This window comes from Lithobates pipiens, unplaced genomic scaffold (genome assembly GCF_037356315.1).
Source record: "Lithobates pipiens isolate NorthernLeopardFrog02 unplaced genomic scaffold, aLitPip1_a1.2 Scaffold_13, whole genome shotgun sequence".
NCBI lineage: Eukaryota > Metazoa > Chordata > Amphibia > Anura > Ranidae > Lithobates > Lithobates pipiens.
The window spans coordinates 270,310,670-270,429,708 of record NW_027507718.1 but is presented as its reverse complement, the minus strand read 5'-3'; the positions used below and the strand labels follow the sequence as shown (position 1 = coordinate 270,429,708).

Genomic DNA, 119,039 nt, shown 5'->3' with positions numbered 1-119,039 from the left:
TTAAACTTGGTCGTGCAGCGATTCCTTGTCAAATACCCTGGGGTCCAGGACATCTTGCGGCAGGCAAGGAAAATCTCGGCCCATTTCAGAAGATCTTACACGGCCATGGCTCGCCTTGCTGACATTCAGCGGCGACACCATCTGCCGGTCAGACGTCTTATTTGCGATTGCCCGACGCGATGGAACTCAACCTTCTATATGCTTGATAGGCTGCTCCAGCAGAAACGTGCAGTTAACGTCTACCTGTATGAACTCTGCGAAAGAAACGGTTCTGGGGAGCTGGGTTTTTTTTCACCGCGCCAGTGGCTGCTCATGCGCGACACATGCAGACTTCTGCGGCCATTTGAGGAGATCACCAAACTGGTCAGTCGCAGCCATGGCGCCATCAGTGACATGGTACCTTATGCCTTCTTTCTGGAGCGTGCATTGCGTCGTGTCATTGATCAGGCTGTGGAGGAGCAGGAGCGGGAAGATGAGGAAGTCGCAATGCTGGATGAATTCCCAGGGGGGGCTACTCTATCTGAGACAAGTCAACAACAGGAGTCTGATGAGGAGTCAGAGGAGGATGGTGCCGGGGCGGATGAGCAGGAGCAAGAAGAGCATGCTTTAAACCTTTCTGGGATCCCTGTTGTGCGAGGATGGGGAGAGGAGAATGAAGAGGACGACATTATCCTGGATGATGAGCAGGAGCCAGGCCACCACACCGCTTCCACTTTAGTGCAAATGGGGGCCTTCATGCTCCAGTGTTTTAATAGGGACCCCCGTATAAAAAGCATGAGGGTCAAGGACCAGTACTGGGTGGCAACGTACTTAGACCCCCGGTACAAACACAAAATGGCGGAAATGTTACCGCCGTCGCAGAGGGCTGTCAGAATGCAGCACTTCCAGGCCTTGCTTCGAGAAATGCTGCATTCTGCTTTTGCGTGCGCTGGCAGAGGAGCAATTCCCACTCCCAGAGAAGGATTTGCGGGTACCAATCCAACAGCGCCTGCAAGAAGAGGCCGGTTTGAAGATGTGTTGGTGACTTCGGATATGAGGTCATTCTTTCAGCCGACCCATCGACAGGTGTCATCCGGATCCAGCATCAGGGAACGCCTAGACCGTCAGGTGTCCGACTACATTGGGTTAACGGCCGATGTGGACGCTCTGAGGAGTGATGAACCCCTAGACTACTGGGTGGGCAGGCTTGACCTCTGGCCAGAGCTTGCCCAATTTGCAATCGAACTGTTGGCTTGCCCCTCATCCAGTGTCCTGTCCGAAAGGACGTTCAGCGCAGCAGGGGGGATTGTGACCGATAAGCGTACTCGCCTAGCTCACCACAGTGTTAACTACCTCACATTTCTAAAAATGAATGAGGCATGGATCTCGGAGGAATTCAACACATGTGACCAGTAGACCATGTATATGTCTATAAACTATTTTTTTAATCAAGCACACAGACCTTCTTAATTCATTTGGCTCACTTCCTTGACCCAAAAAAGCACACCGTACTATATGCCCCTACCCTCCTCTTTGAAGAGGTTGAGCGGTGTCATATTTCTACTGGGGCTGCTTATGATATCCCTGTGCTGTGCTGACTTCCTCCTGGGGGTTCTTATTATGAAGGGATCACACTATCCCTGTGCTGTGCTGACTTCCTCCTGGGGGTTCTTATTATGAGGGGATCACACCATCCCTGTGCTGTGCTGACTTCCTCCTGGGGCTGCTTACGGTGCTGCTGTCAGTGCTGTATGTCACGGTGCTGCTGTCAGCGCTGTATGTCACGGTGCTGCTGTCAGCGCTGTATGTCACGGTGCTGCTGTCAGCGCTGTATGTCACGGTGCTGCTGTCAGCGCTGTATGTCACGGTGCTGCTGTCAGCGCTGTATGTCACGGTGCTGCTGTCAGCGCTGTATGTCACGGTGCTGCTGTCAGCGCTGTATGTCACGGTGCTGCTGTCAGCGCTGTATGTCACGGTGCTGCTGTCAGCGCTGTATGTCACGGTGCTGCTGTCAGCGCTGTATGTCACGGTGCTGCTGTCAGCGCTGTATGTCACGGTGCTGCTGTCAGTGCTCTGTATTACGGTGCTGCTGTCAGATGCCTCTATCACGGTGCATGTGTCATTCCGGTATGTCACGCTGCTGGTGATCATCTCCTGCACCCTCTTCTTTGCCTACCCTGGTCCCTGACCTTCCCTCTCCTCCATTGCCTTCATTAGCTCCATAGTCCTGAATTGTTAGAACAATTTCCCAAATAAAATAAAAATGCTTGTAGTTATCGATCCCAAATTCACCTCATACATGTATTATGTCATTGTCCAGATGGTGGGACTACGTTTTACCCCCTAATAATTACCACGTGGCCGCAAATTCGACATGAAGGTTTGCAAAGTTCGCCTCCCATTGAAGTCAATGGGGCCCGCGGCGAACGGTCGGTTTCGCGAACGTTTGGGTCCGTTCGCATTTCGCGTTCGCGAAACGTCCCGTCGGAAGTTCGTCCATCACTACTTAAGATACAACCTCAGCCCCTCTGACAAAACTAGTTGAATAAAAGTTACTGCAAGCATTTATAAGAGCGTGAGAATAGATACCTTTTACAGTAAATTGGCTGTGAATTGTATCAGGAAATAGACACAAGACTGTTTAGTGGTAAATTAACTTAATGTATTGGTACAGGTTAGAATTAATGATGGTTTGACCATAAATGAGCACATAGAAGACAGTGTAATCACTATGCCAAGGCACAATTCTGAGGTCTGCACAATAAAAATTGCATATAAGCCTTAACTGCAATGTAAATAATAGTACTATACCTATACTATAGTACTTCTTCACATAAGTAGTAGGTAAAGGTTTCATAGTTAGTAAGGTTGAATAAAGACACCAGTCCATCCAGTTCACTTCAACCTGAGTGTCTACAATTGTCCCTATCCCTGTACATTACACACTCACATTGGTCCCTACCCTCAAGGAGCCCACAATCCAAGGTCTACTCTAGTCTACTAGAGTAGAGTAGTCTTTAGTCCTAACTCCTCAGCTGGCTAGTGTTGGGGCCCTGGTGTACCATTGGTGCACATGAGAATAGTCCCAGTGAAGCCTGCAGGCAGCAATAAGGCTACCAAATGGCTGCATGGTCAGCTCCTAAAGGGATCAGTGTCTCTACCAGGAGTTAGTAAATCCTCACAGCAGCAGCTCACCAATCACAGAGATATTGCAGCTTGCTATCCAGTCACACACTGATGAGTCCACTATCTGCTCTTCATCCAGGTGACTGTCTGTTGACACCCCCAAACTCAGCACTTTGGATCCCACTCAAGCTGCTCATATGCAGCAGGGATGGTGCACAATGGAAAGCAATATGCACTCGCTGGTCTCCCACATGCCAAGAAAAAACTGTGTCTGCTACGGCCTGGGAAAATGCAGCTCTTCCCCTCCTCTTGGTAATCTCCTCTCTGGGGAATGTAGTTAAAAAGCTTTTGATCACCACAGCATAGTCTCTGTTCTCGCCTACAGTTCCCACAGTGCAATGCTGCTTGACTCTTGTCTATTAAACTCTTCCTGCTCAGCAGCCTCCTCTTGTTGAAACAGCTGTTAACCAGTATGGCACTGCAGGGCAGCAGTAACACAGAACGGCTACAGCCAGTGTTTCATTCACTCTCCATTCTTACCCAAGCACCTGGCTACACTTTTTTTAACTGAATGACTAAATCTGCTGTAACAATTTGTACATAAAAAATAAAGCATCAATGTTAAAAGGATGTATGATATATCCATAACATAACATCTCACTGCTGTAGCTGATTATCTAAATGTAAAGTAACCTGTTTCACCCACAGTACATAAAATAAAGTATTAAAGTATTAACCACTTAAGGACCGCCGTATTGCCAATGTACGTCATTACAATGGCACCGGCAGGCACAAGCACGTACATGTACGTGCTTGCCTTCCAGCGGGTGGGGGGTCCGATCGGACCCCCTCCCGCTGGATACGGCGGTCCGTTTCGCTTCAGGAGCGATCCGGGATGAGGGGATGGCCGTTGGTTTCTGGCCATCCCCTCTCGATCGCTCCTGGCGAATGAGAAGCTTCCTCCCACTGTGTATTGTATACACAGGCATGGAGGAAGTGATGTCATTCTCCTCGGGGCGGTCTTTTTGACCGGACTACGAGGAGAAGACAGAAAGTAAGTGTGAACCAACACTACACTGACATGTAGGCACACACAGGCACACAACCCCCCCCCCCCCGATCGCCCCCGCCCCCCCCCCCCCAGTCACAGTGTCACTGATTGCAGTGATCATTTATTTACTGATCACTGCATTCAGTGTCAGTTGTAAAAGTAAAAACTGTCAGGGCAGTTAGTGTTAGGTCCAGGGTAGCCCCCTACTCCCCCAATAAAGGTTTAACCCCCTGATTGCTCCTAGAGTTAACCCTTTCACCCCCTTTTGCCAGTGTCACTAAGCGATCATTTTTCTGATCGCTGCATTTGTGTCGCTAGTGTCGCTAGGTAGCTAGTTATTTTTTTAGGTTCACCGCCAGGTTTTTATAGCGCTAGGTACCCCGATATACTACCCAATAATGGTTTTAACCCCCTGATTGCTCCTAGTTAACCCTTTCACCGCCTTTTGCCAGTGTCACTAAGCGATCATTTTTCTGATCGCTGCATTAGTGTCGCTAGTGTCGCTAGGTAGCTAGTTATTTTTTTTAGGTTCACCGCCAGGTTTTTATAGCGCTAGGTACCCCCATATACTACCCAATAATGGTTTTAACCCCCTGATTGCCCCTAGTTAACCCTTTCACCAGCGATCACAGTATAAGTGTCACTGGTGACGCTGGTTAGCCAGTTAGTTATTTAGGTTCCCCGTCAGGTTTTTATATAGCGCCAGGGACCCCCATATACAACCTAATAAAAATTTGAACCCCCTGATTGCCCCTAGTTAACCCTTTCACCAGTGACCACTGTATAAGTGTTACGGGTGACTCTGGTTAGTTTGCTTTTTATAGCATCAGGGCACCCACCATTTATTACACAATAAAGGTTTAACCCCCTGATCACCCGGCGGGTGATATCAATTAGGTTTTAGGGTCAGGGTCTGCGTCGCCCCAGGCAGTGCTAGGTTAGTGCCAGTACCGCTAACACCCACACGCAAAGCATAAACCTCCCGTAGTGGTATAGAATCTGAACAGATCAATATCTGATCTGATCAGATCTATACTAGCATCCTCAGCAGTTTAGGGTTCCAAAAAAACGCATTGTTAGCGGGATCAGCCCAGATACCTGCTGGCACCTGCGTTATGCCCCTCTGCCCAGCCCACCCAAGTGCAGTATCGATCGATCACTGTCACTTACAAAACACTAAACACATAACTGCAGCGATCGCAGAGTCAGGCCTGATCCCTGCGATCGCTAACAGTTTTTTTTGGTAGCATTTTATATTTAAATCCGGAAGGCAGTGCTTGGTTTTCGGGGTCCCGTATGTGGCTAGGCTCCCAAAAAGTCCCCCACATGTGGTATCCCCGTACCCGGGAGAAGCAGCAGAATTTATTTTGGGGTGTAATTTGACTTATGCCCATAGCGTGTGTGAGCAATATATAATTTAGTGACAACTTTGTGCAAAAAAAAAAAAAAATTGTAAAATTCCTGCAACTTGTGGCAAAATATAAATATTTCATGGACTCAACATGCCTCTCAGTAAATAGCTTGGGGTGTCTACTTTCCAAAATTTTCATTGTCATTTTGGGGGGTTTTGTGCTATTTTGGCATTTTATGGCCTTCGAAACTGTGATAGGTAGTGAGGAGTGAAATCAAAAATTTGCACCCTTAGAAACCCTGAAGGCAGTGATTGGTTTTCGGGGTGCCGTACGCAGCTAGACTCCCAAAAAGTCTCACATATGTGGTATCCTCGTACTCTGGAGAAGCAGCAGAATATATTTTGGGGTGCAATTTCACATATAACTATGGCATGTGTGAGCAATATATCATTTAGTGACAACTTTTTGTAAACTTTTTTTTTTTGTGTCATTATTCAATCACTTGGGACAAAAAAAAAATATTCAATGGGCTCAACATGCCTCTCCACAACTTCCTTGGGGTGTCTACTTTCCAAAATGGGGTCATTTGGGGGGGGGGGGGGGGGTTTGTGTTATTTTGGCATTTTATGGCCTTCGAATCTGTGATAGGTAGTGAGGAGTGAAATCAAAAATTTGCACCCTTAGAAATCCTGAAGGCAGTGATTGGTTTTCAGGGTGCCGTACGCGGCTAGACTCCCAAAAAGTCCCACATATGTGGTATCCCCGTACTCAGGAGAAGCAGCAGAATATATTTTGGGGTGCAATTCCACATATAACTATGGCATGTGTGAGCAATATATCATTTAGTGACAACTTTTTGTAAACTTTTTTTTTTTTGTGTCATTATTCAATCACTTGGGACAAAAAAAAATATTCAATGGGCTCAACATGCCTCTCCACAACTTCCTTGGGGTGTCTACTTTCCAAAATGGGGTCATTTGGGGGGGGGGGGGTTTGTACTGCCCTGCCATTTTAGCACCTCAAGAAATGAGATAGGCAGTCGTAAATTAAAAACTGTGTAAATTCCAGAAAATGTACTCTAGTTTGTAGACGCTATAACTTTTGCGCAAACCAATAAATATATACGCTTATTGACATTTTTTTTACTAAAGACATGTGGCTGAATACATTTTGCCCTAAATGTATGACTAAAATTTAGTTTATTCGATTTTTCTTATAACAAAAATTAGAAAATATAATTTTTTCTCAAAATTTTAGTTTTTTTCCATTTATATCGCAAAAAATAAAAATCGCAGAGGCAATCAAATACCATCAAAAGAAAGCTCTATTTGTGGGAAGAAAAGGACGCAAATTTCGTTTGGGTACAACATTGCATGACCGCGCAATTACCAGTTAAAGCAGTGCAGTGCGAAATTGTAAAAAGACCTCTGGTCCTTAGGCTGTTAATTGGTCCAGGGCTGAAGTGGTTAATGATGTGTACTATATCCATAACATAACACCTCAGTGCTTTAGCTTATTATCTAAACGAATGTAACCTGTTCAATCTAACAAAGAATAAAATAAAGGGGGTTATTTACTAAAGGAAAATCCACTTTGGACTAAGGCTTGCACGGTTCTCCGCACCCCTGGCACCTGTTCAACTCGGTGTCCACCAAGTCTCTGTCTCCATTTCCAGAGGCTTCAAGGAACCGAGGTGCAAGGGAGGCCTCCCCACTACTTTGGTCTTACCTCAGGTACGTGGCCCTCATGACAGATTAATCCAGCCATGTCTGGCCATGAGACTGAGGTGAGTGCTTCCGCCTTCGAGGTCCTGTGCCAACAAGTGGCCTCTGTGTCTCGGTCCCTGACGTCCATACAAGAGGGATACTTTCAACTGGAAGGTCGGCTGACTGCAATGGCCAATACCTCAGTTCTGAGCCCTGCAGAACCACCTGTTATGGCTATGGAGCAGCCCATCTCTACTCCAGCTCCTGAACTATGGGTTCCTATGCCGGAATGCTTTTCAGGGGTTCGCCATAAGTTCCGGGGTTTCAGGAACGCCTGACGGCTATACTTTACCTTACAGCCTAGGACCTTCTCGTCAGAGGATACATACAAAGGTCCGGTTCGTAGTAGCGTTACTTACAGAAGAAGTGAAAAAAATTAGACCCCCGTGCTTATGGGGAAAATGAAAAATGAGGAGCTGCAGCCCCTATCAATAAATTCACCCTAATGTAAATCTAGAAGAGGGATAGATATTGCGCTGCTCTTATTAAGAGGTGACCTACAACCTCTAAATACTTGAGGGGTGTGTGTCACGGGTGCATTTAGTGCAAAAAGGGACTAAAAGTACAGAAAATAAATATTTGTATATTCACAAAAAATCCTACTGTGTGAACTTCTTAACCGCTTATATATAATGCATATTGTTATGTTCAAACAAAAATAAAATAAACACTATATAAATCCTGTGCAAAACCTGCAATTCAAAGTGACATTTCTGTGCAAAAAAATCCAACATATATGACTGGTGTATATTGTTGCTGTGAAACTGGGTTCAGAAATATGCATATACTGTCCTTAAACCCTGTGGTATAAAAAAAAGTCCAATAAAGTGACAATGTGCTCCTTCAAATTGTTCTGTGCTTCTTGGAAAACAGTGCCACATAAGAAACGCACTCACCGCTATTATTCACCCCACAAGGAGGTATTTCACCTTCACAGTATGAGCCACTGTGTAGCCTGTGGAGTGGGAGGAAACGTCCTGTCCTGTGTTCTCCAAGTGCCTCCTTGTTTGCGAGTGGTCTTCTCACTGTTAACCTCTTAAATGTTGCCCACATGTCGAGATTAAAGAGACTCCATAGTGTGATACCGTACAAATATCCAAAAAATTTATTAATAATACTGATGGTTACTCACATTTAATAAAAATCATTAAAAGCGAAAACAATATTTAAAAACAGGAAACCCGGAGGGATCTGCGCTCCATGGCTTGAAACCGGCAGTGATGCAGTGACACTGTATAGTCCCTCCCTTTGCGTTTCGTCAATGGGATGTCATCTGGAGCGGTTCTTACAGAAAAACTTCAGGGCTCATCAGCTATTGGAAAGGGAGAGTCCTATACTGCACTCACTGTCTTCTTTGTTCGATGTCATGGCAATGCTCTCTGATGACCCACAACGAAACAGGGTAAAAGCCCTGTTGAGGACTATGTAACAGAATTACGCAAGTGGGCTGCAGACACTGCAGGGAACAATACTGCCTTGTAACATCAGTTTCGCTTGGGCCTGTCCCAGCCCCTCAAAGACGAATTAGCAAGAGTGGGGCTCCCTGATACATTGGAACCTACAATTCAGTTGGCTATCCAGCTTGATCGCAGACTCAGAGAATGTTGCAGGGAACAATCCGATATGGCCCATCCCACATGGATGCTCCCACAAGTACCCATGGCTCCACACCTGAGATCCCCTGAGACCCATACATCAACCCCAATTCATGATGCAGAACCGATGCAACTCGGCTTAGTTCATGCACACCTCACACCCGAAGAGCAACAACGCCATCACCTAAACAATCTATGACTGTGTTGGGGTGGAGCGGGTCACTTTCTTCAGGGATGTCCCATTAGTAAGTGGATCAAACCCCCATCTGTTTTACCATACGTTGTTAATTTCTCACATCTCTCTGCCTCTCTTTGCAGATACTGGGAAGGATAAGCCGAGTAGCAGCCATTATTGACTCTGGGGCTTGCAGCTGCTTTATTGACATCCACTTCTCCAAAAAGTATGGAATCCCACTATGCAAGAAACCCCAGCCATTTACTGTTCATCTGGCAGATGGCTCCACACCAACCTCGGGTCCAATAACCCATGAGACCACCCTCGTATTGGCCACCACCAAAGCAGACCATTGGGAATATCTTCAACTGGACGTGATTTCTTCTCCGGTTATTTTGGGGTTACCGTTGCTTCGACAGCACCAGCCACAGATTGATTGATCCACTGAAATTGTGTCTTTCGACTGAAGCTATTGCTTACACCACTGTTTCCCACAATGAGCCTGTTTGACGGTTCAGTCCCTTTCCACAGATGACAACACTCTTCTCCCCAAGGTTTACCTGGACGTCTTCGACAAGAAGGGGGCTGAATACCTACCGCTTTATCAGCCGTATGATTGCCCCATTGAGCTTCTTCCTGGTTCCGCAATACCATTTGAAAGGATCTTCCCATTCTCTGAGCCTAAATTAGAATTCCTCCAAAAATATATTGATGACAATCTTAGGAAAGGGTTCATCCGGCCCTCTACCTCTCCTGCTGGCACTGGACTCTTTTTGTGGAAAACAAGGACCATTCTTTAAGACCATGTATCGACTACAGAGAATTGAACAGTATCCCAATCAAGAATCGATACCCATTGCCTTTAGTCCCTGAGCTCGTTCAGAGGTTCCGCATCACCAAGGTCTTCTCAAAATTGTACTTACAGGGGGCATACAATTTATTATGGATAAGAGAGGGCGATGAATGGAAAACGACCTTTCGTACTAGGTTTGGCCATTTTGAGTATCTGGTCATGCCATTTGGGCTGTGTAACGCCTCAGCAACTTTCCAACACTTGGTGAATTACATCTTTCAGGATTTTCCTGACCTCTTCATGATGGTGTACTTAGAAGACATCCTTGTTTTTTCATTTTCCCTTGAGGCACATCACATCCACATGCGAAAAGTCCTTTTTCTCCTAAAAGGCCATAAAATCCATGCCAAGCTTGAAAAATGTGAGTTTGAGAAAGATACCATACAATTCCTTGGAAAGTGTAGAATAAAAAGGTTATGGCGCTAAACCCTATCAGTGATGTGATAAGTTAACCTATCAAAACCTGGTGTTTAATTTTTATATAAAAAGAAAAAACTGTTGGCAGTAGCGTGCAAAGATTTCCTAAAATAATTTTATCCTAATTAAAAATTGTGTGTGATCAATGTGGAATCAACATTCGTGTTCCATCATAATTATAATCAAAGTGGATATTAAGTTATTTTATACGTATCAGCCTATTATGGGTGGATACTAAAAACATGTAAACATACATTTAGGTGTGCAACATGGTGAAAATGTTGTTTGTATTCAACAATGTGCTAGTTCAGAACAGACTGTGCAAACATGTGCAAAATATGTGCAAAAAACAACTAAGGATCAGAACAACCAGGGGTCAGACATATATTCAACCAATAGTCGCATGAAGACGCAAAATATGTGCAAAAAAAGCAACTAAGGATCAGAACAACCAGGGATCAGAAATATATTCAACCAATAATCGCATGAAGACGCATCTATGTCCAATGTAAGTCCAAAATTAATGTTTGGCTTAATGATACTGTCTCTTCAGATTATTGTTGTAATTGATGCATAAAGTCAATAGGGAATATTTGATTCACTCGTGCAAATAGTGCGGGTTTTCAATTAGAGAACTTCATCCCCGGTGCGCCACTCAGTGCTATAGTATGTGAATGCTCTCACCAGAGTTAATGCCCCTTATGGGGCTGGATGGACCTTCACAATGTAGTGGAGCGGTTCAGAGGACGTCGTAGTGACGAAACGCGTAGGGCGTGGCCACGTTGTGTGCACCGTTTGAGACGAACGGCTGAGTTCTTTCCATACGCATATGCTTTTAATGTCAAATGTGAGTAGTTTTTAATACTAATAAACGAACGATCTGGTTAAGAATGTATTACACTATGGATATGTCTTTCCTCACATATAATTAACGTTGGATACCATACGGACGGAATAACGAAGCTTCACCCAGCGCACCAGCAGCAGCCAGAGAGCGGCACAGTGGCTTACATTGTGAAGGTCCATCCAGCCCCATAAGGGGCATTAACTCTGGTGAGAGCATTCACATACTATAGCACTGAGTGGCGCACCGGGGATGAAGTTCTCTAATTGAAAACCCGCACTATTTGCACGAGTGAATCAAATATTCCCTATTGACTTTATGCATCAATTACAACAATAATCTGAAGAGACAGTATCATTAAGCCAAACATTAATTTTGGACTTACATTGGACATAGATGCGTCTTCATGCGATTATTGGTTGAATATATTTCTGATCCCTGGTTGTTCTGATCCTTAGTTGCTTTTTTTGCACATATTTTGCGTCTTCATGCGACTATTGGTTGAATATATGTCTGACCCCTGGTTGTTCTGATCCTTAGTTGTTTTTTGCACATATTTTGCACATGTTTGCACAGTCTGTTCTGAACTAGCACATTGTTGAATACAAACAACATTTTCACCATGTTGCACACCTAAATGTATGTTTACATGTTTTTAGTATCCACCCATAATAGGCTGATACGTATAAAATAACTTAATATCCACTTTGATTATAATTATGATGGAACACGAATGTTGATTCCACATTGATCACACACAATTTTTAATTAGGATAAAATTATTTTAGGAAATCTTTGCACGCTACTGCCAACAGTTTTTTCTTTTTATATAAAAATTAAACACCAGGTTTTGATAGGTTAACTTATCACATCACTGATAGGGTTTAGCGCCATAACCTTTTTATTCTACACTTTTCATTTCCCTCTCCTCCCTATTAAGGAAGTGAGGGCTTCAGGCACAGGCAGCTCTAACCCAGTATATTCTCTTTTCTTTCTTCACTTTTTATTTATTTACCTTTTTTATATTTCTATCACATTGGAGATCTAGTTTTGTTTTGGTTTTTCCATAGCGCGACTTTATTTATTTATTTATCCATACAATTCCTTGGCCTCATTATTTTGACTTCTGGCATATCCATGGACCCCCAGAAGGTAACAGCAGTTCTTGAATGGCCAGTAGCTTCGAACTGTAAGAGTGTCCAGACGTTCGTGGGATTTGCCAATTTTTATAGAAGATTCATAAAAGGCTTCTCTTCAATAGTTGCACCTATCGCACAACTCACCAAGCAAAACAGCCGTTTTCTGTGGTCCCCCTCAGCACAAGCGGCTTTCGACAAACTCAAGAAGCAATTCACCTCTGCCCCAGTCCTTCGTTATCACGACCCAGCCCTGCCTTACTTGTTGGAGGTCGATGCTTCAGAGATTGAGGTTGGGGCAGTCCTTTCTCTGTGCACGAAACCACAGCAATGTTGCACCCTGTTGCTTTCTTTTCCAGGAAGTTGTCCCCAGCCGAAAGGAACTATGATGTAGGGGACTGGAAACTCCTTGCTATTAAACTGGCCCTGGAAGAATGGCGATATCTATTGGAACCTTATACTTGCACCTTATACTTAACTGATCATAGGAATTTGGAATACCTCTGTACAGCTAAACGTCTCAGACCTAGACAAGCCAGATGGTCTCTCTTCTTTACCCGATTTCAAATGCATATCACGTACAGTCCGGGATCCAAGAATTGCAAACCTGATGCTCTAGCCCGCATGTATCCCACATCAGATAACTCGCAATGATGGACTGATACTCCCTGCTTATAATTTCTTCCTACTTATGGATGACCTCTTGTCCAGGAATTAAACTGGCCTCCTCTATAGACCAACTGTCCTCAGGAGAACATCTGCAAGAAAAGGATGCACTTTTCTTCCATGACCATGCTGTGTTTGTGCCCCTTCAACTGAGCGTTCCTGTGCTCAAACTCGGCCATGACAACAAGTTAGCAGGGCATTTTGGGGTGACCAAACCACCGATCTGCTTTTGCGAAACTTTTTGTGGCCTACCCTCAAGGCAGACTGCCACACTTACGTCAATTCCTGCCCGGTATGCAATCACAGCAAAACTGAAAATGTATAAATCATGAGCTCCCCTACACCCCCTGCCTGTTCCCTCCAGACCCTGGGAACAGATCAGCATGGATTATATAGTGGAACTACCACCCTCTGATGGGTTTACATCCATGTTTGTTGTTGTGGATCGCCTTACAAAAAAGGAAAAAAAATGTATTACTATGATTGGCACTCCTTCCATCCCAGAAACAGCTCAGGCTTTTATCAAGGAGATCATACGCCTCCATGGGGTCCCCAGCAATATTGTATCCGATTTTGGAGTCCAATTCACCTCTAAATTCTGGAAGGAGCTCTGTTTTGCTCGAGAACCACTACTCTTCGGCCTACCACCCTCAGACCAATGGACAAACGGAATGCACAAACCATACTCTTAAACAGTACCTTCGTTATTTCTCCACCTTTGTCCAGGACAATTGAGCATCCCTACTTCCTTGTGCAGAATTTGCATACAACAATGCAATACATTTTACCACTAAGCAATCACGCCAACCTGGGGTACCACCCTTCTTTTTCTCCTGTCCTACCCACGTCCACTTTGGTCCCCACTGTCTGGAACAGAGTGGAGTTTCTACACAACTTAGAGCTCCTAAAGGATACCACAGCTGGATTACAAGACCATCTATGATCGAAGGCGGCGGGGGACCTGGATCTTCAACTGGGAGACAAGGTTTGGCTGTCTACCAGGAATTTAAAGTTGGTCTGTCCCTCCAAGAAATTGGGCCTTAAGTTCATTGGGCCCTTCCCTGTCCTGTCTGGATTCAATCTTGTTGTCTACAAACTCAAACTGCCCTCAACTTACCGGATGCATCCTGTCTTCCATGCCTCCCTCCTGAAGCCTGCGGCCCTGAACCCCTTTGGGGAATGTGGGGCCCATCCTCCGCCTCCTTCTATGATTAAAGGGATTGAGGAGTACGAGGTGGCGGCCATCCTGGACGACCATAGAAGGGGCCACTGACGTCAATTTCTGGTACAGTGGAGGGGTTTGTACCTTGGCCATTCTACTTCTTTGCCCCTTGTGTACTCAGTTTCCAGATTGGAACCGACCCCAGCTTGGATCTCGACCATTCTTCTTCTGATTAACCCTTTTATACTTCGTTGCCAAACTGGACTCGACCTCGGCTCAGATCTTGGACTAAGGCTTGCACGGTGCTCCCATGCCACTCCGTGTCCACCAAGTCTCTGTCTCCATCTCCAGAGGCTTCAAGGACCCGAGGTGCAAGGGAGCCTCCCCACTACTTCGGTCATACCTCAGGTACGTGGACCTCGTGACAATAATTGGTCTGGTGTGTAGTTTAAGAGAAAAGTATGGCCTAAGCTCTTTTGGCCATACTCCTCCCGTGGGTCTCAGGAGTGTATTTACTTGAGCGTAAGTTATTTGTTGCCACTAATAGTGTTTGCAATGGCTATAATAAAATATTCTAGCACACCTACAACATACCTCTTAGACCTTTTAAGCAGTAACAGTTCTGCAATTAACATCTGTAAGCTCTCCTTTTACCATTTGAACTATTGGGAAATACTAAGGGTCATTTATAAGGGCCAATGACTGTTACAGCATCAAATTTTTTTATTTATTTTTTGGCAAGTGATCTGGAGTGCTGTAACGAAAACCAGGTGGACTTTTCCCAAGTATTTACTGTTTTACTGTTGCTTATATCTACTTTGTAGCGTTTTTGTGCAAATATGTATTGCACCATTTTTCTTTTCTTCTCATTAAACAATACTGAAAAATATATCAAATATTATCAGAAAACTCCATCTAGGAAAAAATTATAGAACGTTGCCTCCCTGACGAAGATAACATTGTGTACACCCCTGTCTAGCGTGGCAGCTATTAATACAGACAATTTTTTGAATGTCAGAATTGCGACCGTGGATTAAACACATGGTGGCTACCATGTTTGTGTCTAAAGGGATAACTGTTCAAAAAAACTAAATAGAAAGATCATTTGCTATTGTTGTCCTTCAGAGGTGTGAAGTAGTGATGGACGAACTTCCGACGGGACGTTTCGCGAACGCGGCCGATAGTTCGCAAACCGGAACGTTCGCGGCGGGCCCCATTGACTTCAATGGGAGGCGAACTTCGCAAACCTACAGGTCAAATTTGCAGCCACAAAATAATTAATAGCTGTGCAAACATAGTCCCACCACATGGCCAATGACATAACACATGTATGAGGTGAATCTGGGATCAACAACTACAAGCATTCTTTTTTTATATGGGAAATTGTTGTGACAATTCAGGACTGTGGAGCGCATGAAGGCAATGGAGCAGAGGGAAGGTCAGGGACCAGGGTAGGCAAAGAAGAGGGTGCAGGAGATGAACACCAGCAGCGTGACATACAGCAATGACACCTGCACCGTGATAGAGTCATCTGACAACAGCACCGTGATAGAGAGCAATGACATCAGCAGCGTGACATAAAGCACTAACACCAGCACCGTGATATACAGCACTGACAGCAGAACCGTGATAGAGAGCACTGACATCAGCAGCGTGACATAAAGCACTAACACCAGCACCATGATATACAGCACTGACAGCAGCACCGTGATAGAGAGCACTGACATCAGCAGCGTGACATAAAGCACTAACACCAGCACCGTGATATACAGCACTGACAGCAGCACCGTGATAGAGATCACTGACATCAGCAGCGTGACATAAAGCACTAACACCAGCACCGTGAAATACAGCACTGAAAGCAGCACCGTGATAGAGAGCACTGACATCAGCAGCGTGACATAGAGCAATGACACCTGCACCGTGATAGAGTCATCTGACAACAGCACCATGATAGAGAGCACTGACATCAGTAGCGTGACATAAAGCACTAACACCAGCACCGTGATATACAGCACTGACAGCAGCACCGTGATAGAGAGTACTGACATCAGCACCGTGATATACATCACTGACACCTGCACCGTAAACAGCCCCAGGAGGAAGTCAGCATAGCACAGGGATGGTGGGAGCCCCTCATAAGGAGCATAGCACAGGGATGGTGGGAGCCCCTCATAATGAGCATAGCACAGGGATGGTGGGAGCCCCTCATAATGAGCATAGCACAGGGATGGTGGGAGCCCCTCATAATAAGCAGCCCCAGGAGGATGTCAGCATAGCACAGGGATGGTGTGAGCCCCTCATAATAAGCAGCCCCAGGAGGATGTCAGCATAGCACAGGGATGGTGGGAGCCTCTCATATTAAGCAGGCCCAGGAGGAAGTCAGCACAGCACAGGGATGGTGGGAGCCCCTCATAATAAGCAGCCCCAGTAGAAATATGACCCACCCCTGTATACCACCCCTGCGGAAGGGCCTGCCTCTTCCTCTGCCTGTCATTTTTTAAATGACCCTGTGACAAAACTCTCAGTCCCTATACCGATGAAGGACTGCTGCAGTATAGGGCAGCGGTCAGCAGTAGTGCACCTCAACCCTATGTATTGTGGACCTATACCAGTCCTTATAGAATAGCAGACTGTACCTCACTCAACCCTATGTACTGTAGTACCCTATACCTTACCAATCCTTATAAGGACCTTTGTGGAACAAGTAGGTTGTGTGTGACTGATTAGCAGACTGTACGTCAGTCCCTATACCGATGAAGGACTGCTGCAGTATAGGGCAGCGGTCAGCAGTAGTGCACCTCAACCCTATGTATTGTGGACCTATACCAGTCCTTATAGAATAGCAGACTGTACCTCACTCAACCCTATGTACTATAGCACCCTACACCAGGTTATTACCAGTCCTTATAAAGGACCTTTGTGGAACAAGTAGGTTGTGACTGATTAGCAGACTGTACGTCAGTCCCTATACCAATGAAGGACTGCTGCAGTATAGGGCAGCGGTCAGCAGTAGTGCACCTCAACCCTATGTATTGTGGACCTATACCAGTCCTTATAGAATAGCAGACTGTACCTCACTCAACCCTATGTACTGTAGAACCCTAGACAGACCAAGTTACCAGTCCTTATAAGGACCTTTGTGGAACAAGTAGGTTGTGACTGATTAGCAGACTGTACATCAGTCCCTATACCGATGAAGGACTGCTGCAGTATAGAACCCTAGACAGACCAAGTTAACAAGTAGGTTGTGACTGATTAGCAGACTGTACGTCAGTCCCTATAACGATGAAGGACTGCTGCAGTATAGGGCAGCGGTCAGCAGTAGTGCACCTCAACCCTATGTATTGTGGACCTATACCAGTCCTTATAGAATAGCAGACTGTACCTCACTCAACCCTATGTACTATAGCACCCCACACCAGGTTATTACCAGTCCTTATAAAGGACCTTTGTGGAACAAGTAGGTTGTGAATGATTAGCAGACTGCAGCAGAAGGGCAGCAGTCAAGTATAATATTCTTTCTATATCTGGAAGAAAGAATATTATACGTGTACAAGCCTATTACCATACCACTGATACCAGTCCTGAAAAGAACCTTTGTGGACCTAATATAGTAACAGCTACTGATTAAACTGACCCTCACATCCTCACACACTGCTTCCTGCCTGTCCCTATATAAACTGACAAAACAGAGGCTACTGGAACAATAACTGGAATAGCACTTTTGTGGACCTGATAGTAACAGCTAATGACTAAACTGACTGTCCCTACAGCAGACACACCGTCCTGTCCCTTTCTCTAAACTGACAAAAGACACTCAGGCTGCTGCAATAATCAGTAGCACAGCAAACCTATATACACCTACACCAGTCCTGAAAATAACTTTTGTGTACCAAATATCTAGCGATTTGGGTCACTGCAATCTCTCCCTGCTCCACACAGCAACCTCTCCCTATAGTGACAGAAGAAAGAATGTAAAATGGCCGCCGGATCGGGTGTATTTATAAGTTAGGGGGAATGTCCAAGTGTCCATGTGCTGTAATTTCTCAATTGGCTGTCCTGTACCCCATGATGGATGTGTCATCATAGGTCAAAGTTCTTTTACACAGTAAAAACACGGAAGTCCGCCGGGCAAACGGCGGCAATAGTCCGCCGATCAGGCAAATCGCGAACAGCCAAAATTTGCCGCGACACGACCGCCGGGCGAACCGTTCGCCCATCACTAGTGTGAAGTGCCTTCTTCCATCTGCTCCTGCTGCTTGCAAAATATGGAGGACTACCTTAGTGTGAATATTAATGCTTTAATAAGGTAGATTGTGGCTGTATATGCAAATGTAATTTGAGATCCTCCATTCATCTGTCTTTAAAGCCCCTTCATCAACCCATCATAGAATTATTGTATGTGCAGGGTCTAACATGTGAAAGAGAGGCATGAATTCTGAGAAATAATTTAATGACATGCAGCTTCTGTTCCATATTTTAGGATCTTTAATTTTCTTATAAACTGCCAGGAATCTAGACTGCAGATGAGCTTGCCTAAATGCAATGCAGATGCCCCAGTCAATCAGTACTTATGTTAATGAGCTCTAAATGAAAAATAACAAGTATTTTTTGTACAATTTGCACATTAACCTTAGCTAATCTTTATATGTCAAAAATTAGATAATTACAGTTTTAGGATATACAGTAGCCTCCAGGCATTCCTGGGTAATATACAGTTTTATGGTCTCTATGTATGATTGACACAATGATGCTGTGCAGTGAGGCAGAGCCTCACCTGCCATGAACATAAAAAAAAAAAATGAATAGGAATATATATATATATATATATATATATATATATATATATATATATATATATTTTTTTTTTTTTCTTAAATCGAGCTTTGAGGGTCGTAGCTCGGCAGACTGAGGTCACAAAGACCCCTAATATAGCCTAAGTCCTACGCCACCACAGGTAAATATTTGAGGCTACTACGACCTATGGTTCCAGAGATACAGGGCTCCTTGCGCAGCCTCTCAGAAGCGAAATACAGAGCGGCCAGTTTAAATACAAGCTGACACATTCTGCAGCAGACTGAGAGGTTAAGCTCACATTGCCTCTAACTTCTTGTCAGAGGCACTGAGCTCAATGAACATCTTGGAGTCTTGGACCAATGGTAAAGTACCATTAGCCCCAGCTGTCCAATAAAAATGCTACAGTGGAGGCACGCCTTATACTGCAGTGTCATAGAAGGGGCATGTGTCCTAAAAGACAAATGCTCCCTTCCAGCCCAGCCCTCTTAACTACAAGGAAATAACATGTTTTTAAGATTTACCCATAATCTCATATTTTTCTCACACAGTTAAGAGGGAGAATTAGAATATTCTGCTGTGGAAAGGTCCTGTTATAGTCAAGCTAAATCATATATTATTATGCTATATGGTATAAGGTATTTTATTATTTATCTATTTGCTGCAAAATTACTGGTTTGAAGTTATAACTTCAAACTTCAGTAATTTGTCGGTTAAGCCACCTGCTTGAGTACAGTTTTTGAAAATATAGTAAATTACCGTATTTTTGGGACCATAAGATGCACTTTTTTCCCCCAGAAATATAGGGGAAAATGTGCCTGCGTCTTATGGTGCGAATATACGCTTGCCACCGCACTCCGGAGCACCCCGCGCCCTCAGCCTTAGGAAAGGCCGCGGCTTCAGCTTCAATCTTGGTGCACCCACCGTTTGCAATGTGATCGCTCCGTCAAATGACGGAGCGATCACTTGTAAACAAACCGGCGTCATGATGATGCCGGTTCCTCTCTCCCCTCTGTGTACAGATCTGTACACAGAGGGGAGAGATCAGATGGCAGCAGCGCTGTGGGCTGCATCTGTAGTGCCCACAGCGCTGCTCTGTGACAATTGCAGTCACAGCCATCCGTCCATACCCTGCCAATACTCTGCAATTCCCTGCAAATACTCTGCAATACCCTGCCATACCCTGCCAATACTCTGCAATTCCCTGCCAATACTCTGCCATACCCTGCCAATACTCTGCAATGCCCTTCCAATACCCTGACAATACTCTGCAATACCCTGCCAATACTCTGCCATACCCTGCCAATACTCTGCAATACCCTGCCAATATCCTGCCGATACTTTCTATGGTAATGGTCACTCTGCATTTTCTATGGTAATGGCCACTCTGCATTTCATGGGCACTGGAAAATATTTTAGTACACCATTTGGTTCAGAATATTTTTTTTCTTGTTTTCAACCTCTAAAACCTAGGTGCGTCTTATGGTCAGGTGCGTCTTATGGAGCAAAAAATACGGTACCTTAAATCAATATATAATAATTATTTGTATATTACTTACTTATGGTAATTAACCCCTTGCCACCCAGGTCAATTCTGACACTTCTCTCCTACATGTAATAATCATCATTTTTTTGCTATAAAATTACTCAGAACCCCCCAAACTTATATATATTGTTTTAGCAGACACCGTAGGGAATAAAATGGTGGTTGTTGCAATTTTTTATGTTACATGGTATTTGCGCAGCAATCATTCAAATGTTTCATAACTATATAAAAATAAATAAAAAATAAACTAAAGATTACCCAATTAAAAAAAAATCTAAATTATGTGAAAGATGATGTTACGCCAAGTAAATAGATATCTAACATGTCACGCTTTAAAAATTGTCCACACTCGTGGAATGGCAACGAACTTACAGGTACATAAACAGTACATAAAAATCTCCATAGGTGAAGCTTTAGATTTTTTTTTTTTACAGGTTACATGTTTAGTGTGAGAGAAGGTCTAGTTCTAGAATTATTGCTCTCGCTCTAACGATCACAGCATATGTAATCTGTGTGTATCTGTCTCTGATACTAGCCGGTGCCTCACCAGCCACTGACCTCACCGCACGTCCCAGATTCTGTGGGGTAATTTAACCTCTTCCTGCCCACCGTACGCCAAATTACATCCTCAGCTTTGAGCGGGGATATCTGAATAATGCCTGCAGCTACAGGCATCATTCAGATTTCGTCTTTTAGAGCTAGCGATTCTGTGTACCGCTGCTTGATCATTCTTATGGGAGGGGAGAGGGGACGTCCCCCCCCCTGGTGCTTCTACCGACTCACCGCTACGATTGGTGAGTTGGACACAAGATCCGCTGGCCAAGGATGTTCATGATAGAGATTTCCGGCGGACCAGATGGTCACCGGAGTCTCTATGATCGTTCGATGTTATGATGTCACGCCTGGCCTCTGCATTCAAACGAATGGCGCAGATTCAGTTGGGAAGCCAGGATCGTTTTTTTATTTTTTTTATTTTTTTTATTTCAGGCTTCCCAGCCTAGAGTTGAAATGTGGGGTCTAATTGACCTCATATCTCACTGTAAAGAGGACCTGTCATGCCATATTCCTATGTTTACATTCCTTGTAATAGGAATAAAAGTGATCAAAAGTGATTTTTTTGGGGGGAAAAAAGTGTCAAGCTAAAATAAATAAAGTAAAATTAACAATAAAATTTTATTTTTTATAAAGCGTCCCTGTCCCGTGAGCTCGCACGCAGAAGCAAACACATACGTAATTCCCGCCCACATATGAAAACAGTGTTCAAACCACACATGTGAGGTATCGCCGTGAACGTTAGAGTGAGAGCAATAAGTTTGGTCCTAGACCTCCTCTGTAGCTCAAAACATGTGACCAGTAAAAATTTTTAAAGCGTCGCCTATGGGGATTTTTAAGTAGCGAAGCTTGGCGCCATGCCACAAGCGTGTGAAATTTTTCAGTGTGACATGTCAGGTATCTATTTACTCTGCATAACTTCATCTTTCACATTATGCAAAAACATTGGGCTAACTTTACTGTTTTTCTTTTTGTTTTGTTTTTAAGCAGAAAACTGTTTTTTTTTGTTTTTTTTTTTAAAAGCATTCGAAAAATTGCTGTGCAAATACCATGCAAGATAAAAATTTGCAATGACTGCCATTGTATTCTCTAGGGTCTTTGCTAAAAAAAAATATATAATTGGGGGTTCTATGTAATTTTCTAGCACAAAAAATATGATTTTGTTGGAGAGAAATGGCAGAATTAGCCTGGTAGGCAAGTGGTTAAAAAGGTGAAGTTTGCATAAGCACAAGCACAAGAAGTTACATTTTTGTGCATGTGATTGGATGTAAGAAACAAACTTAACCTCAGCTTCCTTCACATTTGTAAATCACTCCTATGATGCCAGTTTCTATGATGTAATTAGGACTGTGTTATAATTTAGTGTATATGTTAGAATCACAAAATGTCTTGTGTTGTTTTATTAGTTGTATTGCATTAGTTTTGACTCTAGTTAAATAATAATATGCTGATGAAGCAAAGTTCATACCCACAAAGCAAATATCTGCTCGGATAACATCCAGTCCAGTCAGTTAATGTTAATCAAAGTGTATAGGTTCATCTGACAGATCAAATCCAAAGTCTTCTTGCAAATGTGGGGAAACAATGCAATACACGAATATGTTGCAAAAGTTCAACAGAGGCAAAGGTAAAAAATTTTTTTGGATGTAGCAATGACTGGGAGTGTCCTGAGAAAGAAACTGTTATAACGCACAATTTTGGTTTAAAGTTTCTTTTGCCAACAAGAAGACGGTATTTTAACAATGAGTACTACAGCAAAGGTAACAATTTTGCTTTTCAGCTTCATCACATACCTCTCATAACTTTTGCTTGATACTCTTATGCCAAGTACACGATTTTCCGACAAAAAATGTTTGATGGGAGTTTTTTTTTTGGAAATTCTGACCATGTATAGGCTCCATCGGACATTTTCCATCAGAATTTCCATCACACAAAATTTGAGATCTGGATCTCAAATTTTCCGTCAACAAAATCCGTTCTCGTAAATTCCGATCACATGTACACAATTCCGACGCACAAAGTTCCACGCATGCTCAGAATCAAGTATGGGATGGAATCGTTTGGTTTGGTAAAACTACCGTTTGTAATGGAGATAGCACCTTCGTCATGCTGCAAATTTTGAAATCTTTTAATGTAGTGCATTCTCTTCTTCTTTAGCATGCTACAATAATGTTGTTTTGCTGCTCATATTCTCACAAACTAGATTCTCTATTATTTCTCGTAATCTCATGAATATTGTTTTTTTCTTCATAATAATGTTTAGAATTTTTGGTTAGATTTTTTTTTATCCAGGTCTGTTATTTATTCATAATTTTTTCATAATTTTTTTATAGTGGTCTCCATAATTTTTTCTTTCGTATTGTGTCAAGTTACCACAACACCATTATCTTTTATTTATTCACCTCAAGGAGGTTGGTTTGTGTTGGTGTCCCTTGTTAATTTGACATAGTATTTTTGAAATGTACCTGCCTACTCACAAACAAACTGTCCTTTTTAAAACACATGGGCAAGTATTTCTGAAAATAACTAGCCATTTATTCTGGGTCATAACAAAATAAAAAGGAAGGCAACGCTGGAGAAACTGGTGAAATTTGCGAATACTTTGTACTCCAGGGCACACATCAATTATTTTACAGTCAAAATTGTTGGCCTGAGGAGTCCTTATAATAGTGAGCACAATCCGGTCCAGGACTACAAGAGATCAGGAACAGCAGCAGATGATAAATTTGTCCCCAGGGTGTGGTCATAAAACAGCCTGCATCTTTTGCCAGACCAGACTGAACCCAGGTCATAACTCTCTTGTGTTCCTTCCACACTTCCTTCCAGGCTGTGGCTGGGGTTGTAGTTGTGGCAGAAGGTGGAGGAGGAGGATCATGGTTGAACTCACAAACGTGGTTTTGGCTTGTGAGTTCGCCCCTCAACCCCTTATTTAGGGCTTGTAAGATCACTTCCTCAAAAAAGAGGCATTGGCCCTACTCCATTTCCAGCATTTTGCAGGCTGCCATATAGGCATAGTCCTCTTGAAGACTAGTGGGGTTTCTGAGGGCCGCAGTAGCCTTCAGAAATAGGCCAAGTGCTGCCTCCTCCAAGTTACTTCTCTTCCTGGCACTTTTTTGTGGAAGGCGGAGGGGAGAGCCCTGGGATTCAGGCAGGCTACTGGGCCCAGCCACCTCCTGGCTGCCACTTGCCCCCCGTCACCTCCTGGTTGACCTTTCCACAGCCTCCTCCTGGCTTAGACTTTCCAGTGTATGAAAAAGGGGCATATTTTTCATTTTTTTTTTTTTTGGCTTCGATCTCACAAAATTTTAAGCTCATGACTGTTGCAAATTGAATGTTTATAAATAGAAAATACTATCATTCTGACCCCAGCATTTTTCATTCTTGTCCCACATCATTTGTGGCCACTACTGTCTATTGATATGTAAAAACGTTTGTAGAATCAGAACTTACTGAGCAATAATGATATCTAGTTAACATAATTAATGATTTGACTAGAAATATGTTGAACAATGCTATACCTGGCTCAAGCTGGGCTCCTCCACATCTTCCTGGCTGAAAGGTCCAGGTTGGATGTCAGAAGCCTCAGCTGAGGTAGAAAGAAGCCTTGAAGGAAGATTGGAGAGTGCTGGCCTGGGTTCAGTCTGGCCTGCCAGAAAATGCTGTCATAGTACCACAGCCTGGGTACATAAATGTAATCTGCTGCAACTCCAGATCTCTTGTAATCCTGGACGTTCTTGTACTCCCTATTATAAGTTCTCCTCATGCCACCAATTAGGGCCTTTAAATAGGGAATGTCTACCGTGGGTATCACCAGCTTCACAAATTCCAGCAATTGATTCAGCGCTGCTTTCCTCTTTGTTTTATTGGTAAGGGGTGGTTTACCTGCCACAGACAGGACAGCTCCCTGTACATATCAGTGAATATGGGGATAAAGTCTTGATCATTCAATCATTCATAGATCCATTTTATCTGCAAGACACAACACAAGACAACCCCTAATGTCAGGCTAAACTCACCCAATGTCCCAATATAGGCCTCAATCTATAAGCAGTATAGGCAACTGAAGCACCAAGTTAAAATTGTACCCTTGTTCAAATGAACGGTGCTTCCGATACACCTTCCTCCTCTCACAGATCGTATGTACGACGCACGCGTGTAATGCTTTATATACACTGCACATGCGTGAAACTCCACCTGCCCCTGACATTTTTTCTAGTCTATTCCCCGCCCCTTGTCTTTCAGCGCAGTGGGGGAGCACAAGATGGAGAGACAACAAGTGTATGCAGACAGCAGCAATGACGAGAAAAGCCCAGAGCCACAAACGTCCAGGTCCCAGAGGATATTTAAGGCCTCCAATATGGCCTTTATAGAGATGGTGGAGATGGTGGACATCTTCAAGAGGACCAACTATGATGAGAAGCATGGGCCTTACCTAAACCCAAATGTGAGAAAGGCCAAGATAATGCCTAAAGTTGTGAAAAGTCTGCAGAAGTCTGCAGAAGTATTTTGGAGTACGGCGATCCAAGGATCAAATTGAGGGAGCAGGATCAGTACAGAAGAATCAAGAGAGTGCTGCAAAAAAGTAAGTATTTTGTTATGTGTTCCTATTCTTATTACGTTCATGCTACGCCATGTGCTTTTCTTTACTGTTGTACAGTATAAAATGTCAAGTTTCAGGGTCGTGGGCACAGCAATCCTTCGTAGTAAACATTGCTTGTTCGCCCACTAAGACGATGTTTTTGGCAGATGCAGGTTAACTACATTTGGTCATGCCTATTTCTTTTAAAATAATTTTAGTACATTGTTGTTTAGATGGATTTGTAACTGGAATGGAATGTAAACTTGATTCAGTGTAAGGAGAGGACACTCAGCAGCTCATGACACATCTGGATGCAGGAGCACTTGTGTGGGACACCAGAACAAACCTTTTAGGGTGTCCCACACAGGTGCTCCAGTGGGTACTAGGGGTGTCCCCATGTGTGAAACTTTACCCAAAAATTCCAGCTTGAAGAAAGGGAAAAAATTATGTGTTCAGCTTGGAACGCTGCCAAAAAAAGACAATTGTACAACACTTCCAAGCAATGTTTCATATCCCTGTTTCTTGCAAATTTCTGTGTGCTAAGTATACCTTTATTTTATTCGCATAGGGGAGAAAAGACTCGGGACGTCAGAGGTCACCAGGGACCCCCAACCTCCTAAAGAAGGGGAAATCTCAAAACCACAACCTCAGGATGTGGATGAAGGAGAGGTTTATGAAGTGGCCCAAAATAGTGACCACAACTAATGAGTGTCTGAGACCACAGCTCAGGTAATAGATGTATGCCTGCATATTTATAATACATGGTGTTTTTTTTTAGGTGATGTGGATGTTGTGGAAGAAGGACCTCATTTAACAAGTGCAAGTGCACACGTCCTCATTGGGGAGATCATGGTGTGCAATTGGGATTTACAGAAGATCAAGGAAGACATCAATGATATGGAAAAAAGACTCAAAAACAACATTGATGTTTTCGGAAGAATCAAAAACACACCAACATTTCTAAAATTGTTTCTCTTTTCCTAACTTTTCTACAAAATTTTCAAAGCCACATTTTGAAGATGCACACAGTGTGTCAACATATGCTATCTGCCATCACTGGATATCAAGGTATGCATTTTGGGGTGCAACTCCTTCCTCGCAACTATGGTAGCTGAGAGGAAGAAACACATCCATTGATCCCCCATGATGGGAGCTAGCACATGTTGACATTAAGCATGGGACCAGGAGGGATATCCCCATTTTGACTGTCAATTTGTGTGCATCTTCAAAATTTGGCTTTCACAGGGGTGACATCACCCCATCTGATGAAGGCAATATCAACACGGTTTGGATATACTAATGTCTGATATTGCCTTCACTTTGAACTTTGGAAGTTCCTGAGTTTTGTATTGCTTTATGGTTTTAAACTGTCTGTTTGAACACAAAAAAAGGCTAATTGTACTGTACTGTTCTTACTAAAATATGTTGGTTGTTTCCAAAACCATTTTCTAACGAACATGTGAATGTGCACAGAGTAAAACATTTTTGACTCAACAATGTGTGGCTTCTTCTTTCAATGCCAAATATAATTTTTTGGACTAAGTTGGTGTTTACACTGAAATGGGGGTTATTTACTAAAGGCAAATCCACTTTGCACTACAAGTGCACTTTCAGTGCAGTTCCAAGTGCAGTTTTGCAGTGCACTTGGAGTGCAAAGTGGATTTTCCATTAGTAAATACTCCCACAGTGCTTTATAATTTGACACAATCATGCCTTTTTTGTGACTCACCAAAATTCATTCACAGTGCTGAAAATGATGTATATTTTTATCATCAATGCATTACATACATTAACAACAAAAACAAGGTGTGTGTGTAGCAGACCCACAACATAATATTCATTCGCTGAAGAAGAGATTGTCACCTCAGGTATCAAATGAATTACATTTGCGCTATTGACGAAAATGGTCAAAAAGAAAAGCCCATTGGAGAACCTAGGAGACAGCTAAAAGAAACCCATGCAGTGAATCAAACGAAATCTTCTTTCAGTTTAAGTACAAAATGAGTTTAAAAAATGTTTCTTAAACAGTTTCTGGCATATCAATGCCCCCCCTACCTGCAAAGTACTCCAGATATTTTTGTCTTACTTCGTGGGTGCTTTGGGGGAGCAAGCCAGGACGCCCAGCTTCAAGCGCCTTCAGAGTTTCTTCTTGAAGTCCAGCCTCAGGCCCAACTGAGGCAACATAGTTCACCGAATTTCTCCTTAAAAAGTTGTATAGAATGCAGCATGCAAGGATTATATGGTTAAGTTTATATTCCGCTATGGGGATTGGAATAGACAGAACCAGCTGGCCATTATCCCGAAAGCGTTCTCCACCACTCTTGTGGCTCTGGCCAGACGGTAGTTATAAACCCTCTGGTCCGGGGTGAGGGTCCTCATGGCTTCAAAACGGTCGGCTGGTCAGAACGAACTAACAGAAAGCACTGAAAAACAGACATGCAGTGATACCATACCTTTTCCCAAAAGCACACTATAGGTTAAGCCAGCCTTTCTCAACCTTTTCAACACAGAGGAACTCTTGATATAACTTTCCGGTCTCGGGGAACCCCTGCTAAGTATGACTATATCTACAACTCATGATACATTTGTGTAATGGTCAGTGGGAAGAATGCTTCTTACACCTGTAGATACTGGGAAGAATTACCCACTTACAAATAGCTAAAAAGATTAATGGTGGCAGCGGGAATTTATCTAAGGCAGAAATTGCTAATTTCTCAAGGAAACCCAAGCAACCACTGGAGGAACCAAAACATACTTACCATTGACATAAACAAATGTGATTTAACTAGTTTGTCATTTTAACATGGTGCATTTTCACTCTACGTTTTCATTTCTGTCTGCGTCCTCATTTGAAAAAAAACAAAACATTCTCATAATATGTATTTGGTGACAAGAATCAAAGGTGGGATTTTCCTTAATTTTGGAAAGATTTCTTCTTATTTCCTCTTGTATCTCTGTGAGAGAAACAAATGGAAAAACTTCACACTGGGGTGACAGACAGTAATAAAAACTTGACAGATGATGCCACTCTAGCCAAAAGCTAGGAAAAAACGTTTTAGCGGGAGTTCTACTAACTAATGCGACTACTGAAAAGTAAAATAAAATTGCTCAGCAGATTAGTTGTAAAAAAAAATTCTGTAAAAAGTCTGTAATTTTACAGTTTTTTGTAAGATTGTGGAGTTGTAATGAAATGGTATACTGACTGTAATGTATGCTGGTTTCTAACCCTATGTTCCTATGTGCTTTTTGATGCATTTTGCAGAAACCCACTACAGTCAATTTAACATGGTTTCCTATGGATGTAGTTCACATCTGTGCATTTTATGCATTTTTTTTAGGGTTTTTTTTTCTTTTTCACTTTAAAAACACTGAATATCGCGAGTGGCTAAGGAGCAGTCCGGGAAGCCAGCTTCCATGGTCCTTAACAACTGGGTTCCCTGCTGCTTTGGCGGCAAAAAAGTTTGTGAAAAAATGGCGTGGAGTCCCCCTCAAATCCATGTGTGGCCCTTTGGGTCTAGTATGGATTTGGAGGGAAACCACATGTCAAAAAAAAAGGCATGGGATCCCCCCTAAATCCATACCAGGCCCTTATGCGAGCATGCAGCCTGGCAGGTCAGGAAAGGGAGGAGACAAGCTAGCCCCCCTCCCCTACTGAACCATACCAAGCCACATATCCTGAACAAGGCAGGGTACTTTGGAGCAAGGGGTCTCTGCCCTCCCATCCCGAAGCACCTTGTTCCCATGCTAATGAGGACAAGGGTCTCTTCCCCACAACCCTGGGCTTTGGTTGTGAGGGTCTGCGGGCAGGGGGGTTTATCAGAATCTATAAGCCTCCTTTAAGCCCTGCCTGCCCCCCGTGAATAAGTTTGGGGTACATTGTACCTCTACTCATTCACCAAAAAAGTGTGACTTATGCCGCGTACACACGGGCGGACTGTATGGCCTACTTAGTCCGTTGAAACACATTGTGTGGGCTTCAGCTGACTTTTTCAGCGTGCAGTCTGGCGTACTAAGTATTTCGGATTTTTCGAAATTCTGTCCGTCATACTTTGGTTTCAGCGGACAATCCGCTCGTGAGTAGGCTAGTTCGACGGCCTAAGAATGGCGCATGCTCAGAAAGGATTTACACGGCGGAAGGGTGCATTGCTGTGTATTGGACTTCCTATTTCTAGTCCCGTCGTACGTGCTGTACATGTCATCGCGCAAGCTTTCGATGGACTGTTTGTGCATCCGTGTGTGGTCAAGTCCATTCATTCGAAAGTATGACGGACTGTCCGTCGGATTGTATGACGGACTAAGTAGGCCACACAGTCCGCCCGTGTGTACGCGGCTTTAGAAACAAAACAAAAACACAGTTTTTGAATATTCCTTTATTAAAAATACATAATCAATATCCTCTGCTATGGATCCATCGTCAATACCCAAAACACAAAATGCATAAAAACTGCATGCAAAAACACATCAAAAACACGTTTTTAAAACGCGCCTGAAAAACGCATCAACCGCAGCATCATAAATCTAGACTGTCATTTTCATATCCTAAACTGATATGGGTAACAGTCTGCTGCAATTATTCCATTACTTGTTTTCTCTGTATTAGATAGAATCTTTTGTTGTTTACTATAATTAAACTCACACAGGGCTTGAACCCAAAGATTCAGTATTGTAAAACAGAACATTTATACACTGTTATACTAGCAGACATGTCAAACTCAGGCCAATAAAAGGGCCACAAAGGCAGTTACGCCTTCATCCATGGATCACAATTTGACAGATATTCTTTTGGTACAGCTATTGCATATTAAACAGACAATTTTGACAGATATTAGTGAGAAACACACTGCAGTGCCTATTTGTTCTGGAACAACGTAGATATTTTCCAGCACACCAAGGATCGGCACAAAGTGGCGTCCAAATGGGTAGTTTATTGCACGATCACAACACAAGAAAGGTGTAGCACCTTTCTTGTGCTGTGATCATGCAATAAACGACCCATTTGAACGCCACTTTGTTTCGATCCTTGATGTGCTGGCAAATAACTACGTTGTAGTTATACAGTATCCAGCTGGTTGTTGCTGCAGCACCCAAACCTTGAGAGCTTATACCAGGAACATGTGTGATGGGAATATGAAGTAATATTTGTTCTGGAACACTTTTCCTGTAATCTCTCTTTTCAGTTTTTCAGATAGAATACTTTAAGTTATGCAAATTTGTTACAGAAGGGCAGTGGTACTCTATGGAGGGAGAGGAGGAGGCCCAGGAAATATGGGGGAAAAGAGGGGCACTAGTGCTCTGTGATAAGGGAGGCGGGCCACTGATGCTCTACAGCAGTGATGGCGCATCTTAGGAACCTCAGATGTTTTGAAACTACATTTCCCATGATGCTCATGCACTTTGCAGTGTAGTTGAGCATCATGGGAAATGTAGTTTCAAAACATCTTGGGATGCCAAGGTTCGCCATCACTTCGCTACAGAGTAAGAGAGTGGCACTGGTGTCTGGTGGGATTACGGTGTTGCCTTCCTTTACTGGAACTATAGTGCTCATGTCAGACAGGAGAAAGGCCCCAAAGCATGGTGCAGGAAGGAGTGTTCCAGCACCTGGCTGGCAGTGGGATGCAGCCTGGATCTGCAGGACACTGGGATTTTGTTAAAATCTTAAGATATTTATATGTTTGGGAATGTTGGGAGGTGTGGCCTGCTGAAGGTGTCCTCTGTCCACTAAAAGTGCATGTTTAACCACTTGCCTACTGGGCACTTAAACACCCCTCCTGCCCAGACCAATTTTCAGCTTTCGGTGCTCTCACACTTTGGATGACAATTACTCAGTCATGCAACACTGTACCCAAATTAATTTTTTGTCCTTTTTTTCCCCACAAATATAGCTTTCTTTTGGTGGTATTTGATCACCTCTGGGTTTTTAATTTTTTGCGCTATAAATGATGCTACATATCTTTGGTAAAAATAACCCAAATTAGTGTATATTATTTGGTCTTTGGGAAAGTTAGAGAGTCCACAAGCTGTGGTGCAAATCATAAAAAATTGATCACATCTGATGTACTGGTGGCCTATCTCATTTCTTGTGACCCGAACAAGCCAGGAAAGTACAAATACCCCCCCAAATGACCCCTTTTTGGAAAGCAGATATTCCAAGGTATTTAGTAAGAGGCATGGTGAGGTTTTTTGGTGTTGTCATTTTGCCCACAATTCTTTGCAAAATTAAGATTTTTTTGTTTTTAATTTTCTTCCCACAAAATTGTCATTGTAATAGGTTATTTCTCTCATGTGGCATGTGTATATCACAAATAATGCCCCAAGATACATTCTGCTACTCCTCCTGAGTATTACGATACCACATGTGTGGGACTTTTCCACAGCCTGGACACTTAGAGAGGCCCAACATACAGGGAGCACCATCACGTGTTCTAGGAGCATAAATTGCACATCTAACTTGTTGACTACCTATTACACTTTTGAAGGCCCTGGAGCACCAGGACAATGACACGTGACACTGACGTGGCACTGATGGCAGATGGCACTGATACATGGCACAGATGGCACGTGACAGTGATGTTTCACTGATGTGACACTGATGACAGATGGCACTAATACGTGGCACTGATGACACTTGACACCGATGACAGATGGAAGTAATATGTGGCACTGATGACACGTGACACTGATGTGGCACTGATGACAGATGGCACTAATACGTGGCACTGATGACAGATGGCACTAATACATGGCACTGACAGATGCACTAATACGTGGCACTGATGACACCTGACACTGATGACAGATGGCACCAATACGTGGCACTGATGCCACGTGACACTGACAGGTGGCACTGATGACACGTGACCCTGACAGGTGGCACTGGGGATACATGGCATTAGGGACATGTGGCACTGGGGACACGTGGCACTAGGGACGGGTGGCACTGGGGACAGGTGGCACTGTGGACAGGTGGCACGGATAGGTGGCACTGGGGACAGATGGTACTGGGGACAGATGACACTGTTAGATGGCACTGGGGACAGGTGGCATTGACAGGTGGCACTGGGGACACATGGCACGGACAGGTGGCACTGGGGACACATGGCACGGACAGGTGGCACTGGGGACAGATGGCACTGATAGATGGCACAGGGAACAGATGGCACTGATAGGTGGCACTGGGGACAGGTGGGCATGTGTGTGTGTTTTACTGTGTGTGTGTTTTACTGTGTGTGTGTGTTTTACTGTGTGTGTACTCACTGTCACTGACGCTGCAGCTGCAGCACGGAAGCTTTCCCTCCTCACACACTGTCTCTGTGTGAGGAGGGGAGCCGGCGATGAGAGATGATCTCATATGTTTACAAACCCTTGTAAGAGGCTTGTGATTGATTGATGATTGGTGCCAAGAGCCACAAGTCCCTGCCCCGCTCTATGATAGGGCAACAACCCACCTGCTTGTAGTCCTTGACTTCTGCCATCTTATGCCAGAGGTCTTTCCATGACATCCCCAGCCATTAACCTTTAAATTCAAAAGAAAGGAATGTCCACAAAAATGATAAAGTTTCTGCACATTACTGGTGTTCTTGTAAAGAACAGTGAAAAATCGCATCACATGAGCATACTATCCTGGGTCACTTGACATCACTTTGCCAGTCCCACATATGATGGATGTACCGTAGCAGTCATCATGTGAAAGCAGCACATTACATATCACTCTTAAATTGGTGTTCCAGCCACAATTTTTTTTTTAAAGTCAGCAGCTACAACCACAGTAGCTGCTGATTTTAATAAGAACACTTACCTGTCCAGGGAGCCTGCGATGTCGGCCCCCCCGAGGCCGATCCGTCCATTGGATCGGGTGAAGGCACCGCCATCTTAACAAAGGGAAGCAGGCAGTGGAGCCTTGCAGCTTCACTGCCCATTTCCTACTGCGCATGCACGAGTCGTGTGGCGTTTTGTGAATGGCCCTGTTGATTTCTGGGACACACACATATCCCAGAAGACAACGGGGCATCTCGCTGAAGAGGAGGAAGTGAAGGAACAGTGCTGTGGAATAGGAAGAGGCAGAGTAGGAAGACTGCCTAGCAACAGGGGTTTCTGTTAAGTAAAAAAAAAAGTTTCTTTACAATTTTTTTTTATATATTTTTTGAGAATATTAATGCAATTTTTTATTTTAGGGTGGACCTCGCTTTAAGCCATCATCCCTTTTGCAAAGTCTTGCTCCCTCCCAGGTTCATTAATACTCCCTCAGAGGGCTCTGACTTGCCATAGGCTCTTTGTATCCATCTCTGGACTACCTGCATGTTGTTATAGAGACAGGACTGCTGCATCTTCCTAGCTCAGTACACTTCCCCCAGGCGGATAGAACTCACTGCTTTTGGCCTAGCTCCTTTTTGCAACCACTCTTAGCCCCCACCAACCATAAGGAGACAGGAAATATACAGCGGTATCTGATGGAGCCATGGCAGTACAGACAATGCAAATAGGGCAGTTCTCTGTGCCCATTGCAATCCTTATCAATGTCAGTTGAAGAGATAGGAGGCCAAGGTGCTACCTTTCCTAGAGCCCGATTCTGCCCTAATCTATCTCTTGTTCTGCCCATTTCACCATTGGGGAATACAGAACGCCTGTCCTTATGTTATAGAGATGAGGAGGGTGGAGGGTGGAGGGGGAGAGGTGGTGTTCTGTAGTCCAAATCAGAAGCGAACAGCCTAGAGTTCGCTGAGTGTGTGATATCCTAGGACATGCATTGTATAAATGGCAGGATCACCAGGTAAATATAAAAAAAAAAAAAATGAAAAAACACAGCTAACTAATTTAAAGGCTGGTAAGCTGCAATTTTAATACATTTTTGCTCTCGGGTTTGGATAACCATAAATATTTAAATTATGTAAATAGAAAATTGTGCTGTGGAAACTAAAAAAAGCTATTTTACAACAGTTGTCCTCAAGTAAAACATTTCTGGTGTTGCCAATAAGTGTTCAAATACCTGTGTTTTTTGTGTCTAAATTTAAGACTAAGATCAGGTTTTATTTTAGAATGACTCTTTCTTTTACTGTACTAAATAAGCTCTCTTATAGCAGGGTGTATGTTTTTGCTTATAGGTTATTAAATGTAAAGCTGCTGTGGCTTGGGCCCTAAATCAGCCACTAGAAATTGAGGAAATTGAAGTACAACCACCAAAAGCAGGTGAAGTCCGGATTAAGGTAAATTTTTCCTTCTATACATGGGTTACCTATTTAGTCTTTAGTCTTTCTTTAATACTGATATCCTGTACGGAGATTTGTAGCTGGCCTTCCTGTTTCCATCACTGAACTTGTGCAATATACTGCTCCCTTTTGTCCCAACGTCCAACCATAGCTGCTAAAGCACTAATGCCCTGTACACACGATCGGACATTCCGACGGCAAAATCCGTTGGATTTTTTCAGACGGATTTTGGCCCAAACTTTTCATGCAAACACACGGTCGCACAAAGTTGTCCGAAAATCCGATCGTTTAGAACGCGATGATGTAGAACACATACGACGGGACTATAACCGGACCAGTAGCTTTTGTCTCGTAATTTATTCTGAGCATGCATGGCACTTTGTCCGTCGGAATTGTCTACACACGATCGGAATTTAAACAAATTTTGTTGTTGGAAAATTTTAGAACCTGCTCTCAAACTGTGTCGGAAATTCTGACAGAAAAAGTCCTATGGTGCCCACACGCGATCGTATTTTCCGACAACAAGATCTGATCGCACATTTTCCAACTGAAAGTCCAACCGTGTGTACAGGGCATAAGACTAAAGCTGGGTGTAAAATATGACAAAGTGCTTTGCTCTCCTATTACCTTCCTAATCGTTCCTGAATCTCTCCTCCTTCTGCACTACAACACTCTTCCCCTAAAAATAATGGAGGACATCATCCGGTTTGGTACCCTTCCCCCTGCTACACAGCTCCTATTGCTGTTTTCAGTGTGTCTTTTGGTTTTTGCCCTTTGCCTCTCCTGGCATCCAGCCAGGACTCTTCCAAGACTCCCTATTGGCCAATATTACATGGAAGAGCTATTTGGAAAGCTTAAGAAATCAGCAGGGGTTTTGAGAAAAGTGCAGCTTTAAAAAGAAAACCTGATATTATACAATTACCATTGCATCATTTATTCAGTAAAGCAATGTGCAGTGAAGGTGCGTGAAACACGTTTGCTGAACTTTTTGAGCTGGCTGCATGCCATGTCCTCGTTTTTTACAAAATAGTATAGTTTTATGGCATTTTTTTATTATTATTTTTTTATTAGTAATGGCGGTGATCTGCGATCTGCGACATAATGGAGGACACATCGGACACTTTTGACACTATTTTGGGACCATTGTCCTTTATACAGCATTCAGTGCTATAAAAATGCACCGATTACTGTGTAAATGACACTGGCAGGGAAGGGGTTAAACACTAGGGGGTGATCAAGGGGTTAAGTGTGTCCTAGGGAGTGATTCTAACTGTGGGAGGGATGGGCTACCACTGACATGACAGCGATCACTGCTCCTGATAACAAAGAGCAGTAGATCCCTGTCATGTCACTAGGCAGAACAGGGAAATGCCTTGTTTACATCTCCCTGTTCTGCGACTCCGGGACACCGGTGGACATTGAGTCCATGGGACCCGCGGGCAGGGTCATGCTGTACGTGGCAGGGGCACGCCCCCCCTCTAGCCCCGCCAGTTAAAGGGGACGTACAGGTATGCCCATTTGCCCACTGCTGCCATTGGGCTGACGTATATCGGCGTGCAGTGGTCGGCAAGTGGTTAAATTAATTTTAATAAAATTATTTTATGCTGGAAGTGCCACCACCCTTTTCTTCATTAATGTGCAGTCAGTCCACCTAAGTTTCTCTGCTGACACATTTTGATTGACAAGTGCTTTTTTTGTAGAATAACTCTACAAATACTTTTAGAGCATGTCAGAGAAAACTTTTATGTGGATTATCTATACACAAGGAGACTGAATAAAACAAACGATATCTAGTCCGGCGCGTGGAACTTTTTTTTCTCTTTTCCCATTGTATTATATGTGGGGCTGGGAGAAGCCACGATTGGAGTCAGCATCTGGTTCCAAGTAACTGGAGGATGAGTATCTTGAGTAGTGAAACAGTGGCATCCTTTTAATAGGAAACGCTGATGTTTTCTTGTAACTTTGGATTCTTAGATCTCTAGATGCAAGGATTATAGTTTTACACATAAGTTTTCTGTCTATCTATCTATCTATCTATCTATCTATCTATCTATCTATCTATCTATCTATCTATCTATCTATCTATCTATCCCTAGGGAGCTGCAAGTAGAACTTGGATCCCCTACCCCCCTGCACATCCAGGTACACCAAATCTACACAGGCACTGTTGAGTCAGAAAACAGTCCAATGCTTTGTTTTTACTGAGGGATTACAATTTGGATAGGGATTGGGAAATGAAAAGATGCTCACTTAACTTCAAAACAACTTTAGGGACAACTTCTACTATATACACTCCTCTTCCTCCAGCACTAACTTGCTTGCAGAACCCCAGCTCACACACTAATGGTTAATCCAATAAAAGGCAAACAGTCATATTTTAAAGAAATGACCCTTTGCAGGCAGGAACCTGAGGCCCCCTTTAGGTGTGTAGCATACATCCCTGTGGCTACTGATCCCAGCACTACCTCTTCAGGCACTGTCAACCTGCCTGTCTGCAGCTGCCCCTTTTACTAGCCCCCAAGGCTAATTTCTCCACAGTCCTCTCCATACTGAAAAATTCACTAGCCCACCTGGCTGACTCCTCAGGAGATCTCCCAGGCGTGCTGAACCTCTCCAGCTGTCCTCTCATTGCTCACATGCCTCCAAGAAGGATTCCTCAATGTGCTGTAGAGGATGGAACACCACTTTAAGTTATACAGTATGAGTGTAAAAGATGCATAAATGGTTTCTGAACAGTAACATATTTCTAGGCAATTTATACCATACAATGTAAATCCATATCTAAACATACTGTATGTTCATTTTGTAACCAAGCTTTTTTTTTTTAAACCAACTTTTTTCTTTATTTTTATTTTATAATATGTTTAGATGATAAGCACAGGAATATGTCGGACAGATGACCATGCGATCAATGGTAAATTTCCAGGGTTGGATTTTCCTATTATTTTGGGCCATGAAGGAGCTGGAATCATTGAAAGTGTTGGAAAAGGAGTAACTGGATTAAAACCAGGTATTTGGAAACATACAGTTTGTTTATATTTAAACATATCTGAAATGAATATTACTATTATTTTTGTTATTATTCAAAATTTATATAGTGCCAACTGTTTGTGCAACCTTTACAAAATAAGGGTGACAGTACAGTTATGATACATCTCAGTACTGGAGGGTTCAGAGGACCCTGCTCATGAGAACTTACAGCCTCTAGGAAAAGGCAAGTGATACAAAAGATATTAATGAGGTATGAGTTAATGGACACAGTAACATTTCATTTTTTAAGTGGAATTAGGATAGGCTTCCTTAAAGAGATGAGTTTTCAAGGATTGCCTAAAGGTGGACAGCTAATGGGACTAGAGGACAAATTTAAATTGCATAACTTAAACTTTAGATATATAATAAAAAAACTATTAGACTTTAATAAATGGTATGAATGGCCACGGCCCTTTATTATTGATATAACGATAAACATAGCCAATAACGATAACCAATACCATTACATTGACGATATTACATTTATAATCAAACATGGATTATCAATACCAACGGTCCAGCTTTGAAAGCTCGAACCAACCAAACAATTACAAACACTACCCCCCATGACAAAATGGGGATATTCAACTAAGGAAAAGAGGGCAAAAGCTTGGGAACTCTAGTTTGTGGCCAGCGGGGGAACAATCAGCGGTTGGGGTGGACTCGATGCCTGCCGGCCACCTGCGATCATTTCCGCAGTGACAAAACGGGATCTGTCTGTGTAAACAAGGCAAATCTCCGTTCTGACAGGGGAGATCACACAGATCCTGTCTTTCTGCTATGCAGGAAAACATATCCGTGTGTTTCCCCAGGCAGCCCATCCCCCATACAGTTAGAATACACCTGCAGGGTACACACCTGATCACCCCTGATGTTAACCTCTTCCCTGCCAGTGTCATTAGTACAGTAACAGTGCATGTTTTTAGCACTGATTACTGTAATAACGTCACTGGTTCCCAAAAAAGTGTCAAATGTCAGTTAGGTGTCCGATCTGTCTGCCGCAATGTCGCAGTCACACTAAAAATCGCAGATCTCCACCATTACTAGTAAAAAAAGTAATAATAATAAAAATGCCATATATCTATTCCCTATTTTGTAGATGCTATAACTTTTGCGCAAACCAATCAATATATGCTTATTACTATTTTTTTCTTTACCAAAATATGTAGAAGAATACACATTGGCCTAAACTGAGGAAGAAATTTGTTTTTGTGGAAATTTATTATAGCAAAAAGGAAAACATATTGCTTTTTTTCAAAATTTACGTTGTTTTTTGCTGATAGCGCAACCCCCCCCCCCCCCCCCCCAAAAAAAAACGCAGAGGTGATAAAATACCCCTAAAGAAAGCTCTATTTGTGGGGAAAAAAAGGACCTCAATTTTGTTTGGGTACAGCATCGCAGGACCGCGCATTTGTTAGTTAAATCAATGCACTGCTGTATCTCAAAAAATGGCCTGGTCTTAAAGGGGGAAAATCTTCCGTTCCTTAAGTGGTTAAAGAGAAGATATACAGCATGTGTAGTATGCCACATCAAAAATGTGACTGGCTAAATTATGCTGAATATTGGGTGTGGCTTATAGGAGCATGGTTAAGAGCTGGAGTTTACATAATGTACACAACATAGAATAGAGAGTAAAGGGATTAGGTCTATATACTTACTACACATCACATTAAGTGCAGCAGTCAAAATTATCAACAAAAACAAAGTGTGTGTGTAGCAGACCCACAACATAATAAAATTATCTGAAGAAGAGACTGTCACCTCATCTTGCTCAGAACTTGGGTAGCACTGTTGTTAAAAAAGGCCCAAAAAAACAGCAAAAATACCTATGAGACACCTAAAACAAAACCAAGTAGTAAATGAAAACAAAGATTATTGGAGTTTCAAAGAAAAATTTATTAAAATAATGCCTCTCAGACATTGTCTGGCATATCAATGGCCCCCCTACCCACAAAGTACTCCATGTATTGGTTTCTGACCTCGCGGGCGCTTTGGGGGGGGCAAGCCAGGACGAGCAGCTTCAAGGGCTGTGAGGTTGTCATTTTTCGGCAAGTCTGCATCAGGGCCAACTGAGACCACATAGTTTGAGGAATGTTTTTTCAAAAAATTGTGCAGAACACAGCAGGCAAGCACAATGGGATTTCGTTTATATTCCGCCATGTGTATTGGCGTCAAAAATAGACGGAACCGGCTGGCCATTATTCCGAAAGTGTTCTCCACGACTCTTCTGGCTCTGGCCAGCTGCACATTAAAGATCCCTGATCCGGGGTGAGGGTCCTCATCGGGAAAGGCCACATCAGGTGGTTTTCCAGAGCAAACGTCTCATCCGCGACGAAAACGAACGTCTACAGTACTTCTACATTCTTCTCTGGGGGTGGCAAGCCCAGACTGCCACTCTGGAGATGCCAGTAGAATTCCATCCGTGCGAACACTCCACCATCCGACATCCGGCCATTTTGCCCCACGTCCACATAAAGGAAGTCATAAGTCGCTGACACCACCGCCAACATCACGATACTATTAAACCCCTTGTAATTATAATAGTACGACCCCGAGTTGGGGGGTGGGGCAATGCGGACGTGTTTCCCATCAATTGCACCTCCACAATTGGGAAAGTCCCAACGGCTGGCAAAGGGGGAGGCCACAGTCTGCCATTCCTGTGGCGATGAAAGAAGAAACTGTGGAGTGAAACAAGAAAAAAAATGTGTAATTTTGCACATCAACACTGCAAGCAGATTAGACACAAACATTTTTGGAAAATATCAGTATAACATTTTAGGAAATTATTATTTAAAGCCTAAAGTATAAGGTCCTCTTATCAGATTCATCACCCCCCACATAACATTTGTACACATTTTAGTTACACTATTAGCAGCCCACTTTCAGGCAGGCCCTTGCACTACATGCTTTGGTGAATTCATCCATAAATCTGACCACAAAAGAGGTAGGGTTAGCGTGTATGGGTTGCCAAAGTCAGCAGATAGAGGTTGGGAGGGAGGGGTTCCAAATGAGTTTGGCCCACCAAAAAAAAGCCTCTGGCACTCTGCATAAATTTAAGGACACAAATAACATTTGTACACATTTTAGGGGGTGTTTAGGGGAAAGCAATACTATGGAGCTGACAAAATGCATTGCTAAGTGACTAGGCTATAGGTTTATGGCCCCAGAAGAGCATGCTGGGAAAGTTAGTGAAGGCAAATATGCATGAAGGACAAAAAAGGAACTTGAAAAGCTTCAAGCATGCATGAGGACAAAGGGGCACAGCATATCAATTAGAGCATATTCCAATCATGGTGATTAGGGAATGAGGAAAGAAATCCAATACATTGGCAATCATTAAATACATAGAATGTGATGTTAAAGGAGAAAACTTACCTTCATATAGTCCTTCTGCAGGAGCTGAATGATGGCAGAACGGGTCTCTGGAATAATGATTCCCAGAGCCTGGGGGGAGATGCCTGTCGAGAACTTGAGGTCCTGAGGACTTCTCCCTGTCGCCAAGTAGCGCAACGTGGTGATGAGCCTCTGCTCCGGAGTGATGGCTTGCCGCATGCAGGTATCCTGCCTGCCGATATAAGGGGACAGCAAAGCCAGCAGACGGTGAAAAAACAGGGTCCGTCATCCGGAGATAATTCCTGAAATCATCAGGATTATTCTCCCGGATCTCACGAAGCAAAGACATGTGCGAGAACTGGTCACGCTGGCGCAACCAATTCTTGGTCCACGAACTCCTTCTCGCTCTGTTCATGGACCGGGCTTGTGTCAAAGCTAAAAGCCCAACACCAAGCCCCTGCACAGCACAAACTCTACGACGAGTATGTACACGAAACATGGCTTGAAAACATTCGGCTGGTCAGAATGGACAACAGAAAGCACTGATAAACAGCAAGGCCTGAAAGAACGACCTGAAAACCAGAAATGAGCAGACAATAAGCAATGAAAATCAAAGCGTACTATACCAAGATATAGTCCACAATGAGCAACAAATACTGACTACACCCACTGATAAGCAGATACGCACCGACAAGCACAAACTGAAGAGCAGTAACGATCTGAAGCACAAATCTGAAAAGCGCGAATCGTCTCTAATCAAACTTCTAGTAACACGTGATAAACACAAGATCAGCAGAAGGAGCCCAAAGGGTGCCGGACGTGGTGCTGAACTTCCCTTTTCTAGTGCCGTCGTACGCGGCTTACGTCACCACGTTCTTGGCAACCTGAAATTCCAACAACTGAGTCCGACCGTGTGTATGCAACACCACTTCCGGACCACTTCTGGACTAAATCCGTCGGAATTTATACGACGGATTTGGTTGCTGGAATGTCCGACCATATTTACGGGGGCTTAGAGAGAAGGATAAGGCCCCATACACACTATCTGATTTTCTGCAGATTTTTGTCTTCAGATTTACCAAAACCATGTACTGCAAGGGCCTGCCTGATTGCATACAAGTTTAAACTCTTAAGGTTTGACCTCATATTATATGGTTTTGGTAAATCTGAAGACATATATGCAGAAAATCTAATAGTCTGTATGGGGTCTTAGACTGTCCACTAGATTGTAGCTAGACATTCCACTGGACTGTAGATTTAGGGAAGCAAAAAGATTCATGCTCAGTGCTTTTCTGTAAAATATAGAATTCAGCTTGCACATGAGTTCATTGAAACTGGCAGAAAACCAAGCACAAGAAAACTAACCAGTTTCAGAGTATGCCCAATAGTTTTAATTTCAAAAGTGACTCTTACAGATTTTGGAGGAAGTATAGAGATAGCAGTTCTTGTATCAAGCATTGGAATAATGTAATAGTCCTTGTTATCCTAAGCATCAGCAATAGTTAAGTTGAACAAAGGTTTGTCTGGAATGAAAGTGTGATATTTATCAACACTAAAGCTAAAGAGTGGTAAGTTCCCTTTCAAAGTAAGAATACGTTTGTGTATGATCAACGTTTTGTTTCCTCTCAAGTGAAGCAAGCAGCAAAAGCAATATTGCCAAATGGGTTTCTACTGATCTCGCTTTAATAGTGGCATGTGAATTGGATAGATTATTAAAAAAAAAAAAAAAAAGAATCAAGCACCAAAAAATGAATGTATGGCTAAATGTAGGCTGATCTATGGCTGTCAAGGCCAAAGGGCCAGTTCTGGCTGATTAATCCTTGTCAAGTGCACCATCGTTTTATAAGGCATAACATGTATTAAACAAATAAACTAAATAAAATTAATAGCACTGTTTATAAATTTTAGCTGAAATTACACATGCAATGTAAACCTATTTGTTATTGTTTTTAGGAGATAAAGTTATTCCACTTTGCCTTCCTCAATGTGGGAAGTGCAGCTCTTGTCTTAATCCAAAGAGCAATTATTGCTTTAAATCACAGTAAGTATTCAAGAAATAGAAAACGTTTTCTTTGGAAGTGTCAGGGTTTTTTCTATTTTAAAATATAAAATATGAAGTTGCCTGGTTCTCTGATGAACTCAATATCACAGGATCACAGCAATGTTTACCAGTCTCAGAGCTAAAGGGCAGGAAAACTGGTTTGGTAAGAAACCCGAGTTTGCTTTTCCCATATTGCAAGGATATTTAATCCAATGGATAATGGGTTATAATGTTCCTCAAACACCACCCGTATGAAGAGGAATCCTTTTTAAAGTGAAACTGGTTCAGACAATATGTATGGTGTTTACGAGAAAGATAATTACATATCCTCTTCTGTTTCTAAGGCATTAACAAACTAACCTGTTTTACGGCTGAGAAAATAAATTTTTAGTTATTTAACCGCTTGCTGACCAGCTGCTGCCATTATACTTTCGGAAAGGTCGGCGCGGTCCTGCGCACTGTCATAGCTATACGTCGGTCCCTTTAAGCAGGATAACAGGCACCTGCGCACGCCTGCTACTCAGCGGGGGTGCAGATGCTTGTAACCGGTGGTCGCAATGACTGCCAGCCATGAGCAATCGTGGCTCGAGAGGCATAACCGGGACGTGTGTGTGTAAACACACACATCCCAGTTCTGTGAGGAGAGGAGAGAGAGATCGTGAGTTCCTGCGAGCTGAGAACCACAATCTCTCATCTCCTATAGTTAGTCCCTTCCCCCACAGTTAGAACACACACCTAGGGAACACACACACAAATCCCCATCCTCGCTCTGTCAGGAGCGATCGTGGGTGCCTGGCAGATATGCGGCAGGCATGCACCCTTATACTCCTTAAAGCGGCCGCCGTAGAGATACGGAAATTTGCGCAGGAGTGCCATTCTCCCGCTGTCATTCGATGGCGGGCAGTCGGCAAGTGGTTAGCAAGCATGATGTTCCTTAACAATGTCTATATATTAATGTAAATAAATACGCTGGCTATTGCCAGGCGTTAAATTACCGCATGTTTTCACTACTAAAATATCACAAGACTTCATAAAATAACTCACACTGTATTTTAGTAGCTTTTTTTTCGCATGCTATTTTACTGCATTTTTTTAAGGGGAAACATACCACTTTGTGAATGGAGCCCATTGTTATCTATAAAAAAGTATCCCAGGTTTTATCAATAACTAAAAAGAGTTACACTTAACCATCAAGAATATTAAAAAGGACTGTTGCTATAGCATTAAACCTCTTTAAACAATGGCATTCCAGGACTTAACGATTGTTTATGAACCATTGTTTTCTTTTCATTTTAAATATAGCTTTTCTGAATCACAGAATGTAATGCCTGACAAGACATCAAGGTTTTCATGCAAGGGAAATGTTGTATATCATTTTCTGTGGACCAGCACCTTTTCCGAATATGTTGTGACTCCTGCTGAGTCAGTTGCAAAGATTGATGATGGAGCACCCATGGATAAGGCCTGTCTTTTTGGATGTGGCTTTCCCACTGGATATGGATCTGCTGTCAATACTGCCAAAGTAAATCTATTAATGTTTAGATTTGTTTGATTTAACACAATTGTAAACCTCATTTAATGCATGTAGGCCTATGTCCAGACATTGCTAACATAGTAAATATTTCCTACATAAAACAAAGATCACACAGAACACAGCAAACAGTGCTAATGAAAATTCAACAGGGATCCTCTGGGGATGAATCCATAGCATCATTTTCATATTCCTTCAATGCCATTTTTATGTTGGGCATGGGACTGTGAGGCCGCGTACACACGCGCGGACTGTTCGCCCAACTTTGTCCGTCCAACAGTTTCGGCAAACAGTCCGCTCAAACTTAGCATGGACGGACATGGCCACACACGACGGACGAACAGTTTGCTGATGACGTTTCGGCACGCACGACGGATCGAAAATTTCGACGTCCAATACACTGCAATGCAACCTTCCGACGTGGAAATCCTTTCTGAGCATGCGCGAGACTTAGTTGGCCGAACAAGCCTACACACGAGCGAACAGTCCGCTGAAACCTTGTTTCAGCGGACAGTTTTTCGGAATTTCCGTAAGACCTTGTTCGTCCAACTGTCCGCTGAAACTGTCCGCTGAAGCCCCACACACGCGCGGACTGTCCGCCCAAACACTGTTCAGCGGACAAGGTTGGGCGAACAGTCCGCCCGTGTGTACGCGGCCTGAGAATTTTGCAGCTTCTGGAACAGGTGGTCAGAAGAGGGTAGAATTAAGCTGCAGAAGGAGAATAAGAAATTGGTGTTAGGTTAATATTGACATCAGGGGATTTATCCTAACTTCAAATTTTAACGTTGCCATTAGCTGTTAGGAGGTTAGTGTTGAGCAGAGTGAAGGCTAATGCTCCGTACACACGATCGGATTTTCCCACAACAAATGTTGGATGTAAGCTTGTTGGCGCAAAGTCCGACTGTGTGTATGCTCCATTGGACATTTGTTTCGGACTGTCCAACAAATGTTGGCTAGCATGTTCTCAAATTTTCTGCCAACAAATGTGTGTTGTTGGACTTTCCGATCGCGTGTACACAAGTCCCTCAGACAAAAGTCCAAAGTACAAACACGCATACTCGGAATCAATGCTCACCAAACACAACGTTAGCAGAAGGAGCTCAAACGGTGGCGCATGACTATTGAACTTTTTATCAGCTCGCCATACATCTTGTACCTCACTACGTTCGTAATTGTTGGCCAACGTTTGTTTGACCATGTGTATGCAAGACAAGTTGGAGTCAACAAACTTCAAACAAAATCCACGGTTTTGTCGTCGGATAGTCCGATCGTGTGTTCGGGCCATTAGACTTAGGGGCTTACTTTGAGTTTATGTTAATGGATAGCTGGAGGGTAACTTTTAAGGTTGGGTTAAGTGTTCTGGCTGAAGGGCTAGTGCTAGGGCTTGGAAAAGGGTTAAGTGTTGCATGGGAGATTAGGAATTAAGACATTCCCTCCAGTTAAGATTAGGTTGTGTTCCAATTTTATCAAATAACTAAACAGACACGTCAATGGCATAGTACAAAACGCTGAACTTATTATTGTCTGGACGGCTTACACAAATGGAAACATTGAACTTTTTGTTTACTAAACAGGTGGAGCCTGGTACTACTTGTGCTGTATTTGGATTGGGTGGCATTGGGCTGTCCACCATTATTGGATGTAAAGTTTCTGGAGCATCAAGAATTATTGCTATAGATATAAACAGCAGCAAGTTTGAAAAGGCAAAGCTGTTTGGAGCCACTGACTGCATCAATCCTAAGGATTATACAAAGCCGATTCAGGAGGTGATCATGGAAATGACAGGAGATGGAGTACATTATTCTTTTGAATGTATTGGCAATACAAATGTTATGGTAAGTAGTTTTAAATGTGATTTGCCTTTAATCAAAGGTCCACTGGGCAAATTACAGATGAAATGATATTTCCAGACAGTTTAATCTTATTTCCATTTTTTTAGTTTTTTGGAAGACGTGTTTTAGATGCTGGCTGTGTTTTTTCATAATATATCCAAACTGCAACCCAATTACTGATTCTAGCCTTTGAAAATTATTGGAGGCGGGGGAGCAGGAAGATAAAGCTCATATATACACCTCTAGCAGTTATTATGGATTCTACTTCAAAATGCAAGGTCCCACTATTTAGCACAACCATAAGGGAGAGAGGGTAAAAATACTAGTACAAAAATACATGCGCACGGGAGCTGCCACTCGCGGCATATCGCCGCTGACCACAGCGTGCCAGTGCGCCTGAGCGCCGCTGTCTTTTGGCAAATATCTCCTAAACCATGTAGGTTTAGGAGATATTTCTTGGAACTACAGGTAAGCCTTAATCTAGGCTTACCTGTAGGTCAAAGTTGGTTGTAAGGGTTTACAACCACTTTAACATTCCAGTGATGACAATGCGTAGTAATTCTTTGCAGTCATTCACTCTTTAGATCAAGAAGAGAGAGCAACATTTTGACATTAGCATTACTCTTTATATCAGTAAGCTTCATTATGACAACACTGAATAGCCTATGTTGGGCACTTTCAGAAAATTCACATAGATTTCCTGTATCACTTCAGAGAAAGGTGGATACATTCTTGAAGGGTATAGCAATGTAAGCTACTATCCTAATTTAAAGGCTGGTTATATAACCAAATTAAAATAATTCCTCACCTATATTGTTTAATGTAAATTGTAGGTATTTGACTATTAGTTCAAAGTTAAGTCTTCATTATGATTTTCTTTATCCTATTAAACTAGGTAGAAGCACTGAAGTGTACTCATCCAGGATATGGGACTAGCGTGGTTATAGGTGAAGCTCCCCAAAATACAAACATCACATTTGATCCTCTTCTGCTTCTCACAGGGCGCACATGGAAAGGCAGCTTCATTGGAGGTACAATTTACTATAAAACATTGATAAAATTAGTTATTTTCAGGTGTTTTGCACTTTGTAAAATGACAAGAATAACAAGAAGCCATATTTGTGAATAGAGATGGGCCAAACACCCCCCTGTTCCGAACAGGGGAAAAGTTCTAACCCGAACAGCGAACCCCATTGAAGTCTATGGTAGCCGAACAGGGAAAAACAAACGTGCCCAATTTGAAGGGTTATATGCAAGAAGTTGACCATGAAAGGGGTCAGGTGGTCTGGGTACTGCCCTGGGGGACACGTATCAATGCAAACATTGATTTTAAAAACAAGAATTTTTTCAGGAGCAGTGATTTTAATAATGCTTAAAGTACAACAATAAAAACCAAAAAATCCTTTAAATATAGTGCCCGAGGGGTCCCCTTAGTCTGCCTGTAAAGTGGAGCATCTGTAGCATGTATAGAACATACTTCAGCAAAAATGACAGAAAAAAAAAGAATGAAATGACATGCAAATTGCCGGCAATAGAAATGAAAAAAAACCCCAAAAAAACAGTGTGGGCACTCCCCCCAAAAGCCATACCAGAACCTTATCCAAGCAAGCAGCCTAGCAGGTCCAGAAATGGGGTGGGTCGAGTGAGCGCCCCCAACACACGAAAGCAGCTTGTCCCCATGTTGATGGGGACAAGGGTCTTTTCCCCACAACCCTAGGTGGTGGTTGTGGGGGTCTGCGGGCAGGGGGATTATGGGAATCTGGAAGCCCCCTTTAGCAAGGGAGCCCCCAGATCCTTTATTTTATTCATCTGTCAGCGGGGAAGCCCATTGACAGCTAATAACTCATCGGTTGATCAGGACGCCCCAGCTGGCTTCCCTGTCCTGTTTCTTAACCAGCTTTTTACTGCGCCCTAATTGGGTACAGCTTTGTGCATGGTGCAGAATGCAGTGCATTGCAGGGCGCACGGCGGGGGGGCGAACACCCGCCCAACACTCTGTAAATTTGGGTGTTCATCCAACGAGGCGAACAGCCAATGTTCAGCCTGAACTGATGCTTAGCACGAACTGTTCGCCCAACTCTATTTGTGAATATAATTTCGTTTGTAGTTGTTTAATTATTTTGAAACAACTTATGATGCTGAGTTTCTATTGTTATAGTCAAGAAATTCAAGTAAGATTTATTACTAATTCATATATTGCAATACTATTAGTAACTTTGGTTGCAGAGCCCAGTCTACTTCTGTCTTGTAGATATTGCAAATGCTCTTTTCACGTGGACTGCTGATATTTTTTTCAGAATTGGTCCTGTTGGTCAATCAGTCTAGGTTTGTCTCATTGATGACTCTGACTCTCTCAGGCGGGGACTGACAACTCATAGGGCCCCTGGGCAATAGGAGACCATGGAAACCCTGCCCTCACTCAAGCCACACCCACACAAAGCCCCACCCACATACATATTGCACTGCCCACATTACATGCATTCATCACCGAATTTCTCTACACTATGTTAAAAATAAATGTTTAAACAGCTAGGAAAAAAATAAATAAAATAATAATCTTAAATAAAAAGTGCAATGGTAAGTTTCCAAAATGTGATCCATACGATACAGTATTAAAGATCTGAACACAATTAAAAGCTAATTAGGAACAAAAATAAATAATAAATATTAAATTGCAGGTTTTAAGCGTCCATGCACACTGGGCTTAAAAAAAAAATGTTGGCTACCTTGGCAGAAGAAAACACATTTACAGAACATTTTTGTACAGGAGTTTAGGCTTGTTTAGGAGCATTTAGCACTTTTTTCTGCCAGAAAACTCTCAAATGCGAACCAGATGGGGTTTTTTTTGGCCTGTAAACGCTGAGCTAAATATATACATCTAAAAACGTCCTAATGTGCATGGACACAAAGGATAACATTCAGCTACTGCTACAGGCTAAACGTAAAACTACTGTAGAAGCAACATTTTTTAAGCCCACTGTGCATGGACCCTAAAAGAGAACACAATAAGGCTGGGTTCACACTGCAGCGATGCGGGAACGCTGCGAATCCGCGGCGGGTTCCCGCATCGCATACCTCCTGGCGGCAGTTCACACTGCCCTATGCGAACTGCTGGGAGTGTCAGTGAAACATTAATGACACCCCCAGATCAGTTCGCATATCACAGTGCGATCTGCAAACTCGGACAGGAATCGGATCGCATGGTGTGAACACCCATGCGATCCGATCATGCTGCGGACCAAAAAAAGGGTCCTGTGCGAGTTTGGGGCAGGTGCGATGCGAAATCAGCCATACTATCTGTATGGCTGAACTCGCATTGCACAGAGATCGGATGTGATTTGCACTGCAGTGTGGTGCGAATCACATCCGGTTCTCGTAGCCGCAGCAGTGTGAACCCAGCCTAAAACACAATAAATAAAATGAACAGATCCTTTGCTGAGCAAGCAGACTGCTGGGGGAGTCCAACCAGTGTGAAAGGGGCCTAACAGATAATTTGCCTTGTTTAGATTTGAAAACTCACGTGCTTTATAGAGGGGTTGTAGGGACTGCATCACAAGTCAAAGAGGCTTCAAAGAGGTTTACATTGCAGTGATGCGGGAACGCCGCGAATCCGCGGCGGGTTCCCACATCGCATACCTCCCGGCGGCAGTTCACACTGCCCTATGCGAACTGCTGGGAGTGTCAGTGAAACGTTAAACCGCTGCAGTGTGAACCCAGCCTAAGCCACAGAGCACTTGTGCTGACTCCCATGCACTCTTTCTTTTCTTTTCTTTTAACTATTTTTTTTTAATGTGAAAAAATTGGCTGCATCTATTATCCAATATACAAATAGTGGTGTAATATATAACAATAAAATCTTCTTATAGAGTGACTAAACAAAACGTTCATATGTGTCCAAGTTTTCTTCTATTTATAGATTGTGTTTTTCTTCACCCTTGTGGGTCTTAAATGGCATAAAGTGAATCCCACCCCCATTCACCTTAATTTTAGACCTGTCTCCAGGTCTAAAAACATCTTCAAATTCCACCTTTGGACACAAGTTCAAATCCCACCTCATCAGATACTCAAATCCTTTCTGTTCTCCTTCTCTTCTCCCTGGATTCAATTATACTCCTGGGACTCTTTATGCTTTAAGTGGATCCTCCATTCCTCAATCAAACAAATTCTTAAAAAAGTGTAGTATGTAAAACGTATTAATTCTACACAATAGCACCCTTACATTATAAAGGTATTCTATCGCTTCAACATAACATTCCAATGGAGCTGGTGTCTCCTGTCCCATTCGCTTCACTCAGCCTCCACAGTGCTACATCACCCGACTCCTCCCAATGCATCACACTCACGTGACTTTCTCAGGGTTCCTATTTTCACATTCATTTACTGTCAGTTTTGGGAACACCATTTTTTGGATTTGCAGCCTGGTTATTTGTTTATTTGTTGTTTTGTACAGTATTGTGCATGGGATTCTATTTATTTTGTGGATATTTAGCTTGGTATGAGACTGAATCCTAGTGATGGACAACTGATGAGCTTTTGGGAACCTAAACTGCAATGCAGCCCTTGGCAAAGTGTTGTGCACATTATTTTGTGCTAGACATACTACAGGAGATGGGCAGAGACTGCAGACATACTACAAGAGGTGGTCAGAGACTGCAGACAAACTACAGGAGACAGTCAAAAACTGCAGACATATTACAGTAGATGGGCAGAGACTGCAGACATGATACAAAAGATCATTAGAGACTGCAGACATGATACATGAGATGGTCAGAGACTGCAGACATGATACAAGAGATGGTTAGAGACTGAAGATAGGATACAAGAGGTGGTCAGAAACTGTGGACACGATACAAGAGATGGTCAGAAACTGCAGACATGATACAAGAGATGGTCAAAGAATGCAGACATGATACAAGAGATGGTCAGAGACTGCAGACATGATACAAGAGATGGTCAGAGACTGCAGATAGGATACAAGAGATGGTCGGAGACTGCAGGCATATTACAGGAGATGGTCAGAGATTGCATTTATGCAATTATGCCTAAACCCAGTGTAAGAGTGTATAATATTGCAGGGCATCTCCACTCTACTCCAGCTCTGCTAGATTAAGTCAGGAATCCTCCTTACAAAGTACATCCAAGTGACAGAAGGCAGCAGCACTTCCAATTTCCAAAATAAAGCTTGAAGGACAGTAAATAGTTATCAAGTCAGTAAAGCTCCTAGCCTGGACCAGCAGTAAATCCTCCAAAGGCAACAACAAACAATTCATGCAGCACATACAGAACTCTAACTGAAAGAACTCAATAGAAACAACTGAAGATCATCAGCAGTGATGTGTCACACTGTCACTAGTCACATATAATGACGGCTAGCTGCAAAGTCTTCAAGAAATCGAATCAGTGTGTTAAGGCAGTGTTCAGTTTGCAGGTTAGACAAAATACACACTTAGGGGATGCCTCCCCTTGCTGTTGTCTCACTTATTACTCTTTTTTTTATTATAACTGCCTTACCTAACCAGCACACTGCACACTGGCTAAACACACTGATTAGATTTCTGCTGCAGCTGTCCAGCATTACAGGTGACAAGTGACAGTGTGACACATCGCTTCTGACAATCCTCAGTTGTATTGAGTTTGCTAGAGTTAGGGTTGCCACTTCATCCCTTTAAACCAGAACACATATGAAATACACAGGTTCTGAGGCTAATTTAATGCAGATAAAGCACCAAATGAGTTCAATTACCACCTTAATCAGCCACAGTACCTGTGTAATTAATATGTGTTCGGTTTTAAATAGATGAAGTGGCAAGCTAGAGTTCTGTATGTTCTGCATGATTTGTTTGCTGATCATATCTTCTTATAGTTCCTGGGCTTCAGGTACTTTATGCCTCTCCCTCCCTGGCACCCCCATTCAGCCCCACTCCAGCCTCCAGCATTTTCTGTTTACAAACAAATGTTGGAGGCTGGAGAAGGGGGTACAGTGCTTGCTGATTGGCTAAGGATGGAAAGGAGGAGGAGCATCAGTCGCTGCAGCCAGTGCAGTGTATTTGCCTTCTCGGCAGGCCCTCGCTCATAGTCAGATAAGTATCGCTTTTGGCTCTGGGGTTCCTATCGGCACTGGGCTCTCGGGCAGTGCCCAAGTACCCAAATTGTTAGTGCACCCTTGGACCCTAGAACAGTCAGGTGCGATAGATGGCAAGTAGTGATAAGTACTTTATGAAACATCTATTCAAAGAGTAAGTGCAACAGCCCATTTGCCAGCTTATTTTAAAAAATGGCATAGGTAGCTGGGAAGGGACCTGTACCAATTAAAAAAAAAAACGTTAAAAGGTGCTGATAGATGGTCAGAGTTGCAGTTCCAATGAGTTGAATGTGCACCTTTAAAAGTGGCCAGGAATCTGTAATTTGGCAGCTTTAGCACTACCAGTGCTACATGGCAGATCCCTGCTGGCTTGTGTTTGTCAACCATCCAGAGGATGTCATTTAGAGGTGGTAGCACTACCACCCCTGTTCACACCGGTGCAACTTGTCATGCGATTTGACAATTGCAAATTGCATGACAAGTCACACCCCATTGCCGGAAATGGAACCATTCATATCACCGAAACATAAACACATGACAGTTTCTGTAAGCTTCAAAAACTTCTATTAGAGCGGAGTTCCTCCAAATGTTTTTTTTTTTAAGTCAGCAGCAACAAATACTGCAGTTGCTGACTTTTAAAATATGGACACTTACCTGTCCAGGGCGCCCACAATGTCAGCACCCGAAGCTGATCTGTTCCCGGCTCTTGGGTGGAGTCGCTGCCACCTTCGGTAAGGGAATCAGGAAGTGAAGCCTTGTGGCTTCACAGCCTGGTTACCTACTGCGCATGCGCGAGTCGTGCTGTGCGATCCCACTGGTCCGTGCTGTCTTCTGGGACCTGTGTGTCTCCCAGAAGACAGCCGGGGAAACGGAGGAGGTGCAGGATTTAGCATAGATATCCGCGGATACTGCGGCTATCTATGCCCGGAAGTGGGAGCAAATACCTGGATTATACAGGTATCTGCTCCCCCCTCCCCCTGAAAAGTGCCAAATGTGACACTGGAGGGGGGAAGAATTCCGAAAAGTGGAAGTTCCATTTTTGGGTGGAACTCTACTTTAAGCCCTCAAAATCTTGTCATTAAGACTTTTAGCAGTAATATAAACACTACATGTCAGCTTTGGCAGGCCATAACACTAATAGCCTTGTAATTTAGCAGGCCATAAAACTTATTAATGGTTAATTAGCAATCATTGATATCATGAGGACAGACCCTGGAAAACCTGGCTTTAGCTGGCAGTTAAGAGTGTAAACATTCCAAAGTCTGGTGTTTTTATAAATGACTGTAATTGTCCATCATAAAGCAATTTAGCAGCTCTGCATTTGAAAACTGGACAAAGGTGACCTGAAAGTACACCCTCAAACGCCCACTCGCAAAATGCACACGATTCATAAATACTGATAGGGTTAACTTGTATTCATAACAGGCATCTTTCTGAATGTATATCATGATTATTTGATACTAACAGTACAAACAAACAGCAACTTCCCCCACCTATAACTGGCCTTAACAGCTAGGAGTACATGGAAAGGCGACGCATGTCAAACAACAACAAAGAAAAATTCCCAGCTCAACTTACCAGCCAGCCTGCAGCAAACCAAACGGTCCTGCTCCTACTATGAAGGCTCTCAAAATTTATAAAGTTAGCACTGCAGATAATACTGGGGTGCCTTGCCCCTGCAGCTTACACATGTACTTGCAAATGTGTGGGAACGAAACCCCTGTTTTTACTGTAAACTGTTAGACAGGACCATTCGGTTTGTTGCAGGTTGGTCGGTAAGTTGAGCTGGGAATTTTTTTCCTTGTTGTTGTTTAATTTGATACTAAACATGACTATGCTATTATCTACAGGAGTAGTGATGGACGAACTTCCGACGGGACGTTTCGCGAACGCGGACCACGAACGTGGCTGATAGTTCGCGAACCGGAATGTTCGCGGCGGGCCCCATTGACTTCAATGGGAGGCGAACTTTGCAAACCTACAGGTCAAATTTGCAGCCACAAAATAATTAATAGCTGTGCAAACATAGTCCCACCACATGGCCAATGACATAACACATGTATGAGGTGAATCTGGGATTGACAACTACAAGCATTCTTTTTTTATATGGGAAATTGTTGTGACAATTCAGGACTGTGGAGCGCATGAAGGCAATGGAGGAGAGGGAAGGTCAGGGTAGGCAAAGAAGAGGGTGCAGGAGATGATCACCAGCAGCGTGACAGAGTCATCTGACAGCAGCACCGTGATAGAGAGCACTGACATCAGCAGCGTGACATACAGCAATGACACCTGCACCAGACGACGTCCAATGACGAAACGCGTAGGGCGTGGCCTAAGGTGAATACACTCTCGTACAGCGGCGGCGGCGGCGGCGGTGGATTCAAAAATATCTGTGACCAGGATAACAGACACGTTCTAAACAGCTGTGACCTGGACAAATAGATACGCTGGCTTTTACCTTCTATTGTGTGAGTAGTATTTTAACCACTTGCTTACTGGGCACTTAAACCCCCCTCAGTCCCAGACCAATTTTCAGCTTTCAGTGCTCTCACATTTTGAATGACAATTACTCAGTCATGCAACACTGTAACCAAATGATTTTTTTGTCCTTTTCTTCATACCAATAGAACTTTCTTTTGGTGGTATTTGATCACCTCTCGGTTTTTTTTTTTCTGCGCTATAAATGAAAAAAGACCGAAAATTTTGAAAAAAAAAGAATTTTTCTTCGTTTCTGTGACAAAATTTAGCAAATTAGCAATTTTTCTTCATAAATTTTGGCCACAATTTATACTAATACACATCTTTGGTAAAAATAACCCAAATTTTTGCATATTATATGATCTGTGTGAAATTTATAGAGTCTACAAGCTATGGTGCAAATCATAAAGATTTGCAAAAAAAGATCACATCTGATGTACTAAGGCCTATCTCCATTCTTGAGACCCTAACAAGCCAGGAACGTACAAATGCCCCCCAAATGACCCCTTTTTGGAAAGTAGACATTCCAATGTATTTAGTAAGAGGCATGGTGAGTTATTTTAAGTTGTCATTTTTTCCCACAATTCTTTGCAAAATTACGATTTTTTTTTTCCCACAAAATTTTCATTGTAATAGCTTATTTCTCCCACACGGAATGTGCATACCACAAATAACACCCCAAAATACATTCTCCTACTCCTCCTGAGTATAATGATACCACATGTGTGAGACTTTCGCACAGCCTGACCACATACAGAGGCCTAATTTTGAAGTAGCACCTTCAGGCATTCTAGGAGCATAAATTACATTTCATTTCTCAACCACCTATTACAGTTTTGAAGGCCCTGGAACACCAGGACAATGGAAACGTCCAGAAAATGACCCCATTTTGGAAAGCTAACACCCCAACGTATAATCTATGAGGCATAATGAGTATTTTCAATGGTTCATTTTTTTTCCAGAAGTTTTCGGAAAATGTGGAAAAAAATGAAAACGCATTTTTTTTTACACAAAGTTGTCCGTTTATGAGATATTTCCAACGCATAGCATTTACATAGCAAAAATAGCACCCCAAAATACATTCTCCTACTCCTCCTGAGTATAACGATACCACATGTGTGAGACTTTTACACAGCCTGACCACATACAGAGGCCTAATTTTGAAGTAGCACCTTCAGGCATTCTAGGAGCATAAATTACACATTTCATTTCTCAACCACCTATTACAGTTTTGAAGGCCCTGGAACACCAGGGCAATGGAAACGTCCAGAAAATGACCCCATTTTGGAAAGCTAACACCCCAACGTATAATCTATGAGGCATAATGAGTCTTTTCAATGGTTCATTTTTTTCCAGAAGTTTTTGGAAAATGTGGAAAAAAATGAAAACGTATTTTTTTTTACACAAAGTTGTCCGTTTATAAGATATTTCCAACGCATAGCATTTACATAGCAAAAATAACACCCCAAAATACATTCTACTACTCCTCCTGAGTATGGCAATACCACATGTGTGAGACGTTGACACAGCCTGGCCACATACAGAGGCGCAACATGCAAGAAACACCGTCGGCGTTCCAGGGACACATAGCCTGCACATACCAAGAATTACACCCCCAAATACATTATGCTGAGCAAAGGGTAAATAAAAGATTACCTGTGGTTTTAGAAGCGCAGTTGTCCACAGGAGGATATCACTGGTCCAGGCAGCAGGCAGGGACTTGGTCAGCAACAGCGAACACAGTTTTTCAGGCAGCAGGCAGGGATACTGTCCATACTACAGTCCAGGGTCAGTGCAGAGATGTCAGCAGTGCCAAAAATATTGGTCCTGGTAGTAGGCAGGTCCTTGTGGTGTGGTCAGTGCCGCATGATGGCAGTAAGTCCTACAGGCAGCAGACAGAAGTAGAGCCTCGTTCAGGACAGAATGGGGATAGGGGTAGAGGCTTCTCCCTCCCAAATCTCTTTGAAGCCTCCGAGTCTCCAGACCCTAATCTAGGAATAAGAAAACAAAGAAAATTGTTTTCTTCTTCCAGAAAAACTATACTGGAGCCCCTCACATATGTGAGACCCCGTGTTGAATCCCACTAGTCCAGTTGCAGAATACAAGATCAGTCCAAGAGGCAGGCAAATATCGTGGTCAAACAGTCCAAGGTCAGTTCCAGATCAGGCAGAGATATGTACAGAATCGTTAGACAGAAGCATGGTCGAATAACAGTCCAGGGTCAGTTCCAGATCAGGCAGAGGTATGTACAGAATCGTTAGGCAGAAGCATGGTCGAATAACAGTCCAGGGTCAGTTCCAGATCAGGCAGCGGTATGTACAGAATCGGCAGGCATAAGAGTGGTCAAATAACAAGCCAGGGTCAGTTACAGAGCAGGCAGTGGCATAAGGGGTGTGAAGGTGTATGAAGGCAGGAACTGAGGATTATGTTTACCATACTTCACAAAAAATGTATTGAAGTATGGTAACGCCGAAAACAGTCGCCTATGCAGAGGCCTGGTTGGGAAGGACATTGTGCACAATAATAAGATGTGTCTCTTCTGACTCCTGCTCTGGTACACACCTTACATCTTTTTTGACGTCTTTGGCCTGTTGGTTTGGGGGGGGATTTCATCGGGAAAGTGGCGCTCGGAGAGTCGACTAACAACGTCTGATCTGATATTTTCTGGTGGGCCGTTTGGGAAAATAAGGGCAGTGAAAACTTCCTCCTGGTAGCCAAAGAAACGTTTGGGGGCAATTAGGGGGCTGCAGCTGGGTGTCCTTCCCTTCGTACACCATGAATGAATATGTGTACCCTGTGGCTCGGTCGCATAATTTGTAGACCTTCACCCCATAGCGGGCCCTTTTGCTGGGCATAAATTGCTTCATTCTAAGCCTGCCGCTAAATTTAATAAGGGACTCATCCACACATATGTGTTGGTCCGGGGTAAACAATTTGGGGAATATTTCTGAAAAATAATTCAGTATTGGTCTAATTTTGTAAAGCCGGTCATAATTTGGATCATTTCGTGGAAGGCACTGGGAATTGTCACTGAAATGTAAGAACCTCAGGATCATCTGATACCTGCTTCTGGGCATTACCGCAGAGAAGAGCGGTGAGTGGTGGAGGGGGTGGGTTGACCAGTAGGTACGTAATTGATTTTTTTTTGTTGAGTCCCATATTAAATGTGAGGCCTAAAAAAACCTTGAACTCCTCCACCGTTAGGTCTCTCCATTCGTAGGGACGGGCATAATAAGAGGTCGGATTTTGAAAAATAAATTGTTGTGCATACAGGTTGCACTGGGCCACAATTGACGACAACATATCCTCCGTAAAAATTAAATTAAAAAAATCTATTGGGGTAAAATTCTCCGTGTCCACCTGGACTCCTGGCTGGGCGGTGAAAGGGGAAACATTGGCCTCTCCTGAATTAGGAGGAAGCCACAAGGGGTTCTGAAGGGCATAGGGAAGGCCAGCATGGCTCCTAACCCTTTGGGGCTGAGATGACACCCCACTGGTACTTGGCCTTTCTTGCTGGGGCACCGCGGTGCTGGTGGATGGCACTGCGGTGCTGGTGGACGGCACTGCGGTGCTGGTGGACGGCACTTCGGTGCTGGTGGACGGCACTGCCTCACTAGAACGCCTTCGTTTGATGGGCCGGATATCTTCCTCCTCGGATTCAGTCAGTGTTTCACTGCTGAGGACTGGCTCATAATTTACGTCGGCTTCAGAATCCGAATCTGAAAAGGAATCTGAAGAGGAGAGCTCCCCGTTGCTCTCGTCGGCCGTGGAAATAATTTGGTACGCCTCCTCAGCGGAAAAGACACGTTTAGCCATGGTAGCACTGATGGGCACTGATGAGGTGGCACAGATGTGCACTGATCAGGTGGCACAGATGTGCACTGATTATACAGATGGGCGCTTTTGAGGTGGCACAGATGGGCGCTTTTGAGGTGGCACAGATGGGCGCTTTTGAGGTGGCACAAATGGGCACTGATGGGTCGGCACAGATGTGCACTGATTTATTGCACAGATGTGCAGATTTATTGCACGGATGTGCACTGATGAGGCGGCAGATGGGCACTGCTGAGGCGGCAGATGGGCACCGCTGAGGCGGCAGATGGGCACTGCTGAGTCGGCACAGATGGGCACTGCTGAGTCGGCACAGATGGGCACTGCTGAGTCGGCAGATGGGCACTGATGGGTCGGCACAGGTGTGCACTGATTTATTCCACAGATGTGCAGATTTATTGCATGGATGTGCACTGATGAGGCAGCAGATGGGCACAGATGGGCACTGCTGAGGCGGCACAGATGGGCACTGCTGAGGCGGCACAGATGGGCACCGATTGGTACAGGTGGGCACCGATTGGCACTGACGGGCACTGGCGGTGCACAGATGGGCACTGGTGGGCACTGGCGGTGCACAGATGGGGCACTGGCGGTGCACAGGTGGGCACTGGCGGTGCACAGGTGGGCACAGGTGGCCACAGGTGGGCACAGGTGGGCACAGGCGGGCACAGGCGGGGTAGAGATGGGCACTGGCAGGGTAGATCTGGGCACTGGCAGGGTATATCTGGCAACAGATGGCACAAAACAGTCAACTTTTTTTAACTCACACTATCTCTCTCCTCACACGCTATCGCTGTGTGAGGAGACAGATTCGGCAATGGGTGATGATCTCATTTGTTTACATTTGAGACCATCACCCATTGGAGGCGGCGATCGCGCTGTAAACGGCCGCTGTGATTGGCCGTTTACAGCGATCTGTGATTGGCTGTGTCCAGGGGACACGGCCAACACAGATTTTCCCCGATGCGCGCTCCCGGGAGCGCGCGGGGAGCTCTTAAAGGGGACGACGTCAATAGACGTAGTCACGGAAATTGAGATCCACGCTGTAGCCGTCATTTGACTATAGTGCGGATCTCAAGTGGTTAAGCATTTAATAAAAACGCATTTATAAACGGGATCACACTATGTTTGCCCTTTTTTTGCTTCCATTGAGGATAAACTGTTGAAAGTACTGGATGTCAGCCAGATCAGCTCTGCTAAGCGGCACAGGGGCTCACACTGTGAAGGCGCATTAACCCCTTATGGGGAGAGGGAGCTGGTGAGTGCGGTCATTTGTCTTACACACGGAAGTCGCACCGGTTGCAACCCAGGACTTCACTGACACAGAAGCACATTGGCACCTGTTTTTAGCGGAATTTTTCAGTTTTGCTATTACTGTTTTCTCCTGCCGTGATTTTTTACCAACTTTAAACGTGCAATTTGAAATAATCGCATGCCTCAATTTAGTGATTTTATGAATTAAATAGACTGGATTTATGTACCTTAAGAGCAAGAGACACTTTTTTGCACTATTTTGCATAGCTGACATTGTTATTATGGCACTTTGTTAAGCACGCAGCACTTTTTTGTATGGTTTGCACAACTTATATAAGCACTTTAGTATTGCTAGAAGAGGTTTGTTTGAGCATCTTTTTATGCATATTTGCACATTTATTTAGAGAAGCACTTTAATTATTAAAACAAGGGGTTTTTTGTTTTGAGCAATTTTCCACATATCTCATACAGATTCTGTATGGGTTTTTCCACGTTTCACTTTATATTTCTATTTTAATTTAATTTTATCTTTATATTCACTCTTGCAAATAATCAGACACAAGGATCAGCAGGCGGGTTTAGCCTGCAAATATAATGAACAAGAGGTGTGCGCCGTAACTACCACCCTAGTATATATTTACGTGATAGAGAGTACTGCCATCAGCAGCGTGACATACAGCAATGACACCTGCACCATGATAGAGTCATCTGACAACAGCGCCGTGATAGAGAGCACTGACATCAGCAGTGTGACATAAAGCACTAACACCAGCACCGTGATATACAGCACTGACAGCAGCACCGTGATAGAGAGTACTGACATCAGCAGCATGACATAAAGCACTAACACCAGCACCGTGACATACAGCACTGACAGCAGCACCATGATAGAGAGTACTGACATCAGCAGCGTGACATAAAGCACTAACACCAGCACCGTGATATACAGCACTGCCAGCAGCACCGTGATAGAGAGCACTGACATCAGCAGCGTGACATACAGCAATGACACCTGCACCGTGATATAGTCATCTGACAACAGCACCGTGATAGAGAGCACTGACATCAGCAGCGTGACATAAAGCACTAACACCAGCACCGTGATATACAGCACTGACAGCAGCACCGTGATAGAGAGTACTGACATCAGCAGCGTGACATAAAGCACTAACACCAGCACCGTGCAATACAGCACTGACAGCAGCACCGTTATAGAGAGCACTGACATCAGCAGCGTGACATACAGCAATGACACCTGCACCGTGATAGAATGATCTGACAACAGCACCGTGATAGAGAGCACTGACATCAGCAGCGTGACATAAAGCACTAACACCAGCACCGTGATATACAGCGCTGACAGCAGCACCGTGATAGAGAGTACTGACATCAGCACCGTGATATACAGCACTGACACCTGCAACGTAAGCAGCCCCAGGAGGAAGTCAGCATAGCACAGGGATGGTGGGAGCCCCTCATAATGAGCATAGCACAGGGGTGGTGGGAGCCCCTCATAATGAGCATAGCACAGGGATGGTGGGAGCCCCTCATAATGAGCATAGCACGGGGATGGTGGGAGCCCCTCATAATAAGCAGCCCCAGGAGGATGTCAGCATAGCGCAGGGATGGTGTGAGCCCCTCATAATAAGCAGCCCCAGGAGGAAGTCAGCACAGCACAGGGATGGTGGGAGCCCCTCATAATAAGCATAGCACAGGGATGGTGGGAGCCCCTCATAATATGCACAGCAGAGGTACAGCCCCAGGAGGAAGTCAGCACAGCACAGGGATGGTGGGAGCCCCTCATAATAAGCAGGCCCAGGAGGAAGTCAGCACAGCACAGGGATGGTGGGAGCCCCTCATAATAAGCAGCCCCAGTAGAAATATGACACCGCTCAACCTCTTCAAACAGGAGGGTACGGGCATATAGTACGGTGTGCTTTTTTTGCACAAGGAAGTGAGCCAAATGAAGAAAGAAGGTCTGTGTGCTCGATTAAAAAAATTGTTTATCGACATATACATGGTCTACTGGTCACATGTGTTGAATTCCTCCAAGATCCATGCCTCATTCATTTTTAGAAATGTGAGGTAGTTAACACTGTCGTGACCTAGGCGAGTACGCTTATCGGTCACGATCCCCCCTGCTGCGCTGAACGTCCTTTCGGACAGGACACTGGACGAGGGGCAAGCCAACAGTTCGATTGCAAATTGGGCAAGCTCTGGCCAGAGGTCAAGCCTGCCCACCCAGTAGTCCAGGGGTTCATCACTCCTCAGAGTGTCCACATCGGCCGTTAACCCGATGTAGTCGGACACCTGACGGTCTAGGCGTTCCCTGATACTGGATCCGGATGACACCTGTCGATGGGTCGGCTAAAAGAATGACCTCATATCCGAAGTCACCAACACATCTTCAAACCGGCCTCTTCTTGCAGGCGCTGTTGGATTGGTACCCGCAACTCCTTCTTTGGGAGTGGGAATTGCTCCTCTGCCAGCGCACGCAAAAGCAGAAAGCAGAATTTCTCGAAGCAAGGCCTGGAAGTGCTGCATTCTGACAGCCCTCTGTGACGTCGGTAACATTTCCGCCATTTTGTGTTTGTACCGGGGGTCTAAGTACGTTGCCACCCAGTACTGGTCCTTGACCCTTATGCTTTTTTATACGGGGGTCCCTATTAAAACACTGGAGCATGAAGGCCCCCATTTGCACTAAACTGGAAGCGGTGTGGTGGCCTGGCGCCTGCTCATCATCCAGGATAATGTCGTCCTCTTCATTCTCCTCTCCCCATCCACGCACAACAGGGATCCCAGAAAAGTTTAAAGCATGCTCTTCTTGCTCCTCCTCATCCGCCCCGGCACCATCCTCCTCTGACTCCTCTTCAGACTCCTGTTGTTCACTTGTCTCAGATAGAGTAGCCCCCCCCTGGGAATTCATCCAGCATTGTGACTTCCTCATCTTCCCGCTCCTGCTCCTCCACAGCTTGATCAATGACACAACGCAATGCACGCTCCATAAAGAAGGCATAAGGTACCATGTCACTGATTGCGCCATGGCTGCGACTGACCAGTTTGGTGATCTCCTCAAATGGGCGCAGAAGTCTGCATGCGTCGCGCATGAGCAGCCACTGGCGCGGTGAAAAAACCCCCAGCTCCCCAGAACCTGTTCTGCCGCAGATGTTCATACAGGTAGACGTTAACTGCACGTTTCTGCTGGAGCAGCCTATCAAGCATATAGAAGGTTGAGTTCCATCGCGTCGGGCAATCGCAAATAAGACGTTTGACCGGCAGACTGTGTCGCCGCTGAATGTCAGCAAGGCGAGCCATGGCCGTGTTAGATCTTCTGAAATGGGCCGAGATTTTCCTTGCCTGCCGCAAGATGTTCTGGACCCCAGGGTATTTGACAACGAATCGTTGACCAAGTTTAAGACGTGTGCCATGCATGGCACATGTGTGATTTTGCCCTGTTTCAATGCGCTAAGCAGATTGTCACCGTTGTCACACACCACTTTACCAACTGTCAAATTGAGCGGTGTTAGCCACTGATCTGCCTGTGAACGCAAAGCTGAAAGGAGTGCCGGGCCAGTGTGGCTCTTGGCTTCCAGGCACAACAGACGCAGCACGGCATGGCAACGTCTCACTTGGCATGTCGAATAGGTTCTGGGGAGCTTGAGCGGCGCAGCAGAAGAGACGCTAGCAGCGGAAAAGGAGGAGTCAGCCAAGGAGGAGAGGGAGGAGGATGGAGTAGGAGGAGGAGGAGAAGAAGGGCCAGGCCGGCATGCAATCTGTGGCGGTAAAACCAAATCTACACGGGTGCCACGGGTTACATGCTTGACGGCCGTCAGAAGGTTCACCCAGTGGGCAGTAAAAGTGATATACCTTCCCTGCCTGTGTTTGCTAGACCACGTGTCTGTGGTCAGATGTATCTTGGCACCGACACTGTGTGCCAGAGATACATTCACTTGCCGCTGAACATGGCCATATAGCTCTGGGATGCCCTTCTGTGAGAAATACTTCCTTCCTGGGACCTTCCATTGTGGTGTTCCAATGGCCACAAATTAGCGAAAGGCCTCCGAGTCCACCAGTTTATATGGCAGTAGTTGGCGGGCTATGAGTTCTGACAAGCCAGCCGTCAACCGTTGGGCAAGAGGGTTATCCGGCGTCATCATTTTTTTACGCTCGAACATTAGGCCCACTGAAGCCTGCCTTTTTGCAGAAAAATGTGAGCTTGGCGTGATGGAAGGTGGAGTGGAGGACAATTGTGAGGAGAGAGGAGAAGGAGAAGTAGAAGACGAAGCTGGACGGTGAGAGCCTGGAGTGTGGCTTTGTGTGTTCCATTGCTCCCACTGGGCTCGGTGATGGCAGCTCATGTGCCTTCTTAAGGCGGTCGTCCCTAGGTGAGTGTTGGACTTACCGCGACTAATGCGTTGACTGCAAAGATTGCAGATGGCAACGCTATTGTCAGCAGCGGACACATTAAAAAAAGCCCACACTGATGTGACCGTACATGGTCGATGACTCACTCCTGATACATTAGCAGTCTGCTTTGTCCCTCCTGGGCAATGTAAGTTATTCCTGCTTCTCCTCCCTATCTGCTGGTCCATATCTCCCTCTGAACTCCCCTCCTCTTCCTCTCTTGTGGGCACCCACGTGACATCACTAGACACGTCATCATCAACGTCACCTTCCCCACCGCTATAAGTAGAGATCTCGGAGTAGGCAGCAACACCGGGGACCAACCTCCTCCTTGGGCTGATTTGGGTACTGTCGTCAGACTGCTGAGTAGCGGTTGTTGCTACCTCCTCTTCCTGATCCAATACCAAGAGTGGCTGCGCATCAGAAATGTCTTGATATGGATCGGAAAATAATTCCTGTGACTCAAGCGGAAGGTATGTGGTGGTGGTGGTGTTGTTGGTGGTAGTGTCTTTGGGGGTGCACATAGCAGAGACTGAAGAAGAGGGTGCAGATCGAGAGGATGAGAAGGGTGCAGAAGAGTAAGGCTGAGTGAGCCACTCAACCAAGTCTGGTGCGTCCTTTAAATGAATTGAACGCACCTTCTGCAACTTCCCACTTTGGCTCAAGGCTGTTGCTCCTGCCCTACCCCTACCACCCATGCGGAAGGGCCTGCCTCTTCCTCTGCCTGTCATTTTTTAAATGACCCTGTGACAAAACTCTCAGTCCCTATACCGACGAAGGACTGCTGCAGTATAGGGCAGCGGTCAGCAGTAGTGCACCTCAACCCTATGTATTGTGGACCTATACCAGTCCTTATAGAATAGCAGACTGTACCTCACTCAACCCTATGTACTGTAGCACCCTACACCAGGTTACCAGTCCTTATAAGGACCTTTGTGGAACAAGTGGGTTGTGTGTGACTGATTAGCAGACTGTACGTCAGTCCCTATACCGATGCAGGACTGCTGCAGTATAGGGCAGCGGTCAGCAGTAGTGCACCTCAACCCTATGTATTGTGGACCTATACCAGTCCTTATAGAATAGCAGACTGTACCTCACTCAACCCTATGTACTATAGCACCCTACACCAGGTTACCAGTCTTTATAAGGACCTTTGTGGAACAAGTAGGTTGTGTGTGACTGATTAGCAGACTGTACGTCAGTCCCTATACCGATGCAGGACTGCTGCAGTATAGGACAGCGGTCAGCAGTAGTGTACCTCAACCCTATGTATTGTGGACCTATACCAGTCCTTATAGAATAGCAGACTGTACCTCACTCAACCCTATGTACTATAGCACCCTACACCAGGTTACCAGTCCTTATAAGGACCTTTGTGGAACAAGTAGGTTGTGTGTGACTGATTAGCAGACTGTACGTCAGTCCCTATACCGATGCAGGACTGCTGCAGTATAGGGCTGCGGTCAGCAGTAGTGCATCTCAACCATATGTATTGTGGACCTATACCAGTCCTTATAGAATAGCAGACTGTACCTCACTCAACCCTATGTACTCTAGCACCCTACACCAGGTTACCAGTCCTTATAAAGGACCTTTGTGGAACAAGTAGGTTGTGTGTGACTGATTAGCAGACTGCAGCAGAAGGGCAGCAGTCAAGTATAATATTCTTTCTATATTTGGAAGAAAGAATATTATAAGTGTACAAGCCTTTTACCATACCACTGATACCAGTCCTGAAAAGAACCTTTGTGGACCTAATATAGTAACAGCTACTGATTAAACTGACCCTTACTGCCTCACACACAGCTTCGTGCCTGTCCCTATATAAACTGACAAAACAGAGGCTACTGGAACAATAACTGGAATAGCACTTTTGTGGACCTGATAGTAACAGCTAATGACTAAACTGACTGTCCCTGCAGCACACACCGTCCTGTCCCTTTCTCTAAACTGACAAAAGACACTCAGGCTGCTACAACAATCACTAGCACAGCACTGCCTCAAACCTATATCATGAACTACACCTAAAACCTATACCAGTCCTGAAAAGAACTTTTGTGTACCAAATAGCTAGCGATTTAGGTCACTGCAATCTATCCCTGCTCCACACAGCAACCTCTCCCTATAGTGACAGAAGAAAGAATGTAAAATGGCCGCCGGATCGTGTCTATTTATAAGTTAGGGGGAATGTCCAAGTGTCCATGTGCTGTAATGTCTCAATTGGCTGTCCTGTACCCCATGATGGATGTGTCATCATAGGTCAAAGTTCCTTTACACAGTAAAAACACGGAAGTCCGCCGGGCGAACGGCGGCAATAGTCCGCCGATCGGGCGGACCGCGAACAGCCGAAATTCGCCGCGAAACGACCGCCGGGCGAACCGTTCGGCCATCACTATACAGGAGTATGTGCATTGCGGTGTGATCTAGATATCTGATGTATATAATATTCATACTCTATAAAATCACATTTACATGCTGTAGTAATTAATAGTAATACATAAGGACCGGCTCACACAAAAGGGAACCTCCGCTTTTCCGAACCCCCCCTCTGGTGTCACATTTGGCACCTTTCAGGGGGGAGGGGGGTGCAGTTACCTGTATAATACAGGTATTTGCCCTCACTTCCGGAAATCGATTCCTGTGGGAGTCACGCCCCTTCCCGCTCCCCCCACTGTATTCTGGGAAACACACAGGTCCCAGGAGATAGCGGGACCAGTTAGGATGCGACTCACGTATGCACAATAGGGAACCGGGATGTGAAGCTGCAACGCTTCACTTCCTGATTCCCTCACCGAGGATGGCAGCAGCAGCTGCCAAGAGCAGTGAGATTGATTGGCTTTGGCTATCAACATCGCTTGACCCTGGGACAGGTGAGTGTCCATTTATTAAAAGTCAGCAGCTGCAGTATTTGTAGGTACTGGCTTTTAATATTTTTTTTTAGGTGGACCTCCTCCCCATGTTGAGGGCATGTGGCCTGGTACGGTTTAGGAGGGGGGATGCTATCTCATCCCCCCTCTTTTCATGCAGCCTGCCAGGTTGCGTGCTTGGATAAGGGTCTGGTATGGATTTTGGGGGGGGCCCCATGCCATTTTTTTTAAATGTTGATGCAGGGTTCCCCTTAAAATCCATACCAGACCTGAAGGGTCTGGTATGGATTTTGAGGGGGACCCCCACACCATTTTTTTTTACATTTTGGTGTGGGGTTCCCCTTAATATCCATACCAGACCTGAAGGGCCTGGTATTGATTTTGGGGGGACCCCCACACCATTTTTTTTAAATTTTGGTTTGGGGTTCCCCTTAATATTCATACCAGACCCAAATGGCCTGGTAATGGACTGTGGGGGAATCCCATGCCATTTTTTTTCAATGACTTATCTATATTGCCGGGACTGACAATTCACTATAGCCGTGAGTACATTTAAATGCCTTTTTTTCCTTTAGAAATGTCATTTTGTGCAGGGACTGTTCTAAACATGGGGAAAAGGTGCCACTTTACAGGCATACTATTGACACCCCCCAAGTAAGAAATTTAAAGGAATATTTCACTTTTATTGTTTCACTTTAAGTATTATTAAAATCACTGCTCCTGAAAAAACTTCAGTTTTTAAAACTTTTTTTTGCATTTATTCATGTCTCCTGGGGCAGGACCCGGGTCCCCAAACACTTTTTTATGACAATAACTTGCATATAAGCCTTTAAAATGAACACTTTTGATTTTACATGTTAATGTCCCATAGACTTTAATGGTGTTCCGGCGGCTTTCGAATTTGCCCCGAACACCGCATATTGTTTGGTGTTCTGCAGAACACCCGAACAACCAAAGTTCGGCCCGACTTATGCTCAGGTCAAACCGTTCGCTCATCCCTAGTAATATATTGGTTATCTGACTGTAGCACGTGGTAAAATAAATATATGACTGCATTTTGAAAACTGTCATCAAGAGGGGGTATCATAACATCCTGCTTCTCACCACCTTAGAGTCGTGTTATTTCTGCAAATGCTTTCCTTAATGGCCTCCAAAAGCTGCTGATCTGAGCTCTAATTTTTCCTTCACAACTACACACGAGAGTGACTTTTGAAGGCATATCTGACTTTTGCTAAGGTGATTGAACACTGCTAGAGCATATAATAAGTGTAGCACTAATATAAACGGAATCCAAATAACATATAAATACACATAAACCTGCTCAAAAATATATATCTCATACAGAGTGTACATCAAAATCAAATACATATGCTTCAACTCATTTAATCTGCTCACCTCTGCACTGACATTTTAAAGGAGAAGTATAGCCAAAGCTTTTTTGGCTCTAGGTCTCCTATGGGTCACAGGAGTGCAGTTTGTTCTGCACTCTTGTGAACCATTTTCAGCTGACAGTGGGTTGACGTTTGCTGTCAGCTGTCGGTCAAGGTTCTGAAAAGCTGAATGGCACCTGACTCAGCCTCTGCCAGCCCTTCCCACCCCCTCCATAGCCCAACACTCACTGAACGGTTTACTGAGGGCAGAGCAGCGAGCTGGAGACTAATAGTTCCAACTCCAACTCTCTCCTAAGAAAGTCTCCAATATATCATGTCTGAGGTTTCTGTGTTAATCTGCTGCAATGTTCTCTGCCATGCTCTCCTGTTGATATTATTGTCTATTTTTTCAGTAAATATTTTGCCTGCACTGCTTTTTCTTTTTTCTTTCATTGAGAAATATTTTAAAATCTATATGCCTTATCTCTAAAAGCTCTAAATAACAACCTATAGAGTCCTTAGGCAGGCCATACCATGGGTTGCAGGAAAAAAATGTGCACTATTCCTCATCAACACAGACAGTGCTGACAGGAGACTCCCTCCTGCCAAGCAATTGTCTGCTCCTGGCGGGGGGCAGGGACGGGCGGGGAAGCCACCCTTGCTGGGAGTAGACAGTGATTAGTGGCTATAGCAGCCTCTTGCGATAATTGTAAGAGAATCCGGCAGGCTGATTGTAGAAAGAAGGATATCACCACTCCAGGTAGGTCAAACAGGGGTAGAAAGCCTCTCCTCTAGTTTAGAAGCCCAGGTGCTGGCAATGCATGTAGCAATCAAAAATCGGAAGAAGTTCTGGACAGCTTCACTCCAAAGAAATCTTTGCCTTTTATTCAAAAATTGGCATCAAAGATACATGCCACAGCAGAACTGACAAAAAAGCTTATGCGTTTCACACTACAAACAGTGCTTAATCATAGCTGATTGATCAAACAACTTGGTACATTCAGCCTGCCCATTAACGGTTTGAATCTTAGCCAGTTCAGCAGAAACTGTGTATGGCTGGCAGGATTTGAACCATGTATGGCTGGCTTTACTCTTTGAAGAACTTTATAATTTTTTGTAGCTTTTAACTGGAATCTTAAAAGTCTAAATTGTTACAGCAATGGTGCATGCTTCCATTAAAAACACATCATCGCAGCTACTGTATGTGTGTAAAAAGTTAACTGCTGATGTAAGAATAACTCTCAGTCCATCAGCACTTAAATTGTTGTGCTGCAAGCTGTACAATGTCTGTTCAGGGTGCCACATACTGTAAATTTGTGCATGCCTGATACATAACACATTTATAGAATTTTATTATATTTTTTATTTTATAGTCCTGTATTAATCAAGAGTGTGAACTTTTCAGGTCTTAAAACTAGGGACCATATCCCCCAGTTGGTATCTAGCTACATGACAGGCAAATTTGACGTGGAAGGTTTAATGACCCATACTTTGCCCTTTTCCCAAATAAATGAAGGATTACAGCTTCTAAGATCTGGAAAAAGGTTGGTATTGGTATTTGAATTACATTTAGAATTTCTTTTTTTAAATGTACTTTTTTGAAAGGAATTGGATTTGTGGGTATGCTAGAGGTTGTGGTCTAAGACACCAAGGTCTATGCTTAGCGACACCCAGTGATGTCGATACTACTGTATGTTAAAACTTTGTATTGCTGTCTTTTAATTGTTAGAGAGAATTTATTTTACGCTCTGTGACAGTGATGAGAATAGCTGTTATAGAAAAGGCCTAATGCATAAAGAAATTATTTTCTTGTAAGGTGAATGCATACAGAAATTCACCACAGATCACCTTTGAAAATCTGTCTAGGCTGAAGAGATTCTGTCCTGCATGTGAATTTCGAGAGGAAACATCATCAAGAAACTGTTCATTTTTTAAAGGAGCATTCCTAAATACAAAGCATAATTCTTTTAAGCAGAGTCGTTTCTGGTAAAAGCTCAACTTTTGATCGTGCATCACAGGACACAGGGAGCGCATTTTTTAATCACTGGATTATACAGCTATCTTTGGGTGATTAGACACTGGCAAATCAATCAAAGCTGCAGGACACCTCTGTGTAACCGCTCCCACTGCCACATCTCTTTACAGACTCTAGCACGTTTTCGTTCTCTAAGCCACTGCAGTGCCTCCAGCAGCTATCCAGACAGCTCAGGTTTTCTCCTCAGCAGTGGTGGATTGTAATTGCACCTTGCTGGATGGAAGATGTAGGACTTGGCTATATTGTGCTTAGTCACTGGACCCTGCTATTGGCACCCACCTTGGCCAGCGTGCAGCATGTGGTCTGGCTGCAGGGTACCCTACAGGTCCATCTAGATGGCACTGGAGTTTGAAAAGTCCTTCTTCTTTATTTTGAAGTTGCTTATGATAGATGAAAGCCTATCGGGCTGGGGCAGAGTCATAGAGGCCCTCTTGGTTCAGGAAACCTGCTTGTTGGAGTGATCTCGACTCCCAATCAGCAGCTTGGATTTCCGGGTGAACTGATTGTGTTTCTAATGTTTATCCCTCTAGTTGCAGGGTCACCAGACCGGAATCCACTCAGACAATACCACTACTGTGGCTTAAGTCAACAATCAGCGAGGAACCAGAAGCTACGCAACTCAAAGATAAGCGGGCCTGATTTTGGCTTGGATGGAACTTCAGCTTCTGGCCCTGTCTTTCATGCACATTCCAAAGTAGAATATTGTTAGCTGGTTTACCTCAGTCACCAATGCCTGAACCCCCGAGAATGGACCTTAAAGCGGAGTTCCACATATTTTTTGGTTTATTAGCAGCTACAAAAAGTGTAGCTGTTGACTATTAATAAACAGACACCTGTCCCATGGTCAAGAGATGCGAGCGCCCAGAGCCTCGCTCCTCTCCCCCCTCCTCTCCGCTGGCGCCATAATAGCAACTTTGGGATCCCGGCCATGACAGCTTTCAGCTTCACGGCCAGGCACACACTGCGCATGCACAAGTTGCGATGTCCTCTGCTAGTGGCCAGGCAATCTTCTGGGATCTGTGACGTGTCCCAGAAGATTGCAGAGAGGAAGGGGCCGCCTAGGGGGAGAGGAGGAGTCGCCTAGGCAGCCAAGAGCAGGAAGGAGGAAGTGGAACAGAAACTCCTACTCTAAACTAGGTACACACCCCCCGCTAAATGTGGCATGTCAGGAGGCAAGGAGTACTTAAAGCGGAAGTTCCACTTTTGGGTGGAACTCCACTTTAAGGCATTTGTCACAGGCAGGGGGCATCAGATATAGACCTCCTTATGCCCAAGTTCAGCAACAAACTGCACAGATGTGTCAGCAAAAATAGGAATCCTTTAGCCTTCACAGTAGATAACTCAGTAACTTCATGGGATCAGTTCAGCCTGATCTATGCCTTGTCATCTCTGAATTGCCTAGATTCTTTCACAGGACCAAGAGGGAGGGCACCCTGGTGATCCTTATTGCTCCAAAATGTCCTAGGAAACCGTGGTATGTGGACCTAAAAAGGCCCTTGGCAAATTCTTCATGGGCACTACCAGATCATCCAAAGGACCAGTATTCTACCTCTGCTACTCGGTCACTGATTTAAAATGGCATGGTTGTTGAAACCTAGGTCCTGAAAGACATAGGCCTTTTAAATGCTATCACCCCTACGCTTCTTAGAAAACTAGGAAGTCAAGCTCTCTTATGGCCTACCATTGCACCTTAAAGGCTTTCTTCACATTGTGCAAAGCAAGGAAGTTCCATTATAGGAAGTGCTGTGTGGGATGCATTTCATCATTCCTCCAGTCTGGCCTTGGCCAACATTATGTGCCATCAGCAGTCACATATATGCCTTGGTGATTTTCTTTCAGAGATTGGAGGTATCTTTCTAGTAAAGGCTTTTATGCATTGGGTTGCCTGTGTTATTCCCCCTGTACATGGACTGGGGACATCAACTTGGTTATGTTGGAATCTGCAGAAGCCATCCTATGAATCAAATATCCATCTGACTTCTCTCACATACAAGATGGCTCTCCTTGATGCCTTAATTTCTGTTAGATGTCTCTTCTCCTAAAGTGGTGTCTACCTTTCATCCTAACAAGAACATCATTTAACCCTCTTACACCAAAACATTTGTCTCCAAATGTCTGCTAGAGGTGTCAGTATTTCTTGGCCTTATCCAGTATCAGGTTTCTGTTCCCCAAAACATTAAGACTGCCACCTGGTGGGGATTTCAGTGCTGGGGAGCAATGTTTTTTGTGCTGGGGTGGGTTTTGGGGGAGGGGTTGATTTTTGGCTTGGCAGAAATGTTTGTGCTGGTGGATTTTTGTAATGCTGGGAAGAATGTCATTTTTGCAGAAGGGATGAGTAGTGTTTCATTGGGGGTGAGGAACTTAATCTGATGGGGTGAGTTTTCCTTGTGGGGATGTTAGATTTTTGCTGTCAGGCATGCAGAGATTTTTTCTTGAGGGATTGGAGATTTTATCTAATGGTGTGTGAGAATGGATTTTCTTCAGGGGTGGAGTATTTTATCTGATGATATGAGAAGGAATTTTCATGGGGATGAGGAGATGTTTTATTGGGGGTGGGAGATTTTAATTGATGATACGGGAAGGGGGGCTACTAGTGTGTGTGAAGTTTTTGCTGACATGGGTGAGCAGGGTTTTTAAGGATTGTTGCTGTCCTTGAGAGGGGGTTTGCTTGGAAGAAGGAAGTTTTGATTTTGTGCTGGGGGTAGGATTTTTGCTGGGAGAGGGGTGTTTAGTTGCTGATACATTCTCACGACCCTGTACTTTGTACATTACATACTCCTGATTCCTGCATGCTGTGCAATGCATGCTCCTTACCCCTACACTCTATGTTAAATTATATATAACATGCTCCATATTTTATATGTACAAGAAGCATGGCATATGTGTGAATAGGCTTAGGTTTTATTTAATTATGCCTGTTTAAGTGTTCTCACTGTTAATGTCTTATAGACCCACCCAGCCTACATGGCATCTGTATCATGCTGTTTTGCAGCACCACAGAGCAGGTCATCATCCCTAAGGAAGCAAGTGACCAACCATCCAATAGAATCCTGACTATGGTGATCACTACAGTAGCTCTTCTGCAGTGTGAACATTTAAGAAAGTTGTAATCTGACTACAACAGGAACATTTTAGCCATATTTAGGTCACAAATAGAGAAGTGGAGCACAGACCGGCAGGCGGACAAATTATGGATGGCTGGGCCTCTATTGCAAGCATGTCTACTTAGGCCCCTCATATCTTTGCAGCTTACACTGCCAGGTGGTAACCTATCTGTTCCATTTATGGGTGACTTTTTCCTTTGTAGAAACTGGCAGAGGTGCTATAGAAGGGCAAGAATCTTGTCTCTGATGTCACATTTTAAGAGTTAGTTCATATAAGTTTCTCACCTCACTATTAGGTCTAAGCCCTTGTACACACGGTTGGACATTCCAACGGAAAATGTCCGATCAGACCGTGTTGTCGGATAATCCGACTGTGTGCGGGCTCCATCAGACTGTTTCCGTCGGAATATCCGACGGACAAAGTTTTAGAGCTGGGCTATAAAACTTTCCGACAACATGATCCGATCGGACTTTGTCCGATTGTGTGTAGAGAATTCCGATCGGACAAAGTGCCACGCATGCTCAGATCAAATTCCTAGACCAAAGATATTGGCTACTAGCCTGAACGTAGTCCTGTCGTAACGAAATAACGTTGTCACGTTACGTACGATCGGATGTTCCGCCAACTTTGTCCGACCGTGTGTATGCAACACAAGTTTCGGACAAAATCCGATGGATTTTGTTGCCGGAATGTCCGACCGTGTGTACAAGGACTAACAGTGTTTATTTTACTGGCTTCCTAAAGAACACATATGCCGTATACTACCTCCTTAATTTCTATTATGGGCAGTAAAAAGTGATGGTGTATGATGAACTTACAGTGTATGTATCTACAAACTATATGACCCACTTGTAAAGGCTTGGGTCACATTGGAATAAGAATAATCTTGATTAGTGATTTGTTTTTCATGTACATTATTTTAACATTTTCTATTCTTTTTTTATAGCATCCGCACAGTCTTGTTATTCTAAATTGAAGAGTGTTTTCTTGGACCAGTATCACCCATAATGGAATAGATTCAGACAAATAATAATGACAATCTTTACTTACATGTAATTTTATGATTTATAATTTAAGATTTATGATTTCTAAAATGTACTTTGCTCGGCACAAGCCAAAATAAAATGCTTTACATTTTGTTGAAAAATGATTCCAAATTGTTAATGTAAACAGCATATTTATAAAATAGTGGGACTGTGTGACATTCACCAAACATTTATGGTTAGTTAATCATTCTCTGTAATTTAAAATGCATGCACCAGGAAAATTTACATATAGTGAATATTCGGTGAATGTCACATTCACTGCCGTGTAGAGTGCCTTTAATATGACAGACAAGTTTCAAGCTGATTAGAAACAGAAAAATGAATATATTTGTCTTGCAACAAAATAAAAATACATAAACTTTAGTTAGGTGTAAATGCACAAACATAAACAAGAATGGCTAAAAATGTTGGGATGTGTAGTGGTATATTGCTTTTTGGATTTTATGCTCCAAGTAGTCAACTTCAATACATCTCACAAGCAGGCATGCTGCATTAGAGGTGTATGTGAGGAGAGAGATGAGCAGGTGGACGAGCAGAGATAGCATCATCTCTTTCTGCCTGCTCCACGTCACCACTCTTCCGCCCTCACAGCTGGGCCACTTCAGTGTGGGTGCAATGTGCGGCAGGGAGCAAAGAGATGACATCATCTCTCACTGCCTGCCACACATCAGCACACTTCCACGCTCACAGCATGGGCCTCTTCAATATTGGAGGTGCAGCAGAGAGCAGAGAGATTACATTATCTCTCACTGCCCGCCCTGCATCTCTGCTCTCCTGTCCTCACTAAATGGACCAGCGCTGCCAGCCTTTAAACAATGCAGTGACAATGCACATTTTCTGGCATGGCAAGTGACAATCCACATCAGTTGGTAAGTGACAACCCACATCTAGTGGCAGGTGACATGGCAAGTGACAATCTGCTAATGGTGGCAGGTGACGTGGCAAGTGACAATCTGCATTAAGTGGCAGGTGACGTGGCAAGTGACAATCTGCAAATGGTGGCAAGTGACAATCTGCAGATGGGGGCAGGTGACGTGATAAGTGACAATCTGCAAATGGTGGCAGGTGAGGTGGCAAGTGACAATCCGCAAATGGTGGCAAGTGACGCGGCAAGTGACAATACGCAAATGGTGACAAGTGACGTGGCAAGTGACAATCAGCAAATGGTTGCAAGTGACAATCAGTAAATGGTGGCAGGTGACGTGGCAATCTGCAAATGGTGGCAGGTGATGTGGCAAGTGACAATCCACATCTGGTGGCAGGTGATGGTGGCAAGTTAAAAAGCTGTATCTGGTGACAGGCGATGGTGGCAAGTCACATGCTGTATCTGGTGACAAGAGATGTGGCAAGTTACACGCCCATGGCTCCCACTGATACTGCATTATGGTGAGTTTAACCAGTTCATGATATATTAGAATGTAACAATAGAAACAATGCACTTCAATCACCCTGACACCATATAAACCATGGTGCCATGATGATTGAAATACCAACACCAGCCTTTGCCCCCCCCCCCCCGGGCCTGTAAAAAGGTTGGTGACCGCTGCTACAGGCTCTAGCCCCAGATCTTTTGCAGACCTAGGAACGCCTCTGCTCACAAGCGATCTGTATGTGGAAACATCCCAAAAGTTCCAATAAACCTACTTTTAAGTTGGCACAGCATCACACTGACCACGTGTAATGCAATCAAGGATTATTGATTCTAATAATGTATGTTGATGTGCTCACACTTCGCATAAAGCAGTGTATTGCTAGTATGACAGTTTATGTACATGAAGATAACAATGTATACACAGATCAGCCATATTATTACAGTATTACAGTTCTGGACTCCACTAGACCTCTTAAGGTATGCTGTGGTATGTGGTACCAAGCCGTCAGTGTTACCTTAAACTGCACTTAGAATGATGCTCAAACCAGGAATTGCATTTCCAAGGATTCACAAGTGAAGGGGTGCAGGTTGTCAAAATGTCCATCCAGAGCAATGCATATGTAATGTGCCCCCGTGGGGTCGCTGCGTGTTCTAGCATCCACACATTTCACCCTGCTGGTCAGACATCCATTGTGGCACACTTTCCCAGACAATGTACAGTCTCTTGCTTGTTTTTGTTGTTTTTTTTTTTTTTTTTTTTTTAAAGAAAATTTTATTGAGGTTTATTGCAATACAGGGGAAAAACTGTAAGTACAAGCAAACATATCTCTTCCGAGTTTGTTCAGATAACAAGTACTTGGTAATACAACATAGCAAAATGTAGGTAATAAGAGGATTAACATCAGAATCGACACCAACTCAAACAATTTTGCAATATTATTCACACGCTACTACGATTTGTGCTGTTCAGACCCATTGTAAATCGAATGTCTAGGAAACTAGGCTCTATTCCCAAGGGTTTGGCCAGAGAGGTTACTAGGTTTGATTCACACACCAATATAATTCTAAAGTGGAGTCGGGGAGTTTACAAACAAACACACTCCCAGACACACCAAAGATATCCCCAGGACACTGTGCATCTGGCAAAATGGGGATTGTGGCATCCGTGTTAGTCAGAGGGCTTATAATCTTGTTCAGTCAAGGTTAGTGTGAGCCTAGTCCTTAATTGCTAAGTAATTCTTCGTGGAGTTTAGGGTCTAATGGAAGGTAATGACTGGTGAGGATTATAAAAGCTTGTAATGAAGAAGTCATATGCTCAGAAGAGGGGAATCTGGAGTGGGGGTGTGGGGAAGGGGAAGGTAGGAGAAAGGGTAGCTGGGGGACCTAAGGAGAGTGAGAGGGAATTAGCACAAGTAGGAGAAATGAAGTTAAAACAGAAGGGTTTTGTGGGTTTGCCCCCCGGGATTATTGCAAGTAGCCATTCGGTTTGTGAAGGGGGAGTTTTAAGCCTAACTATCACAGGAAGGGTAGGACATCTTTTATGTCTATTAAGCTGGCAGGGTTCAGGGACGACCATTCAAAAGATTAGAATAAGTAGGGGTGGTCTTGAAGTGGATCCAACAGGCCCATTTCGAACTAAATTTCGAAGGCGTGTCACGAGCAGTGTGTATCAGCTCTTCCATTTTTGCCGAATGATTGATCTTGCTGAACCATTCTGCAACTGTGGGTGCGTGGCTGGATTTCCAGTTGGTTGGGATACATTGTTTTGCTGCGTTTAGCATAAACATGGCTAAGGATTTATGGTAGGTGTTATGGGATCCGGGAAAGAGATGCAGTAGACACTGCGCTGGAGTAGGTTCAATCGTATATGTCGTAACCTGTGTAGTGATTTTGCAGACTTCTAACCAGAAAGGGACCAGCAAGGGACAGGACCACCAGATGTGAAGGAATGTTCCTGTATCCGAGAGGCATCTCCAGCACCTGTCCTGTGCATTCGGGAATAATTTGCTTAGTTTCACTGGAGTATGATACCACCTGGTTTGTACCTTATAATTGTTCTCTTGCGAACTAACATTTAACGTGCCTTTATGCGTGGTTAGGAAGATATTACTCCATTGTTCGTCTGTCAGGGAAACGTTCAAATCCTCTTCCCAGCGATTATAAGCAACGTAGTCCCTCGGGCTGAAATGGTCAAAGATAAGTGCATGTGTATAGGCTATCAGGTGTCGTTGTGGGGAGTGTTGGGAACATAGTATTTCAAAGGGGGTTAGAGCACGGGAGCAATCCTGGTTTCTGTTTAACGAATGGAGGAAGTGGGAAATTTGTATGTATGGCCAAGGAGGGATAGGGGGCATCTCTAGTTTTTCTGCAATGTCTGCTGCAGATAGTAACTCGCCTCTGGAGAAAAAGTTACCTGCTCTGGCTTGGGACGTGGTCCATTCTGGACCTAGGAATTGGGTGGACAAACCTGGAGGAAAGTCTGTATTTAGTTTGAACGTCGTTAACGGGCTGGGAATAGACGAAATCTGCGTTTGTTTGCAGGTGCGTTGGAAGTAATGCAAAGTCGGACCAATTAATGGATGGCTCTTTATAGACACTGAAAGACTTTTCGGGTTGAACCACGGAATGGAGCCCAGGGGGGCAAGTGAGAAGGACGATTCTAGGGAGACCCAATCTTTAGAGGTTGCGTGTAAGTTCCAGTCGGCAATTCGGGACAGGTGGACGGCATAGCAGTAGTTATTTATGTCGGGTAGGCCTATGCCACCTAAAGATTTTGGGCGAGTAAGGAATTTGAAGCTAATCCTGGGTCTTTGGCCGTTCCATAAAAACTTGGAGCAGATGGATTTGTATGTCTTGAAAAATGTTGGTGGGAGTTGAATGGGAACCGCTTGTAGAATGTAGAGTAGCCTTGGCAGGGCGTTCATTTTAAGAATGGCCGCCCTGCCAAACCAGGAAAAAGACGGTTTATTCCATCTGCAAAGATCCAGGATTAACTTGTTTAATAGTGGTAGGTGGTTCTTGGAATATAGGTCCCTTAGCTTGGGGGGGATTTGGATACCAAGGTATGTTATGTGGTCTGTTCTCCATTGAAATGGAAAGTTATTCTCACATTGTAACACTGTGTCATGTGCTAGGGAGATGTTGAGTGCGTACGACTTTGAGAAATTAATCTTGAGATTGGAAACAGACTGAAAAGAATGAAATTCAGCTAAGAGATTCGGGATAGTGGTTATAGGTTCAGTTAAAAAAAGTAATATGTCGTCCGCGAAGGCGGCGTATTTAAATTCTTTATGTTGTGTACGGATCCCTTTGATGTTTTGGTTGCTTTTTAGTTGTTCCAGGAAGGGTTCAAGTGTTAAGATGAATAGAATGGGGGATAGCGGGCAACCCTGCCGTGTACCGTTGCGTATGTGAAAGGCGTCTGACAGAGTGCCATTAGCTTTTACTCTAGCTGTTGGATTGGAATATAAAGCCAGAATATAGTTAAGCATGTTTGGGCCCAAGCCTAGAGTGCAGAGTACTGCTTCCATATATTCCCATGACACTCTGTCAAACGCCTTTTCTGCATCTAGGGACAGGAAGAAACCCTTTTGCTTCGACTGTGTAATGATATGGTGTAGATTGAGGGCCTTGAGCGTGTTGTCTCTAGCTTCGCGTCCAGGGACAAAACCTACTTGGTCAATTGAGACTAGATCTGGAATCAGAGGTAGCAGTCTGTTTGCCAAAATTTTAGAGAAGATCTTTAGATCCACGTTTAATAGCGAAATTGGCCTGTAATTGCCTGTATTTGTAGGATCTTTGTCTGGTTTCGGGATTACCGCAATGTGGGCTTCTAAAAGCCCCGTGGGGAGGGATCTAGTGTTAGCTGTCGAGTTAAAAGCTTTGAGGAAAGGGTTTTGCAGGGTGTCTAGGAAGGTTTTATAATAGGCCGCAGTGAGGCCGTCCGGGCCCGGGCTCTTAGCAGGTTTAAGTTGTTTCACGGCCTGTTTCCATTCTAAACTAGATATTGGGGCTTCCAAAGTGTCCGCAATGGTTGGGCAAATTTTCTTTAGAGATGGATTGTCAAGGAGTGAGCGCAGTTTTTCTGATTGCAAACGAGAGGGGAGATCGCTAGGTTTATTGGGTTCAAGGTTGTAGAGTGATTTGTAATATTTTTCAAAAGCCCGTGCAATGTCTTGATTTTTCACAATGGGTTTGCCCGTAGGGGAATGGAGTAGACGAATTGTGTGTTTTGCCTTTCTCGTGTGGAGGGCCTGGGCTAAGAGGTGTCCAGTTTTATTTCCGAATTCGTAGAACAGTTTCTTTGTGAGAATAAATTTTCTTTTCAGTCTGAATTCCAAGTCTTCCTTGATGAGAGAGCGTACCTCTAAAAGTTCTGAGAGTGTGTTTTGAGCTAGAGTGCGTTTATGTGTAGCCTCCAAGGATTTGAGTCTAGAGAAAAGAGTCGCTAACCTAGCGGCTTTTTCTTTTCTAATTGCGGATGCAATAGAAATAATCTTCCCCCTTACTACACTTTTGTGGGCTTCCCACTGTGTTACATGTGAAACATCAGGTGTGTCATTTTCTCGAAAATAATTCGTTAGGCAGTCCCTTATGTCCGAGGTTTTAGTCTGGTCAGATAAAATGCTGGCGTCTAGTCTCCAAACATAGTTACCGGAACGCTTGTCAGGGAACACAAGCGTTGCAGCAACCGGATGGTGGTCATGGGTTCTATTGTGGCCGAATATAAGTAGTCAAGGGACTGTTGTTGAACAAAGATGTAGTCAATGCGTGAGTATTTATTATGCGGTGCAGAAAAAAATGTGTAGTCTTTATCTTGGGGGAACAAAGTCCTCCAGGTGTCATGGAGCAGGAGATTGTGGAGAGATTTTCTGATCTGGTTGATGGCTCTGTAGGGAAGATGAGATGAACCCGAGGAGGTATCCAAGATCGGTTCCAAAGGTACGTTCAGGTCTCCTCCAAAAATCAAGAGACCTTCTTGGAAGGAAGATAAGCGATTGATTGTTTCTCGAAAGAAGGTCACTTGAGATGCATTCGGGCTATATATATTTGCTAGAGTCATAGATCTACCATTGATGGTCCCTTTCAGGAAGAGAAATCTACCTTCTATGTCAGCAAGCGTGTCTGAGATCTGGATGGTTACATTTTTAGAGAATAAAATTGAGACCCCTTTAGTCTTGGATGTGGGGGATGAGGCGTGAAAACTATGGGGGTATGCTTGGTTTTGAAATTTGGGAACGGAATTTTGTCGAAAGTGAGTTTCTTGGAGGAAAATTACATCAGCTTTCATAGATTTCATGTTAGTCAATACTTGGGATCTTTTTTCCGGGGAATTTAGTCCTTTTGCATTCAGCGAAATTATCTTAAGAGAGGTATACTTACTAGGGGAATACGATGAAGGCATGGTGATCAGAATGGTCAAATCACTGATGAGGGGAACTAGGTGTAAGAATATCAGTAGGTTTAAGGAGTCCCGGGGGGCAAAGAAAATGAGAGAGAGGAGAAAGATGTGGAGGGGGAAGGGAAGAGGGGGAAAAGAGGAACAGAAAGGAAGCGTCTATGAGACGAGCGTCGTAGAATGGGCGGGGGATGTGGGTGAAACCGGTTACGGGGGCGAACCTGTCGTCCCTAGAATTCCTTGATTTAGTAACCGGGATAGTCGACCGTAACTACCTGCGTCGGTCGCGTGGAGGTGGTGTGCAAAGTATCAAGATGTATTCGCTCTGGTGTCCAATATTGGCCATAAGGCGAAATAGTTCGGCTTTTGCCGAATAAGTGACAGGAGGTACGTGGATAAATGAGTCCCGAGCGACACTAGGTCATATGTGGCTAGGATAACATGCTATCGGGGAAGGAATAGGTATGTTAGGTAAGTTAAGTAGCATGAAGGTCAGGTCAGAGAATGTAAAGAGGAGTTTAGTAGGAGTGATGACTACAAGGTCTACTAGCAGCTGTCAGAGGAAAACTGCAGATGCATTGAAAAAGCCCAATACTGAGTAAGGGGAGAGAAAAAGAATAAAAGGGGCCTTATACAATGAAAACATGAAAATAAAATTTAAGAAGTTTAAAATAGTGAGACATTAGACTGTGTACCAGGTCATAACAAAAGGTGGAAAAAAACAATAAACTGTGACCTCACAGGTCCTAACAATTCCCATAAACACATAAGAGAGGGTAATAACAATCCAAAAATGTGCCCCCCTTCAAGTAATTCAGAGAAACTGGTATAGAGTAGCAATACAATAACAAGTTCAAATCCTTTCCCCCCCCCCCCCGCCTGCTGCATACGATAAACCCTGAAAATAATACGTACTAGGAGGAAGAGGGAAGCTTCTCTTTAGTTTTCTATCCCCCGTGACATGAACCCAAGATAAAGCTAATATAACCCTACCCCCCTGCATCCAGTTTTATAAGTGCACATCATATTATTTGGATAGTGGTGAGTGAAATTTGATCCTGATGCCCCACTTGCTATAGAGGCGGGTCTAGAATTGAAGCTAAAAACTAGGTTCCTTTTGCAAGAAGCTTCCCTCTTATTAAGTCTGAAGCATTTAGGTAGACAAAAATGTAATACAGACCGGGTGGCAAAATGTAGATCACATGGTAAACAAAAAAAAAAAAAAAAAAAAAAAGGGGGGGGGAGAGAAAAAACCCCCCCCTTTGTTTCGCATACTTGCCATCAAAAATGATTCAGTCATGGCAACAATATTAGAGAAAGTTCACCTTCATTCAAATATGCAGTGAGAGAATCGTAGTCAGTCGTTCCTTTTACCCCTCGTGGGGGGTCGTAGGGGAGAATCGATCGTCTAAAGGATTTCCTAGGAAGGTCCAGAGAAGATCAAACAATGAAGTATCATACCTGGAACCGACGAACGCTCCCTAGATCTTCGGGCACCCGACCCTGTTAGGCTTCGCATGAACGATCGCTTACATCGACTGTAAAGTTCTGCCGAGCTTGCGTGATGTGGGCAGCCTTTTCCGAACGCGAGGATCCGAACCGTACATCGAATAGGTAGAGAACTCTGCGTTAGTTTTTAAGGGGTTTGTCTTTCAAGTGCAGGAAGAGGGGGGAATGGGGGGAGGAGGTTGGGGGGGTAGAGTAGACGATCCATGCGGATCAAACTTCGTATTGCTGCTCGATGGTGCTAGGAATCATGAACGGGAGTCTGAATCAGAGAAAGGTGCATAGGAAGGGAGGCCATATGAAGAACAAAACGAGGGTGGACTGTGAGGTCAGCATCAAAACAACGTCAGAGAATGTGAATACGTACGGTTAGAACGATCAGTTGATCCGAGCTCTGCGGTGTGCTGGAGATGCTGAGGGACTGCCGTTCCTAGGTACATCTCTCTCTCTCGGGTGTGGTTGCTGGAAAGGGGGAGCAGGGACTGGTCGGCGGCGTCTTCCCAGGCTAAAATTCCCTGCTTCTTCTATGCCTTCCATAGACGCGGATCTGACTGGTGTCGGTAGTCTGAAGTCGCTATACCAGTCAGGTAAGCTTACCACTGGTATATCAATGGTGGCGCAGAAGTGATCGATGTCTTCCGGTACCCTTAAGTTCGCCGTACGACCTTGGTGATTTACCGACAGGCAAAAAGGAAATTTCCACCTATATTGTATTGCTCTGTCTCGTAAGACATCCAGCAGTGGTCTAAGTTCTCTTCTACGTTGCAGCGTAATGTTTGAAAGGTCTTGGAAAATCTTGATCTGGGCTCCTTCAAATATTACTTGATTTCTGGTCCGGGCCTTGCGGAGGATCTCTTCTTTTAGTGGGAATTCCACGAGGCAGCACACGATATCACGTGGGGGATCTGCATCTCTGTTCCTAGGCCGCAGGGCTCTGTGCAGTCTCTCAAAGCTAATCGGAGTGTCTGCAGGTCTTTCCAAAATGTCATTAAAGATTGTAGTCACTGTTTGCGAGAGGTTAACAGGCTCAATTGACTCTGGAATGCCTCGCACTCGTAGATTCCGACGTCTCCCCCTGTTGTCCAGGTCTTCCATGTGGCGGTTAATCTCCCGCAGGTGAATGGCGTGGGATTCCGTTAGCTGCTGGACCTGGCAGAGGGAGGCATCATGGCGGGCCTGTGTGATTTCCATGTCTTCCACTCTCGTCGATATGGAGTGTAGGTCGTCTCTGAGATCCGCTATTGCTGCAGCTAGGGTGGATTTGATTTTCGCTGCTACTGACCTGAGATCCTCCAAGCTGATGGCTGGTTGTTCTCGATGTGCTGGGTCTCCCCTATCCCGCAGCGGGCTTCTGCTGTGGGAGCGGTGTGGACGGGACATCGCTGCAGCGGAGGCTTGAGAGCTACCTCTGGGCCGCGCTCTGAAGATCTCAGGGATTTGTCTGGCTGAGTGCGGATCCGGTTCAGCCGGTGATCTCGATCGATTCCCCGCTGACTTATCCTCCTGTCTCTCCATGTTTCGGTCGCTGGAATGCTGGCTACAAGCCGTTAGCTGAAGTTGCAGGGCCGACTGGACGGGAGCTAGACAATTACGCGTCCATCTTGGTACGGTGCCGAGCCACGCCCCCCTTTGTTGTTTTTATTAGGGGATTAAACTTGGATGGGGAAAAGGGACATGGGATGTCCAGATAATGATTCTTTAGCAATGGAAATAAATGTAGCTTGAATCCAAATCTGACAGTCTCTTCCTCTGCAACTCCTCCAGTACACTACTTGAGATCACTTCCTTCACGTCACTGTTCAAATCTAGATTCCTGTCACCATTAGCACATCGCTAAGCCTCACTCTGAATAAGTCCTAATGCTTTCCTAATGGCCCATTACAGGCAGGGATTTGCAGTGCCCTTTGTGGTAACAATCATTTTAGATTAGAAGAATAAATGTGCTAACTGACACTTGGTGGACTACTATTCCCAGCACATCCAAATGCAAGTCCTGCCAGCCCTCCCGGCTGCAACGACTTGACTTCACAACAACCCCACAGTCTCTCCCTCTGGCTCCATATCCAACTCCTGCCATGTCTCTTCCAGAGCTTTCCACTGTGCTTTTCACTCACCGACCCCGGAATGGATCCCTCCTGAATGACTTGCCTGGCAGTGCTCTCAACTGTCCTCTTTCCTGCTTCTGTTCCAGGACACCTCCCAATGACCATGTAGAGCGAGGCTCCTTCCCAGGTCCCGACCTGAGGTGCACCCCCCCCCCCCAGAAAGGGGGTTCCCTCAGACCACGACAGTCTAACACTCCATCATTCAGTTCATCCACCGACAACTCCCCCCACAGCAGGCTTACCATGGGTATATATATATAGGAGGCTTGCCCCCTGCCAATATTAGTTGTGGATTGGTCAGGGCTCCCACATGCACCCCATGTCACTCCAGCTCTCTGCCCTGCCCCTTTTACAGAACCTTCTCCCTGGAAACAAAGGAGGCATCCAAGAGCTGAAGCACCTGCTGCTACACTTAAACCACCCCCCCCCCCCCCCGCCCTCAGATCAAAACAAACAGGCCTAACTCACAGCTAGGCCTGCCTAAATTTACCTGCACTGTCAGTATACACAAAAACCCACTACTTTAGCAACTACCTAAATGTAGAGGGTGCTACACATACAACAAATTAAGTGACTCCACTCTCCTGACCAGCCACCATTACACAAGTGCTTCAGCCTGTGAGGCCACGCCTCTTGACGCATTTTGCCACGGCCACTGAGCCTAATCATAGCAGATATTTTAAGTCCTGTACTTTTCCTCCTACTTCAACTTTTTTTTCAAGGGATGCCTGAAATTCACTTTTAACCAGCAGATTTCAAAGGTTCCATCTCAATGTAGTGCTTTCCCCAGCAGGAGCTGCATGATATATATTATTGATGTGAATGAATTATGGCAATTAACATTTTTCTGTTTAGTATCACTTTAACTTACATTACAATAAGGCTAAGCCCCATCACACTAGTTCACACAGTATCAGCAAGAATAGCATCAGCCGTGTAGCATGAATGGCATAAAAGTAACCTCACTGTGATTCTCGGTAGCAACTGCTCAAAAAAGGCATCCCTGAATACGCTCTGCGCATACAGCCCCAAAAGTGATTGTGTATGTATTACTGACAAAAGATACTCCTGGAGATGACTACAAGTACCTGGCACCTAATAGTACATATTGTCTGGCTTTCGCTGGGGCTCTTCTATAGGTGGTGGACATTAGCTGTCCCTTGAAGACTCTACACAAGTGATTGCTGATGGGCGGTAAAGTAAGGACAGTCTCAGCTGGCATTAACTGTGAGCAGCAAGGAGTTAAACAGTCCTTCTGCTTACCACTATAGGTATGCAAGAGATCAGATCCAGTATGCTTGGTGATCAGTTGGTGATCAATTGCCCCAGAAGTCTCAGCCCTTACAATCAGGTCCTCACAAGACTCAGTCTCTTAGCATTGGTACCAAATCGGCAAGCAATATCTCTACAGCTCAATCCTTAGGCTCCCATGGACACAGCAAAGGCACCAGATCTCTGTACAAGGTGTGTCTCCTTTCAACACAGTGCACAGACCCCAGCAGTGGGTCTGCACTCTCATGTCCCCCCCCCCCCCCCCCCCACTGGTCTGCCCCAATCTCTGGTAATTTGCCTGGATAGCACTGTATGGTAGTTCCGCACCTATTCGCTTGTATTCTACAGTGCCTTTTTAAAACCTACGTTTCAAATGATCCATAGTGTCTGCATAGCAAGAGGAGGGAAGGGAGCAAGAGTGAGCGGGGAAACACACAGAGCCACTCCGATGTTCCCACAGCAGGGGAGCTCAGGGTGAGATGCAGAGTGACAATGGGGAGAGGGAAGTGAAGGGCAAGTATATAAGGTATATGCAGCTGGCAGCACACCCAGCTACACCCTCTTCTTTGCTGCCTATTTCTTTTACAACAAGGTTTACAGCAGGGGCATCCAACCCAAGGCCTGTGGGCTGCATGTGGGCTAAGAAAATTTGCAGCTATGAATGTTCACATCTGGAGAGATGCCATGTTTGGCATCACTCCTGCGGTGATGGTCAGCACAGGGACCCAGGGACGTCTGAAAGTATTCTGGAGATGTTGTGATCGCTCCTGCGGTGGTGGTCAGCACAGAAAAGCAGGGCCCAGGAAAGGCATTCTGGAGATGCTGTGTTTGCATTAGCACCAGTCGCACATGCAGTCACGTCTGCCAGCTACGCCAGCCAATTAAGTACCCTGACAGCGTGCCTAGCCATCTCCCATCCCTGTACTATACACACACATCCTGAATACACAGCACATCCGATCATCATGAAATTTGATAATCTTCCTGACTTTTTTTGATCATCAGCTATCTTTAGGCCCCATTTGCACTTCGTGATTTTTAAACGTCAGCAGAAAAGCTGTGATTCTGCCTGTGATTACTCTGCAATCGTGGGAAAACACACCATGCATGTTTGGGTGCCATTTATTCCTAATGACACCTCAAACACGGTGTGATTTTGCCAAGATTGTCATATGACAAAATCACATGGCAATCACGACAAAACTCATTGCGCAAAGCTTGTGGCCAAAAAAGCAGCAGGTGCTTCTTTTGGGCGACAGCTTTGCCTGATTCATTTTGCCACATTTGGTGCATGACAATCGTGGAAAAATTGCACCGCATTTGAGGTGCCATTAAGAATGAATGGCAACCAAACACATGTGGTGCATTTTGCCACAATTGCAGTGCAATTTGGAAGTGTGAATAGAGCCTTTTTATTAGTTACATAGTTAGTAAGGTTGAATTAAGACACTCTCACCTAGCAGTAACAAGGGTTGCTGGTTCAAATCCCAACCACGACACTACCTGCCTGGAGTTTGCATGTTCTTCCTGAGCCTGTGTGGGTTTACTCCCACACTCCAAAGACATACAGGTAGGTTAATTGGCTTCTGTCCATAATTGGCCCTAGTATATGAATGGGGGCCTTGGATTGTGGGCTCCCTGAGAGTAGGGACTGATGTGAGTGTGCAATGCTCAGAGATAGGGACAGTTGTAGACAATCACTCAAGATGGACTGGTGTCTTTATTCAACCTTACTAACTATGTAACCTCCAGTTTTGAAGCCCTCATTGGTCCTCTTATGACTCCCCCTCCCTTCCTGCCAAACTCTATACGAAAAATCTGCCAAACCCATTTTTGAAAAACAAACATTCTGCCGTGAGAGCAAACACTAGTGCTGTCATGTAATGACCAATATATCATTTAGTGGACATAAATGAATCCATTTTTTATTTTTTTGTTTTTTACATATACCTTGTGCAAACAGTTTGGACGAGAAACACAAAATTTCCAAATTTGTCCTTCATTCTTTTGGCTCAAAAATGTCCCAACAATTTTCGATTCTGTGTCCATTAACTGTCCGAAAAACGAATGAACTGGCCAAATGACAGAAGTCTGCTCTTGTACTGGCCTCAGCTTACTCACAGTGGTCTCCAGGAGCAAGGTGGATGGTCCCTTAGTGGCGACAGCTTCCCCTCTACCTCCAACCACAACTGGTTCCCTGGCTGGCAGGACCGTTACTTCTGGTTGGACTACAAGCCTGGAGTCCCAACCCTGTGCTGTTTTTCCTGCCTGGAATAGGCCTTATGTTTCTGGCCTAGCAGCCCGGGGCACTACAACCCATGTCCACCCAGACAGGTGTCCAGGTGGCACAGAACCCCAATCACCGGACTCCACCCAAATAAATAGACTCTCCCAGCAGGCCAAGGGAACCAAGAAAATCCCTGCCCATTGGCTGAGATACCCTATTCATTCCTAATCTGTCCTTGCTATGCTCTTGTCTTATCTAGTGTCAACAGCTACAATGCCACCTAGTGACAGAAGAGAAATGTGCAGCAATTCCAGAATAAGGGGGAAATCAATTGATGTCCTAACAATTGGCCAAGACAACTATCATCTGGCAACTAAATTTGATAGCAGCCCAGCCTAAACTTCAGGGTGCTACAGTGAGAAGGCAAAAAAATCCTAATATGACTGATCAGAGTAGCAGAGAGCATTGAACACCCAAGTGAAATGCAAGCTGCAAGCACCAACAATGCAGTAAATCCTAGTGAAGTGCATAAAGCAAGCAAAAACAGTGGCAACATGAACCATAAAGAATTAAGGAAACAGTTTAAAAAAAAAACATAGTGTCCCAGAGGAACTTTCAAATCCTTTGTGGCTACCTTGCAATTTAATAGTCATCCATTTACAGGCAAGCAGGTATTAAAAATAAATTTGGTTTTGAAGCATGTCCAGGACACAATATCAAATGATACCAAGATTTTTGCGCTTTAGTGACAGCTCTCTGTGCTCCCATTGCAAATTATAGTTCTACATGAGCCAGTTTCCCCAGCCGTGTTGTTTACATGTGTCAGCGAAATTTGGCTATACGCAGAACACACAGCCAAATCTCCTGTTTCTAATAATAATAACATTTCGTCTCATGATATAATGTCTCATAGAATATACGTCGGGGTGTATTCTTTCCAAAATGGGGTCATTTTGTGGGTAATTCTACTGTCCTGGTGCTCCAGGGCCTTCACAAATGTAATAGGTCGTTAGGAAATTAGAGGTGTCGTTTATGCTTCTAGAACCCCTGACGGTGCTCCCTGCATGTTGGACCTATGTAAAAGTTCCACACATGTGGTATTGCCATACTCGGGAAGAGTTGCAGAATGTATTTTGGGGTGTAATTGTAAGTATGCATATACTGTGTATAAAAAACATTCTTCTATTTCCCAAGAATTGTGGGAAAAAATTATAACTTCAAAAAACTCACCATGCCTCTTACTAAATACCTTGGACTGTCTACTTTTCAAAAAGGGGTCATTTGGGGGGTATTTGTACTTTTCTGACATTTCAGAGCCACAAGAAATTAGATAGGCCATCAGTGCATCAGGTGTGATCAGATGTGATCAATTTTAAATGATTTGCACCGTAGATTGTAGATTCTATAACTTTCAAAGAGACTAAATAATATCCACTAATTTGGGTTATTTTTACCAAAGAGATGTATAAATTTTGGCCCAAATTCATGAACAAAAATGACTTATTTGCAAAATTGTATCATAGAAACTAAAAAAAAGTGTTTTCTTTTCAAAATTTTTGCTCTTTTTTCATTTATGTCGCAAAAAATAAAAAAACCCAGTAGTGATTAAATACCACCAAAAGAAAGCTCTGTTTGTATGAAAAAAAAAAGATAAAAATGTTGTTTGGGTACATTGTTGCATGACTGAGTAATTGGCATTCAAAGTGTGAGAGCGCTGAAAGCTAAAAATTGGTCTGGGAAGGAAGGGTGTATAAATGACCTGTATTGAAGTAGTTAAGGGTATGGGACACTGTGCACAAAAGATGTAAATAAAACCACCCCACATGCCACTACACCACACATGCTCTACAGATGCAAAAACAACAGAATTGGCCCTCAAGTTGCTTTCCAGGTGGTATAATACTGTAATGAATCTATGTGCAATAGACAGTACAAAGTCTAATAAATGTTGGAGTGGTTGTAAACCACCTCAGTCTTTCTCTCACATATGGTGGGTACCTAAGGTTATGCCATACTGGAAATATATTCTCAAACTCTGATAAAATAATTGGGACTGTTGTGCCTTTTAGATCACTGAACTTGTCTGTTCTATGATCCATCTACCCCTAAGCACTTATAAGAAAACCCCATCTTCTAAATGCAGCAAAGGTCTTAATTCAGTAATACTTTGAATTTCTGATGGCTCTTCTACTATACCCATAATCAATGTACAGCTCCAAAAAGTGGGAGACAAGTGATAAGGCAAATGGAAAAAAAATCTCTTAGATAAAAGCTCAAACACTAAGTACTACAAGACTTGCTGGATTATTTCAAAAGCACTGAGGACATCATTACATTTTTATTCAGAACATAGGTTAAACATGGATGTCATCTCTCCGCAGGGTCTATGATAGCCTTCATCAATCAGGATCTAGCGACCACTTAGATTCTTGTTTCTCCTCATCAATTAGACAATATTACTTATCTCCATGTATACATTATTATACTGTGAAAACTGTTGGCTGACAGATCCCAACATCTTTCCCTTCCTAATACCCCATCTATCCAATTCTCTCTTCCCCTTTTCATGTCTAGTCTTGTACTTATGAGGGCTATCTTGTTTTTTCCTCGAGCAGGATTGTGCATAACAACACTTTTGACCTGTCAGAGTTCAAATATCATTACCTTCTTGATATCTGTAAAATTTACCCCTTGACTGATTATGACAGTTAATAAATACAAATCTAATAACTAAAAAGAAAAGTTTTGGCTATAGATACACTTTTAGGTCATGCCCTAGACGAGCAGAGTGCAATAGTTTCAAAAGAGATCAAAAATTAACTTCAGAACATGATTGTGAGTAAACATTGCTCAATGTGCACAGATTATTCTGAAAAATATAGCATATTCAGCACAGAGCAAAAGCACTGGATTCATTATCTGTGGGTGTGTCTAAATAAAACTGTTATGCCCTGTACACACGGTCGGATATTCCGACGACAAAATTCATCAGATTTTTTCCGATGGATGTTGGTTCAAACTTGTCTTGCATATACACGGTCGCACACAGTTGTCGGAATTTTCCAACGTCAAGAACGCGGTGACGTACAACACTCACAACGGGACTATAAAAGGGAAGTCCAGTACCAAGTGTGCCACCCTTTGGGCTCCCTCTGCTGATCTCGTATTTATCTTGTGTTAGTAGAAGTTTGGTTAGAGGCGATTTGCGCTTATCAGACTTGTGCTTCAGATCGTTACTGCTCTTCAGTTTGTGCTTGTGGGTTCATATCTGGTTTTCAGTGCGTGTAGTCAGTTCACATTTGTTTGTTAGTGCGTGCTATTTATAGTACCGTATTCGATTTTCAGTGTGTTCTTGTCTGCTCGTTTCTGATTTTCAGCTCGTTCTTTCAGGCCTTGCTGTTTTTCAGTGCTTTCTTTTTGAAGCCATGTTGTGGGTACATACTCGTCGTAGAGTTTGTGCTGTGCAGGGGCTTGGTGTTGGGCTTCTATCTTTGACCCAAGCTCAGTCCATGAACAGGGCGGGGAGGAGTTCATGGAAGAAGAATTAGTTGCTCCAGCATGACCAATTGTTGCACATGCCTTTGCTTCGTGAGATCCGTGAGAATGATTCTGATGATTTCAGCAATTATCCCTGGATGACGGACCCCATTTTTCACTGTCTGTTGGCTTTGCTGTCCCCTTATATCAGTAGGCAGAATACCTGCATGCAGCAAGCCATCACTCTGGAGCAGAGGCTAGTCGCCACGTTGTGGTACTTGGCAACTGGGAGAAGCCTGCAGTACCTCAAGTTCTCGACAGGCATCTCCCCCCAGGCTCTGGGGATCATTATCCCAGAGACCTGTTCTGCCATCATCCAGGTCCTGCAGAAGGACTATATTAGGGCACGTTTTATCTTTAAACATCACATTCTATGTATTTAATGTTTGCTAATTTATTGTATGTCTTTCAGCATTCCCTAATTACCATGATTGTAATATGCTGTGAATGTAACCTAATGTTCACTAACCTCCCCAGCATGCTCTTCTGGGTCTATATACACCTATAGCCTAGTCACTTAACAATGTATTTTGTCAGCTCCATAGTATTGCTTACCCTAAACACCCCCTAAAATGTTTACAAATGTTATGTGTGTCCTTAAATTCATGCAGAGTGCCAGAGGCTTTTTTTTTTGGTGGTCCAAATTCATTAGGAACCCCTCCCCCCAACCGCTAAGTCAGCTGATAGCAATCCTCTATCTGCTGACTTTGGCAATCCATACACGTTATACCTAACTCTTTTGTGGTCAGATTTATGGATGAATTCACCAAAGCATGTAGTGCAAGGGCCTGCCTGAATACTTTCAAATGGTACTGTTTAAAGTTTATTTCGCCTATTATTATCTTGATAGGTAATAGCAGGCTGTAGAAATGTGCTTACATTTGTTCAGTGTGTATTTTTATTTTTTATTATGACACTTCTTACCTTTCCAGTAGGCTGCCAATAGTGTAAGTAAGAAGTGGCTGGCCAAAGTTAACACACATTATTTATGCATTCAGCTCTCAATGAAGTGGAGAGGGTTACCTGTCCAAGACATCCCCCCCCCCCCTAAATTTTTGCAATGGGCGATCAGATAGGGTAAGGAATCTGATAAGTGGACCTTATACTTGTCCCCCCAAAGCGCCCACGAGGTCAGAAGAAAATACATGGAATGCTTTGCAGGTAGGGGGGCCATTGATATGCCAGACCATTTTTAAATACATTTATTTTTGAAACTGGGCTAATATTTGCTTTGATTTACTGCTTTTTCTTTTAGCTGTCTCCTAGGTTATCGTTTGTTTTATTTTTTGGGGCCGTTTTCTTCAACAGTGCATTGAGACATGAGATAACAATCTCTTCTTCAGTTAATATTATCCCTTTCCCGCCGAGCGTACGCACATCTGCGTACTCGGCTTCCGGGGGTTATACCGGGATGATGCCCGCACCTGCAGGCATCATCCCGGTACCGTTTTTTACAGCAGGCGATTGGCTATCCAGGCATAACAACCGATGCGGCTAAAAGCCGCTCGGCTGTTATGCCGGAGGAGCGGGAGGGGACGTCCCCCCCTCCCGCCGCCTCTCGCCGCTGTTACCGGTGCTCCCGCTCGATCGGGAGCACCGATTAAAGATCCGTCGGCTCTGGCTGCTGGGGAGGAACTGGAACGAAGCCGTAATCGGCTTCGTTCCAGTCTCCTCATCGTAAACACGGAAGCGACGTCATGACGTCACTTCCCGTTTACTCGGCTGCCAATGGCGCCGGTTTTAAAAAAATATCCGGTATTCAGAATCGCCGTTTTCGGCGATCTGAATACATTGAAGTGTAAAGGAGGGGTGGGGGGTCTTTTAGACCCCCGATCCCTCCATAAAGAGTACCTGTCACCACCTATTACTGTCACAAGGGATGTTTACATTCCTTGTGACAGCAATAAAAGTGATCAAATTTATTATTTTTTTTTTTAAACAATTTAGTCATTTAAAAATAAATAAAATAAATAAAAAAATAAAAAAAAAATTTTCAAAGCGCCCGCCGTCCCCGCGAGCTCGCGAAGCAAAGAAAACGCATGCGGAAGTCGCGCCCGCGTACGTAAACGGTGTTCAAGTCACACATGTGAGGTATCGCCGCGATCGTCAGAGCGAGAGCAATAATTCTAGCAGTAGACCTCCTCTGTAACGCTAACCTGGTAACCGTAAAAAATGTTTAAAGCGTCGCCTATTGAGATTTTTAGGTACCGTACTTTGTCGTCAATCTACAAGTGCGCGCAATTATAAAGTGTGACATGTTTGGTATCTATTTACTCGGCGTAACATTATCTTTCACATTTCGCAAAAAAATTGGGCTAATTTTACTGTTTTTTTTTTTTTTTATTCATGAAAGTGTCCCTTTTCCCAAAAAGTTGCGTTTAAAACACCACTGCGCAAATACCGTGTGACATAAAATATTGCAACAATCGCCGTTTTATTCTCTAGAGCCTCTGCTAAAAATATATATATAATGTTTGGGGGTTCCAAGTAATTTTCTAGCAAAAAATATGGATTTTAACTTGTAAACACCAAATTCCAAAAATAGGCTTAGTCATGAAAGGGTTATTATATGTTGTGGGTCTGCTACACACACACCTTGTTTTTGTGGTTAATGTATATAATCCATTACTGACAAAAATATTCATCATTTTCAGCACGACATGACAGAAATTTGGGGAGTCATGAAAATGCCATGATTGGGGCAAATTAAAAAGTACTGTGGGTGTTATTTACTAAAGGCAAATCCACTTTGCACTACAAAGTACACTGCAAATGTGCACTTAAAACTGCACTTGTAGTGCAAATTGGATTTTTCTTTAATAAATAACCCCCATTGCCACTGAAAACACCAACTTTACTACAAAAACTGATTTTGAGCATTGGAAGAAGAAGCCACGCATTGTTGATGATAAAAATTTTTACTCAAAGCACATTCACATGTGCAAATATAAAAGGGTTTTTCAACAAACCAACATCTTTGGTGTATAACATTATTTTTTTTTATATTAATATTAACTAACTTTTTTTGTTAAAACAGGCATGTTTCAAAGCATAACATACAAAACTCAGGAACTTACAAAGTTCAACTTTGAAAAGTGAAGGCAATATCAGACATTAGTGTGTCAAAACTGTGTTGATATTGCCTTCATCAGATAGGGTGATGTCATCCCTGTAAAAGCCAAATTTTGAAGATGCACACAAACTGGGATTCAACATGGGGATTTCCCTCCTGATCCTATGCCTAATGTCAACATGTGCTATCTCCCATCATGGGAGATCAATGGACATGTTTTGGGGGTGCAACCCCTTCATCTCAGCCACTTTAGGCGGCGTACACACGCGGGGACTGTCTGCCGAAACTAAGTTCGTCAAACAGTCCGCTAAAACTTTTGAATGAACGAACACGCCCACACATGGCACTTTTTGAGCGGACAAATACGGCAAACTTTGTTCGTCGTACTAAGTCCGCGCAACTTTTGAAATGAGCGGACTCGCCCACACACGAGGCAACAGTCCGCTCATTTCGAGCGCGTGTGCAGGTAGGCGGGGCCCGCGACGGAGACGTCGCGGGCTCCGCCGCCTGGAATGGACTTAAAGGGGAACCCCAACGCCGAAAAAAATCGGCGTGGGGTCCCCCCAAAGTACACAACAGACCCTTGTCCGAGCACTCTACCCGGCCGGCCAGGAAAGGGGGGCGAGCGAGCGCGCCCCCCCTCCTGAGCCGTACCAGGCCGCGTGCCCTCAACATGGGGGGTGCCTTGGGGAAGGGGGGGCCGCGCGGCCCCCCCACCCCAAAGCACCTTGTCCCCATGTTGATGAGGACAAGGGCCTCTTCCCGACAACCCTGGCCGTTGGTTGTCGGGGTCTGCGGGCGGGGGGCTTATCGGAATCCGGGAGCCCCCTTTAATAAGGGGGCCCCCGGATACCGGCCCCCCACCCTATGTGAATGAGTATGGGGTACAATGTACCCCTACCCATTCACCTGTAAAATAAAAGTACCCAAAAAAAAAACACAACACACGAGATAAAATATTTTATTGCACAGCTCCGGGGGTCTTCCGTCTTCGGGGGTCTTGTCCCCCTCTTCGGTTCTTCTGCCGGGCCACCGCGCCTTCTTATAGCTCTTTTGCAGGCGGTGGCCCGGTCTTCTGTCGCCGCCTTCCGTTCTTCTGTCGCCGCCTTCCGTTCTTCTGCCGGGCCACCGCGCCTTCTTATAGCTCTTTTAGAGGCGGTGGCCTGGTCTTCTGTCGCCGCTGTCACCGCCGCCTTCCGTTCTTCTTCTTCTTCTTGTTCTTCTTCTTCTTCTCCAGGAGATGTTGACACGTCGCTCTCTCCGGCCGGAATGCCAGAGCCGCGCTGAGCGGCCACTTATATAGTGACAATGGGGTGGTGTCACATGGTATATGTCACATGGGTTGGTCACATGGTGACCCCGCCCCCTTACGATGTCATAGTCCCCATGTGACATCAACCCATGTGACCAACCCATGTGACATATACCATGTGACACCGCCCCATTGTCACTATATAAGTGGCCGCACAGCGCGGCTCTGGCATTCCGGCCGGAGAGAGCGAAGTGTCAACATCTCCTGGAGAAGAAGAAGAAGAACAAGAAGAAGAAGAAGAACGGAAGGCGGCGGCGACAGCGGCGACAGAAGACCGGGCCACCGCCTCTAAAAGAGCTATAAGAAGGCGCGGTGGCCCGGCAGAAGAACGGAAGGCGGCGACAGAAGAACGGAAGGCGGCGACAGAAGACCGGGCCACCGCCTGCAAAAGAGCTATAAGAAGGCGCGGTGGCCCGGCAGAAGAACCGAAGAGGGGGACAAGACCCCCGAAGACGGAAGACCCCCGGAGCTGTGCAATAAAATATTTTATCTCGTGTGTTGTGTTTTTTTTTTGGGTACTTTTATTTTACAGGTGAATAGGTAGGGGTACATTGTACCCCATACTCATTCACATAGGGTGGGGGGCCGGTATCCGGGGGCCCCCTTATTAAAGGGGGCTCCCAGATTCCGATAAGCCCCCCGCCCGCAGACCCCGACAACCAACGGCCAGGGTTGTCGGGAAGAGGCCCTTGTCCTCATCAACATGGGGACAAGGTGCTTTGGGGTGGGGGGGCCGCGCGGCCCCCCCTTCCCCAAGGCACCCCCCATGTTGAGGGCACGCGGCCTGGTACGGCTCAGGAGGGGGGGCGCGCTCGCTCGCCCCCCTTTCCTGGCCGGCCGGGTAGCGTGCTCGGACAAGGGTCTGTTGTGGACTCTGGGGGGACCCCCACGCCGATTTTTTTCGGCGTTGGGGTTCCCCTTTAAGTCCATTCCAGGCGGCGGAGCCCGCGACGTCTCCGTCGCGGGCCTCGCCTACCTGCACACGCGCTCGAAATGAGCGGACTTCCCTCCGAGCGGGAACAGTTTGCTCATTTCGAAAGTGGCCTACACACGGGCGGACTGTTCGCTCAAACCAAGTTTCAGCGGACAGTTTTTCGGAATTTCCGAAAAACTTTGTTCGTCAAACTGTCCGCTGAAACTGTCCGCTGAAGCCCCACACACGAGCGGACTGTCCGCTGAAACACTGTTCAGCGGACAAAGTTGAGCCAACAGTCCGCCAGTGTGTACGCGGCCTTAGTGGCGAGGAAGGGGTGGCACCCACAAAATGTGTACATTGATCTCCCGTGATGGCAGATAGCACATGTTGACACAATGTGTGCATCTTCAAATAAAAAACTTTAAAACTTGTTTTTAAAAACACAAATCAATGCTAGGTATTTTTTTGTGTTTTAGATTCTCCCTAAAACATCAATGATGTTCTTCATTTTTTGTTGAACATCATTGATGTTTTTCTTAAAATTTTCTAAATCGCGATTGTACCCCATTATCTCCCCGATGAGGATCTGGGCACTTTCACTGGTGAAATTAGATTCTTCTTCCACAACATCCACATCACCTAAAAATAAACAAAAAAATACTAGACATGTGCAGAGTAAAATATTTCGTTTCGGAATTTCGTTTTCGTCTGAAAACTTAATTTATTTAGTTACTCCCGAAATTCGTTTTTATTTATTTCATTTTTCGTTCAAAAATTGCATTCGTCCGAAAATCCACATGAATCACGGTCGAATCTGTCTTTGAAGGCTTATGGTGTCTGTCGAATGTATAAAGAAGATTCGACGGAGCTAGTATATAGCATACTTTAGAACCCTATTAAAGTCTATGGGACTCCAACGTTCAAAATCTAAAGGCTCATTTTAAAGGCTAATTTGCAAGTTACTGTCCTAAAAAGTGTTTGGGGACCTGGGTCCTGCCCCAGGGGACATGGATCAATGCAAAAAAAAGTTTTAAAAACGGCCGTTTTTTCGGGAGCAGTGATTTTAATAATGATTAAAGTGAAACAATAAAAGTGTAATATTCCTTTAAATTTCGTAGGGGGGGGTTGTCTATAGTATGCCTGTGAAGGGGCGCATGTTTCCCGTGCTTAGAATTGTCCCTGCACAAAGTGTCATTTATGCAGGAAAAAAAGTCCTTTAAAATCACTCGCAGCTATTATGAATTGTCGGCTCCCGTAATACAGAGAACACTCATTGAAAGTCATTGATAAAAAAAAAAATAAATAAATAAATAAAAAAGCGTGGGGGTCCCCCAAATTCAATTACCAGGCCCTTCAGGTCTGGTATGGATATTAAGGGGAACCCTGCCTCAAATTTAAGAAAAAATTTGATGTGGGGTTCCCCCTAAATATCCATAACCAGACCCTTCAGGTCTGGTATGGATATTAAGGGGAACCCCGCGTCAAATTTAAAAAAAAATTGACGTGGGGTTCCCCCTAAAAATCCATACCAGACCCTTTATCCGAGCACGCAACCTGGCAGGCCGCAGGAAAAGAGGGGGGGACGAGAGAGCGGCCCCCCCTCCCTCCTGAACCGTACCAGGCCACATGCCCTCAACATTGGGAGGATGCTTTGGGGGTCTGTGACCCCTCAAAGCACCTTGTCCCCATGTTGATGAGGACAAGGGCCTCATCCCCACAACCCTGGCCGGTGGTTGTGGAGGTCTGCGGGCGGGGGGCTTATCAGAATCTGGAAGCCCCCTTTAATAAGGGGACCCCCAGATCCCGGCCCCCCCCCTGTTTGAAATGGTAAGGGGGTACAAAAGTACCCCTACCATTTCACAAAGAAAGTGTAAAAAATGTTTAAATAAAACAAACACACTTTTGAAAAATTCCTTTATTAAAAATAAAAAAATAAAAAAAAGATTCCAGCGGCGGTAATCCACTCTTGCTATCCATCGACGGACGGTCATCTCTCCAGCGATGTCTAATATCATCCAGCGCAGCGCAGCATCCTTCTTCTGTCTCCGTGGAGGAGACACTACAGACATTCCGGCGGCTGACGTTTGTTATATACGGAGGGCGGGGCCACCCGTCACCTGACCCCGCCCCCCTCTGACGCAAGGGGAAACCCGGGGTTCCCTGTGACGTAGGGGTGACCCGCACCCCTCTGATGTAACACAGGCAGGTTTCCGTTACATCAGAGGGGTGCGGGTCACCCCTACGTCACAGGGAACCCCGGGTTTCCCCTTGCGTCAGAGGGGGGCGGGGTCAGGTGACGGGTGGCCCCGCCCTCCGTATATAACAAACGTCAGCCGCCGGAATGTCTGTAGTGTCTCCTCCACGGAGACAGAAGAAGGATGCTGCGCTGCGCTGGATGATATTAGACATCGCTGGAGAGATGACCGTCCGTCGATGGATAGCAAGAGTGGATTACCGCCGCTGGAATCTTTTTTTTATTTTTTTATTTTTAATAAAGGAATTTTTCAAAAGTGTGTTTGTTTTATTTAAACATTTTTTACACTTTCTTTGTGAAATGGTAGGGGTACTTTTGTACCCCCTTACCATTTCAAACAGGGGGGGGGCCGGGATCTGGGGGTCCCCTTATTAAAGGGGGCTTCCAGATTCTGATAAGCCCCCCGCCCGCAGACCTCCACAACCACCGGCCAGGGTTGTGGGGATGAGGCCCTTGTCCTCATCAACATGGGGACAAGGTGCTTTGAGGGGTCACAGACCCCCAAAGCATCCTCCCAATGTTGAGGGCATGTGGCCTGGTACGGTTCAGGAGGGAGGGGGGGCCGCTCTCTCGTCCCCCCCTCTTTTCCTGCGGCCTGCCAGGTTGCGTGCTCGGATAAAGGGTCTGGTATGGATTTTTAGGGGGAACCCCACGTCAATTTTTTTTTTAATTTGACGCGGGGTTCCCCTTAATATCCATACCAGACCTGAAGGGTCTGGTTATGGATATTTAGGGGGAACCCCACGTCAAATTTTTTCTTAAATTTGAGGCAGGGTTCCCCTTAATATCCATACCAGACCTGAAGGGCCTGGTAATTGAATTTGGGGGACCCCCACGCTTTTTTTTTTTTATTTATTTATTTTTTTTTTTATCAATGACTTTCAATGAGTGTTCTCTGTATTACGGAGCCGACAATTCATTATAGCTGCGAGTGATTTTAAAGGACTTTTTTTCCTGCATAAATGACACTTTGTGCAGGGACAATTCTAAGCACGGGAAACATGCGCCCCTTCACAGGCATACTATAGACAACCCCCCCCTACGAAATTTAAAGGAATATTACACTTTTATTGTTTCACTTTAATCATTATTAAAATCACTGCTCCCGAAAAAACGGCCGTTTTTAAAACTTTTTTTTGCATTGATACATGTCCCCTGGGGCAGGACCCGGGTCCCCAAACACTTTTTAGGACAGTATCTTGCAGAATCTTTTCTCTCTGTCAAATCTTTTTTCTCTGTCGAATATTTTCTCTATATAATCTTGGACTAATAGAGGTAAGGTTAGGCACATTCGAACACAGGTTCTATAGAAAAAGATTGTTGTCAGAGTCATGTCGAATCTCCTATTCTATATCGAACTGTTGTAACAATGAAAACGAAAATAAAGCATTTATTTATGTCGGATCTTTCGTTTTTCGGATTTTGTGCTTTCGTTATCGTTTGTCAAAACGAAAACGAAAATAGCTGAAATTCGGACGAAAATGCATTCGGACGAAAACGAATGCACATGTCTAAAAAATACACCATGTATTATAAAAATGCAGGCATCTATTACCTGAAGCTATGGTCTCAGACACTCAACTGTTGTGGTGACAATTTTGCCAATTTCTAAAACCTCTCCCACCTCCTCCTAATCTGCTTGTGGTTTTGGGATTTCCCCTTCTTTCGGAGGTGAGGGGTTCCTGGTGTCCTCAGACACCCCAAGTCTTTTCTCCCCTGTGAGAATTTAAAAAAGGAATACTTAGCACATCGATATTTGAGGGCAGAAATAGGAATATGAAACATTGCTTGGAAGTGTCGTACAATTGTATTTTTTGTCAGAGTTCCAAGCTGAAATTTTTTTTCCCACTTTCTAAAGCGGGAATACTTACCTGTTTTGTGCAAGTTTCATAGATGGAGACACCCCTATAGTATCCACTGGAGCACATGTGTGGGACACCCTAATAGAAAGGGTGTTCTGGTGTCCCACACTAGTGCTCCTGAGTAGACATGTGCTCACTGAAATATTTTGTTTCGGAATTTCGTTTTCGTCCGAAAAAATACATACATTTATGAAATTTGTTTTTATTTATTTCGTTTCGTTAAAAAATGCATTCCTCCAAAAATCCTAAATAATTAAGGTTTGAATCTGTCATTGAAGGCTTATGGTATCTGTCGAATGTTCTAAGAAGATTCGACGGAATAGCTTGTAGGCAGAAGATTCGACGGAGCAGCTAAACTGTACGACACTGCAATCGTATATATTTCCGGTCGAATGTTCTGCCTACAAACTATAGTAGAATTCTAATTTTGTATGACACTAGTAATAATTATATTTATTAATCAGTTGACCAACATTAGAATTCTTCTATAGCCTATGGGCGAAGCATTTGACCATAAATATCCACTCCCAGCGACTGCTTCGTTGAATATTAATGTTGAATCTTTCCTCTCAATGTCGAATAATCTTGGACGAATAGAGTTACTGTAGGTTAGGCACATTCAACCTTTTCTGCTATTGTCTCTATAATGTTGAATCTTTTCTCTCTATGTAGAATAATCTTGGACTAATAGAGCTAAGGTTAGGCACATTCAACCACAGGTTCGATGGACACAGATTGCTATTGTCAGCGTCATGTCGAATCTCCTATCTATATCGAACTGGTGTCACAACGAAAACAAAAATAAAGCGTTTGTTTATGTCGGATCTTTTGTTTTTTTGGATTCTGCACATTCCCACAATTCAGACGAAAAAGCATTCGGACGAAAATTAATGCACATGTCTACTCCTGAGTCCAGATGCGAAAACAGCTGCTGAGTGTCCTCTCCTTTACACTGAATCAAGTTTGCATTTCATTCTAGTTACAAACCCATCTAGACAACACACTTCTTTTATTAGAAATAGGTTTGAACAAATGTAGTTAACTGCAACTTCCCAAAACATTGTATTTTAGTGGGTGGGAACGATGTTTCCTACAACCGATTGAACCCATGAACATGCAAATTGCCATTTTAAACTATACAACAGTGAAGAAAAGCACATGGAGCAGTATGCAAGTAATATTAATAATATGAAAACATGATAAAAGCTTACTTTTTTGAAGAACTCACTTGATCTTTCTGTACTGATCATGCTCCCTCAATTTCAAGTCTGATCAGCATTTCCTCAATTGATCATTGGATCAAATTTAAACAAAATTCTTCTGCAGACTCTTGACAACTTTAGTCATGATTTTGGCCTTTCTCACATTTGGGTTTGGGTAAGGTCCATACTTCCCATCATATTCTGCCCTCTTCAAGATGTCCACCATCTCCACCATTTATACAAAAAATATATTTGACCCCTTAAATCTCCTCCGGGTTTGGGATGTTTCTGGCTCCGTGCTTTCCTCGTCCTCCTCGTTACTGGAATTATCATGCATCTGCTGTGTCTCCACCATGTGCTATCCCCACTGCGCCAAAAGAGAAGGGGCGGGGAATAGACTAGAAATGCGCAGTGTATATAAAACGTAACACGCATGCGTCGTATGTATGGAGGACAGGTATCAGAAAGCCACGATTGTTATAACGAAGATACAATTTAAACTTGGTGCATCACTGGCCTATACTGCTTATAGATTGAGGCCTATATTGGGTCAAGATTAGGAGAGTTTAGCCTGACATTAGGGTTTGTATTGTGTTGTGTCTTATAGAGAAAATGGATGGGTTTCGAAGACCACAGCTTTCTCACAATTTTCATAGACAACTACAGGGAGCTGCCCTGTCTGCGGCAGGTGAAACATCCACATTATAATAACAAATTAAAGAGGCAGGCAGCACTGGAGAAACTGCTGGATTTGGTGAAGCCGGAGGTCCCCACGGCAAACATCTCCTATTTAAGTCAGGAAATCCCTCTAAACCCTTCCTTCCACGCTTCCTCCCACCCCAGCTGAGGCTTCGGATGCCCACCCTGGGCCTTCCAGCCAGGAAGAAGCAGAGAAGCCCAGCTTGAGCCAGGTATAGCATTGTTCTACATATTGTTTTTGTAAAAATTAATGATGTTAACTAGTTGTGATTATTAATCACTAATTGCCGATTTAACTGTTTTACATATCAATAGACTGTAGTAGCCAAAAATTATTGGGACAAGTATGAAAAATGCTGGGGTCAGAATGATAGTCTTTTCTATTTGTTAACATTCAATTTGCAACAGTCATGAGCTGAAAATTGTATGTGATTAATGAACCAAAAACGAAAACTATGTCCCTTTTTCATACACAGGAAGACCTCAGCCAGGAGGAGGCTGTGGAATGTGGCAGCGAGAAGGTGGCTGTGGAATGTGGCAGCCAGGAGGAGGCAGGGGTTAGTGTCAGCCAGGAGGTGGGCAGGCCTTGGAGCCTCACAGAATCCCAGGTCCCTCCCCTTGCCATCGAACCAAAAGGCCCAGGAAGGGGAGGAACGCGGAGGAGTCAGCGCTCGGGTTGATTGGGGAGGCTTCTGCAGCCCTCAGAACCGCCCCCACTCATCAAGAGGCCTTTGCAAACTGCTGAACACGGAGGAGGGACAATGCCTCATGTGTGAGGAAATCATGTATCACACACTAAATAAGGGGTTGAGGGGCGAAATCATCAAAAAAAAGCACCTGTGTGAGTTGGACCATCCTCCTCCTCCTCCTGCCACACCTCCAACACCATAGCCACAGCCTGGAAGGAAGTGTGCAAGGAAGACAAGAGAGTAATGGCCTGGGTTCAGTCTGGTCTGACAAAAGATGCAGGCTCTTGTATGACCACAGCCTGAGGACATATATTTCATCTGCTGCTGTTCCTGATCTCTTAGACTTCTGGACCAGATTGTACTCCCTTATAATTGGACTCCTCAGGCCACCAATTTTGCCTTAAAATAGTTGATGTGTGCCCTGGGGGCCAAAGGCTTCACCAATTTCAGCAGTTTCTCCAGCGTTGCCTTCCTTTTTATTTGGTTATGACCCCTAATAAAGGTTTTGTTTTTTTTGTTAAAGAATTACTAGCCTATGTGTTTTACTTTAAAAAGGACAGTTTATTTGTGAGTAGGCGTTACATTTCAAAAATACAAAGTCACATTAACAAGGGACACCAACACTAAACAACCTCCTCGAGATTAAAAAAAAAAAAAAAGGATAATAATGGTGTTGTGGTAACTTGACACACAAAACACACAAAAAGAAAATGATGGAAAAAAACAGGAGATCTTGATAAAAAAACCCCCACAAATTAATTAAAAAAATTAGAGATCTGATGAATAAAAATATTATATTCATGAAATGACGAGAAATAATAAAGAAAGAAGTTTGTGAGAACTCTGTGTGAATATGAGCAGCAAAACAACTTCATTCTTCTAGCATTATAAAGAAAAAGAGAATGCGCTGCATTAAACAATTTTAAACATTGCAACGTGACGAATGTGCTGTATCCATTACGAACACTAGTTTTACCAGACCGAACGCTTCCGTCTCGTAATTTATTTGTGCGGCAGAATTGTCTACACATGATTGGAATTTACGCGATCGGATTTTGTTGTCGGAAAATTTTAGATCCAGCTCTCAAACTTTGTGTGTCGGAAATTCTGATGGAAAAAGTCAGATGGAGCCTACACACAGTGCAATTTTCATGAAATAATGAGATAAATATGGAGATGCCCTTGTCAACTTCCTTTTTAAAGGCTGTAGCTCCTGGCTGTGTGAATATGTGTATACTTACCTCAGGTTAGTGATTTAAAAGAAATTGAAGCCAAATAATCAGCATGACAGCCAGGCAGCTAGCATTCTCAGAAGGAGCGGTCTGCAATAGCAACCTGGATAAGCTTACTTTAAACTGGAACTGCAGGAAAGAAATTACTATTGCCGTGTACAAATAAATGACCTCTATTTATGGTTATCCTGGGTTCAGATGGCTGTTGTGTAAAGAAAAAAGAATTCACGCCTGATATTACTATTGGTGCCAAACTTCCTGTACCTCAGCTAAGAGCTACAGCCTTCATACAGTGAAAGGATCCTGTTGTTTCTGAACCCCGTCTCTTTCTGTTTCAGTTGATAGTGGCAATTACAGGGAACATGAGAGTGCAGTCACACAATGCAATCTCACACAGGTCAGCAGCGATTTAAACCAAGACAATATAACACAATTACACACACAGCAGTCTTATGCCGCGTACACAAGGTCGGAGAATCCGTCGGAATGCGTCTTATTGGACCGTGTCGTCGGATAATCCGACTGTGTGTGGTATGCATCGGACTGATTCCGTCAGAATCTCCGTCGGACCCAATTTTCCAACATGTTGGAAATATTTCCCGACCAACTGGTTCGATCGCACATACTCCGATCATGTGTAGAGAATTTTGATCGGACCAAGTGCCACGCATGCTCAGATCAAATTCCTACATCAAAGCTATTGACTACTAGTCCCATCGTAACGAAATTACATCATCACGTTCTGAATGATCGGATTTTTCGACAACTTAGTCCGACCGTGTGTATGCAACAGTTTCGGACAAGATCTGATAGGCAAAATCCGACTGACAAAATCCGATGGATTTGGTTGGCAGAATGTCCGATCGTGTGTACAAGGGCTTATAGAGCTACCCTCAGAGGAGGCACTGGGTTGTTTGGTTTCCTCCTGCCCTGCATTATTGATGCTGGTTGCCTCTGTCACTGCTTTTATAGTCATCAGAGGGTGCACCAGCCTAGTGCATTATCACACATCATTTATTATAAAAGTTCAATGCGACTTAGCGACTTCCAAATTCCAGGAGGACTTCTGGATCTCGAATGGCTGACACATTTTGATGGATAAACCTTCCTCAGAGCCAAACAGGAAGGAAGAAGATTTATCTTTTTCGAATCACATCAGCCATTCGAGATCCTGAAGTCTCCCTGTGCTTTGGAGGTCCTATGGAAAACTGTGATCTGGCTTAAAGTGATACTAAAGTCTCTGTTATTTTCATTAAAAAAAATATATATAACATGTCATAGTTACCTGCTCTGTGTGTAGTGCTTTTGCACAGAGCAGCCCTGATCTTCCTCTTCTTAGGTCCCGCTTCAGCACTCTTTGCCCTTCCCTCCTGCTGAGTGCCCCTGCAGCAAGCAGCTTGCTATGGGGGACACCTGAGCTGAGCCACAGCCGTGTGTGTATTCAGACACAGAGTCTCAGCCTCGCCCCCTCTCTCTCCTCATTGGCTCACTGACTTTGATTGACAGCAGCGGAAGCCAATGGCGCCTGCTGCTGTGTCTCAGCCAATCAGGAAGGAGAATCCCAGACAGCTGAGTCTCTCTTACAACATCACTGGATTGGGATGGACTCAGATAAGTATTAGGAGGGCTGGGGCTGCTGCACACAGAAGATTTTTTTATCTTAATGCATAGAATGCATTAAGATAAAAAAAAAGCTTCTACTTTTACAAACACTATAAGGTTCAGACATATGGGAGTTTTTGTAGTTTATGGACTTGAGTTAGGGCAGATAAGTACATTTTTACTATTGTTTTACCATAAAGTTAGCATGTTTGATGTCCAATAACTTCCCTCAGTCAGATGTTTGCAAAAGGTTTTTCACCATTGTGTACTGCATGGAATGGGAGTTATGCAGTGGCGGCTGGTGAAATTTTAGGATGGGGGGTGCAAGACCCCGCCCTCCAAGTTGGCCCCTCCCACTTCTCATAAGCCACACCCCTTATAGAATCCACATCATATACCAGGTTGCACATTATACACAGGGCTCTGCACATCATATACCAGGCTGCACATTATACACCGGGCCCTGCACATCATATACCAGGCTGTACATTATACAACGGGCTCTGCACATCATATACCAGGCTGCACAATATACACAGGGCTCTGCACATCATATACCAGGCTGCACATTATACACCGGGCTCTGCACATCATATACCAAGCTGCACATTATACACAGAGCTCTACACATCATATACCAGGCTGAACATTATACACAGGACTCTGCACCTCATATATCAGGCTGCATATTCTGTGTAGTAGTATGAGATCATACTACGATCATGGGCCACAGGTATGACATCATACAACAATCATGGGTCACAGATATGAGAGCATATTACAACCATCGGTTACAGGTATGAAATCATACTGCAAGCATCAGTCACAGGTATGAGAACATACTGTGATCATTGGTCACAGGTATGAGATTATACTGCGATTATTGGTCACAAGTATAAGATCATACCACAGTCATCAGTCACAGGTAGGAATTCTCTGAGATCATACAAGATCATCTGTCAAAGGTATGAATTCTTTGAAATCATACCAGGATCATAAGTCACAGATATGAATTTAATGAAATCATACAGCAATCATCGGTCACATTTATGTATTCATACAATCATCAGTCACAGGTATAAAGTCTCCCAGATCATACCATTATCATGAGTCTCAAGTATGAATTTTTTTGAGATCATACTGCATTTATAAGTCACAGATATGAATTTACTGAGATCACACCATGATAATCGATCACAGATGTATGTTAACGGAGATCATACAGCCATCATTGGTCGCAGTTATGGATTGACCGAGATCTTGCTGCCGTTATTGGTCACAGCACAGGTATTAATATACTGAGAATTTACCGATAACAGTCACAGGTCACACATGTCCTTACCCTTTTCATTGCTGTCCTCTCTCTTTTTTACCAGAGATATCGTATACAGTAGTAATTGGCACTGGATGTATACATGTAATGTGGAACTTCTGCTGCCGTCCCTCAAACCAAAGTTAATAAGAGGGGGGGGGGGGGGTACTATAGTTATCTGGAACAAACAGTTATTAGTTTACGGACTGTGTTTTTGTTCCAACTAAAACAACAATACAACTTCTAGTTCTTAGGAGATCATTTATGTACTGCAAAATATAGACTGGAAAAACCTGCGTAACTCTTGTAATGTTTTGCACAAGCACACTTGCCATCAGACCATTACAAGCTCTGCTCTCACAGATCAAACTGATCACTGTAAATCCTTACTCTTTAGTTGATAAGTGGGGAGGGGGGCTGCTGCTGGGTGCTGGCATCTGACCAACGGAAAAATTTAGGAAGTTGATAAGGGGGGGGGGGAGTGCTGGCATCGACATTGCCAAAATGCAGAGTTGTTAGACAGGGTCAGTTTGATTGCTTTGGTACAGTGTTCTGATTCTTTCTCTGATCAGCTGCTATCTGCATTGGTAACCACAATCTGGGAGCTGTCCTGCAAAAAAAACGCTTCAACACTTGCAGGTGCACAAATAAATGCTATGTAGCTCCTTAGACTCCGCTCCTTGGCCCTTTTTAGAGCTCACACCTCCACCAATCAAATAGAAGGCCCAGAGGGACCATAATGCCACCAGATCGTGAAATAGTCAAATTTCAGGACTCTATGTCTGTGATAAGCACGTGATGGAATAATTAGGTGTATGTTCAAAATTAACAATTTTAAGTTTAAAGATGCTGGTACATTTGCCTTGATCCTTAATCCAAAAGTTCTAAAAACCTTTTTAACCACTTGGGATCCGCGCTATTGCAAAATGACGGCAATAGCGCGGACCCACATTTTCGGGACTACGTCTATTGACGTAGTCCCGGTTACGAGCGGCCTGCGCGGCGCGCTCTGTGATCGGCGAGTCCGTGAGACTCGCCTGATCACCGATCCGTGTAAGGGGTCGATCCCGACCCCTTATCACGTGATCAGCTGTCAGCCAATGACAGCTGATCATGTGATAAAACGGAGCCGGTAATCGGCTAGTATTCCTCCTCGCGCTGACAGCGCGAGGAGAAAAAAAAAAAGCCGATCGCCGGCGGCCGTGTTCGGGACATCAGTCCCGATCACGGCCAGCAATTTAAAAGGACACCTGCCCCCTGCCAGTGCCCACCTGCCACCCGCAGTGCCATCCTGAAATAAAGTAAGTGCCCCCCTGTCAGTGCCACCCAGCAGTGCCCATAGTGCCCACAGTGCCACCCAGCAGTGCCCACAGTGACACCCAGCAGTGCCCACAGTGCCACCCACAGTGCCACCCAGCAGTGCCACCCACAGTGCCACCCAAAATCTGCCTCAGGTGCTGCACCCCAGTGCCGCCCATCAGTGCCCAGCAGTGCCGCCCATCAGTGCCCAGCAGTGCCGCCCATCAGTGCCCAGCAGTGCCACCTATCAGAGCCACCTATCAGTGCCACCTATCAGTGCCCATCAGTCCCATCTATCTGTGGTACCTATCAGTGCCCATCCGTGCCACCCATCCGTGCCACTTATCCGTGCCACCCATCCGTGCCATCTTATCTGTGCCCATCTTTGCCCATCAGTGCCGCCTTATCTGTGCCCATCGGTGCCGCCTTATCTGTGCCTATTAGTGCCGCCTTAACTATGCCTATCAGTGCCCACCAGTGCAGCCTATCAGTGCCCACCAATGCAGCCCATCAGTGCCCACCAATGCAGCCCATCAGTGCCCACCAATGCAGCCTATCAGTGCCGCCTAATCAGCGCACTTCAATGAAGGAGAAAAATGACCCGTTTGCTAAATTTTATAACAAACTATTAAAACATGATTTTTTTTTTTTTTTTTTTTGCATCTTTTTTTGTTTGTTTAGCAAAAAATAAAACTCCGAGCTGTAACTAAATACCACCAAAAGAAAGCTCTATTTGTGGGAAAAAAATGATAAAAAATTCATTTGGGTACAGTGTTGTATGACCGCGTAATTGTCACTCAAAGTGCATCAGCGCTGAAAGCTGAAAATTGGTCTGGGACTGAGGGGGGTTTAAGTGCCCAGTAAGCAAGTGGTTAAAATTGCTATTATTCTCTTCATGATAACCCAGAGCCTTAAAGTGGATGTAAACCCAATGTCATCCTTTCTAAACTACTGCCATAGGGGTTATCTAGAAGGATATACATGCCTCCTGCATGTATCTTTACTTGTCAAATGTCTCCCCTCTGTCCGCTATGAGCCGCGAAAAACTACATATTCTGTGGTTGGGTCTGTTGTTTGGAGCTCGGTGGGTGGAGTCATGATGTCAGTAGACTCCCCGCCCACCTCTACACTCCCCTTGTTAATATGCATATTGTCCTGTTACACTGAACTTCTGCTATGATCTCTAACATCCAGTGAAAAGACAGGAAAGTAACCACATGACTTCATCATACCCAATCATGCTGAGGTGGGGAACATCCAATTCTGGCAGAGCAGCAGAAGAAATGAGTGGGAGGGAATTAAAAAATAATGTCTCTTAGGCTAGTGCACTAGATATGTAAATCACCTGTCACTCACAGCAAGGGGGAGGATTTGACAAAGTTTTTCTCTGTTTGTCAAGAATTATCTGACTGAACAATAAAAGAGGATTGCTCAGAGATGGATTAACTCTTTATGGCAAGACTGGGCTCAAATGATAGGAAATCTTATACTCTACATTATGACATAAAAAAAAAAATTGGGTTTACATCCACTTTAAGGTGTTTTCTCCCCACGTTTCCTGCTGCCATGATAACAAGGAAGGGTAATCTAGTTTGAGCATGAACATGACCAGAAAAACCTTTATTGAAGGTCAGTTTATGCCTGCACATGTAATCTTCATCTGAGGTGCTCCAAGAAATGAACACAAAATGATAGGCAGGTTCTGAATTCTCCAAGAGGATCACATGTTCTGTCCTTTACCCTTATTTTTGCTCCATTTCATTTTCCTGTGAACCCCTGGGAATCCATGTTGCAGATGAGCTTGCTTGAGTACCATATAACAGGGTTTAGTTTTCTAATAGATTTGTGTTAATAAGCTCCAGATGAAAAATAAGAAGTACTGAACTGAGCACCCTCAACACTAGCATTAGATCATTTGTTGATTGACTACAATATTAAAATGGTGGTTCCAAGGTACTCCAAGCAAATGTAATATGCTGTGGCGGTGGGCTGTGTTCGGCACAATGATGCTATTAAAATGGTTGTAAACCCTTACAACCAACTTTGACCTACAGCTAAGCCTAGATTAAGGCTTACCAGTAGGTCCAAGAAATATCTCCTAAACCTACACGGTTTAGGAGATATTTGCTGAAAGACAGGCACCGCTGTCTATGGCGCACTGAGCGCGCCGCTGTCTACGGCGCTGTCAACAGTGAATGACAGCGGCTGAGCAGCGAGACCCACCGATAAGATGGAGGCTCCGGACTACAGGGGACAGTGGTGACTTCGCTGGCTCCTGTGTCAGGTAAGTGACACATAATGGACTACTATGCGATACATTTTTTTTTTTTGTTTAATTAATCTTTATTGAAAAAATAAGCATTTAGGTTGTACATACAAGGAACATGCTTTTCCAGTTATAAAAATTTTATGCATACCAGCAGGGAGTAACAACTTATCCTTTAAGAAAAGAGAAACCTTGCATAGTGTCAAAGACATTACCGTGGCTGACGCACTAATTGTCCCTAATGGTCTACAGAGCTAACCCCTACCCCCCCCCCCCCCCCCCAACCCTATGCTTCGAACACATGCTGTTAGATCCAATCAAATCTAATTAACAAAACAGTGGCGAAACGGCAAGGTGGCTCAGATACGATAGTAAGAATCTTCCGGTAGCCTCCCAGACCCCACCAGGCCCAGGCTAGGTAAAATGCAGCCTAGGTCCCATCTTACGGTATCTCATCTAAAGGGTAGCCGATATCACGCAGCCATGGATTCCAAAGTGACTTAAATTTTTTGAGATTATTTTGTCTGATGTACATTGCCCGTTCACACCAGATCGTGGAGTTTATGGCGTTTGTCCATGCACTCAATACTGGAGGATTTTTTGCTTGCCAGTTCAGCGCAATCAGGCGTCTAGCCTGGTACAAGCACCTAAGTATGGATATTTTTGTCACAGCAGAAATTCTACCCGATTCCATAATCCCTAGTAGGCAGAGCCTAGCGTCGGGTTCCAAAATGGTATTAAAAATCCTATTAATTCTGCGTACAATATCTATCCAGTAACGGTATAATTTTGGGCACTTCCATACCATGTGGATTAGATCTCCTGGTGCTCCACATCTAGGGCACTCGCCATTAAACTTTCTATTTATCCTCCCCATTTTTTTAGGGGTGTAGTATGCTCTATATAGGAAAAGCTTATGGGACATGCGCTGCGATGGGGAGATGGACACCAGGTTCCCCTGTGCTAGAATCTCGTCCCATTGTTCCTGCTCAATTGGACCCAGGTCATCCTCCCATCTTTTCCTACATTTATCCAGTGCCTCTCCATTCAAAACTTTATCCTTGAGTTTTGTATATAGGTAAGAGATCTGGCCCTTTGATTGTCCTTGCTCAAGAAGTCTCTGTATTAGGGGATTCTTCTTCCTCTCAATTACAAGTGTGCCATACTGGGAGTGTATCCCATGTCTCACTTGTAAATATATATAAAATGTTTTATTGGAGATACCAAATTCCTGGCGAAGGTCTTCGAAAGATTTTATAGTGTTCCCTTGATAGAGATGCACCAATCTTCTAATCCCTCTCTTCTCCCACTCAAGGGAGCGATCTATGCTATTTAGTTCAGCTAGTTCTCTATTGTTCCATAGGGGGGCATACTCTGTTACCCCCCCTTGGTCCAAGAGTCGTTTAGCTAACTGCCATACTTTCCTTGCTAGAACGTTAGTGGGACACTTATAGGCAAATGAATTAGCCTCCAGGACTTCAACTAAAATTCTATGGTATGCATTATTAATCATCAGTTTATGATTCAGATAGCTACCCTCCTCCAGTCCAGCCCCAGCTAAATGCTGGAGCTGGGCTGATAGGAAGTATGTTTTTAAATGTGGGATCGCCACTCCTCTCTTCTCCACGGGGAGTTGTAGCGTCCGCAGCCGAATCCGAGGCTGTCTCTTTTTCCATATTAGTTCTCTAATTAATCCCTCCAGTCTGTCGAACCATTTCTGGTTAATCCAGACTGGTGAATTATGGAGGATGTACAGGATCTGTGGCTGCCAAATCATTTTTACAAGATTACAGCGTCCCGCCACAGACAGGGGGAGGCGACACCAGCTATTAACCTTCTGCTTCAGTTTTGCCAGCAGTGGTACCAGATTCTCCTCAACATATCGATCTACCTCTCTGGGAATCAAAACCCCCAAGTATTTCAGCTTAGGTACCACTTCTAGTCCCTCAACTCTGGGCGATATTAACTCTTCGGACTCTATTAGTGGCATAAGGGCTGATTTACTCCAGTTAATGACCAAGCCTGACTGCTGCCCGAATTCCTCCATCAGCCGTACTATGTTACTCAGAGTTGACCGCACATCGTCAACAAAAAATAAAACATCGTCTGCAAACAAAGCCAGCTTCTCCTCCTCCAGTCCGCGCCGGAATCCCCGGATGTCAGGGTGTGATCTCGCCATCACAGCCAGGGGTTCCATCGCCAGCACGAACAAGAGGGGAGACAACGGGCATCCCTGCCTCGTTCCCCTTTCTAGACAAAACATGTCAGAGAATAGGGTCCCCATTTTGATCTTAGCCCTGGGTCCCCTATATAATAATTTTACCCAGTTGATAAATTGGGAGCCAAAGCCAAAACGTTCCAATACACCCCAGAGATAATCCCACTCCAGGCTGTCAAAAGCCTTAGTAGCATCCAAAGCTAATATAGCACCTGGGTTGCCACCGTCTCTAGGTATTTGTAAATTTAAGAATACCCTCCTAATATTGGAATTAGTTGTTCTGCCCGGGATAAACCCGGACTGGTCTGGATGAATTAATTTATGGATGCAACTATTTAGACGGGTTGCTAAGGCCTTGGCTAAGATTTTTATATCTGAACATAGCAGAGATATCGGCCGGTAGGACGAGACCTCTTGTTGGTCCTTCCCCTCTTTAAGAATTAAAATAATATTGGCCTCCCGCATTGAGGCGGGGAGTTCCTCCGCCTCCAGTGCGTAGTTTAAGGTTTCCAATAACGCTGGAATCAGCTGTTCGCTGTATCGCTTATAGATTTCCACTGGTAACCCATCGGGTCCAGGAGATTTATAGTTGGGCATGCTATTCATTGCAGATTTTAGTTCTTCCAAAGTAAGTGGTAAATCTAAGTTCAGCTTGTCCTGATCTGGAAGCACAGGGATGTCTATTTGATGCAAAAAGTTAGTGGCCAGATCTTCACGGCCCTGTACCGTTGATTTATATAAAGTTCTATAGTAATCCCCCAGTTCCGTCATAACCTCGGAGGGCCTAAATACAGTGTCACCCTTCTGCGTTTTAATTGCCTGTATTACTGTAGGGGGGCTGTTGACACGAGTCAGTAAGGAGAGGACTCGACCTACCTTCTCCCCTTCGCCAAAATAGTATTGGTGTTGGAAAATACGTTGATTCTCCGCTCTTTTTAAGAGTGCCATTTTGTATATCTGTTGGTTATCCTCCCAGGTTTGTTGTTTCCCCGGCGATGGGTCTTCTACAAACTCTCTCTCAGCCTGAGTGACATTATTACGAATTTTCCCTTCTTGAGTTCGAGATTCCCGTTTTAATATTGCGATTTTCTGAATAAGTAATCCTCTAAGAAAGGCTTTAAGGGAGTCCCAAACCATACCAGGAGCCGCTGTCCCTCTGTTAGCCTGAAGAAATTCCCCTATTTTATCCCCTAAGAGGTTAGATCCATCAATTAGTTCCAACCAAGCGGGGTTTATTCTCCACTCTCTGAATGGGGCGCGCACTCCCGTATTCAAGGTTATAACTAAAGGAGAATGGTCTGAGATCCCACGTGCCCCATATTCTATATCTGTCACCACTCCAACTGCCTCATTATTCCCCAAGCCCATGTGTATCCTTGATAGCGTCCGATGGGTACTGGAGAAACAGGAATACTGCCTGTCCTGGGGGTATCGCATACGCCAGATATCACATAATCCAACTTCCAGTAGAAATTCATATAGTCGACCTGTTCTATTCCCAGCTGCGCAAGGGAACCTATCTAGGCACTTATCTATAATTTCATTGAAGTCACCAGCAATTATCCATGGAATGCCCATTTTGCCCAGACTGAACAGAAGAAATCTATCCATAACCTCTAATTTAAAGGGAGGGGGTATATAGATATTTGCTAAAATGTACTCTTGCCCAGCCACTAAGCAGTGCAAGAAAACAAATCTCCCCTCCTGATCTATCTGGGACTCTTTGCATAGAAAATCCGTGCCTTTCCATACTAACACGCTCACCCCACGAGAGTACGACGAGTGAAAGGAGTGATAGTATGCCTGGAATTTACGGTCATGGAGCAGAGGGGCCGTAATTGGAGTTAGATGGGTTTCCTGAAGAAAAAGCAGGCCAGGTCCCCTTCCTTCCGTCTCTAGCATCACAGACCTACGTTTCTTAGGGTCTCCCAGGCCCCTCACGTTCCACGAGGTTATATTCCACCTAGCCATAGGCCCCAGTAATATTCCTCTCACCCATCTGCTCCAATGATTTGTATACCCCTAGAGGGGGGAGGGTAGGGGGAGAGGGAACCGCATCCTCTCCCCGTCGCTTCCCCCCTACTCAAACTGTCCCCACTCGCCGCCTCACCACTCTCAGCATGCGTTCGAAGACTCCCCACCCTCCTACCCCCCGCCCAACCCTGCCCATCAGAGCCACCCCTAGGGGTCTCAATTGTAACCGGTATACCCATACCCCATTCAAAGGTGTCCGAGCTCACCGGCCCCCCACCTGATCATATCCCTCCCCATCAAAAATGGTTATAAAAATGGAAACGTAGCCACTCCGTAGTGCCAATCCTACCCTTCCTTTCCCCCCTTCCCCCCCCAAAAGAAAAAAAAAAGGGGGGACTACATATAAATCCCCCCCCACCCCACACTCCCAGCTCAACTCTAACACCTTATTGCCCTTATAAATGTAAAATTATGTGAGCTATCTATTCACCATATGTCTCAGTGTACCATAAGCCAAAGCATTATACCCCAACTTTAACCAATTTAGTTCATCCATCTCACCCAAACGGCAGCCATTTGGCTCCCCATTCCTTCACCAAGATGGATTCACCGATTATTTCTAGTGATATACATACATAAAAACATAAAATTATATTTGCCCATGTAGGCGACCCCCCAACCCCCACCCTCCCGACTCGCCCCATCTGTGACCGTGCCTATTCACACAAAGCATGTCAGCCTATGGTGTTCACTTACTTATAGTGCATTAACCAATCCCACCCACTCAACTCGTCCATAATACCTCGTTCACAGTTAACGATATAAGATTATATTATCTATAAATTCGTCTTATCATATCACAGTGCTCCATAATCCATAGTGTTTTACCGTATTCCTAATTAGATTATTGCGCCCTATTGTTGCCCATCGCACCTAGTCAACGAGCAGTAGTCTAGGACTCCCTAATTCTTCACCAAAATAAGTATATAAAAATTATTTCCACAGATGCTAGTATCAAAGTTTACCGTCCCCCACCCTCCCCCCTCCCCCCACATTACACACACAGACGAAAAAAAAAAAAAAAAAAAAAGAAGGGGGGAGAACCAGTACAGACCAACTCTGAGTGTCATTAGAGGGCTCCCTTATGATCCTCCAGCCAATTCATGGCCTCCTGCGGAGAGCTAAAAAAGATTGTTGAGCCCAGAGCAGACACACGGAGACGGGCTGGGTACAATAAGGCATACATTATATTATGCGATTTTAAGGTGCGTTTAACGGGGATAAACTCCGCCCTCTGTTTTTGTAAGTCCGGTGAAAAATCAGGATAAAATGACACCCTAGACCCCTTATAGAAGATGTCTCCCAGTCCCCTAACCCTCCGCATCAAAATCACTCGATCGTTGTAGTTAATAAATTTCAAAATCATTGGCCTGCAGCGTCCCTCAGATAGATGAGATCTAAGAGGAACTCTGTAGGCTCTTTCGATGCTGGAGGTAGAGGAGAAGGAAACATCCCCCAATAATTCCTTGAACCAATTTTCCAAGAAAATTATGGGGTCAGAACCCTCACTACCCTCTGGCAGGCCAATTAGTCGCACATTATTCCTGCGGTTCTTATTGTCCATATCATCAATTTTGGATGCCTGTGCGACAATTTGTTTCTGAAGTGTGGTTATTTTTTCCTGCAAAGGGAATAGTTCATCTTCCACCGTGCTTAATCTTCCCTCTAAAGCGTCTATTCTATCGATAGTGTTACTTAGTAATTGGCTCATAGCGTGTACTTCGTTTTGGATATTACTCAATTGGCTGTCTAGCCCAGAGATAGAGTTCTTGCAGTCGTTGATTGCCATCAGTATCTCACGCAGAGTCGGTTCCCCACCCCCCCCAGGTTTTTGGGGTACCCTGCTGTCTTCTTGGGGTAGCTCACCTACCCCGCCTCCTGGCAGCGGGGTACCAAAATCTGGTGGAAGGCAACCTGCACTCCTCCTGTCCCCGGCAGACCCCTGCATTTTAGATTGTCCCAGCGGGTGATGTTGGGCTTTCCTACCTGGGGAGGATGCATGTGCAAAACGCTCAAGCTTCGAAGCTGCAGAGGCTTGGTTCAGCTTTTCTTTAGTGGCACGCGTTTTTTGATTCCCTTCTCCATGAGGTGCGTCTTCTATCGCTCGTTTGCTAAGCATGGTAAGAAGCTCATAAAAGAATCGCTAAGCCGGCAGGGGGTAAAGGCTAGTACTGTAGCATTTAGTGTTGCCAAATCACTACTACCCAGCAAGAGGCTCAATGTTTGAGAAAGAACCTGGGGGGGAGGACCGGACAGCTCACCAAGCGCCAGACACACACTGCCAGGTCTTCTTATTAATTATATTCATGAAGTAAACTCGCTTCAGCGGACAGTCATCAGGAGCAAGACAGGCAAAAAAAAAAAGGCTGACATTCCGAGCAAACAGGGATTACCAATACAACTCTCCACTTTGTGGTGTCAGGTAAGTCACAAACTCTGCCCAGGTGCTAACATCCCCTTAGATTCAATAGTGTTTCTCACCGCACTGCCGACAGGGTGTTTCTTCAATGGAGCAGGCCGGTATCGCCGAGAGGATTGTTATCATCCGGGGCCGTCATGAAGCTTACTCGGCATGTCCTCGGCATATCCTCGTGTGGGGTTTAGGCTTTCTCCT

The 119,039-nt window shown here is 44.3% G+C and overlaps 1 protein-coding gene across 1 annotated transcript; it reads left to right on the top strand.

The window, feature by feature from the left end:
• Positions 1 to 22,679: 22,679 nt before the first annotated feature.
• LOC143974851 (alcohol dehydrogenase 1-like) lies at positions 22,680 to 75,139 on the top strand. The gene is made up of 9 exons (XM_077476611.1): positions 22,680 to 22,777; positions 34,695 to 34,796; positions 37,668 to 37,809; positions 43,116 to 43,203; positions 44,506 to 44,725; positions 46,309 to 46,569; positions 47,462 to 47,597; positions 70,258 to 70,396; positions 74,939 to 75,139. Exons 1-9 carry the CDS (start codon positions 22,760 to 22,762, stop codon positions 74,961 to 74,963), a joined length of 1,131 nt encoding a protein of 376 aa, XP_077332737.1. The 5' UTR covers positions 22,680 to 22,759; the 3' UTR covers positions 74,964 to 75,139.
• Positions 75,140 to 119,039: the final 43,900 nt, after the last annotated feature.

What these genes read in the sequence shown, in the direction of transcription:
- LOC143974851 (XM_077476611.1), top strand. An exon ending in CTGCTGTCAATACTGCCAAA is followed by an intron (nt 44,726 to 46,308) that starts GTAAATCTATTA and finishes TTTACTAAACAG; the next exon opens with GTGGAGCCTGGTACTACTTG. An exon ending in GAAAGGCAGCTTCATTGGAG is followed by an intron (nt 47,598 to 70,257) that starts GTACAATTTACT and finishes TGAACTTTTCAG; the next exon opens with GTCTTAAAACTAGGGACCAT.